This window comes from Amphiprion ocellaris, chromosome 20, assembly GCF_022539595.1.
Source record: "Amphiprion ocellaris isolate individual 3 ecotype Okinawa chromosome 20, ASM2253959v1, whole genome shotgun sequence".
Taxonomy (NCBI): Eukaryota; Metazoa; Chordata; class Actinopteri; family Pomacentridae; genus Amphiprion; species Amphiprion ocellaris.
The window spans coordinates 10,523,027-10,667,205 of NC_072785.1; the positions used below are offsets into that span (position 1 = coordinate 10,523,027).

The 144,179-nt window shown below is 39.0% G+C and overlaps 2 protein-coding genes across 6 annotated transcripts; both read left to right on the forward strand.

The window, feature by feature from the left end:
- Positions 1-1,081: 1,081 nt before the first annotated feature.
- fermt2 (FERM domain containing kindlin 2) lies at positions 1,082-42,560 on the forward strand. Of its 4 annotated transcripts, XM_023277349.3 has the most exons (17): positions 1,082-1,279; positions 3,904-4,061; positions 18,409-18,642; positions 25,174-25,302; positions 28,011-28,043; positions 29,738-29,963; positions 30,099-30,201; positions 30,530-30,637; positions 33,153-33,287; positions 33,884-33,933; positions 34,533-34,657; positions 34,831-34,937; positions 35,024-35,242; positions 37,643-37,663; positions 38,923-39,047; positions 39,211-39,352; positions 40,174-42,560. In XM_023277349.3, exons 2-17 carry the CDS (start codon positions 3,905-3,907, stop codon positions 40,345-40,347), a joined length of 2,088 nt encoding a protein of 695 aa, XP_023133117.1. In that variant the 5' UTR covers positions 1,082-1,279; position 3,904; the 3' UTR covers positions 40,348-42,560. The 4 variants fall into 4 exon arrangements, with proteins under 4 accessions (XP_023133117.1, XP_023133120.1, XP_023133118.1 ...); XM_023277352.3 differs by lacking the exon at positions 28,011-28,043; XM_023277350.3 differs by lacking the exon at positions 37,643-37,663 and having other exon boundaries at positions 1,083-1,279.
- A 15,042-nt stretch (positions 42,561-57,602) lies between these two features.
- Positions 57,603-118,767, forward strand: stxbp6 (syntaxin binding protein 6 (amisyn)). Of its 2 annotated transcripts, XM_055006133.1 has the most exons (7): positions 57,603-57,901; positions 67,290-67,504; positions 105,750-105,880; positions 106,073-106,238; positions 109,166-109,264; positions 114,997-115,154; positions 116,857-118,767. In XM_055006133.1, the coding sequence occupies exons 2-7, from the start codon at positions 67,351-67,353 to the stop codon at positions 116,878-116,880; spliced, it is 732 nt and encodes a 243-aa protein (XP_054862108.1). In that variant the 5' UTR covers positions 57,603-57,901; positions 67,290-67,350; the 3' UTR covers positions 116,881-118,767. The 2 variants fall into 2 exon arrangements, with proteins under 2 accessions (XP_054862108.1, XP_023133142.1); XM_023277374.3 differs by lacking the exon at positions 109,166-109,264 and having other exon boundaries at positions 57,618-57,901.
- Positions 118,768-144,179: the final 25,412 nt, after the last annotated feature.

Here is a 144,179-nt window from a genome sequence, read left to right on the forward strand (position 1 = left end):
TACTTTGATTAAGTGCAATTTTGACATTCTTGTATTGACAAATTCCATTTTTACTTTGACTTCACGACAGTTTAGAGGCAAATATTGTACTTTTTAATCTGCTATGTTTATTTTTAAGCTTTAATTACTTTGCAGATGCAGAATATATTATTTAAAAAAAAGTAGATTAAACTAGCCTGAAGTTGTTGAACTTAGTCCCAACTTCAGGAGTTGGAGGATTAAAGTGATGACTACATTAATACATCAAGAACTGTGCTGTCTAATGCCATTAAAATGCCATTCTGCACAATGAGTACTTCTACTTTTAAATACATTTTGATGCTTTGTTGTTTTTTAAACTTTTGAATATTAACTTCTGCTGTTGATGTTTAACTTTTAGACATTCCATCAATGACTGACAGCATTCACAGCATGTTAGATTTTACTAAACTGGAAACTTATGGGAGGCTGAATGAAGATTTTATTCCATTTTTTTTGTTTTATTTTATATATTTATTAAATTACAAGCAGTATTTTCCTTCAGTGTATAATGTTGACAAGCCCTTATTTTATTTTATTTTATATGTGTGTTTTATCAATTAAAGCTGTTTTATCTGATTTATGTGTTTGACCCGATATCTGAAATTTGTTAAATGTGTTTCTAGACCTTTAGATATATTTTCCCATCATAAATTTATTATTTTAACATTTCTTTTATTTCAGCTGATTTATTATAAGGTCCTTTTGGGGGGATTTTATGGCTTGTACAGTTATAAATCCACAAGTTTGACATCTGAACTTTTTACAAAGTATGTTGCATTGCTTCTTTTTCTTACATAAATGATCTGAGTGGTGATTTAGAGTTAAAAATCTCATCAAACTACTGTGGAAAAAGCCCAAAAGAATGAATTTTTGGTGTCAAAAACAGAGAAATAACCCACACATAGCTCATTTAGAGGTACTGTGAAAGCCTGCAGTGTGAACGTGAGTGCTGTGAGGTGACACTGGGACCAGTAGGCGACCAGTGAAGCTCCCAGTATGAAAGGAAAAGTGGGATTGGAGCAGTGACGTGATCGCTGCTGGAAAGAGGGAGGGAGGAAGAGGGACGGCTGGACTCCATTAAGCCGAAGCCTGCAGGAAAACTGTTTGGGATACTTCACTTCTTCTGCGAGTTCTTCCACGGATTTCTCACCGCCTTTAACGCCTTGAAAAGACTTCCTACATGATTTAAAGAAGGGGGACTTGCTCTGCACCGCGTAGTCGACTGTTTTAGTGTTTTTCCCCCCTCGTCTTTGTGAAGGTGAGTGATTTAAATGTTCGCCCTCAAAGCTTTTTCGCCGCTATGAAATATGAACGCGCTTTTTTCTCCTCCTTGTTGCTCCTGCTACACGTAACAAACGCGACCGTTAGCAACTTTTTAAGCTAACTTTAAAGTGTCGTTCGCTTCTTTTAAATACACTTTTTAGTCAAGTTGCTCCTTTTTAACGAACGACTGAGTGTGTGCATGCAGCCGGGGAGTTGTTACACGGACTCTGCTTACATAATTAACCCCTCAGCCCGTGTTCTCAGAGCCTTTACCGTTATTTTTAACAGGTGAACCGGCACATTTGCGCACAAAACGGCTAGCTAAGGGCTCCGGTGAACTTGTAGCCGCGGGCCTGGAGCCTTTGTTCGGCTTTTTTTTTTTTTTCTTTTTTTAAAATTGATCAGACTGTCGTTTTGATCAGCCAGGCCAATCCACCGCAGACAAGCTCACATCAAAGAATGACAGATTGCGCTATAATGTAACTTTTTTGGCGCAACAGGGCGCGTCGTCTTCCCAGCAACGAGGCAGGATGATCGGGCAGACAGATCATTTTGCCCACCTTCATTCCTTTCTTAGTCATTCTTGAGGGGTAAATGTGCATTAGTGTGCCCATTTACCACAACTGTCACACATGTCCATGCACCAGAGTTGGATCAAGCAGACTGCAGTTTAGCTACTACCTTTTTTACTTGATTTAAAATGTCAGTTCCATTCAAAACAGTCCTGTATCAGCACTCAAAACACTTAAATGTCCATAGCTGTGTATAAAATAATATAATCTGTATCAGCGCAAAGAAACAACCGTTTCTTGGATTTTTTTTTTTTTTTGGCCTTTTTTTAGTGTTAAATCTCATTAATGTGCCCATTTACCACATCTGTCATCCATCTCCATGCATGGATCAAGCAGGCTACATTCTAGCTACTACCCTTTTTTACTTGATTTAAAGTGCTAATTTCATTTTTTTCCATTCAAATTTATCCCGAATCAGCCTCAGAACACTTAAATATCCATGGCTATATATCAAGTGGCAACGAAATCTGTCTCAGCTCCAGAGAAGCAACGGTTTCTTGAATTTTTGGCATGTTTTTTAATGTTAAATCTAATTAATGTACCCATTTACCACATCTGACACCTATTTCCATGTCCCAGTGTTGGATCAAGCAGGCTACATTATAGCTACTACCCTTTTTTACTCGATTTAAAGTGCTAATTTAAGTTTTTTTGAATTCATATTAGCCCTGAATTAGCATCAAAACACTTAAATATCCATATCTATCTATCAGGTGTCAATATAATCTGTATCAGCACCAATGTAACAACAGTTTTTGATTTTTTTTTGTGGGTTTTTATGTTAAATCCCATTAATGTGCACATTTACCACAGCTGTCACCTATCCTGATGTGCCAGCATAGGATAAATCAGACTATGTTATAGCCACTATCTTTTGTACTTGATTTAAAGTCTCAGTTCCAAATTTTTCCTTTCAAATTAGTCCTGAATCAGCATCATAAGACTTGAATATTCATTGCTCTCTATCAGGTGTCAATAAAATCAGTGTCAGAGCATCAGTGAATCAAATTTTTGGCACATTTTTCATTTATGTTTGCAAATTTTTCTGTTAAATCTCATTAATGTACCCATTTACCCCGACTGTCACTGATCGTGATGTGCCAGTGTTGGATGAAGCAGATTATATTATGGCTACAACCTTTTTTTTAAATTTGATTTAAAGTGTCAGTTCCAGAAAAATAATCCACTGAAAAAGTCCCGAATCAGCATCAAAGCACTTAAGTGTTCATAGCTATGTATCAAGTGGCAGTATTGAATCCAATATTGGCACTTGTTTTCTTGGATTTTTACATTTTTTTCTTTTTGTTTGTTTGTTAAATCTCATTACTGTGCCCGCTTACCACAACTGTCACCCATCCTGATTTCCCAGTGTTGGATCAAGCAGACTACATTATAGCTACTACTTTTAGCTTGAGTACAAGTGTCAATTCCAAAATGGAAAAATACTACAAACATACATTTTCTATTCAAAAAGACTTGAATATTTATTGCAATGCATCAGGTGTCAATTAAAATCTGCATCAGAGCATCAATGAATCAAATATTTGTGCATTTTTAATTTTATTTTTGCCATTTTTTTTGTTAAATCCAGAGGTTACCATGATTTAAAAACCCCTCCTACTCTGTTGTTCAAACTCCACACCTTCAGTGTTTAAGATAGGCTTTGTATTAGAAGTGTGTGACATCAAGGTCACATGTTGGAAAGCACTTCCACATCAGCAGATGACATTATACGACTGTTTTCTCAGGCTGACAAGTACTAGTGATGGCGAGTAAACTTACTTTGATGCTTGAAATTGCCGCTGCATAGTAGCAAATCATTCTGAAATCCCAGATGATAGACAAATTTATATCATCTACCATGGTTTTTAATGTCACCAATCCAAAGTAGTGCATAATTTCATGAAGTAATCGGGTTTTTAGTAAAGTAAACTAAAGTGTCTGTGAATTCATTCTTTTCCAATGAGTCCAAAGGTTTCTTTTCACTCCAGTGTGACAGAAGTTCGCCTGGACCTTTTCCCCTCCTGACATTTTCTCTGTTTGGCAGGATGGCACTGGACGGGATCCGGATGCCCGATGGCTGCTACGCCGACGGGACGTGGGAGTTGAAGATGCATGTCACCGACCTCCACAGGGACGTGTCGCTGAGGGTCACCGGGGAAATTCACATCGGTGGAGTCATGCTCAAACTCGTGGAGAAACTAGGTATGTTCATGCTGCTGTCATGCAACGTTTGGGGCAGTTTTCAAAGCAGCTTGTATAAAGCATAATATACAGGCCACGCATAGTCTCAATTGAGTCATTCTGCCATATGATAGATAAAACAGCCATCCATCGTGACTCTGCAGATTTAAGATGCGTTCCATTTGTAACAGAGGGAAAACAGAAAAAGCCTTTACTTGTAGCGTATGAGAATTTCTCTCTGTCAATAGCTGGCTTGTGTTATCAGTTCATATTTGTTGGGCAATAAAACCCTCTTTTTTTCTAAGTAGGTACCTTTCTGAGAAGTGAGATTCCACTAAGTAAACACCACTCTTCTATGCAAAAGAACAAACCGTTTTTGAATACTGGCCAGATTTAAGAACAGGCTTTCTTCAACTTTGTCATGGCTGGAAGCTCAAAAGTATGCTTAGTACGAAATCAGACGAACTGGATCAGATTAGAGACAAGCTGAAATGAAGGGGAACCTGTTTGTTTGATACATTTTCTAACTGTGCAAATGATTTAATGAGTGTGAAAGTTGGTATTTGTTGCCTGCAGCCAGCTCCAACAGGGTAAAATGTTCCTCTTTGTTACCCTGCAGAATATGTGGGTCAGTAACTCAAGGTATAAAGAAACCATACACAGCCTCCCTCCCCCTGCTCTATCATGCACTGTTCTGTAACTGCAGTTATGCACTTGACAAGTTTGGGTGCAAGTAAGCATAAGAGTCCTCTGTTCCAGCCACTTGAACACTGGCCTGTTTCATGGAGCCTGGAGAAAGGTCAGTGGTGGTGGCAGTGTGATTTGGGAGTGACAGTTTGTTGTGTGTTGATGGTGCTTGAATGCTCAGAATTCCTGCAGCGCTCCAAAGTTTTATTCCCTGCCCATGGTCCCGTTTTTAGCTCTCCTGTTAGAGCTCCACATAATTGAGGTCTTTGTTCTCTGTGGTCGTCTGCTGAGTAGCATCTATACTAGGCGACTGCAGTGTTGTTGCCGCGTGTGGGACGACATGAATTCATTGGTCCTCCTGCCACAACTCCACTCAAGGTCGGGCTTTATCCATTGTTTGAGTTGTGTTAATGCATTTTGCTAAGGTCTGCTTGAAGGGTATTTTCTTGATAGGACACACGGTCAGTCTGATGCATGGTGGATGACATTGCAGCTAATTTTCTAAGTTTTTTTTTCTGTTTGTTGCATAAAAATATGCTTGAAATCATATGAATTGCATTACAGTTACATCAAGTTGTGTTGAACATCATTATGTAATAGGATCTGACTGTTGTTCCTTTGTTTTCAGCATTCAGAGTTTATTTTCTGCTCATCTAAATCATGTTATGTTATCGATGACCTTTTTTTTTTTTTTTACTCATATCCACATCTGACAATAGTTGTGATTTATTGGGATTTGTTGCTTGTCGACTGTAAAATAAATGGTTGTTTTTGTCACCGTCTCTTTTACAAAATACACTGTAGTTGCTGGCTTGGTTACTGTTCACAAACACATTTAAATCCTCTCCACATTATCATGCTACTATCACCATTACTGCAGGTAATTTAGCTTACCAAAGTATGTGTGAAGGTAATAGACCTTCTTACTGTAAAACAGAACTTGTGCAGTGACATTAAATTGCTCTGTGAGTGTTTGAGGTTGTATTTGGGTCTTTTAACAGGTTTCACAGTGAGTGTTCTCCTTCCCTGAGCCAACAGGTTGTTTTCCATTCATTGCAATCATTAACCCATCCGCAATATGGGTTTTCCACATGGCCACACGTTGCAGGGGGACTGTACATTGTTCGTGACACACGTAATCTTTTGTTTTTGGATCAGGCCGTGCTGCTTTGTTTTTGATTGTCCAGAACGTTTTCTTAATCACAATTTGGAGCAAATCAAAGAAGTACCCTTTTAGGCATGATTTTCAATGGAGACCTTGTAAAGACAGCCTAATGATATTTATTGTATTAATGTGGTAGTGTGTAATGTAAGTTGAGAGGACATAATCTGTGCAAGTTAATATGAGTTATATTCTGAGATTAAGGCCAATGATGACGAAAATGGTCTTATTTTTCCCTTTGTGAGAGAACTCCTTTAGTCTGTTTCTGTATCTCCTAGCTTTCACTAGTGCACTTTTATCATTTAACACCTCTGAAGTGTTGTCACATACTCACTGTTGGGTTTGCTGATTGCTTGGATGTGGTGCCTATACACAGATACTGTACGTGACTAATGTACTAGAACCTATAGAGATGGTGCTGTGAGAAAGGACACGTAGATACCACAGAGCCTTGGCAAGCAGTGATTCAGTCTCACATTGAAAGGACGTTAAGGTTCAATGACAAACCTCCATCCACCTCCCTTTATTTTATTCAACCTCTTACTCTCCAAAATGAGGGACTTCTTGTGATTTCTTTTTCTTACGTTTCTTTCCACAAGACTGACAGTGATTTTCTTTCTACCGTGAACATTTGTTGCTGTACGCAGTAGCTTCCTGCAGGTGTATATTTGCACACACAGCATGTGTAATGTTTGTGTGAAAATGTGTTGACCTCAGCTGGCTCCTGCACGATGGGCAGAGTTCTCATTTGTAGTATTTGTGCATGTGTTTCCACACGTGAGTGTTGGTTGGTGGGTGTGTCTCATCCACATGTATCCTGCTTTCATCACTCAGCTCTTGCTGTGAGCTGCAGGTCTGCAGTCCGTATCGCAGGCTCAGATGGCCTTCTATAATGGATTAAATAGACAAATGCCAGGAAGGCACTTAGCTATTGATCACAGCAGCAGACACTGCTTCCATTTCCCTGCAAACCTCCAGGAGAGCAGTATTTAAAGCCAGCTGATGAACCTCCCCCTGGTCCCTTGCTCGTGTAATCCTTTCATCCCTGCATTGCTTTCCATTATTGGTGCTTTCTCCGACTTTGTTGATGTTTTCCAAATGTGCCGCACTCTTCTCTAAAAGCTAATATTGGGCCATTTAGGAGGGAAAACAAATATTGTACAAGCAACATTAGCTGACAGGAGTTTTATTGGATTTAAAGGGATGGCTCCATTGTTACTTAGCATTTAGGTCTGGTAAACCTGTGGCTTACAGTAAGTGCTTTAGCTATTAATGTTTCACACAAATGCATTGCCACTTTGCACGCGATACGTGTGGAGGGGCCAGTGGATAAGAACAGTGAATTTCCGATAACTGTGCAAACCGCAGAGTCTCGGAATGTGTAGCATATGCTGCCGACGTACATGATGGGCGAGAATGCTGTTGCACATGCATTCCTGGTAGTCTTGGCTCTGGTTTGTCTCACAAAAACAGCTGAGGGTAGAGGGATTGGATGGGGAAGAAAGAGAGAGGGAGGGAGGTCCGTGGAGAGAAGAGGGCCTGTTCTCTCCTGCTGCTGTCTCTCTTTCTCATTGTGACGTTAGCCACGCTGCTAGAATTCCATAAAAGTCTTCGATGAAGCAGGAAATGACTTCCAGGGTTTGGCATGCTGCTCTCTGGTCGCTGCCGTCATTGCTGGAGTCTCTGCTGCCTGCTTCATCCACCTTCCTCCTTCACTTACTCCTCCTCTGTTTCTTTTTGCTTTCACCCTCTCCTACTCACCCCCACGTCATCTAAATATATTTAGTAGGAAATATTTTCACTGTTGTGTCTGACTTTAAAAGCACTAGCAGCCACGTCTTAATACTTGACAAAATCCCCTCCTCCAGCCACGTAGCAAGGCTTAATGATCAATCAGGAAACACAGAAACACACTTTGTTCACTCTTTCTCTCACTTTCTTACATAGGTTCATGCACACTGACAGTCCAGTGTTCCAAAAATAGATCTTGAGCAAACTAATTGGTCGAGTGTGACTCTGTTAGTTCATGTGGTTGTCTCCAGTTAGGGGCTTGCAGTTTTTGGCTGCTGCGCTACCAGCAGCCCGCCACAGAACTTTCCCTGCATGTCAGAGAAAATGTGTGTTTTGTATTTGTGATGACCTACATATTCACTTTGCAAGTAACTCGGTGAATTTTTTTTTTTTCCACATTCATTTCAAATTTGTTGGAGAAGATCATGCAGGAAAAGCATCTGTAGTTATCTTTCTGAAGTGCCTTTATGAGGAATTGTAAAACGAAACATCAGCCAGCAGCTTTGGTTTTAAAGTCGCTGCTCCGCTTTGTCAGCTGTTTGAATTCATGGTCCTTTTTGTAATGCCAAGATTCTGTCGGCTGGAGGTTGTGGTGACCAGAGGAAGATGGCTGCAGTTTGACAATGGAGTGCAGGTTTCATTAGGAAACAGATGCTATTTAACACAGGATGCTGAACTTCCTCTGGGCTTTTTTTGTGCACCTTCTCCTTTCTGTCTCTCTTACATTCCTGACTTCTTGGTGTTGGGGGCATTTTTGATGGCTTGAGTGGAAACTTGTGATCATCATATCTGTGACAGCTGCAAACAAATCTCATGTCTTTTACTGTTATTATTGTACACAAGGAGAGCCCTGATTGGTGTCTTTCCATGACACATTTTTCCGTTAGTCACTATGTGTAATGAGTCTCATTGATTTTGACTCTGCGGCCGTTCTACAGGTTTGGCATTATGAAGTGAGAAATGGCCGGGCAGCCTGTGTGATCATCTTGCTGTCTAATCTCTCTGACAGGAAGTAGTTAGCCTAAGTGGTGGTCCTGCCCAGGCCAGAGCTTTCCTGTTTCGCTAGCAAGATGCTGCTGTGATTGTGCTTTTCTACTCTCAGACTTTCAGATGTTGTCATATATAGACCACTGGCCTACACAAGTGTATATAGTCAGTGTTTTCCATATATAGACAATTTTGGCAGCTCGCTCAAATCTGTTTCTAGGTCTGTTTTTTTTTTTTTTTTTAATGTTCAGTTTGGCATATGGTTGAAACTAATGAATTAGCAATGCGTTAGAATGTCACATGTGCTTATTCAGAGCTGAAACTATAACGATAGTTCATTGATCAACACAAAATAAACCATTTTGATTATGAATTTTGCACGCACAAAATCTAAGATGTTTCTAAGTGCCAATTGCCAGTAGTGACAATTTACTGTCTTGTCTTACAGAAAATTAATCAGTTTGCTACTTTTTTTAGACCTTTAATTGGACTCGGGTTATGGGAAATGTTTAGCATATTTTTTTTTTCCCCCATTTTATGATTCCTTGTAGCCCAAATGATTAGTCAAGAAAAGTAATAATCAATCAGTGAGAACATTTGTTAGTTGCATCCATAGCTGGTGTAGTTAAAGAATTATATCATGAGACCTATTAAAGGACAGCATGTAAAGGAAAATGTTTGAAGTATGGAAACCAGTCAGAAACTGGGATTTTTCTTGTATAGAGGAATTTCGACTTATTGCTAATTTATTTGGGCATGATAGACATTTTTGTTTATCAGATGATCAGAAATAGCTTTAAAATACATGGATTCCTGCCAAATATGACACAGACTCATTACCTTTTCTGTATGTGGATTATTCATGCTTACTGTTGTGCGTAGTTACCCCCTAAAGGCCCATTTTCAGCCAGGAAAAACCCTGATCTGTATAATGCTGCTGAGTTATTTGTAGACACATTGCACCAGGAAGAGTTTCTGTTGAATGTGAACTAAACCTGACTTTGGCGCTTGTCTGTTTTGATGTACTTCTTTAATGAACTGAATAGTATCGTCTACTTAAATGCTTTAACTGTCATTGCATACGTATCATAAATATAAGTCTAAATAGAGAAGCTGGCTCACTAGAAATTTTTGAGACTTGAAAAGTTTTACAAATTTAGTTGCCCATTGCTTTCCCTCCTCAGTCACTTTTATGTAAGAACTGCTGTGCTTGCTAAGGAAGATTTATTTAGCTATGCTTGGCATCTTAAACATGCACGAAAATAAACATTTCATTGGCTCCTCTGGGAATCTGAAGTCAATTGCTTTTTGTCCCTCTCACCTTCCTGTACTACAAGCAGCACCGTGGATCCAGTGGAAGGAAATGTTAGAGCTCCGCATCATTGTTCTGATACCGCACACCTGTGTGTCAATGGAGTAAACTGATCGGGACTTTTTGTTCTGCTTCTCAGCACAGATTTCATTCATTTTAAACCTGCCCCCCTCCTTTTTTTAGTCAGTCTCTGTACTCTCCCTTTTACAAAGCAAAGCAACAAGAGTTTTTGTCTTCATAACCCAAGTTTTGGTTAATGTTAAAGAACAGTAATTGTAGAAATCATTTGAAAAAGCTCTCTTACTGTTAATTTTATTAAATTGTAGTTTTAACTTAAAAGCAGACCTTCTTCGCTGCTTAAGTATTCAGAAGTTTTGCTTTACCATGCTGGTTCTTCTCAGGGTTTTTAGAAATGTTGCAAGAGTTTCCTGTTATCCAGCTCACAGAGGCATTAGTGGGCCGGCTTATCACAGTCCTGATGGACGTCTGGCAGGATGCATACATGGATAGAAGGACAGATGAATATTGTGTGTCTACTCCATTGATCTTAGACCCAGAGTTTCTTTGTAATGTCATTATTCCACCACGGCCCTGAACGCTTAATTGTATAAAGCTCTGTCAGGGCAGAGAGGGAGTACCCCACTGTTTTGCTGTGTTTGGAGTATGACACAAATGGATACTAACTACTTGTCTCTAAGGAGGTTTTCTCTAATATCCCTCTGGCCTTTCCTAATGCATCAAAGCTGTTGCACCATTCATACTCTAACATGCTGGATTCTCCTAAATTTCCTGTTAAGATTTCAGATTCACTCCTCTCCAAGGAAAAATGCTTTTTGGCTTTCAGTCGCATAAAGCATGGCTCACCCTCCATCATCTCTCATGTGGGTCTCCTTTTTTTTTTTTTTTTTACCCAGCTTCAGTGCAGTATTTATACATGATTGAAATGGCCACTCAAAGGTTAGGTGTGCATCTGAAAGACTGTAAGAGTAAAAGTTCGGCCATTTTCAGATGGATTTTATGTTTAAAATATTCATCCTCTAAAAAGGGAGAAGTTCAAACCCATCTTGTCAGTTTGAACTATTGTGTGTTCGTTTGGGAAATGATAGTAGTATTCTAAGTACAATCAATAACACAGCAGAATGTTCCTTTTTGGGCACTGTGTGTATTGCATATTTAATGCCTGTGATAAATGCCGTGTTTGATTGACTACTGGCAGCATGCTGAGCATGTATAATAATAACGGACTGAAGTAATCTCAGCTAACCTCATTCAACTTCGCCTGTCAATGGAGGGCACTTGAGTTTTAATGGTATTGGTTAGTGAATACCCAAGGGACGTAGCTGGAATAAATCAACTCATTTGTCAATAATTTTGCCTTTGCTGGTGTCAGAGTTAGACGAAGCGAAGAGTTCATTTGCAAAAACGGATATATCCATTTATTGAAAATGTCAGAAATCACATTTTTTTACTGCATACTGCAAGGGATTGTCCATCAAACTGGTGTTGTGGTAAATATAGCTAATATACAAAATTAAAACATCTTTTGTATGGTGAATATGTGTATTTCAACATTTCAGGCTTGATTTTGATCAAAGCATTCAACTCCAATGTCAACAGTTTTTCTTTTCTTTTAACATAAACTTTTCAACTTATTTTTCTGAGTCAAAGGGTGATGTCTATGGAATTCTTCAGTTAACACTGTTCAATATTGTTCAGGAGACAATAACTAGGTAAAGAACTGGAAATTGCAATAAAAATGACCCATTAATTGGTAAATTAGACGTTTCTACTTTAGAAAATCCTAGCCTGACTGTAAAATCCTATTGAAAACCTTAAATGCCTAATTTGAAGAGCCACCATTCAAACTCACAAGAAGTGACTTATATTGTAACTAAAGTCCGCCATCATTTTTTAAAAAATTTTTATTTTTTTTTTGGTTGAGGAAATGCACAACACTGGAAACACAAGCAGTAGTTATTATGCAGTGATACATTTAATATTTAGTGTAACACAGTACCATGTGTTCCTTCACAGTATTTAATATTCAGTAATTCACAATATTTGTTCTTATCGCCGTAACAACTTTGAACGCCCTGAGATAACATCACAGAATCTAGTTTGCCCAAATTATCCATCTTTAAAGCTAGAAGGGCACCTTGAGAGCATAAGCTCCACTAAGGCCAATGCCTTGCCTCGGAATTTGAATCAAAGTAGTCTAAATCCACATCAGAATTTAATGGGTACTTCCTGTGCCCTTGCTATGCCTCTTGACCAAGCTTCATGAAATTAGGCATTGAATTTTTTTCCGTATTAACAAACAGACAAACAAACACCACTGGTCACATTTCCTTGCCTTGGCTCTCAACTTGACAGAGGAATTACACAAGACACAGACCGCACATCTCCAGCGGAACATAGTTAATACCATTAAACAGATTCAAAGAGTTGAGAACAATGCTGACATTTAACATTTTCTGCTGCTAAACATGAATCTGTGATGCATTTTTCAATATACAGTAGTGGATCTGTAACATGACTAATTTCAGATTCAGCATGTGCCATGTCTGAATTATTCACAACAGTCTTTTATATCTGTGTAGTTTCTCATTTATCCAGGTCATGGTTATCCAAAGTTGTTTAAATCAATCCAGCTGGACTTTAAGAAGGTTCCTTGAAGATGTTTCACCTCTCATCCAAGAGGCTTCTTCAGTTCTGGTGGTGGTTGATGTTCCCTCAGCTTCAGGCTTTTTTATAAGAATGCAGATCATGATTTTTTTTTTTTACAAGTTGACTCTTCATATGTTGCAAGTATAGTTGTGTATCTGCCGTAACGTGTGCATTAGAGGTCTGATGTGAGTTATTTGCACAAAGCTATCTTGGATTGATCTCCATAATCTGTTGTTCTTGAGTGACAAGTCCAGAAACAGGTTTGACTACTGCTCTACAGCCAGTTCTGTCACTGATGTACAGTGATTGTGACTATGCAGAACTCCACTTTGTCTTGAACATGTGCTCATTGTACCACTTTAACCCTTATCTCACATCTGCCATACAGATACTGTCATCACCTGTCTATATCGAACCTGTTGGTTACATGCTAGTTATCTGATGGTGATGCTATCCAACATGGCTGCACGAGACACATGCCTAAAAGCCATTTACAGTAGCTCTAATTTAAGGACAGTACAGAACAGTTGCTTGCTGTATCTTTGCTTGTCAGTACCGACCTTCACCCTGGAATATATTTAGAAAGAGAAAAGCTTTCGTGTTGTAGAGGGGGATAAACTGTATGTGTTTTAGTGATTGTGTGTGTGAGAGACAGACAGATAATACGTGTGACAAATCTGTCGCTCTGTGTCTGTTTTGTATGAAAACAAGTCATCGCCTCGCACCGCTGCCCCTGCGGCGTCAGCCAGGAGTCTCCAAGGAAACGGCATGACCAGCCTCACCCAGCTGCAGTGTTTTTATCAGCTGATGGCTAAACAGGACAAAACCTTGCGATGCATGGCCGTGGTTATTACTGAGAGATAACAGATGGGCTCTGATGACTAATGTAAAACATTTTTAAAGAAAAGGCTCATGAAACAAACACAGCAAAAAGTCCAGACCTTTAAGTCCATTTTCTTTTGAGTCATCTCTCTGTGGTTCTTTAAATGAGCCTGGATTTTGCTTTAGGCATCAGCTGACTGTCACTGCTGAGAAACCTAATAAATAAGTGCACATGCCAGATCAAAGATTTTTTTTCCCCTTTAAACCCAAAAGAGGTCACATCTGCTAAAGAGCTGCAAAAATTAGTCTATTAACTGGTTATTAACTGGAAAACCTAAAAGGCAACCATATTTAAACCATACAAGTTTTTTTAAGCAAACATTTTAGTTTGATTTAGTAATTTATGAGGATTTGCTGCTGTTCTTAATCCTATGAATCAGTGATTGGAATATATTTGAACTGTTAGTTGAAGAAAGCAGCCAATTTGATTTTATGTTGAGCGTAAGGAAAACTATGCATTTCCCTAAATGTTTTCTTGTTTAACTGAGAAAATATACAGTAGATAAATCAATAAAAAAAATATATAATTACTAGTTGCAGCTCGTCACATCATGGCAGGACTTCACAATTTTCAGTTTTGATAATACTGAATAATATGAAGGTAGTTTTCTTGCTCAGCATTTTTTTTGCATTTCTGCCAATTAGACAGTCACCAGTCAGAGTGTATTATACTTCATATTTGTTCTTGAAACTAGAATGACCAGTAATAGAAACCTGGTATGTCAATAGACCATACATAAAATAATGCAGCAACATTTTTTTTGATGGAAAGCCTATAATAATGTGTTACACCAATTATGCATAACATCATTTCTGCTTACATTATACGGTACTTCCTGTTCTCCTGTACACAGAGGTAGCTTTTCATGTTTATTGAGGAGGTATAAGTTGAAGATGTTGTGTATATATATATATATATTTATCATTTTTTCACATGTAGACTTTCATTTTGAGTTTACCTCGCCCTTGCTATGGCTTGCACTGCCTCATATTTTTGTGTCCCAATTTACTTCTCCTCCCCGTCCTCTGCTCGTCCTCCCCATCTCTCCTTGTCATGCCCCTTTCTCTCATTCCTTTTTTACTCATCCTCTCCTCTGTTGTCCAATCCCCTCCCCCTCACAGACAGTCCTCCATAAACATAGCTGCCTCCTAATGTAAACACCACAGATACTCTGACTACAAGGGAAGAGATGGAAGGAGTCAAGAGGAGTGATGTGGAGGAGAGGAAAAGGAGGGACAGTTCGATCTCATATATTATCCCAGTGAAAGCCCTTTAGACTGGGTAGAATTGTGCTGACAGTGAAACATTTAATTGCCCTTTCTCTTCTTTTTTTCTTCTTTTATTCTTAATAGCTTCCTAATATATGACAGTATTAATCTGTGTTTTTTTTAAAGCAGTATTTCTGGTTGTGGTATCTGGTGCACAAAGAAGGGCAAGTGGTCTTGGTTGAAAGCTGCGGCGGTGATGGTGGTGAATGAGAAGAACTCGGTTTGGCAGAATTTATGAATTAATTTCGCTTGTTAAAGCACAGACACACACAACGCAGAGATCTAATGTAGTTAATGGATGGATAAGAACACCCTCCCCTAACCAGACCCGCGGACACACGAAACACAATCTTCGTATCATCTCTCACGTGCCGCAGAGGTCATAAAACATGGTTTTCCCATTCTGTTTCCCCTCCCCTTGTCTTTCGAGCGTTGCACACATGCACACACACAAATCACTCCAACAAGAGGCTGTGGGTCCACATTTAATGCACCCAATTACTTAGGCCCCCCGCTCCTCTGGCTGCTGCATTACGTCTTGGCAGGCTGTATTTTTAGCTGGTAGTTGCCATTGGCCCTCTGTCCTTCTCTCTGTGGATTGAGTTACCACCTTATTGCCGAAAGAGCCCAATGGAAGGCTTCCCGAGCCATCCTCGTCCAATCACGGCACATCGAACCACTGCGTGATGACACAAGCAAGGAGAGGGGAAGGCTGTGTCCAGTAAGGAAACTCAAGGAAACAGAGAAGCTGGGGCCATAGGGAACGTGTTGAAGGTAACTGAAGCCAGTCAAGACATGCATTCATGCCTTGCCACAGATTGTATGGTGGTCATGCATGCTGAATACGAGGACGTCTCTATAGAACGTGGTCTGTGGTGAAGACCAGAGTGCCAAATCTTAATGCTAGCTGTTCTTCATTGCACCCAGACACCAGAAATTACAAGGTTGTAAGAGGAAAAACTGTGAGCAGAGTTATGAAAATACATTTGGGATTATTTTCAGTTTTTCTCCCCATATTCCCTCTCATTATTTCAACCTTTAATAACTGCAGAAACCTTGAGAGAGCAGTTTCTTCGATGGTAGCAATGAAGTTGTGTTTGACACAGCTGAAGCATCAAAATGGGGCGATGACAGCTAGACCCCATGCTGCAGGAGTAACTCACACAGGGCCTCGGAAAGCTTGGAATGTTTTCACTCAAGTACCAAGTGTTTGCCTGTTGGAGTAAACAGTATAAAACCCAACAGCTTGACAAACAACCCCTCCCCAAGACAATTCACAAAGCCCAAAGCTCTCACAATAACGTCAACACTGAGATGCTGGGGGGCCACTCTTTTTCTTGGGCACCCAATCTTAATCACTATTGTAATCTCTTCCTCAGCCCAGTTTGCTTTACATACATCAGAGTGGTCGTGCTTCCTTGGTCTAAGCAGACAATCTGCTATTTCACATACTCACCCACTAATCCTATTCATTCGGTTCTTAGACGGGGTCAGACGGAGAGTGTCAACAATGCATATAGATGCCCCTATGTAAAGCAAAGGTCAGGGAAAATAACAGCAGAGCATGAAAACAGAAGGCCACTCAAGGTTTGGGTTACCATGGCATCAAGCTGTTCGATGGACAGAGTGAGAAGGTGAGCAGTGAGCAAAATTCAAGATTTTGTCCTGTCATTAACATTGATGTCATATTCCATTTATAGAAGGAGTGAGCTTCAGCAGTGTTAGATTACCATGGAAAAATCCAAACTGCCAGGTTGATGTGAAGTCTGTTGCATACTCCTGACTGCTGTTTGCTTACCATGTAACTGAAAGTAATTGTAATTATCCCCATTCCATTATGGATCCACTTTGTCCATTAGTGGCTGTGTCCTTTCTCATGTACCCCATGTAATAAGTACAGTAGATAATGAGTTGATGCCACATAATCTAATGTAAAAACCAGCCTTGAATACAAAGTAGATGGGTGTCCTTAATGAAGAGCAGAGCTTAAAATGGGCATATTTTATCATTTTTGCCATTTTCCTCCATTATATATAGACGGCACTATTAGTAGATTAGTGATTAGTTGCAAACTTGCAATAAAGGACAAATACAGTTGACATTAAAAATGTTAAGATATTCATCCATCCATTATCTATACACCACTTAATCCTCATGAGGAGGGGGGTGAAGCCTATCTATCCCAGCTGGCTGAGGGCGAAGGCCGGGGACACCCTTAACAGGTCACCAGTCTATCACAGGACATGATAAGATATGTGGTAGATTAATAATTGCCAACTGAAATCTAAATATTATGATATGGGAAAATGCATTATGTAAATTTGTACTCTTTCCATTTAGTTGACAGCTTTTCGATATTAAACATCTGGCTGACAGTATGTTTGGCCAAGTCGGGGTAAATGCCCTTTTAAACGCACTCACTGATGCAGTGGTGTAAAAGATGGAACCATTTAGATTGAATGCTTGGATTAAAGGATGACTAAGCAAACTGACGTCTCTGTCTGGGCACAGTGAAGCAGTGAGAGCACACAGAGACCCAGAGTGAGACTGAGGATAAGCTGGAGAAGCATTGAACTGGTATGTGGGTGGAGGAAATGAGACACCACTCTGGGAAGTGCCTTCCTGGACTAATGCCGGAGTAATGACATCACTACTCGGGGGACATCTTAAAGTAGTAGAATGCTAAAAACTGTATTCCTTTTCGCTCCACCTACTATTATAGCCTGCTCACAAGATGGTCATAGGTAACATCTGAGTGTAAAGAAACATATACACAGTGTAGGTATGTGGATATTTTAAACACCCTAAAAAGTGTCGCTGACCTCGCTGCTTTAATTATGGAGCTATTTTGTGAATGTATCCCATTGTTTAAGAGAAATAAATGGATTTAAAGGAACTCTCACATTGAGAATGGTAGCTGTTTTATTTTTTCACTTTTACCTTTCACTTTGAAGTGATTTGCAATTCAAACACAACTTCAACATATCGCTCTGCTGCTCTTATATAAACCAGAACAAGGTGATCTGCAAAACAGATGCTTCGAGTTCCCTAAAATCTCTGCGGCTTTCACCTTTCCCTTGAAGTTGGACATATACACCATGAGACCACGGGCCTCTCGGTGCTGTCCCCATTGTGCTGAGGCCTTGTGGAGCAAAAGCCTGGAAGCTATGTGGGGTTTTGGGTGCCTTGTGTCTGCTTAAAGGGATCACAGTGTAACTTTGGAACAAAGAGGGTGGTATGAACCTGATATTCCCACAGTGTCACGCAAACAGCCACGTCTTTCACACACTCTGTCCTCTCCTCCCTCTCACTTTGACTTCACCGCCCCCATGCAAACCTTTTCTGGAGCTTCCTTTCACCCCATATATGACCTCTGCCCTGGAGGGGACATATTTGGTGAGCTTAAGTCAGTACAGTGTGATGGATACAGCTCTACTTACTCTGTCCCTTTGCTGTCAATATGTTGTCAAGTGTCTCAAAGGTTAAAGTATGTAAAACAATACATATACTCAGTCGTTTGCTGTGTTTTCTCTTGCAGCCTGTCATTTCTTACATCGGTAACTATACATTTACTAAAACTCACCCATTCTGATTTTTCTTCCATATTTTAGATGTGAAGAAGGACTGGTCGGACCACGCTCTGTGGTGGGAGAAGAAGAAGACATGGCTGTTGAAAACCCACTGGACGTTGGACAAGTATGGTATCCAAGCTGATGCCAGGCTGCTCTTCACCCCGCAACACAAACTGCTACGCCTCCAGCTGCCCAACATGAAACACATGAAGGTCAAGGTCAACTTCTCGGACCGGGTCTTCAAGGCCGTGTCGGACATCTGCAAAACTTTCAGTGAGTGGAACGACTCATTGACTCATTCATAGAACGCTAGGTGGTATTATTTTCATGGAAAATGTGGAAAACAGTCATAAAGCTTTTGTGAAATGAGGTGTGACAGATTAGGAAGAAGTTATGGGAATTAAATTCATGGTAATTTTGGAATTGTGGATCCAGTCTACTACTGGAGGTGCCCACCCTGTTTAACCGAAAACTTCCCCTTGTTGTGGTATTTTTGGAAAGGTTCTGGAAATGGTCTGCATCAAACGTAGCTAATCATGTCCTTCCTCTCACTTTGTTTTTATCCCTTGGCAATTTGTTGTGTTTATTAAACACACTGTAAGCTATGTTGAAGTCACGTCTCTAGACTCGTAGTCTGAAGTCGTGTCCTTGGAACCAGGGCTCCATCAGTCTCACAGCAATGTTTAATAAACAGAGATTATCAATCTGTCTCAGGCTTAAAACAGAGGCACACACTAGTAAATAACTCTTGCTCACTGTCTTGCTTACCAAAATTCTCAGCTCCTAATATAAGGTCCAAATTTAAGTGTCCCCCATGGTGTAAATGGTGCCCAAGGGTCACACACACACTGTGGAAATCTTCTATCACTGGCTCCACTCTGTCCTGTAACAGACGTGTCAGAGGTCACATGCTGGACCCCAACAACCCCTGACCTGCTTACACCCACTTTTACACAGCTTAGACCTCGCCCCTTGCCCCTGCCTTTCCGTCACTATCTCCTGCAGGGTTTTCTGCTTTGGAGAACCCCCACCCATATAAATCCCTCCATAAGATATGGTCACAACACACCTGTTGTGTCTTTGTCACTGGACTGTGTTCAGCAGGCGAGACTGGTGGCTCCAGTCACATTTTTCCAGTTTTTTTTAATGGGCCTCCACAGGTAGTGCTCGACCTTGTTGTAATTTAGGGCCCACACAGCAGTTTTATGAAATGAAAGAACAAATGGCACATTTTATTGAGTGTGAATATACAAAGAGGCTATTTTAGAAAGCAGGGGTGCCGAGAAGGGGGTTTGTCGCACGTTAGCCAGACCTGATTAAGAATGAGTCTGCTGCATCTGCAGTAAATCTGTTTCAGATCCACAGAAATTCAGGGCAAATTGCCTTTAGCTGACTTGGCATGTGTGCGGATGGTGCATGAAATTGTGTGATGACTGTAAATAGCCCCTCAGTGCGTTTACATCACTTTATGTTATTTCTTACTGGTAAGGGACAGTGAGAAAGTTTCTTACCGTAGCTGTATGACAGCTGACTTCCAGCTGGTCTGGTCTGGCCTGGAAACAGTGTTACTTATCTGGGCAACTTAGAGTTTGACAATTTCCTGCACATATTTTCTGCTGACTGCCTGCAAGCTGCTCAGCATTAAGAATCAGATGGGACAGGAAGAGACGAGACCTGTCCAACTGGCCTTTGCTCCAGACAGCAAAAGCAGAGGTGCAGATACTGGAAGGTAGAAACAGAGAGAGAAAGCTAGTGAGGGTTTTTGGCAGTGATGAGCGGTTCACTGCTGGCTCCAGTTGTTGTTCTCATACTAATTTCATTGCTCTGCCTGTGTCTGGTCATTTGGCCACACGGATGCCATTTCCTGTTCCAAAACAATTTTCCATACATATCCTCAAGTGTTGTATTTGTTGTATTTTTTTATGTTCTGCAGTGTGAGACTGATTTCATGACATCAACGTTCAGTTTAATTAACACTATGCTGATTCTTCTGAATTCTATTTTGTCTGGTTTTCAGCCTTTTAAGCACAATTGAATTCTGACCATGAACATCCCAAACAGGAGCAAAGCACTGGAAATCAGCATAAAACTCCAAGTTAAAAGAATCAAACCAATTATCACCGCTGTGTTTCTCCCATGTCCAAGGCAGCTGTGTCCTGCCACAGACACAGTCCATCTGGGCTGACTGGGAAAGAAGAGGACTCAGCAAAAGGCTTTTGTACTGTAATACATGACCATTGCTCAGTTCCACTCCTGTTTTGACCTCTGATTGCATTTGGCAGCTCTCACATCCTGTGCTGCGCTGCTTAGTTGATAGTGACTAAAAGCATTAGGGATTTTCCACTTTTAGTTTCAAGATAACATTTTTGAACCCTGTCAACAATTCTGAGAATTCTCTGAAACCATGTTTACGTGTTCTTTCAAAGTTGGCAAATGCTTCGACTATATTTAGCATGTTGCGCTGTTGGGATGCAGCTATTATCTTTTTTGTTCATTTAACTATTTTAGTTTTATAGATTTTAGAAAATAATGAAAAACCCTCATCCCAATTTACTGGAACCCAGACTGACTTCTTCAGATGACTGCTACTGTCTGGCTAACTGCAGAAAACCCATAAGATATAATAGTGGAATAGAACAAATCCATATTTGAGATTCTGCAACAAACAAACATCTAATTTTAGCTTGATAAATGACTTAAATGGTTATTGGATAGTTATATTACCAAATAATTTCCTGTCATCAACTAGGACAGTAATTTCAGCTCTAATATTCTGTAGGAAATGCAAAAAGTGAGGGCTGCTGTTGAGAATAAAATTAATGACACTGCATCGGTAGCTCAGGATTTTGCTTTTCTTTGCCCAGACTCCCAGTCACACATTAGTTTGTTCCATCTAGGCAACCTGAACTCACTTCCAATGCATCAAATGCACACATAGACCTCCTCCCTCTGACAGAAGGCAGTTTAACTCTTCCTGTGAGCCAACACACAAAATGTACTTTTCCCAACTGACTGCTGACCTGGGAGCTTGAGGTGGTGCAAAAAGAAAGCTGCCTCGCTCAGCAAAGCACCACTTCAGGGTAACAAGAGTCAGGCTGCTCCACTTAAGCGTATTGTGCAAGCACTCCTTCTTTACTACCATGTGTGGGGAAAGGGACACACAGTAGCCTTCTCTGGAACATATAAGAGGCAGAACCAACGTGGAAACATTACGAGTCAAATAAATGACTGAACTGGACAACTCGGCAGGAAAGGAAAGGGACTGTGCGTTCGACATAAGGAGCACAGGAGGATAAGTTTTAAAAAAGGATGTTGAGAATAGTACTTGTCGGAAAGTGGTCATAAGTTTGTCCACCAAAAACTTTTCTGGATTTGTGTGGATTTTTGCTCTGTCGTTTTGGTTCAACAGAGTTATGGCCCATCAACCTGTGGGCTGCTTAACTGGGCCCAAGTGCGCTGCTCTTTGTTGTCAAAACATGGAAGGATTGTGGTTTGGTCTCAGCTCCAACTCCTAAATTAATATAGAGCATTATCATTTTTGGGTGGCATTTTAGCACCTTTTTAGACTCATGTGTGGTAGATGAAGACAAGCGTCGCTCTTCCCAAACTGGTAAAGCCAAGTGAAGTTTTTTTGTTCTGAAAGTTTGAGTGAAAAGGTGATTTGTGTGACTTTCTATGATTAAATGAACTCATAGCAACATTTTACTGATTTTAAATGCCAAATATTTCACTTGGCTTTTCTTTCCATTAGCTTTTTTTTTTTTTTTTTTTTTTAAATATCCACACCCTGAGCATTCTCATCTAGTTTCCCCCAGACTGAGACCAAATATTAGTCATATTCTTTGGCTTTCCATGGAATATACAATTGATTTATTGTTCCTGACTATTGTTCAGTCATTCTTACAACCCAGTGCGTACCTCTTCATAACACTTAAAATTATGGAAGGGGAAAACAAGATGACATCACTTCTCTTTTAATTTTTTTGTCCATGTAGAGTCTCTGTCTGTTTGTACGGTAAGCTTTAGTGTTGTAAAATTAGACTGTGACTGTGTTTGTGATTCTTCTGTGGCTGGCCTTACTCACTGCAGTGAATCATCTGTTCCAAGGAGTAGATCTTGCGAGCCCAGCTGGCTCTCAGTCAACCCTTTCCTCTGGCTTCCAGCCTGGTTCCTGCCACAAGTCTACAGGGTGGAAGAGTGGGGTCTTATTGTGTAGGTGTCATTTCTGCTAATGGAAATCAACCAAAGCTGTTGTAAGCACTCTGACCGTCAGTCACCCTTCCTCCTCCTTCTCCCGACACTGGCCAAAAGTATGTGGTGAGCGTAGGCGCAATCATTCCCAACGATCCTGATTTTTGAATTATTACTATAACATGCAATTCAACACTCAACTGAGAATGTCAGCAGAAATAAACTATAACTCCTGTCTGCCTGTCTGAAAAATACTAGTGGAACATTTTTAGTGTTTTTCTCTCAGCTTGCTTTGGTCACCTTTTATTTTGGTATTTTTACGTCGTGCTTTCATTTTAAATGGTATGTAGGACATTATGCTGTCATGTTTGCATCTGTACCTCTCTGGACACTTCTATTCAAGAATGTTGCACAGTAGAGACTTCAGACTTTCTGGAGCACCTTTCTGGAGTAAATTTGCACATCAGTAGTGAACAATGACTTCCAGAAATTGCTGCATGTCCATAACATGTTAAGGCTACAAGTTCAAATTTGTATGTAGCAAAGAATATGTTAGTATAAAAAGCCTTAATATGCTAGTTAGCTTCATTCGCAGGAAAGTCGGCCTTAGAAACTTCATATTTACACCACAGCTACTCCATTTAAAGTAAATGATCTGATTAGGTTTTGATGTACCTTGCTGCACAAATTTGCTTATGAACAGGTTTTAACTTACTTAAAACTGATTTCTTTCTTTTAAACTGTCAGCAGTCTTGGTGACAAACTATAACTACTGTGAGTCTGAACATGTGTTTTATTTTGTTATGGGGATCATGGGGGAACATAAAGTGCCTACTCTTTGATTCATTGTATTGGCTACCCCTCTGTGGGAGTGATGGAAAAAGCATATCTCTCAATTTAAGTACGCCACCCACCTATTTCCCACTTTCAGGCACAGTATTACTTTCACCGAAACATTTGTATTTTCATTTTCCTTCTGATCATTTCTCCAAAAACAATAACAGAAAACAGATTTGTAATGGTTTTATAGATATTTGATGAATAGAGGGTTAAAATATTTATATTAGGAAACAAGAGTCCAATCGAAATAATTCCCATCTATTTGTTATATCAGATGTATTGGCTTTAATCTGGTTCATCTTGCACAGTAGACGGCTCATATTTGTCATATGGATAAGTTCCCACTGTTTACAAGGAGATCATAAGAATGAATCAGTTAAAGTGACAACGTAGTAAAAGGCCACATGCCTTTGCAAACAAGAGACAGTCCTGTCTACGTATTCGCTTCTCTGTGTGTATTGGCGTCCTCGCATAGCTCAGCGGGGCTAAAGCTCAGCAGCACGCCTGAAACTCGCATGGCTGTATAAGGGCACAGGGACTGTGCTCCACTGCTACAGCAGAGCGAGAATGAGGGAGGAGGGAGGCAGCGAGAGGGTGAACTTCCATCTGGTAGTTCTTAAAACTGCTGGAATGCTTTTGCTTTAGTTACACAAACCAAACAAGCTTTCTCACCAAGCCAAGACGTTCTCTCGACCTTTCTGCCTGTGCTTTCCTCAACACCCACAGCAACCTCTTCAATCAGTCTGCAACACCGTTCCAATCCTTCATCTTGGAAAAAAAAAAAAGAAAGGGTAATTTATTTCAACGGATATGAGAAAATGAACAATTACGTGCACAACAACGTAGAAATAATGAAATAATGCTCAGAAATATCAGCTCGCTCCTTAATTTATATGTGATACTGGAGTAAACCGAATCCAGCTGAGGGTCCAGATGTGCTTGCTTCTAGACTTGCTCCATCTCTTCTAGTCCTGACACATTCCATCCGTCTCACCCCCTACATCAGAATCATCCCAAACCCATCTTAAAATGTCATTGCTGCTGCTGAGTGATGGTTCCCTGGCCTCTAAGCCCAAGGGAAAGAGAGAAAAGTCGAGAAAGCAGCCAGGGGTAGAAACTGCTCTGTTTTAGTCATTATATTCAGTGAAGTGTCCTAATGTCTGATAGGGATCAAGCACATGTCTCTTTCATTTACACACAGATACCTACAGTGACGGTTACATTTATAGTAACTGTTTGTTGTCAAGGATAACTTTTTTTTTTTTTGCTTTTGGGTAGAGCTATGTCGCCCTACTATTCACCAGCCAAATCTGTGTGAGTAGAATAGTTGGAGCAAGAAAGGTTGTGTCTGCCCGTCTCAGTTGGGGATTACAGTTAAAGCATTTGTTGGGGCTCTGAGAAAAGGGATTTACAATTTTCCACCCCTCATGTGCACAGCTGTCTACAGTTCTTACCCGTCTATTCTGTCGCTTTGGTTTCTCTTACTCCTTTGCCCATTCTGCCTCTCACATGTTTTTCTTTTACAGTTTAGGTTGAGTTAACGTCCCTATATTCACCTACTATACAGTTTCTACTTATTGTTTGTGTGCTTTGCAAGATGACGTGGTTTATTTCAAGCCTGTAGTTGAAAAAGCACAAATTACTGTATGTTTTCCATGACTTTGTGACATCAGAACCGGCCTATCTTGCTGTCCAGATTGACTTGGCTTTGCTGCTAGTCACGATTATGTTTACGTAACATCAAATGAACTTTCTTGCCGTCTCTCCAACCAGATATCCGCCACCCAGAGGAGCTATCTCTACTGCGCAAACCGCGTGACCCCAAAAAGAAAAAGAAAAAGTTGGAGGAGGCAGAGGAGGATGATCTGGAGTTGGAGGGTCCGCTGTTAACCCCTGGATCAGGTGAGTTGCATTTAGAGCTTGTTACTGTGTTTGCTACAGGAAGTCCAGCTAAATTATCCAGCTTTAGTAGAATATAAGCATATAATTCACAGCTAATCTCTGAACTAATCTTCCTTTAAGTAGAAAATTAGTGTAAGTAGTGTAAGCTTTGCACTTTACATGTCAAAAAATTGACTTCAATATTTTGACATGTAAAGTCAATATTAAATGTGTTTGTACAAACCTAAATCCATGCTTTTAGGTTCCCATCTTGTTTATAGTAATTTTGGAGTATTAGGTTGTGTTTTCTTATTTTGTACACTCATGTCCCTCAAGCAGCAGGTTGAATAGCAGGTTCTGCTGGGCCACATGGAGCATCTTTCATCCTTTTTTAGTTTCTGTAGTGTCTGATTGCATTTGCGGTTCAAAAACCACTACGATAACCCCAGATTGCTGCACCTTGCCTCTAGTGACCAAATATGAATGTGTAAGTTTGAGGCCTGCATGGGATCTACAGCCGTGGCTCCCAATTCCTTGGCAGGGAGGACTAAGAATGGTTGAGATTCCACACATAGTTGGTCACGCTGCCATTTTAAACCCAAACCAGGCTACACAAGTGCAGTTATAATGACCCTCCTCCCTCCTCCAGAGAGTGATGTGAGAGTTACAGCCATATGAGCAGGGAGGAGCAGAACAAAACAGGCTGGAGAGCTGTCAGAGTTAGCATTAAGCAAAACTGCTAACACCATGAGACAGGTTGAATGGGACTCTTTGTGTGTCTAGAGTCTCCTCTGCTCTGCGAAGCTAGTTCGGTGTGTGCTACATGACTATATATACCGTACTCACATGTGACGCGAAAGAGGCCTGAACAATCATTGTGAACTTGAATCATCATGTTTGTTGCAGTCAAGAAAAACTAATTCTCCTCACGCACGTATTTAGATGACAGTAAAACCACCCACAGATGATAGATCTCTTTGCTCATGTATTAAAATATAATGAGAGATAGAAAAAACAAATAGCAGTCACTCACCAAAAGCGTACGACAATCCCACCCAGAGCTGCATCATTGCATTTTAATAGTGCGCTACATGTTTGCCTCTGGTATGGATATGTTTCATTCCCAGTGGGTGAATGTGGTCACACTATTAGGTGGTGCAGAGAAACAGAGTTTCAGCAGGAATGTGCAGAATCTGTTTACCGTTACCAGTTTGTTGTGTGTTTGCGCGCATTTGTGTAGATGCACACACACGCTCATGCCGTCCTCCCTATCACATCACATGCTACAGTCTGAGAGTGTATTTCATGACCAAGTTGGAAGATGTTATAAGAGCTTGCCTCTTAGCCCAGGTCTCCTGATAGAAATCACAAGACTTAACCGAGATGCAATCAAAACCACAGCCTTCTCCTTGCTTCTTCTCCTCTTTCTGAATGTAATTGTGTTTTGAGCTGCAGTGATTAGTCAATTAATCAATCGGAAATGTACAGAAAATTAATCTGCAATTAATCTGATAATCACTTCACTGTTTGTGTTTTTTCAAGCAAAAATGTGAATGTCTTACAGCATGTTAAATGTGAACATTATCTTGTTTGTATGTTAATAAAGCTGAATGTCTTTGGGTTTCAAACTGTCAAAACAACACATTTAGATATGTCACCTAATGACTCTGAATTTGGAATATGCTTCTTTTCTGACATTTTTATAGACCACGTCAAGAAAGTAACATACAGATTCACTGATTATTAAAACAACCATTAGTTGTTGCTGTAATCGTATTTTCTACAAAATTTCCTCCTACTTACTTGAGCTTAAAAGGCCCAATTGTCAAGTTCTCATCATCTTTTTAATAACTTGTTTCTAACTCGCATTGCTGATGAAACAAATTGATAATAACATTATGTTAAGCTTTTCATATACAAACAGTATAGAGTATGCATACTGTACAGGGAGGTTCACACTGACCTCAGAGGCTAATGACAGGGGTGGATGGTATAAACTGATGTCATAAGAGGTACATGACTATTTATTTCCACTTACAGACTGGCAGTTGTTTTCCAAAACCTCCATCTCTATCTTTAAATCTACTATTTAGGAAACTTCATGTCCGCTGTTTGTCTACACACTCATGTCAAGTGCCCCACAGAATAGACCATTTTGGTAGAAAAAGCAACGTTAGTAACCCTCAGCTGTTGTTGTGACTCAAACTGAGTGCCATGGTATTGCCCATGATGCGAGTCCATCTAGTCTTACCACATCTTGATGTGCCTTTTTTCACTAATTGTCTTTCCTGTCAGTGTGGAGAATGATATACCTCAGGCAGCCACCACTTTATATTTGTGCTGCAGTTTATACATGCAGGGCTGGGTTGTGTTGACCAACGCCTTCCCTGGGTTTTCAATCAGTCATGCCATGTTGGATGGTTATGAATGGGTGGATGGAAACGACAGAACCTCACTAGTCATGCCAGGGTGATCTCCCTTTGCAAAAAGAGGGTAAAATGAGTCATCCACTCTGAGGCTACAGCAGTTGGCAGTGTGTGTGGAAATGCCACGGGTCTCCTCATTCTTGTGTTCCTCAACTTTGGTCTTCTCTCGTCTGTTTCCTTCTGACCTTGTCGAGTTTTCTGTGCCTTAAACCTGTCCGCTTGATATTGTTTGTTCTATTTCCTGTTCTTTCCTCCACTTTTTTTCTGCCTTTCCTTTTCTTACTCTTTCTCATTTCATCCTAGCCTCTGAGATAATATACATCGGACCTGTCAAAGGTAAGCTCTCCTCCTCCTGTCCTTTTCTTTTCAGCACTGCTTCCTCACCCCTCGCCTCCCTATTCTTCCCTTATCCTCCACCCGTCCTGCAGCTGGAGTGTTGAGGTCACATGACATCTGTAACCTTTGGGACCAGCAGCCGAGTCACCTGACTGCTCCTGTGGAGGAAGTCAGCTGATTCGGCTAGTCTTGTGACAAAGGCTTTGCGTTCTATTAGAAATTAGCTCAAAGCTCACTTTTCTTAAAGCTACTCCAGGCCTGCTCACTGTGCCTGCTGACTGATGTACAGGACAGCAAACCACTTTTTAGCCCCTTGAAGGTTTTGCTTGAGGAAATAGAAGGTGGTCACCGAGATGGTCATAAGTAGGCGAGTTATGTGACGGACACATTTTGTTTTTGCTATACTGTTGTGCACATACGTGCTCCAGTTAAGAGCCCAAACAAAAACTGTAACTAAAAACCAAATCCACAAGAGACACTTTCATTTATTGACAAGTCTTCTCATCGTTTACTTTTAGTCTTAACAGCTGATGGTGGTCCAGCTCCTTCCATTTAAGCTCTGTGAGTCTCCAGTGTGGGAGCATTGGGGAGTAAAGTCATGTTAACATTCTTTATGCCTTCTCTACGGCATTGGAGAGTCAGTAAACAGGATGGAGGAAGCCTAGTTGTGTTGTCAACGGACTGCCAGCTTTCACCTTATGCATGGTTTCTTGGGATGCTTAGCATTCCTCAAGAGACCCTATGGGAGATGGGAGTACTCTCCCTGACCCGATGAACTCAGCATTTGGGGGAAAACCTTGAAAGAACCACTGAATAACACCCTCCCCCACAAGGGATGGGTGGCCATAGCCTGCACCCTGTTCTCATGACCTCAGCTCGCAAACACAAACATACACGTGCACACTCACAAACACAAACCAAGCCCACTTCCTGGTCTCAAAAGGGATTTAGTGGTTTAGCCGGTGTTGCTTCTTGACCTAGGCCCTATGGAGGGAGAGAGGGAACGGAGGGGAATGTGGCCAAAAATACTCCACAAGGCCAACCAACAGGAAATGCAAACGACTTCACTTTGGTTGCTTATATTTGCAGCCAAAACCCAAAACTGAAAAACTAAAGAGTAAATATTCCTAGAATCAAACATTGAAGTTAAGGTTAAAAAAAAAATTATGTCCAGTTATGTTTGGGATTTTTTTTTCCAACATTACGTGTTTCCGTTAGTATAATCAGTATATCCTCCTCCCATATCTTTGCACTTCCCCTTTCCTGTGGGCAAATTGTGCAATAGTTTGCGGTGTGCAGTGCATTCCTGTAGGTTTTTGACTGTGAATAAGTGGGTGACCCTGATCACGTTGTGCATCGTCTGCATGCTGATCTACATCAGTCCCGCCATCAGCAGGAAGCCATTGTAGAAGTCACTCATCTGCAAACTATGGGCTGGTAGTCACATGATGTTGTTGGCCTGCTAGCTGCTCTGGCTAGGCTGCAAGTGTGTGTGTGCTTTTTGAGAAGTGATTTCACCCCTGATGCTGTTTTAGTGATGTATTTGTGAATGTGCACTTAATTGGATTGTGAGTGTCAATATGCGACAAGAGATGTATAAAAGTTCATGTGAATAATGCTTATTTCATGAATTAATTGTAGATACCTCTCTCTTTGGTTTACAAGGGACTAACTGATGACTGTTACTTTTTCAGGGAGCATCTACTCTAGTCCTGGCTTATACAGTAAGACTATGACCCCCACCTACGACTCCAGGGACGGCAGCCCTCTGTCGCCAACCTCCGCCTGGTTCGGAGACAGCCCCCTGTCCGAGGGCAATCCCAGCATCCTCGCTGTCAGCCAGCCAATCTCCTCACCAGACATCCTGGTCAAACTCTACAAGCCCCAGTCCTTGCTGGACAAAGCCAAAATCAATCAGGGGTGAGATGAACTTTACATTGTGGTTTGATTAAAGTGTTCCAAGCCATGAATATTCTAGTGATGTGTGAAATATTTTTTGCGCATATGATCAGAGCAATATCTTTTTCTAACTAGTCATGCTCCTTGTCTGTACAGATGGTTGGACTCTTCCAGATCCCTCATGGAGCAGGATGTAAAGGAGAACGAGGTGCTGCTGCTGAGGTTTAAATACCACAGTTTCTTTGACCTCAACCCGAAGGTACATCCCACAGACAACTCAATACAGCAGCTTCACATCAGTGTCGGTTTGGACATTTATAGAGAACATGCTGTACTAGATGGCCCTGTATCATTTGAAGGAAAGTACCACAGTTGTGTTACAATGTTCGAACAGTAAGATGCTGAAACTGGCAGTTTAGTTGCAATGATTGGGGTTAGACACGGGGAAGTTATATACGTTTTCAGGGTAATTCTCTGAGTTTTAACCTGTATTGTTTATAATATACAGTAAATTACACTGATCTTTTTGCTTCACCACATGCAGCGTTGTCCTGAGTGTTCAGTCATGTGTTTGTATGTGTCCACAGTACGATGCCATCCGAGTGAACCAGCTCTATGAACAGGCCAAGTGGGCCATCCTGCTGGAGGAAATTGAGTGCACGGAGGAGGAAATGATGATGTTTGCTGCCCTGCAGGTAAGAACACTGTTTGTTTGTGCGCTTGTCTGATCTTAATTTTCCTGTTTCAGCATTGTTTTGTCAAGGCCTGAAATTTGAAGACCTGCAGTCCTATTTTCATTGGGCGCAGTGGGCACATTGCCTTCTAAACCGCAAGCTAATGAATTGGATGGGATCGCAGCCCAGAGCTCAGCCATATGGCAGCCAGTTCTGCTGCGGCATGTATACTAAAACTTGGCTATTGTGCATTGTTACAGAATGAGTTAATGGGGGCATTATCACAAATATTCCCACTGGGTTTCTCAGTACACTTTAATATCAATTGGTTCCCTTTATTTCTCCCTCAGTGCATAGAAATAAAGGAGTCACGAGGATTTTGAGCAAAAAAACATCCTTTATGAAGAATTAACAGGAATTAACAATAAGATCAGTGGACTTACTTAGGGAAACAGAATTCAGTGTCACTTTGATTCTCTGGAAACCAGGCCAAGAGAGCCATTATTAGAAAGAATAAAACACTAGGGATTAAATATTATATTGTAGTTTTTAAAAAGGCTCGTGTTGATGTATAGAAACATGTAAAATCTGCAGCAGCATATTATTTCAACACATAATTCCAGCGGATTTAATGTATGTTTTTGTATTAGACCAAAGCTATTACTGTAGCTTTATTTGACTGCGCAATTACTGTAAACCCTGAGGCCCTTTGTAGCTGTCATTCATAAAAAGCTTGTCAGGGCGGGAGTTTAAAGACTTTGGTAATATTGGGCACCTGTGTTTCTCTTTTGGGAGAAGTTTAAAGCAACATCAGAAAAAGAGACACTGCAAAAGTAGGTATAAAGGGTAGCAGTGGAGGTGATGTACAGATGTGAACCCCTTTTGCTCCCTCAGGTTGCCACATGTAGTCTGGGGGTGGTGCCCCTGCTATTTCTGACCCTCATAAACTCTGGGTGCCAAGACCTGTGGACGCCACCCTATCCTCACCCCCAGGGTAATTATAGTGCATCTTGGGCCACAGGACCCCATGCTCCAGCCCAGACCACCCGCCCCAGCAAGACACCGTCTCATAGACCTGCTCACATTCCCTTAGAAGCCCTCTTACACTCTGAGGCGTTGGGTGGTTTTTATCAGACTGGTTATAATTACACTTAACTGGTTTCTTGTTACTCTTCCCTGAGAGAGATGCTAATCCAAGTAGGGTGTTTAGACTGATGTCGCTACCTGTCTGTTAGCACTCTGGAAGCTACTACTGTGCTTCAGCAGGGTAGTATGAGCTCATAGTTTTTGGCTAAGGTTTCGCTGTGAAGGGATGCTAAATAAAGAGCAGTGATTGTCCAAATCCAGTACGCTGCTGGCTGATGTTAGCATGCTATCACCTGGATGTTTCACTTTGGCAGCTCACTGAAATGAGGTAAGCAAGAGTCAAGAACAGTAACTGATCTCATCGTCATGAACTTAGGGCACAGGTTGTACTTTTTACCTCAGCAGATAAATATAAGCAGTCTTGCTAGTTCCACATACAAGCAGGAAACAAGTCCTCACACCATGGTTGTAGTTTTTAAAAAAATGTCAGTGAAGAGGCGGAGGAGTGTCATGGTGAGCCCTTTGTCCCACATTCTGTAACCTTAGCCAGCTACAGCCTCAAACTCTGCTCTGAATCTCTCACTCTTTCGACAGCTGTTCATTCATATATTCAAGGGGGGTTAGTGATGGCTTGACAATGTAAATACCATTTGTCAACAAGCTGTATTTAGTGTCTGTGACTCATGGTTGGGTTTTTGGTAATGGCCCCATCCTGATGAATTGGTGTTTCCATTGTTACAGTCTCTTGCCCCAAACTCTTGCACCAGTTTCACATATGTATCCAGTGAAAACAATGTTATTGCGTCTAACACTTCAAAGATGTGCTAAGAACACAGTGTCAAGACCACACTGCTTATTACTGTCAGTAGATCATTATCACAAATCACTTCATTCTGTCCTCTTCCTGAAACTTGTCTCCTCATCTTCATCTCCTTCTAAAAAACAACATCGCTGCTAAATTCACTGGTGCATACTGGCGGTGCTTCTCAACATAAATGCCAACACATCTTAAAAGTATTTATATGGCTATTATCACAGACTAGTTCCTTTTTATAAGATGAAGCTGGAGCATTTATGCACCGGTAGCACTCATAGCTGGAAACTTTATAGAAATCAGCAAAACTGTTGGCACAACTAGCTTGTGAAGTCTGTCTCCATTTCACACCTTTCTTTCCACTCCCAAGTTTTAAGTGTTTGTTTTTCACCTGAAGGCCTCTGGTGGATTGAAACATCACCTTTAGTGGTAGATGTTGGATTTCGTACTTGTAACAGTGCTGTGAAGAACTGAACCACAGCTTCTATACAAGTCCTACGGTTTGTAGAGATATGGTGCAGGTATTAAAGTCTCAACTGTGAAACCTAAATGGGGAAAAATAGAAGAGCTGATGTGAGTCTTCAGTAACAATAAAAGTGTACCTAACTGGGGCATCTATTTTTTTTTCTTTTTTAGTACCACATCAACAAGCTGTCGATCATGTCCTCAGACAACCACATGAATAACAGTGAGAAGGAGGTGGATGAGGTGGATGCAGCTCTCTCAGACCTGGAGATCACTTTGGAGGGAGGGAAGACATCCAACACACTGGTATGACAACACAGACACTATTACCTATTCATTTTTGGTTGTGGAGTACATACACTGGGCTTTCCCAGATGCCTTTGTCTCAATTGGCATCATTATGTGAATTTGTTTTCCCAGTGGTAAAGGCTTGGCACTGGTTTTGTGCCTTTGTTTTCCTTTCTTGTGAAGTCTCCTTTCATCAGTGGTAGTTAACAGGCGAGGAAATCTACATAGACAATGCATACTTCAGTTCACTGGAAGTGTGAAATTTTACACAGTTATTTTTATGGCCTTAATTTTACAAACAGCTAGGTTTGTCAGATATTTGACTCTACCAGCACCATAAAGGCTGCGTTTCATATCGCTACACTGACAATATATCTTTCCTGTTTCAACAGCCCTACCTTGAAAAGTTGTTAAGTTTATATAGCTTATCAGAGGAAACTGAGCTTAGAGAGATTACATAAGAAGTGTTGTCTTTAGCATACTCTGCTAAGCAATGACATTGGAAATGCACAAAGTTGAGCATAAGGTCATTGTTATGTTTAACCCTGTTCTTATTCTCTTAAATTAAAATATTCCACATTTATGCTAACAACAAGTTTTTCCCCTCTTTCTAGGGTGACATCACATCTATTCCTGAACTCGCAGACTATGTCAAAGTCTTCAAGTAAGTCACTTCCTTAGCTACCTGATCCTACTTTGTCAGTTATCAAAAACACTAACTGTATGTGACTGCATGCGAAGGTTGTATTTTTATCTAAGAGATGGCGAGTCTATCAGAGAGCCATGAAGCAACATTTTCTGGCTAAGTAAGAGAATTGATGCCTGTTTTGCATCAGTGTAATAGGCTGGATTGTTTGCCAAAGAACATTTGCAGGCTGAGCTTTCAGTTTGCCTTTCAGAGTATTTATAGTTGGACCAAGCATATTTTGAATCATATTCATTGTTGGCTTGAAGCCTTTGCTGACAGGCAGGTGGCCCCTAGTGGGGTTGTCTCATAAAATGTTAAAAACTAGGGGGGTATGATATCAAGGGGCATTTTCTCTTTAATGCTTTTCCACAATGCTGGCTCCTTTCATATTCACTTAGCTGACTTTGCACTTGAGAAGCTCTCCTTCTTTTTCCCCTCCTCTCTGTCTCTCTCTCCTTTATACTCACATATAATCCTCTCCCCCGCTCTTCCTCTTAACCACCTATAAAGAAAATGGATGTTTTTTCCATCTGAACTCTGACATGTCGTCTTCTATCTGTATAATCTCATTCTAGACCCAAGAAACTGACACTGAAGGGCTATAAGCAATACTGGTGCACATTCAAGGATATCACAATTTCCTGTTACAAGAGTAAAGAGGAGGCACATGGGACACCTGCTCACCAAATGAATCTTAGAGGTGCGGATACACTCATTTATATACAAACACACAAAAATGTCTTTTTGTGACCATGCTGGAATGTGATGCTTAATTTTTCTGCTACAAGTTTGTTATCTTAGGTGGTGTGTCTAAAGAATGGGTGTGACCTTTGACCTCTTCTTCCTGTCTGCACTCTGACTCCTTATGTGCAGGTTGTGAGGTAACGCCAGATGTTAACATCTCGGGTCAGAAATTCAACATCAAGTTGCTAATCCCTGTGGCCGATGGCATGAACGAGATCTGGCTTCGGTGTGACACAGTAAGAATGAAGTCCGTGCACCCTTTGCTGTGATTTGCTGTCTCTTCAGAAGTATTTCACAATGTTTTACGTCTTTTAATCTCCAGGAGAAACAGTATGCTCACTGGATGGCAGCATGCCGTTTGGCCTCCAAAGGGAAGACCATGGCCGACAGCTCATACAATCTGGAGGTCCAGAATATTCTGTCCTTCCTCAAGATGCAGCACATGAACCCTGACCCACCATCCATTGAGCCAATCACCACTGACATCAATCCAGAATGCTTGGTGTCCCCACGCTATCTGAAGAAGTACAAGAACAAGCAGGTAAGCCATGAAAGCCAGTTATCTGTAATGAGCTTTAACATACATCTGGTTGCACTATAAGGTCTGTTTACAGCAAAGTGGAGTTTAAAAAAAAAAAAAAAGATATTTTATGAATCGTTGTTTACCTGCTTAATGAGTTGGATGTGGGGTTAGATAAAGAAGCATCTGATGCTTCCCAGATGGATGCCTCCTGGCATCAGTTGTCTTGCATTGGAATGTAGCCTTCTTCTACTCCCCTGTCTTTACTTTCCTCCTCCCTCTATTTCTTCTTCCCACCTTCCCCTGTGTGAAGGGAAACCAGGACAGCAGATGTCCAAACCGCTGCTTATTGTTGAGGTGATTATCTTAGACTGTGCCATTATTCCCACCTCGGCTTTCAGTCTTTGTGCTTGGAGACAAAAGAGTTGAAGAGTCACTGTCATATGGATACATATCTGATCCAACAAATGAGGATTTATTGGTCTGAACACAACAGGCAGACATCTTGATAACTCACTGTAATGTTTGATCAGTTAAGATGAATTAATTTTATCTTAAGCATTAGGAAGGTTCTACAGTGTGCCCAGCAGATTTGCATGTTATCAGCAGGCTGGTGTGTGTGTGTGTGTGTGTGTGTGTGTGTGTGTGTGTGTGTGTGTGTACACAGAAACAGCTGAGTACACGGCTGCCGTGGCTGTGTTAGCTGGGGATGGGTGAATGAGCTGACTGCCTCCCCTTAGCTTACTCACACAATCTGGATTTGTTTAAGTTGTAGTAGTAAAGTGGAATGTTGCTAGGGGGCTGGAAGGATGTTGGTAGGCTGTTGGTACAGTAAGTGGTGACTCAGAAATGGTCTGGACTATAGCCTGGAATATCATGGATGTCTAAAACTAGATGTAGACAGAGATGAGGGATTAGAGGAGTGTGAATGGATGTCAAACAGGATATGGTTGAAAAGGGATGCACAGCAAAGAACCAGGGATGTGGATTAAATACAGTTGCATACTTAAGGCACTTTTTTTTTGTTGTTACTCCTTTTATACAGGAAATGTGATGAGGTCTTATTGAACACACCACAGCATAGCTAAAAGTCACAGTTCACACAGAAGTAAAGAACAAATAATAAAATTTCAGTTCTCTTTTCCTGTTTCTCACTTTCTTTCTTTTTAGAATAGTGGGTTTGAGTGACCATTCATTAACGAACTATTGCAGTCTCCATGAATCCAGTCACAATTGCTCAATCTGAGAAAGAGAACAGAATTTTTAATCCACGTCTTGGTTACTTTTAATTAATAACTGGACTTTGATCTTCTTTATGTTGCCATAGAGTTCAGTTTATCAGTTTAGAGGTTTCCTAAACATGTTCTACAAAAAACTACAGCTTCCATGCGTGTCATCAAACTTAACTGGAGATGCAGCTGTTGAATATCAACAAAATAATTTTTTCTGTCTTCAGATTTAAAGAAAGTACTATTAACAGAAACACTCTGAAGCAAAATATATTGCCTGGAACAGAGGCTAACTTGTACAGGAAGTCTGAGGTGGTGAGGTGGATGCTTTTTTTTTGAAGTACTAGTAGTCTTAGCCCAGCAGGATGTGTGTCTGTCTGTGGTTCTTTCTGGCTCAGTTCCAGTCTCGCACTCAAACCCATTCGGATAGATGCTCTCCCCAGGCACAACATTGAAGAGTAATGGCATATGTACACTGTGTGCCTGTATCCTTGTGCTCACTACACTACCCATGTGATGGGCGTGGAGGCATCAGGAAATGAGCCGTGCCTGGGAATGCTGCGCGGGAAAACTGTCTGGGAAAAGCCCGTTAACTCTGTAGTCAGCTGCGACCCCTCCCCATCTCGCTTAAACTGGACTTCCTGTTGCAAGATTTGTCCGAGGAGACTTCCGTGCTTCATCTCCGAGCGGATGCACACACAGGGATTTTTAGATTACGTTAGCCAGAGTTGTTTCTGGCCATATGTGTACTTTTACACAGAAAACAAACATTAAAGACACGAAATAACTCCTGGGGCTTGGAGATGCAGCACTCTGCTTCCTCTGCTGTTGGTATATATCGCCATCTTGTGGATAAAAGAGGAGTCACAGAGAGACAGATTTTGGAAAGATAAATAGACATTATCTAGATCTAAAATGTATAGATCCATTGCCTACCTCCTTAATGTAAAACCACACCAATGTTATGTAACTGTTCCGCATTTCTTTTTCTTAGTTATGCACAGTCTGATACTTTACTCTCCTCCTTGTGGCTGAATACTGCATGATACCTCCGTAGCCGCATTGTTGTTCTGATCTTTCCTCCCTCAACAGTGATCTGACTTGCGTATTCTTTGTCCAAACCTTCTGTTCTCTCTTGTGTGCATCTCCTTCATTCCTCTGTATCCTCCCATTCCCACCTTCCCCTCTTCAGCCAGGCTATATCAGGGACTTGGTAAGTTGAGTCATGTGTCCACTGGGTGCCTCTAAGCCTTAGATATGTGCATGATTTTTTAAACTGTACAACTTCTGTGTCTGGAGTATCTCACCTAACTATAAGTAACTATAACCAGTCCTAGTGGCTGCCACAGTAGAGTAGATCCTTCTTGATAGCTTCTGTATGTTGCTTGTCATTAGCTCTAACTGGTTTTATGGGGGAACAAGACTACAAAGTAACACGATTGTATTGCAGCAACATTGGAGCATCTGTATTGTGCAGGAAAAGCAGCAAAAATGAAAAAACTTTGAGATATTTTGTAAAATAAATGGACTGTGTAGGTCTTTTGCATGTTTTAGCCCATTTAACACACTTTCTATATGCTTAACGTCAGTGCCACTGATGCAAAGCACACCACTGGTTTTCCTACTGATGAGTGCTTTTATGTGTTTTTGAATAACGCATTTGGCTTGTAGACTGAAACTGATTTCAGATCATATCTGTGTGATATAAAAAGCAGAGACGAGAAAGTGCTAAAGGTGAACGATTCATCACAGTCAATTAATTTTTTTTTTCTGATTTTACTGCAACGCAACAGGGAAGAAACTTCAGAAGTTTTGAAGTTTTTTCAAGACCAAGCGCAACTGCACTGCAACTTTTAATGCACAGAGTTATCAATCAATGCATCTGTGATGGATTACTTATTTTAGGGTAGTTTGAAGTGGATCGCTGATTTTTATAGCACACTCACATTGACTAAAACCACTGATAACTGACCCTGGAATGTAAGACAAATGCTTAAATGGTAGAATCTTCTTGGACAGAGCAGTTATTCTGAATCTCTGCTGCTCTACTCATCTAGTTGAATTAGTTAAAAATGAGGTTAAAGCTGCAGTCTTAAAAAGGGTTTAGGGAAACTAGGGGGCATGAGACACATGCATGCAAACTGACACAGGTTAAAAGCTCCCTATGGCTCATTAACCTCAGTCTGGCTTCTCAGGGGGCTCATAGATTTCTGTTTGTTTGTCTAGCTGTGTGAAGTAGACATTTACTGTGAAACGCCTCTGGTTATTGGCTGACACTGTGTGTTCTGATGGCTTTATGGCGTTAGCCACAGCTTGTTTACATGTTGGGTGTGTGTGGATTTGGCTACAGTGGGTGGTTTAAGTGTGGTGATGGGATATTTTTGTTTATGGTAGGGAATGAGTTTGTGTTTGTGATCACCTAAATGGCGGGAGAATATTAAAAAACCATGTGTGTGTTTGTGTATTTGTCAGATTTCAGCTCGGATCCTTGAAGCCCACCAGAACGTGGCCCAGATGAGTCTCATTGAGGCCAAGATGCGCTTCATCCAGGCGTGGCAGTCCCTGCCCGAGTTCGGAATCACTCATTTCCTCGCAAAGTACGTTTTGCGACAGAAAGTTCAATAATTTGCTGATGCAGCTTCATATTTGCATCTCTCTCATCCACTCTGTCAGCTCTGCATGTGTTAGAGTGACTCATTTGGTCATTTGATCTGCACACTTTCATTTCATTTCACTGTGGATTCTCTTGCTTCTCCGCAGGTTCCAGGGGGGAAAGCGGGAGGAGCTGATCGGTATCACTTACAATCGTTTGATCCGGATGGATGCCAGCACTGGCGACGCTATCAAGACCTGGCGCTTCAGCAACATGAAACAGTGGAACGTCAACTGGGAGATCAAGATGGTAGGAAACCCACAGGAAGAAAGTTACTTAGTTATTTTCTGTGCTGTTTTTAGATCTGATGATTAATCTGAAACTGCTGATTTTATAAGTCACAGTCTCTTTACAGGCCCTGCAGAGCACTACTGAATATGTGAAAGAGTTGTATAAAGCATTTTGTTGCTCCACATTGAGCCAACATCAGTTTGAGGGCTGAAGACCATAAATTTGATAGTGAAAAAAATAATCAGACTATCAGAAAAAAAAATAGTATGGGCGACATCATTTAGGAAACACTTGAAGTTAAAAAAAAACAAAAAAACAAAATAACTTCCAAGTTGTAGATTTGTGCTAGTTATGTTAGTTTTGGTTGAGAGTTGATTGAATATCTTTTGGTTTTGGACTGTTGGTGAGTGATATTTTCACACTTTTTTCACTTTTCTTTGACATTTCACACACCATAAGATCAATTTATTATCTAGAAGATAATTGGCTAATTACAGTGAAAATGATTAGTCATGGCCCAAGTTAATAGTGTCTCTAAAAAAGCCAGGAGCTAAAAGCAACTTAAAGCTGCTCAGAGTTGTCTTGCTGGGATTCACACAGCTAGTAAATTTTACACATCTATTGGACATTATTGGATTTAATTTAGATATTTAAAATGTTACTGAAGATTTGAGGAAAATTATTCTAGATAAGCAGTTAGTGAAACTGTTGTTTTTCTGTGTCTAAGTGTATGTATCTTATTCCAATAGAGGTAAAAATGACTGCCTGAATATCACTGCATTTGACCTCATTTTTTCAGTTCTAATCAAGGCGGGACTGACTGTTTTCTCTCCGTTAAGGTGACCGTGGAGTTTGCAGACGAGCCCAGTCTGTCTTTCATCTGCGCCGAGGTGGACTGTAAGGTCGTCCACGAGTTCATCGGCGGCTACATCTTCCTGTCCACACGTGCCAAGGACCAGAACGAGTCTCTAGATGAGGAAATGTTCTATAAGCTGACCAGCGGCTGGGTCTGAGCTGACCAGGGGTCAGTGATTGTAGGTCAGGGGCCAGGAGGGGAGTGGCTTTCGGGGGGTGGAACTGCATTATATGGGCTTATTTTATTCTACTATTTCTCAGTCTTTTTAATTGTTTGGAGCTGCGCTGCAGAGTCCAGAGCAGCACGACTATTGCCATGGCTGACAACATTTTTTTATTGTTATTATAGTTGGGTTTTTTTGCATTAATGCTGGCAAGGTCATTTGTTACTACACTAAAATTCTGGTGGATGCAGTCCAGATGAACTGTGGCTGAGCAGAAGCCTTACAAATACCATGAAGTTTGTCTGTTGTCATTTGACCACCTGCCTCCTCTCCTCCTGGACTGATGGCCACCAACTTACGTCCATGACAACCCTTTAAAAACCAATCAAACATCACATTTAATCCCAAAGAATCTTTTTATCCCCCCTCTTTACTATCCTCTCTCTCTCCGTCTTCTACAAATGGACTAAAAAGCTGACATCAAACTGTCATGAGAACATACTGCGATTACAGCGCCACAGATACCTACAGTTACATGTGATTATTTATCCTGAAAGACGGGCTTCATCAAAGAGTCCAATCAAAAGGGTATCTGTAACCGCAGTGGCCATTCATCGCCGCTCTCTGCGTCCATCCTATCCACCTTCTGAAAGGTTTAATCTCTTTGAAGTCACATGTAAGCACTTCTGCATTATACAGTCCTGTTTATGAATAAGCTGTTGTTACATTTCCTTTTGCTTCTGATGTCTGTCTTTGTTTCCGAACTTGTGTCCTCTTTGTTGAGTCTCCCTATTAAATTAGCTGACAGGTGTGACATTGTGAGACTTGCTTTGTATTTAATAGACTGCTGATAGTGAGCATGTCTGATGAGACACTACAGTTCAGTGCGCCGGGATGAGCGTCCTTTGGTTTCAAAAATCTGGTTTCCAACTGATGTAAATGTTGTCTCTGCAGAAATCTTAAAAAGTCATTTAGTCTAGTGGTCCTTTAAAGCAACACTTTGCCAGTTGAGATCTTAAAGCAGATCTCAACTTGTCTTTAACAGTATAATTGAGTTTTAAAGATCATAACATGACTTTTTAAGATGACATATCCACACGTTTTTACCAACTACACCAATGTTGTTTCACCATCTAACAAGGAAGTGCACAAATAATGTATCAAAGAGCATTTATTCATATTTTGCAGCTGTTTTCAGTAGCATCTAGACATTTGAAGCCACTGATGTCTCATTGCGTTGTGTACGTACACTACAAAACAAGAGGGACACTGTCACAATTCCCTTGTACCACCTCTTGTATTAATGCCATTCTGTTTCTCACACCGTATAGTATTATTATTATTATCATTTTTATCAATATACACCAGCAAAAGGTCACAGAGTTTAAGAATGAATATGCAAACTTTTTTTTTGTTCTGTCCTCAGTATGAAGGATCAGTAAATGAAGTATTATTTTTTGTAACTAATGTAAAAACACAAACGTTTTATAGAATTGTACAGTTTTTTTTTCTGCTTTTTGGGGGGGGTTGGAGTTTTTTTTTTCTTTTAGGAAAAAGGGGGTAAGCCATCTGTCAACGTGTAGTATTCAGAATTGTGCCGTCTTATGTTGTGGTCTTACTGAGTTTTCAGATGAAGATATATATGAATATATATGAAGATAACACTAGTCTCAAACTCCAGGTTTGGTTAAAATGTTTGTCGAGTACATATTTTTTTCTAAAATACAGATATATATACCTTTTCAATGTGCCCTGTTCTTCTTGCTTGGTTTTATTAATTTTCTGCTTTTTTTTCCTTTTTCTTCTAGCACGTGCTAATTATGTCCATTTGTGGCCCTGAGTTGCATTTTTAGCTCATTTTTAAACTGACAATGATACCTTATGTGTATTTTTGCTGCAAATTTGACTCGCTCAGCGCCTTTTTAAAACTACTTCACTTAATCGTCTGGTTTTTGTCACAACTGAAGTGTGCCATTTTAAAATGTCCATATGAAGGAGACCCTGGAGTTTGAGACAAATCAGCAAAAAATGAACAGAGGTAAGAGAAAACCAAGCCAAGTCTTTGTCACCTTTTTTTTTCCCTCTGATGTCGTTTCTGTTTGCCTCCAGTGTCAGGAGCAGCAGTGCATGTCCTGCTGTTCTGTTTTCTGACTGTAAAAATGCATTTATTTTAAAAAAGTAATAAAGTAATTTTTATTTAAACTGACTGTAATCTGCCCCTGATTGTACATCATTTGCTACGAAGCAGAATACAATGTCCAAGGTAAACTCTTTTTATAACAGTTTTTGAAATCGATTTGCTCTGCTGCACTCCTCATCAAGACTAATAATAATCACTTATTGGGTCTGGGGGATAATCAAAATACAGAATGAACAAATGGAGGAAGTGAATGGTTTCAGGTTCTTAGGAATAATGACAGATCTACAATCCAAAATTTGATGAACTTGATGTAGATTTCAAAAACGGTAGCAGTTTAATTAGGCACTTGATACTCACACAGGCAGGCCTGTTAAGAATGCATTCCATAATTTTCTCTTAATATTTTAGAATTTTACTTCCTCATGGGCTCAACCATCACCATCAATAATTAGATGTCTTACTTCCTTATACAACCAAGCTCTTTGATTGGAAAAACATACGATCTACAATGAGTGCTTTACTCGTTTTTGTTTTCACAAATTTGTCTTCAAATGTGTTACTAGTTTATCCCCTGACACTTTTCCCCACACATATCCAAAGACAAGATCTAGAGAAAATAGCAGTATGTTGAATGGAAACTGAACTGCTATACCATTGTTCTAAATGTAGACAGTATCGCTATAATGGGCTGTGAACTCCAGAAAACATCCATCCGTTATCTATACATCACTTAATCTTCATTAGGGTCGCAGGGGGCTGGAATCTATTTCAGCTGACTTGGGGCAAAGGCGAGGGACACCCAACCTCTATCACAGACAAACATATACAGACAAACAATCACATTCACACCTACAGACACTTTAGAATCACCACTTAACCTCAGCATGTTTTTGGACTGTGGGAACCCGGAGAAAACCCACACATGCACAGGGAGAACATGCAAACTCCATGCAGAAAGATCCCGGGAAAGCCGGGACGCGAACCATAGATCTTCTAGCTGCACGGCGAAAGTGCTAACCATCAAGCCACTATGCAGCTCCTCCAGAAAACAACTAAAATTAAATTATTTACAGATGCAGAAAACGTTTACAACAAAGTCCAAGGACTGGATCAAAGTAAAGCCAAGCTGCGGCCATTCTAGCAGGCGTTGAAGTCTTTTTTCCCTCCTTATGCTTCACAATTAAAATGTATTTTCTTATGAGTATTTAACTGTGGTATGATGAGAATGAAAGCTGTACATTTTAATTGTACTGTGTGTAAAATCCCAACTAGGTACCGGCACTGGAAAATTAGCAATAACTATAAATTCTCAGTTTGATGCTCTGCACTGGAACTGTGTTAAACTGGCCTCTCTTTTTTTCATTCATTTGTGCAATGATGTCATTCCCTCTATTTTCTTATTTTTTTGGTATACACACATGCGCTACAGTGATAATACGCTTGTGTGCACACTGACTGCCACATCAAGTTGGTAAAACTGACAGTTCTACTTTAACATCTCAACTTCAAAAGTTTATTGACTTTTTGGTGTCGACAGTGTCACAGCTCATGTCACTCATTTATTTGTCTTTTCTACTCTTTGAAAAACAGCTCTGATCACAAGATCTATTTACATTTTGTTTTTTTCTAAAGTTCTCCACCACATCTTCAGTGCTGATTGTCTCGCTCCCGGTTAATGACCAGTCGATGCTGCTACCGGTTTTGGTCTGGTGTTTATTCAGTTGCTTCTCCGGGGAGGTCTTGTCTTTAGCAGCAGGGATCTTTAGCTGCTGAGTGGTTTGTGGTGAGTGTTGACTACTTGTGAAAGTCTCATTGAGGTGCTGCTGATGGTCCCTGATGGCCTGGCATGGATTGATTTTGGCAAGAAGTTAGGCTTTGCACCAGTTGGGTCTTTGGATATTTTGCAACTTCTCTGCCCCGTTTTATGTCCTGTGCTGAAGTTTTCACATTATTTGCCTGTTTTAGTGGATTTTATGCACGCATTTTGCTCCTGCCAGCACTCACATGAAGACAGTTGTCTGAAGATGATGTGTGTGCTCACTTGTGAACCTGCTGTGTGGGTTGATGTTACTGATGTGACTGATGAAACTGTCAGGAAGCAGAGCGGTGCCGTGTGGTGACAGTGTCATCTGCGAATCAGTGCCAGATGTGGGGAAAGAGACGTCGCCTATTTGTCATTTACTGTTGAAAGCCGCAGTGTGGGTGAACGCTGCAGAAAAAAGCAAACAAGAAAATCTGGATTACTGGAAATAAAATGAATAAAGCTGAAAACCACAGTGACTGCTTCCTTGATTGAAAAAACTCGGTGATTGTGCCAGTGTTTATAGGTTCCTCTAGAATTTATGTTTAAAACGCCCAATCTTTTGCAAATACATGCCTTACATAGCATACCAGGCATTTATTGTAAGTATAACATCACATTCTTGCATTTTTCAGTTGCCAACATGTGCACTGGTTATGTTCCTCCACCAGAGAGCAGCGTACAACCATCCATCCTCTCCGTCTTCCTGCTGCAGTCTCATGCTTGGTGCATTCCAAACTTTGCTTAAATCTGACATGTTTACCTGGCATCCCAGCAGAAACCAAGTGCCAGATTGAGAAAGGAGATTAGATGAGAGAAACGCCTGCAGACAGTCTGTCTATTTGCATACTTTTGCCGATTCCCCTTCAGTGGACGCGCCATACGTCCGTCTGTCACCTGCTGAGCAGCTGGGATATGGAGGTGTTCAGCTGCAGTGGTAAGTGAGGAGCATCTTGCCTGATGTCCACATTAGCATCATGTGGAATGACAGCACAGGCAGGATGAGTTAAATCAGGAGGGTGTTAAAAAGATGTTCAAGATGATGAGGACTGCAGAAGCACATGTGACAGTTTAAAGGCTGGGCAATTAGCTCGATAGATGAGGTCCTAAAATTGTTTTAAATAGAGGACAATTTCCCTTTTTACCAAGTGCCTCTAGTTATTCTAGAGTCCATGTTCACTATGGTCAAATTTCTTCTTCTCCACTTGTTGAGATAAAAATCTGCAGACGCTTCAGCCTTGATAAAATGATTTTTTTTTTAAATGAAGGATTCCTCTTTTCAGTCCAATATAAATGCACATCTGCCCTGCACTTGTGCGCATTTCATCTAATGATTTAGTTTTTACGGTGGATTCCTGCAATCAGGCTCAAAGTCTTCTGTCATTAAAGTACATTTCAGCAGCCCGTGAGCTTGTATCCTCCCTGCAGTCAGATGTGGGAGCAGAAGAGGTGTAGCAGCATCACGGTGGGAACAATGAACTGAATTCTGCGAGAACATCCTGTTCTTGCAGAAAATGGGTCTCAATCCAACACTTAAGCTGGCAGGTTTGACAGCATTAACCAAAAAACCTTTGTCGAAGCACAAAGAAGTAAAGACTCTTTCTGTAGATGGGATCTAGAAGTGGAAACGCACTATTCTCCTGCCTTTCTCAGCAGCTTCTGATGTTCCCTGTATAGCCGGTGCTCCAGTGGGATCTGGCCCATTGTGTTCACTGTGTGTATGGGAAGTAAAGACATCTCAGCGATGGCTCCACCCATTGACGTGGAGTTCCACTGACCCCTTGGGAGGATGGGGTGGATGATGGCCTTGATGTGACAGAAAAAAACATGGGAGGAGACTTGAAGATAACATTTATAGACTGCGCTACTCACGAACGATCCCTGCATATTGCCGGAAGTGAAAACATAAAAGAGGTAACACAATATATGAAGCAAAGTAGCACCTGTTGCCATTCAGCTCAGCAGCATCCTGCTTGAATCAGGAGCATAGTTCAGTTACAAGAAAGAACTGCTCTGCTTTCCTGTAGTTCACAGCCAGTTAACGTCATTGTTAATGTCATGGAGCTCTCTCTCAAGGAAAGTGGCTCTGACACTCACCCCTTTTGCCTGCAGTGAAAAGAGCGCTATAGAAAATGTCAGCCATGACAGCAGATGTGCTTATAAGCTGGTCTCCACAAAGCCTTGAAATTTCCTAGAAGAAAACTTTGTCTTCTCTCCTCGGACCAGTGTTTTGACCTCGTCCAGATCAACTGGTTTTTGTTCTCTCGCTCAAACCGCTGTCACCAGCTGTTACGATGTAATTGTCAGAGTACAGTTCTGGAGGTTAAAAGACTCACTGCCAAGATGATATTAAGTGGTCCACCACTTTGGTTCAGACTGAAATATCTCAACAACTGCTCAATGGATCGCCTCCAAGTTTCAGAGAGATATTCATGGTCCTTTAGATGATATGATGGCTTTGATTAACCTCTGACTTTTCCTCTTCCTCAGTGGGCTTTTGTGTGAAATATCTTGACAACTATTGGATGGATTTCTATGGTATTTAGCACAGATATCCATGTTCCTTTCAGAATGAAGTCTAACAACTCTGGTGATCACAGCATCACATTGTCCAATGCTTAACCAAATATCTGCGAGACTAATGCCGCTGTGCTTTGTGTTTAGTCAACATTGTCATTGTTACATCCATCAGCATGACTTTGGACTCTTCTTGAAGGTTTTGTTCTGATATTTCTCTTTAATTCAGTTTAGATGCAAAAATAAAAAGCCTTTTCTCACAGGTTTACATAATCAATTGCACACCTTAACTTTTAAGGCTTCTCACAATAAGCAATAGCCTTGGATACTTTGGTTGGCAAACCAATAACAAATGGCATGAAATATAACTGCTGAAACAATTGTTGTAACCCAAACCATTTTGGAAGCCAAATCTCAATATATTATAATATGTGATACATGAGCAATGGTATAGTGCTAAAAATACACAAAATCCTAGTACCAATAAAGAGCAAAAATAGTTCAAATAATGTCACATTCATCATTCTTTCCAAGTCTATTTGATGTCTTTTATGAATTTCCAACACACACTGAACACTGAACGTCACTCCACTCTGTGTCTGTGGGCTTCAAGTCTTCCTTTCACATATAAAATCAGAAGAATTCCACCCTTGAAAGAACCCACATGTGCTATTCCCATTATCTTGGACAGTACAGTCGGGATATTTCCATGAAAAAGGTTCAGCCTGGGCTAAACACTAATGAGTGCCAAGACTCTTATCTTGATGTCATCAGCTACAGTCCGGAGCAGCTAAACTGAATTTAAAGGCTCTATGAAAACATGTGCTCTGGTTCAAAATTCTTTGTTGTTAAAAGGCCGAAACAGCAATTCAATAAGCCAACAAAAAGCATCTTTATTAGTTTCTTGGCCATTTAATTCATGTGAAGTCTGTCAGAGTGTTACTGGTTTCTTTACAGATGTTACAGGCCTTGAAAGGGGATCTCATTTTTAGGAGGAGTTTATGTACGGAAGTTTACATATTGTTTTGAAGTCTTAGTTGCTGACTCATACACCAAGATGTTGTCTCATTAATGGCTACAAAAGAGATGATCCCTTGTGTGTTCTTGTCTTAATGGAAACATGAAAACAGTCTCCTCCACAAACAGCATTTGGCGCCGCTGCATCTCGTCTATTGAATGAGTGACTGAAACCCTGAGGTGCAGCACCTTGTTAGCATCACACAGGCGGTTGCAGAAATACAAGTATGTCATTAAAGTCTCGGAGTTGATCTGGAGGGTGTCCTCTCAGCTGATGAGGTCATGTCACATGGTGTTTATTGAGATGAGATGGGCCTGTTCTGAGCCAAGACGCCTGCATCATCACTTTCTGCGGCACGCAAGAATCGCACGGTCATGTATGCGCGCACAAGCATGAGTAAAAAAAAACAAAAAAAGGTTCTTTGTGGCGGCGAGAAATTACAGCTAAAGCTACAGATGCTGCGCATGTCGGCTCATGTAACATTTCAAGTTGAATCTTCTCTCAGGGTATTTGCTGTGGGAGCCTTTTCTAAAGTAATCCACTTCTCCTCCAGGGACCTTTTGGCTTTAAGCACTGTTGCACAAAATTGGGTAATTTGCATCGCCTCGCTCAGTAAAAACCTGTTTTGTTTGGCTAAATCTTGTTTTTCAGTTGAGTTAATGCAATTTAAAGGGCTGTTGTTGTTAGAGAATACATTTGGAGCAAACAGACGAGTGTCAGGTCGCTTTATTTTTTAGTTTTTTCTTTTCACAGCAATGAAGGAACCTGTCTTAGCCAGGGGCAGGATGGTTGGTTTCTGACGTGTTTGACAAGGAGAACACAGAGGCATCCTGGGAGATATTTTGGCAAAATCCTAATACAGCAAGAATCCATAGCAATTGTGCTTTTTAGAAGCAATTTAGGGGAAATAAAGTGAATAGAAAGGACCAAATGGGACAATGGGAACAGCTTTTTTTTCATTTTCTTGAGTATGAACTATGCCTTAGTGTCATATATTGAGATAATTCCAGTGTTTGGAAATGGATCCCTTCTGATTCACACTATTAAAAAGACCCTAACAGCCATCACCGTTTAGGACCTCACTGGTGCCTCCATGCTCAGTTTTATTGCCTGTTTGTTAATAAGTGATAATCCTAAAGTCTCAGTGCCTCCATGTCCATCCCTGTGTCATCGCTTTATCTGCCTTGGCTGTTATGGATGTGATAGTGTCTCATAGCGGCACCAATCCAGGCTCTTTGTGTTACCCAGAAGGCTCTGCACATCCATCGGCTAAATTAGCTGCTTTTGACTTTTAGCTGGCAATGAAATGGAAAAGGAGTAGAGAGTGAGTGGGTTACTGGCAGGCAGGGACAGAGGACAAAGGAGACAGGACAGACTGAAACCTAAAGCTGGATCAATCGCAGCAAAAAGTGAAATCACTTGCTATCTATTGCTGCTGTAAAGGGATAACACTATCCGATGTGATAACTGAAGCACAGGTGTAACACCAGATCCCAGCATTAACAATACTGCATTTTTTTGTAAAGATATGAAAAGGCTAAAACGGTGAAATTGAAGCACTTCTTCAATATAATGCAGACTGAGAGACTCCAATGAGGCCTTCAGGTGGCTCAGTCCTTTCTGATGACAGAGGTGACACACATTCCACACACCTATCACCCAGCTGTCTCACTGCCACCATAGAGATGGATTTAGTTTGTGCTGTGTAATGGTGTGTGGCTCCATTACTGATCCTTTCGCCCAGCGAGTCATTCCGAAATCTGACTTCATCACGCCCCAGAGTATTAACGTTGATTCAAGATGGGTTCTTTTTTTTTCTTCTTTTTTTCCACTCCTGCATTAAGCAGCTCCCTGTGGGACAAATTACTTTCTAAAGTGTTACCATGATGCATGATGTCAGGCGAGGCAAAACAGAAAAAGGCTAAAACATGCTTTACAGCTATGAAGTGTTTTGCATTCGGCATTGTGTTTGCTTTGTACAGCAGGAGTCTTACAGTGAAAGGCTGCGTGGATTACTGCTGTTTCCACTTTGACTATGTTCTTTTTCATAACATCCAAAATGTGGAAAAAGAGCAATTGCAGCCCACAGTGCTGATTGCAAAGGCACAGATTTCATATTATGATGCAAATCTGAAATGCAAAATGGAGCCGTTTCCCTCCTTTACACGTTTTCTAACATCTTTTGCACATCTCGCACATTGAATTTTTTTTACTGATTTTCACAGGTTTTATGGTTGAAGTGATGCACTATGTGTCTGAAAGTGGGAAGCATTCTTTAGTTGGAGAAAAGACATCTCCCTGTCAGTAAACGGTGGAGCCTCATTCAACCAGATTTGTTAACGATAGGCAGAATAATATTGTAAAACTGTTAAGACCTCCCCACTTCTCCTCATAATCCAACGGTCTGACTTTAATTAAAGATGGATTTTTATATTAAAATATGTCATTGATTGAAAAGCCAGCTCTTTATTTGCAATACAGACTTCAAAACAGAGATTCCAAACAAATCTATCCGCCGTATTTAATACAGACACAAAGCTGCTTTGATTGATCTGAGTATGAAAGCCATTACTTGTGGTTGGCTGGGCATTCAGATGATGGATGTTTAATATCTGCTTCAAATCTAATTCAAGTGGCTGTCTTTGGCAGAGGAACATTCCTGCAACTGGTCCCCAAAATTCTGCAACAAATGATGTCAGTGTGAGCAGTTATATGAAAAGTGTCACATCTTTCTGTTCCAGCAGTGACTGAAAATTCAAAAGAATACAGATATAAGTGTGTACCAAAACGTGATGCTGCCCCACACAGAGCTCTGCGAAAGCTTACTTGTATTTCCATGCTACGCTGAGCACAATTGTGCGTGCAACAAGGGGACTTGATTACTTCAGGTGTCCTCAAATTCATGTTCATTACAACAGGATTTAAACTAAAACGCACTCAGGCGAAGAAAATTGTTTCAACACCAGGATAGGAAAGATTCCAGCAAAGAAGCGAAGCGTTAATGACAGAAAAGATCCTAAACAAAACAACATAGGTCAATTTTTTGACATGGGGTCAGACTGGGTTCATGTGGGTCTAATGGGAGTAGTTAGGCCACATGTAAGAGATCTTTTATCAGGCACGAGCAGCTGAAATCAATACCAGATCTGAGGTCGGAATATTTTCTTATTTCACACTGCTTAGAGATTATCAAAGCAGATTGTTACACTTGATCTGGTTTGGTAATGTGAAGGGTGCATGAAGAGTGCAGCAAAGAGTCAACGCACGCACACACACACACACACACACACACACACACACACACACACACACACACACACACACACACACACACACACAGAGTCATATTTCATTGCTTCATTAGTGAGATCCAGGCCAAGGGTTTCAGGACGACCCTTCTAATAAACATAGATGTGCCAGTTTTAACAAGGTTTAACAAGAACTACGAAAGAATTAAAGAAAACATGTTTGATAGTCCCCCTTCACAATAAAATCTCAAATCAAGGCACGCAGCAGCTCAGACAGTGTGCACACTTTCTGAAGTAATACATGCATGTCAGCACAACTGCAATGAGACGTGCTTTTGTCCCTGGTGGGCTCTCATGCAGCTCTGTAACCAATGTTTGGTGTTTCATGCCTCACACTGCGCAGAGTAAACAACAAACCACATGAATCCAGCGTTTGATTAGTGCAGCACAGACATTCGGGGAAGAAAAAGAAAAAAACCAGGAGACGGAGAGTGTTTTGTGTGAGTGTATGGCAACCATCTGGCCATGTGGAGAGATGAGAGGCAGCCGGCGGTTTGGAGCGAAGGATCCCTCGCACCGTTCCATTCCTCCATCGTCAGCTCTCCTTGTTTACCACGTGGACTGAGGCACCTCGTTCTCCTCTAATCCCTCCAGCCTGCACAGCTCCTGGGGTGACGTCACGGGCTGGAAGGATGTTTATGTTTTCCAGGATTTTGGCGGGAGGGATAGAAGGAACGCAGAGGAGAAAGTGAGAGAGAAACGGGGGGAAAGAAAGGATGGAGCCAAGGAAAAAGAAATGCCAGGTAGAGCTCTGTCAGTAGCTCTCGCCTCCTTTGGGAGCGCTTTATAATGGAAAAAGTACTGACTGTACTCAAAGACAGAGAATGTCAATGATTAACCTCTTAACCTCTTCTTTGGCAAGTCCATCGTTACAAGCTCGTGTCAGGAGGACAAGTTTTACTGTAGTCTTGACGAGCTCTTTTTAATGATTACATGCAGTAACTCTCCATTTAGGCCATAAAAAGAGACCTTTCTGTTTACATACTCCACTGACTAAAGATGTGGTATGGAATGTGTTGTGCTGGTTTCATAATGTGTATAAAATGATGCATAATGAGCCTGGAATTTTCTGTTTATGGTGCTGCTGAAAAGAGGCAACTGTGTTTTGAATATGACTTATTTTGAGAGTGGAGCAGCTTTGACAAAGCAGTGTAACAGAACTAGCTCCATTTTTATGCCTCTTGTGTATCACATTCACAGCACAGTCACAGTACTGTCTAATTTTCCTAAAAATATACCAGTTTAATGACACTTGCTGCAATTCTGAAGGTGTTTTCAGAATTTTAAAAGACTCTTTTTTAACCGTCTCGATGAAACTGCAATAATAATTCAAAGGTCCTCTACTAAACATTCACTGTAAAAAAAAAAAAAAAAAAAGAAAAAAAAGTTCAAATCTGGCAACCAGGGTGCCAGAAAAAATGTGTTTAAAAATAGTGGAACACTGTAATGTTCAAAAACAAAAACGGAAAGTATCTGTAAAGTAATCATATATTGTTTTAGCTATTTCAAATACATTAAAATTGTGTGATTTTCTGATCATACACTGTAAAAGAAAAAAATACAGTATATAAGATTTTTGATGTGGACAATATGTATAATTTTGGCGTGTTTTTATACAGTCAGCATGGAAATAAATGTTTTTTTTCAGTGATTTTACTATTTATTATTGATAATTTAATAAAACAAGGAAAATCTGTAAAATAACTATTAAAAAGTGTGATATTTTCCTTCAAATAATTGCAAATATCTATAAAATAACAATATTTTTGTTGATTTAAATGCAGTTTTAAAAAAACAGTGTGATTTTAGGGTCAGACGTAAAATAACAAATTACCATTGAACAGACAAATCTGTAAGATAACTTAAAATTTTTTAAAAAGTTTTACCATTTCTTAAAACCTTGATATAGATTTTTTTCTTTCAAATAATTTCAAATAACTATAAAGTAAAAATATTTTTTGTTGATTGAAATACAGTAAAAAACAAAACAAAACAATGGTGTTACTTTAGGGTCAAACATTTTAAAAGAACGAATTACCATTTGTAAAAAATATAAATTTTTGATGTGGAATTTATTTTGAGTTTTGACCTGTTTTTATAGGGTTAACAGTTAAATGAATACTTTTTCTGTGATTTTTACAATTCATTATTTATAATTTAGCAAAACAAGAAAAATCTGTAGAAACAAAAGAAAGTTAAAAACTGATAAAAACTTTCATTTTTTACAGTGTGGAACGATTCTGCAAACTTCCTATGGCTCTGAAAGTGAGTAGGACATTTGCCGTTGCTGTATTTTGTTGTAAATCACAACATATTCACCAGAATAGCCGTGACTGGTTTCGTTTCCACCACTGTTTCCTTCCCGAAGATTCCAGTCCAGTAAAACACATCTTGGAAACTGGCAATCAGTCTTCGGCCTGCTATTGAGACTGGTAGTGCCGTAGAAAACCTTGACTTTGTTCCGTGTTTTGCCTCTTTCATCAGAGCAAATCGCCAGCCAGGCTCTCCCTGGAGAGACTCAACTGCCTGAAATCCCAAACTCACCAGCAGGAAACAGCTAATGCCCTTTTAACCCTCTCGGCTTGTGTCCGTCTGTGTGTTTGCATGTGAGTATATGCACCAGTTTTCCCCCTTTGGCTACCGTCTCCCTTTTTTCCCTCCACCTGGAAACAGTGAGTCATTTCTGTGAAACTGTTTGCTCATGTTGGGGAGCACAGAGGTACATTTCAGCAGTACAGTGTCACAATACTTTCTTATTGCTGTCCCAGAGGCTTTGCAGCCATAGCAGCAAAACATTCCCCTTCAGATCCTAATTTATACTCCGTAGGAGAGCCTGTGTAAATCAAACAGGATTGTCTGAAGGTAAGTGCAGTCTCAGGTAGTCTCAGAGGGTAAAAAAAAAAAGAAATTCAAATCTAAATTCCTGAAAAGAACTATTTCCACATGCTGCACCAGATGGCTGAGCAGCTTGTTGTAGCATGGAATCAGAAAGCCGGACAAAGTGTAATATGATCCCATGGAAGTTCAAGGACCATTCATATCTGATTATTGGTGTCCCATCTCCCAAGTGAAATTTTGTTTTTTGTCTCCAAGAATCAGAAACCCATCTAGTTTTAGCTTTTGTCACTGTGAGGATAAATTAATTGCATTTGTCAGTGCAAAACCAGCAAAAAAAGGAGTAAATTGCTGCAGTACTTAATGTTACCACTGAAATTTAGTCCAGCAAAGTGTTTTTCATGAAATTTGGAAGGATGAAGAAAACAGAAACATCCATATTTGATAACAAGACTGTTGTTCATTAGCCACAAGTGGATCTGTTGTCGTGCATTTAATATTATGTCTTTTTCAATTGACCCGTGGACATCTGTTACAGCGCAACTGGTCCTCTGCTTATCATGACAAATGGTGATGGCCCTAACTGCTCATCAGCTCCCTCTGCAACATGTTAATGATCAGCCGCAAAGACCCAGAGGCAAAAAACCAGAAGCGCACAGAGCTGTGAACTATCTCAGATGAGGCGGCGGCATCCAAGTCTGTTCAAAATGAAGACAGAGCGCATAAAAGAAGCCAAATCTATCAGAAAGAGGAATTAGAGCTCTCTGGGGAACCTGGATGACTCACAACAAGCAAAGCAAAACATTAGCTAGACAAAATAGAAGCACAGATAGACGATATTCCACTATGTGTGTGTGAATTCCCATGGAGCAGATTTCTGTTGTCATGGTTGTAGAAACAAAAGATGGTGGTCACCAGCTTCTGGCAACTCGGGACGGTCCTGACGCCGCCCACATATCCAGCAGAGCTCTGTTAGAAAATGTTCAGGTAGTGTAGGCCTGTCTAAACAAGTAATGCAAAGACGTTAAGCTACTTTTTAGGGTGATCTTGGGGAATGCCCTAGTTACAGTCGAGTCTATCATACTGCGGGAATCCTACTATAACCTGAAATTTGTGAGGTGAGGTTTGTCTCACTAAGGTGGCACTATAGTGAGAATAGCAACCTATTTCATGTCCTGTTTCAGCAGTGATGGCATGTCTGAACAAATATTTAAAGGCAGTTAAACCATTTGTGCTTTATGACGACCTTAGGGAATCTCACACTGATCATTGTTAAGTTAGTCTTCTGTGGAATTCCTACAATAATTCGTCTGAATCATACTAGCCAGGCTGTGAAACATGTAAAACATTATTTTTTCCATAATTGTCATATTGTAGTGTATCATTAGAAGGATTTAAAGCCTGATGTATGACCATTGTTGGTGTTTTTTAGATGGTATTTGACACATCATGAGTGAAATAAGCAGTCACAGCCATGGCTTAGCATCTCCACCTTAAAACTGCACTGTACTGTCTCACAAGTGGTCTCAAAAACATTGATTCAGACAGGAACAAATCCTGTTAAATTGCAGAGTGGAGCTCTCAGTGTCATTATTCATCTTCTGAATCAACTTCTGTCTAAGCATTTACTTTTAAATTACTCTGGTATTACAATATGCAACTGTGCAGTGAAGAAGAGTTTTGAGCAGAGAAGAAGCTGAGCTGGTGTGCTTGAGGTGCAGCAAGTAGAAGTGGATGGAGAAAGATTTGGATATTTCATAAATCCAAACATTCTAGAAAAAGTAATAATGTAGAGCGACATCTAAGGCATTTTACGGCAAGAAGGGTTTGTTTTGATGGAAAAAAAAACCCAACACTTCTACATATCAGAGAGGGACTTTAAGCTTTTTAATTTCTTTTATGGTGTCCTTGGGTAAATGATCTCTAACTGTTGACTAAATTATAGTGCAGGACACCTACTGTTATCAGTTATCTGATTTCAGCAAAAGAAAGACACACAAAGAATTAATCATTAATCATAAAATATCCTGATAAGAATGGAAAGTGAAAGTGTCACTGCCACAAGTGCTGCAAACTAAGTTTTGAGGATGTGTCACATTTGAAATTTCAAAGTGATGTTTATATAGTGGCCTTAAGGAGTTTAATCATAGTTCTTGTTAAGGGAGCCTGCTGTAATCATGTGTATTTAAGGTCTGAGTCACAGAAAAGGTTAGTAAATACTAGTAATAATATCGTCTGCCATGCTACCATTGTGTGCCACTTACTTTGTGTCTTTTCTGTCCTGTAGTTTGTGTTTTGTCCTCTCTGTAGGTATCTCTGGCACCATAGCTGTCTGATGTTATTGGCCTAACCAGCCTCCATAGTGATTATCGTTCTCCTATGTGCTGCTTTTTTTTTTTCTAATTTCTATCTACTATTCTTTAACCTCACCCCAACTGGTGGAGGCAGATGACTGCCCTCCCTGAGCCTGGTTCTGCCGGAGGTTTCTTCCTGTTACGGGGGAGTTTTACTTTCCCACACTAAAGAGGTTGCTGAAAGGGTATCCTTGAATTTGTTGGGTTTCTTTCTATATATTTATGGTGAGGTGTTTACTTTAGTATGTAAAGTGCCTTGTGATAAAATGAACTAAAATGAATTGAATTGGACTGAGTATTTAGCTTAAACTCACTCCATAAATGTAGTTGGCAGGCAGAATTGCAATAATGCAACTCAGCTCTTTAATATTTTATTTTTTGGTCATCTTGGGGAACATCCAGGTGTGTATCCTGCACTGTCATATTTTGACACTTAAAATGTCACTATTAAGCAATCGGCAATATATATTACTGCATCTCCAATTCTTACAGTCTAATATTCTGACATTTCTGCGCTCATTTCTTATTCTTACACTCTACAAAATAATGTTGGGCTCAATAAAAAATGAATACAAAAGTTGGCATCATTCTTTTTGGGATATGTTAACTTTTAATACCATTAAGTTAAACCAACAAACCACATTTAGTTAGGGGGATCAGCTTTCCCTCTGCAATTGAAGGTATATTTACTTAGCAGTCTTAATCATCTGAAATTGTGAGGCATGTTCAGAGGAGAGGACATACTAAACTCAAGGTTATGAAAAAATGAAGTCAGAAAGCCGATTTTATTAAGTTGCCTCAACATTGCTTTAAATCAACCAATGCAGAAATTGAGTTCAAATTAGACACAATGTTAAGGTCATGCAACTACTCAGATTATTATGTCAACCCAACTCATGAAAGTGCAACATAAAATGTTCATTTAATCGCGTAAATTTGATTTGTTTTTCACCTTCTTATAATGCACTAGATTAAGCTGTGCCAAGAGATCCCTTGATCCCTTGAATGATCTTGTATAAGAGGTGTAATTTCGCCAAAGTGGAGCAACTTTAAATCATCTCACTAAGAGCCTCTTTACTGCTTCGAGTTTAGAAATTGCCAGTAAAATGCCACACTCGAGTATTTTACAATTTCACTAGTGGCAATAAACACGCGTCCACAATTCCCAGTCCGCCCTGGGAATGTTTCTTCTTCGTCGGTCGTCACTTTGCAGAGACTCCCAGCAACATGCAGGCTACGGTGGTGCTGTGACACCGTACGTGATTGGCGGGCTGCGTTGTGTGTCTGGGAACCTGCTACTGGTTTCCCATCCACGCTCACTCACTCACACACTCCTCACTCAGCCGCTCAGTCAGACAGAAAGGCTGGCTCTCCGGCAGCAAACACACACTCACAAACTACACAGCGAAGTGAAGCCGACGCGATGCCAAACGCGAAATGCTCCCGTGTGTTGTGAGAGGACAGCTGACAGTGAGGAAGAAGAAGAAGAAGGAGCCGTTGGAGAAAAGTGGGCGAACTGTGACAGCTGGAAGAAAATAAACCGAATTCGTGGACCCGCACGTGGAGAACGCGTCGGTGAGTCACGTTAACGGATAGTTTCACTTAAGTTAATCGTGCAAATATTATGTGTTGCGCAGAAGTGAAGTTTAATTCATGTATGAGGGTGTTTTTTTTGGGCGCTATTGGCACAAACTGCGTCAACAAGCTGTTGCGGTTAACATGAAGTGTGCGCGCGACACTAGCTAATTAACAGTTGATGGTGTTTCACAAAAATAAAAAAACAACTTATTTTAGTAGCCGAGCGTTATTTTGTAATTATTTTGACGAAAACATTCTGTTTAAGTCTTTGCTTTGACGACTTTCGAGTTATTTGCTTCTCAAACAATGAATGTTTTTATATTTTGTTTTGTTTGCGCAGGTAAACCGCACCTCCGTGTGTTGTTTGTTTGTTTGTTAACGCTATTTTAAAACATGTCTGCCACACTGTGTTGTTGTAAGCTTTAACATGTCCAGCAGAATAAGTTATTTGTCCACTTTAGGACTTGGAAGTGCAAATATTCCAGTGAAATTGCTGTCAGTGAATTTGGGTGTAGTCCAACTTGATGATTCTGTCATCAGTCTGTTTGCTCATAAAGCAACGGTATCGCAGATCACACTTTCAGATCATAAAATCCACACTCAATGTCGAAACGTTGTGGTTACATAGACTATACTTTTTAGGCTTCAGAGAATTTCACTGAGCTGGTGCTAATGAACCATGTACTGTTTGACAGGTGGTTGATTCCTCAGAAGAGATGGTAGCATTAAATAGTAAACACTCACATTTGGATAATCAGTGCTGCAGTCATATAAAGTCAAATCAGGACAAGTTATTTAGATAGCACGTGTAAAACGAAAGTGCAAACACAGGCTTTTGGAGTTTTAAAAGCAAATGTTTAGTGTGACCTCGAGGCATATGTAGTTAGATACCTTGTGACCAAAGCAAGCAAATGCTCAAAGGATATTTACTGTCAGAAAAACTTTGATTTGCCAAAAATGTCCACATTCTGCAAGCATGCTTGTTTTGGTTTGATGACAATCAATGATTTTAATCAACTGAAAAAAATCTTTGCCTGGCTCTTCACCAAGTCCATAGAAGGAAAAAAAAAAGCTAGCTGTATTTAAATACCAGTATCCCAGAAGGGCAATTTCTACATGTCTCTGCCGCTGTTTCTCTGACGGGTTGGGACCTGGGAGGCCGTTTGGTTCAGATTAGCTCTGAGGCTCCTAATCCTACCTCCGCGCTTCCCAGCGGCATTAACTAACCCACTTACATTAACATATTGCTACTACGTATTCTGGAGTTCAGGGTTTAATTTGCCCCAGCATGCTGTAAAAGATAAGCTTACACATTTGCTCATGTTTCAGTGTCCAGTTACAGTCAGCGTAATGTACTGTAAACTGTTGAGCTGGCTCCCTCCTGCTGTGTGTCACCTCAGCTTGGACTTTTGTGAGACAGGACGTGTCTTTGGAGGCAGACATATAAAGACATAAAGAATCTCCTTTCTTCAGTGGATCATACAGTGTGAAGGAGAACAAAACCAGCCGTTCAGTGTGTCTGACAAAATGACACTAAGATTTAGAGTCCCTGAGAAATCTAAATCACTGAAACTGTAGTCACATTCTCTGCATTACAGGCGTGCTGAGCCCTGTGCTGTGATATTAAGCAACACCTCTGTTTGCAATATATTTAATGGAATTGTGGTAAAATGATGCCACAAGGCTAAATAACACTGATTTAGACATTTTTTTGTGTTCAGCTCTAACTGCATCAACCTTATCTGCTGTTGTGGCTTCCACAGGACCATTGTTTCACCTTATTGTACACTCAGTTTTGTATTGTTAATGCCTTGTGCTGTTGCCTCAGTATATAAGCGAGTCATTGTGGTAATGATCACTGCAGTGTTCGAGACATCTGTTGGTAAGGGCTCTACGTTTGCTTTTCTGCTGTTTACCCAGTCCCTCTCAAATGTTTTATTGCTGTAAGGTGCTGCGCTATAAAGAATGAGCTCATTTTGGGGCATGGCATATCATTCATTGATTCATTGTTAGACCATGCCTCCCTGGCACTATATAACCTTCAGTAGCAGCTGAGTCACCCTGGAAAATAGATGGGTCTTTCCATATCTTTTCTTTTTGAGGGAAAAGACTAAGGTCCTGTACAGGTAGCTGCTTTGATGGGGAGCTATTCTTTTTTGTGATCTATGGTTTCTCTTATTTCACGACATAAAATAGACATCAGAGGGACATAAACTGTTTATGCTTACGTACATTGTCACTTGCTTCTTGTCCCACAGTGTACAGTGTTCACTGGTTGTCTTGCATATTGCGAAGGGGAAAAAAAACACATATAACTACTATTGGAGACATAAATTACAAAGACAGGGTGAAAAACGAACAATAATAAGAAGGATCCTGAGGCAAAAACAGGTTTGGATCCCATCAGATCATTTCAGGCAAACTGCTGTAATACTCCCGCCAGAACAGAGTGGCCTACAAATTTTCGGTAGGAGGAGCATCTCTCAGAATGGCCAATTATGGATGTTGACATGGATTTTTCTGGTCACTTTCTGAAAATCAGTTTGATCCCTCTGCTGAGCACAAACTTTTCAACAATGCGAAAGCTAGAATCTCTGTACTGTAATTTCTTGCCTTGCTGATGCTGTTATCCACACAGTAAACACAGTAGTTTGGGCTTGAAGTCACACATGAAACAACTCTTCATTTGGATTTGGTTGTGAGGAATCGAGATGCCCTGCTGTCTCAAATATGAAATGAACAAGAAAAAGTAAAGGTTTTTCTCCTGAGTTGTTTTGAAATGATGCGCAGGCAGCGAGAGCAGCTTAACACCCAATGTTTCTGAGAGTTTGCATAGGAAAGTGAGTGCTAGATGCTGAATTTGGAGAAAAACATTGTTGAGTTGCAGCACTGGCTGTCATTTCTGTTAGAGAAGTTTGAGACAACTTTTAAGCCTGGTGATATTGTTTAGTGTTCTGGTTAAAACTCCTGTAGTCCCATGCTTAGCTTGTTTTTAAGTTAACTACATTTGACTAAATCGAATACATTTGAGGACGTCTGGAAATTAAATATGGTGGACAGACTGTGTTAATGAGCTGACATGAGTTGGTTCCACATCATGATGCAAATTTCAAACAATTTTCTTAACTGCTAGTCGACCATGTTAATAACTGATAAATACTTGAAATGTGTAAAATATAGTGGACATTCTAACATATGTTGAATACAAACTATTTTTCACCATGGACATTTGCTGTTCAATGTAGAATTGGCTGGGTTACATTAGCCACAGGGCTACAAGAATGCTGCCCTAGTAAATATGGGCTCATTCCCTAGTCATTAGGCAATTAGCTGCAACAGAAGCGTCTGTCCTCCCAATGCACTCTACAACACAAACACTGAAAACCATTTCACTCATCCACAACAATAAAAATTCAAACCCACCATAACTGAAATAACAACCACAGAAGTATTCATTTAACAATGTGGATTTTAATGTTAACATTCCCCTCGGTCTTTTTCTTGTCAGTATGAAACAAGCGACCACCTCCTCAGGTTGCTCAAGTGTTAAACACAGCAAGCGAGCTGCAGTCATTCACAGAAATTGACCTGTAACATTATTAACCTCTACACAGCTGTTTGATATCAAAATAATCCTCATACCGCTGAACTGGACAGCCAACCGACACCTTATTCACAACTTGATGGTGCGAAATTCATCATCACAACTGCCACAATTTGCAGCTAGACAGCCAGGGAGAAGCACTCATTTTCCCTGAGCAAACACACCTGTAACTCCATGTCACTAAACAGTAAGAGGCTCCACCTGGTGGCAAAGCAAATCTGCTTAACTACTGACATGCATGGCCCTTATTTTCTGCCTCATCAGTTGACCTATTTTTGATTGATTGCATTTTTAACAGCAGTTGATTATTTACAATGTAATAATTGACATTCCTGTTTCCTAGGGCAGTCTTAGATCTCAAAACTTGGACAGCTAAATCAGGCTTGTCGTGTTAACCTGCTTGAATAAACTGCCCTAAAATTGTGCTGGTTTTTGACTTGGTATTCAGGAAAGGTTTGAAATATTTTGACGTGGTATTTCGCAGTCCAGTTTCAAAGTAAAGCTACCACCGATAAGGAGCTTCTTTGACTCCCCAAGCGCAGCTTTGAGGTGTTAAATTGAAGATATACTGGGCTTTGTTTATTGACCTTCAAGTCTTGTGGTGTGAAATACCGAAGAGCTTCTCCTCAGCATGAAGTGGAATGTGTAGCTGCATAACGTAGTAATACATTTTGGTATTATTGACCCATACCAAAAAACACAATACTTGTAAGTTTTTACTGTGTATGTGAACACTGTGTTTGTACTGTTAACATGGCGCTCCACTAATGTAAGATTGAATTTTGGAACATCACAGGCCTGGAGCTGACACCACAAAAACAGCAGGGTAGATAGTGTAATCTCTCAATTATTTTATGAGAGGTAACATTCACCATCTGTTCATGTGGCGATGTTGGATACTGCTCACTCACAGTGACACTGTTGAATGACATCACTCTCTAAAGATTTAATCTATGAAGATGGGTGCACTGTGGGAGTTTTTTTTCTGTAAAATCAAGGCCTTGTACAGAGCCATGAGTCAATATGAAAGACACGCATGAGAGGCAGTAGATGAGGCGAAGTGTTGTATTTCTTTCATACATCTTTGAGTGCGGTATGGAATGAAAGAAACTATTTTGTCTTTGAAAGTTTCCAAAGCCAGTCAAATGTGTGTGGGAGGAGTAGCTGAATAGCTTCTAGAGGAGGATTTATTATTTATTTAGTTGACTATCTTGCCAGATCATTATGTTCTATAATTTCTGATGTACTTCTTTTGTAAATCATACTGATTCAGCTAAGGTTTAGTCAACACCCCATGTTCGAGTGATATCTATTCCATTGCTTTCTCTCTTGCTCTGTGTTGTTGGTAGACTGAATGTTATTTTCTTGTTACTGGCTTACCAAGAAGAAAAAAAATGAAAAAAATGCTTGTTGACACACCAGTGCAGTGCAGCTGTATGTTTATTGAATGTGTTTATTTCAAGAATGCCATCATCGCTGTCGCTCAAATATAGCACATGGACCTCATAAGAAACACTGTACTTTTAGATGGGACAACTTGGATGTTATTACCTGTTGGATATTTATATGCCTGTCACACTGCAATTTTTAGAATTTTTTTATAGTATTAGTCATAGATTATTCTTACTGTTTCTATCTGGAATATAGTGAATTTCCAAAAACAAGTTAGCTTCACTGTTTTTGTAATAGACAGTCTTTTTAACAGTTTTCCAAGACTTATAGTCTTGTTTGTGCTCAGTTCTGCAGTGCTCTCTATGTACAGATATCCAACAGCCAAGTGTAAACAGACAAAGGTTAGACTGAAGCTGCCAGAGTATACAAGGGAAATCTTAAATACACTGAGTTAAGGATAACTTCTAATTCCCATTCTGCAGTGGTTCTGTAGGAATACAGATAAGGACACAAAAATGTGTTTTCCATGCTTATCATGCTGTTTTTTATGCACGCACACACACATTTGTATGCCTAGCCCCTGCCCTTACCTTAACCTAAACTTATATCTCACCCTAATCCTGCAACGAAGTCATAACAATCAAAGAAACCGTCCTCACTTTCCAGAAGTGTTCTCATTTTTATGGTCCAAAACTAATTGCAAGCACATATAAAATCTGTAGTTTCCCTTGTCCTTTAGTCTACTTTAGCTCACAATTTTAAATCCACAGTATGCTATAGCTCACTACTTTTTATCTATATAACTTATTTCTAATAGCTTGCTAAGTAATTGATGCAACAGCTACCAGACTTTTAATTAGATGAAAAGCATAGTAAATATATTTGGTAACAGATGGATTACAGATGGTCTTCTTTAACTCAGTGCCAACTGCTGGTTTAGCTTTGAGCTTGATGTCTCTCCAAAGGCGATTAAAGACACACCTTTAGTTCAGTAATGATAAGGCCCATATCATTTGCCTCTCTTTTTGACGTATTTCTTCTGCTCCTGCTGTTTCTGTGGCAGATTCTGACTTGCTTGTGTGCACAGGCTGGGAAGCAGGACTGTGTTGATGCTTAAAGAAGTGGCTGTGCAGGCTAACTCAAAGACCCCTAACCACTGACATCCCAGGATAGCAGTGAGCACTGACTGAATACATTTCACATTAACGCATGAGGCAAAAGGGAGCAAGGGAATGAGCAGGAACAGCGCTGTTCCTTTGACTGCCTGGCAATACACAGTCACAGTTAATGAAGTGTTTTTGAAAGGGGCTTTGCTTGAAAATGGGGTGATAAGCAGCCGTTAAATATATGTGCATTGTTTTCACTGCCACAGCAGCTCCTTGGCTACAGTTGCTCAGCCCTGCACTGTGAGCATTGCACACGACCGCTCAAAGTCAAACCATAAGCTGTATACTGGAACTGGCTACATTTCACTGCCTAGAGGCTCCTGTCTGCCTCTTCCTCCTATCCTACCTCTTGTCTTCATCCTCGCATCCCCCATCTCCTTATCCCTCCCTCCCGTCATGCTTCAGTGGGCCACCTGAGGGGGGATAGGCGCTAGTGAGAGCTTGAGGAGAGATGTGGGCAGCCTTCCTTCTTAGCTGGAGGATGGTGTAGAAGAGGGAGAGATGCTACGGATTAGGGCTTCCAGAGAGAGGAACTTCACTGTGTTGAATTGCCACCAGACAGCAACAAGACCATTGACTTCGCAGCAGTTAACCTTGATTTTCCGTTTTTGCTTTTTTGGTATACCATCTGTTTATGTGAGAATGGAATGGAATGTAAAACAGCAGCAAGGGCAAATGGTGTCCTCATTTGGTGCCGTTACTGTCTAAATGAAAAAGTATGAACATAGTTTTGTATAGTAAAACGTATAAGCAGGTTTTTGTTAAAGATTGTCTTTGTACATTTGTATTCCCCTCAGTCAGGAAAAGAAATACAACAAAAAAACAATCTTTGTTGTGTTCAAATTGAATACTGAGAGCTCTGTTGTACACAGACATTTAACTACCATTTAGGTTAACAGGTAAATGCAAGCTAAAAATTCAGAGTTTACCTCAGAATATTGAAGAAGCTTGTAATTTTCTGAGGACATGCTGCCCAAGTCTTGTCAGTACTGTGCTGTTTGTGCACTTTGAGGTTGGATTGGCACAGTACAGGTCTTTCAGCCCTTAAATGAGCTCAGTGCGACACGCACATACAGCTAAAACCCAGTTTTGCATGGTGCATGCCTTGCTTAAAAGGCCCCAGTTGAAAGAGCTGTTCTGATTTTGACAGAGTTGAAGGCAACACAGCACTGTGCTTATTTTTATAGACAACTTAACGCCTCTTTTTTAACCAAAGTCCTGGGATGTTGGACGTCTTTTAGATTCCAAAGAAAGGCATATTTATTAGCCTTCTAATTACTCTCCACAAACTCTTGGCTTGGAATTTTGTTTACTGTGAACGCTTGCATTGCTGAAGGAGCAGAGAGACAGACTGGAGATTGGAGATGGATAGATGGAGAAATATTCCACAAAGCTGTATCTTTCTCATACATAAACAAATGCAAAAAATATCAAGTTTGTAAATGTACAACTACTGAATTTAACTGTTACTACCTAATGTATTCCTTATAATTTTCTAAAATGATAATAGTATATTTACATGAAAAATACACAGGAATTTCATTGGGAGTGCATAGTGATTAATATATTGTAATTTTTATCATGTAAATTTGTTTGCGAAATCAAAATTCTACATCTAACCAAATGCAGTGATCATTTTATATGTCTAAGTGCATTTTGACAAACAATGTACAGTTTAATACAATATAACATGGTGGGCTTGCAACCTAAACCTGTTAGATTTTTTGAATTCTGTCTCAGAGGTGATTCTTCATGCCACTTTGTAGAGCATCTGTATTCCTGTAATGCAATTCAATATGAAATCATCCCTAAATGCTGTCTGAGTAAATTACCATAGAGCTCACACACTCAATAATGATAGCTTTATGGACATACTCTTTTCTGCAAGACTACTTATTAGATTGCATTATAATTCTAGCAATGCTGTTGTGTCCAAAGCTTTTATGCTGGTTTTATGCACTGCTGTTGAAGTGTTCCTTCTGGCCTGACGTAATCCTATTTTAACAATGACCACCAGTCAACAATGGCAGCCTTTCAGCCACTAAGTTTAGGGATGAGGAAGTTGGCTTGTGGACCTTTTACTGCCACGTAAACTTTGTGCCCCTGCAAGGTTTGGGAGGGTGATAATGTGTCAGTGAAACTTGATGCCGTTTACTTCTGTTCAGCTGCTGAGCACTCATTGTAAAGCTTGCTGCACTGTTAGAAAACAACTGAGTGTTTGTAGGCAGTTGTTTATTAGCGAGTCAGTTTGATGAAGACATTGTTTTGCAGTCTGCCTTGTTTGTCCTTGCAGTAGAGTAATTCATTCACTGGTTGAGGCTGACAGATTGGTTCATCAGCAGCACGGTGGCCTGCATGGTATGTTGTTGTGAGTGCCTCAAATGAATGTGTGTGGCTGAGAAAATGATTAGGTTCCATGGTCCTCATGAGGGCATTCAGACCTAATTAACCCCCTTCTTTATGACGGTATCCTGCACTTGAGGACAGATAGGCCAGGTAAGCACAATGTTCCCTGACAGCATCAGACATACTGCTGTGGGTCTCATGTTAAATTCCCAGTGTCCAAGAAATAAATTCCCTACTTACTGTTCTGTATCATTGAGACTTACCACTACTCTTTACAGCCTTGGTTTAAGTCATTTCATCTCTGTGAGTGGCAAAGCTTCCAAGGAGAACGTTGGCAAAACATTTAGAGATATGGAATGTGTAGACTGGCTGCAGAACAGAGATGCTACTCCTCTCTGTTTTGGAAGCCTTTGCTCGCTGTGTCATTACTTTAACATGTTATACACTGTGAGCAGTAGTGCCTGCATGAATTCAGATTGGTTGTGTGGGTGTGCGTCTACTGGAGACGGAGGGTAGTGATTTTCCCAAGGCAGAAGTTGCAAACAGGAAAAAGACATAGGTTTTACAATTTTCACTCTTCCATGACATAATGATTTCTCCTGCTCGTAACTGAAGTAAGGAAAAAACAAGTTTCTGATACTAAAGTTGTTTTTTTTCCTAACCATCCTTGAATATTCACATAGTTTTACCTTACTAGCTGTTTAACTGATCACTGTGAAGACATACAACCAGTAGATATAACTTTATAATTAGGGTCATTATGTTTTTATCTACTCAGTTGTCTCTGAGTTTTCACACTGTAAACAGTTTTCAGATTGCCAATTTCACTAAACTTAATTTCATTTGCTGTTTTTCTGTTCTCTCTTCTCCTCTTCAGTGAACATTGAACCTCTTCACTTTAACTGTTTGTGAGCTGTTTACACCTGCCTAATTCAACAATGAGTGCCAAGTCAGCCATCAACAAAGAGGTTTTCATACCTCACGATGAGAAGATGCTTGCTGCTGTGCAAGTGAAGCGGAGGACAAAGAAAAAGATCCCTTTCCTGGCTACTGGTGGTCAGGGAGATTACATGACCTTCATCTGCCTCTCAGGTTAGAATAGCTCTCTTTCTTTTTCTTTTGTTTAAATGGATTCATTGTGTTTGTCTATGTATTTGTGAGTGCGTGTTTGTGTCAGTTGTGACCAGAGTCACATTTCAGCACGTCTCCCTTAATTCTCTCACTAATGTTCACACTGATGAGCATGTTTACGTTTTCTCTGCCAGTAGAATGCCACGCTAAATCAATTTACTGCTGGCCTTCAGGGCAATCCTTTTTTAAATAGATTAGATTTAAGCTGGAATTGAATAATTGTTTCAATAGAAATTGTGGTTTCAGTTATTTTTACCCATTGATTTATTGCTGTTGGAACATTAACTGACATATTGCTTGTAAATTAAATTAAATCTATGCATATTGCCCATGAGTAGAATAGCTAGAGCCTATTAATTTTTGTGCCAGGAGAACTGCTTTTGAAGATCACTGACATTTGTTAATCCTGCAGTTTTAATGTGTATGAAACTTTGCTTTTTCATCAGCATATGGTATGATATTGCAAGAGTTTATAGTTATTTAATGGTAGTGAGGAGTATTTTAGAGTATATCAATACATCACAAAAGCTAGTAAAGATCTGTCTATGTTGGATTCAGATTCAAGGTTGCCTTGCAGTAGCTACTGAACAGTCAGTCTCTGTGTTTACACTGTCAGGTACTCGCACATAAAAGCCCATTGTGTCAATACAGGCCTCAAATTAACGACAAGTTTTAGAGAATGGACACTGTTTTTCCAAAGAGGTTATTATGAGTCTTTCTTTCCTTTCATGTGCAAATGAGTTTTGCTTGATATTCCCTTCTTGTAATGCCAGTCTCATCACATCTGCAGCACCAACCTTCACCTGTGTGTCCCATTTGAGCTTTGCTGCTCTGAAATGTAATAAACTCACTGGATGTCGTGGCTGCTCAGTCTGTACGGCATCACCAAAATGCATTCATTTACCGATCTTGTAGCTTCCTTGAATAAAAAAAAATCATGATTACAACATGATTTTGGAAAGGGATTCTGCTGAGCTGTCTTCAGGCAAGGCACCACATTCACCATGATAGATCTTCATCATTAGAAAAAAAAGCCTAGTATCTTCAGATATTTCCCATTCGTATCAACTGTTTGGCCTTGTTGCTTGATAAATGATTTCGAGTCTGGCTAGGGACTAGGGGCTAAACAAGTAGTCGATTTCAAATTAAAATAATTTTAAACAATGCATTTGGCAAATTGCAAAGTTTGCGGTTTAGCATATAGGAATTGTGGCTATGAAGTAATCAAACTAATGCTGTAATTTAATTTTATTTAAACTGAGTAAATTGAAACTATCAGTGGTTCTTTATGCTTGCCCCTTGATCATTGTATACTAGGTGGATCAGACCTGCATAGTCACAGTTTAGCAGCGTGTCTGATCCAGGGTGTAAACTGTCAATGAAAATTCCTGCTGTCCTCCTTGTGTGACAGTCACACTTTTGGTATCTTATGTGGTAATGCTCCATTACATGTTTTAAACCTATTACACAGTGAAATAATTGTGAACTGAAGCTTGACTTTGAAAAATGAAATCACAAATGAAATTGCAATATATGTCAGAAATATCATAAATAGATATTTTACCCAACTTGCTAAGCTCTACTTGGGATTTTCCCCCATCCCTCTCTCTCCCCTTATTCCCCAACTTTACTCTGTCTGACATTTTATCAAAGGCAAAAAATGCCACCTGAAATACTTTCTGACAGATAGTCTAAAGGCAGTAAAGTAATTCACTAACGGACTAACGGGTTCATCATGACTGACTCTTGCCTTTCTGCCATGTTGTTAATAAATGAGAGTTGACTTTAATTAAATGAAAAATAGGAGAAAATTATGTATTTATCGATGATTGTCGTAGTCAGTAATTGAACATTTATCCTCAGACTGCCTCTGTAGGACTTCTCACTCTGATGCATTGAAAGACTGTGTATTTCAGTGTAACTTGGACAGAAAGACAAATTGATGTAAGGCAGGTCAGTCTTAAATCCCTGCTGACGTGACAGGGGGGAGTGAATTTAAACAGCCTTAAAGTTTCTATCAGTGGATTTATAGAGATTTACTTTTATGGAGATGTGATACAGTCAGTGACTCCAACCTTGCTGTAAAGATGAAGAGGCTTAATGTTGGAGTGTGCGAGTAAAAGGACTGTGGGATGTTGCATTCTCACTTCATTTACTTTTTATATAACCCAGCTGAATAGGTGTGTTTTCTGTTATGGTCCATGGAGGATGGATGTGGGCGTCAAGGCTCTATTTTTTTTATTTAATTTTTTTTTTTTGCATAGGACTGAGGAAATTGCCATTCATTCAGCCATCTTTCCTTCTTTTGAACAGAGACATCAGGCTATTTTATACTTGTATTAAAAAGGCTTCTTGATTCAATGTTGATGATTTCTAAAGAAGAGACATTTTGCATCTTGTTATCATTTTGAAATGTTTTATGTGAAGGAAGGAATGTTTCAAAACGTTCTAAAACAAATGAAGGAAGTGCCTCAGTGTTGAAGGCAAGCCCTTTTGTATAGTTCAGTTAGTCATGTGTCATTTCTTTAAGCCAGCAAAGCATTCTTCTGAGTCTTATGTATGTGTTCCTGTGCATGTAGTGTATAGTCAAACAATGGGTGTGAAACCAGCCAGCGCATGCCTCCTAGAGCATTCAAGATACAAGGCGACTTGTGTGACTTTGAGTGTGTAACTATGTGAAAGCACAGTGTGTGCTTATAAGGTTGGGGGGTGGGGGTCACTGACAGTCTCATGGCTACAGTAGCAGATAGTTGAAGCCTCAGGGCCATGCAGTGGCAGAGTTATGTAATCTGTTGCATGTCACGGCTAAAGGAAGCCTACAGTATAAGAAGCTGCACTGTAGAGACAACCACAGGCACTTCACTCTCAAGATGAGCATGGTGCCAGGATGAAACACCAGCCTGTCAATGCTGCTCTAATTCCAGGATCAAATACTATAGTGCTGTCACAGAATGTGACCGAATGTAAGAAAAAAGACAAGATATTTTCTTTTAATACTAATGAGAACACCATTACTTGCAGTTGTTACAGTAGTCACTTTCTTATTTGTTTGAATAAATCACTGCTTTCACAGGCGTGTAATACGGATGTTATGCAGATGACCCTGCAACCACAGCATTCAGTTAGAGCTGTCTTTTCAGTGTGGGTGAGTCTGAGTATTTGAGTTGTCTCTTAACTGGAACACATGGCTGTTTGTCTTAGGTAGAGAGCTACATTTATCAGTGGAACAAAAAAGCCTGGACAGCTGCCACTTGGAGAGCAGTGCTTCTTGTTTCAGAATTACACGTGGCTCCAGGAAAACAAGAGTGGTTCTGCTCACTTAGCGAACTGTTGTTTGGCTTCGCAGTAAGAGCTTGGAAAACAGTCTGGTGTTAGCAAAGCAGACCAAGGAGATTCCTCAATTCCCTGCAGCAATAAACTGATTTCAATTGGAAGTGGCTTTTTGTCCTCAAGAGCAGAGGTGTCTAAGTTGACTTGAAAGACGAACTACTAGATTTTATTAAGGTACATCTCCTAATCACTTTAATGTAGTATATCGCCAAATGGGTGTGTTTTGTCCAGTTTCTGTGAGCAGGCTGGTAGGTTTCAGTCAGACTGAATTTAGTCTGTTTTCAAGTGAAAAATAGTGCTGACACGCATTAACTTGATTAAAATGTTTAAATTTAAAGCCAAGTTAAGCAGATTTGTAACTAATTTTCTGATTATAGAAACCATTATTCAACATCAGTTGGTCATATGAAGTCAAGCTGCATATTTTTTTTTATTGTCACATAATTTCATTTATAGTTCTGCATAACCAACAGTAGGGAAAAGCCTTCAAGTATAACTACTGACCTGTTTGAGATCTAAGCAAATGAGACTTTGAATGGAGCGATTGCCCATTTTAGTTTATTTTTGGTATGAACCGTAGGTGTCAGAAAATGTGACTTTATCATATTTAACTTGCTCTGTCAAATGTAGTTCAAAACTAAATACCCAACCCCATCCTATTTTGCAATGAGATTTCGAAGATGTCTTTGATCTTATACACATACACAATTCACGCAGAGTTGCTCTACTGCACACAGAAACATATGTTAACGCTTTTGCAACAACATCAGGGGTCTTGATGACATAGGAGTGTGCTGGAGCGATGCCAGAAGCTCAACATGGACCAAGTTGGTTAGTGAGCTTTCTCTTTGATCACTGGGCTTCACGTGGTGCCTCCATAGCTAAACCTTGGGGCTGAAACACTGGACCGCCCACAGAATGTTTGGCAGGATAGATGTGAGGCCAGTAGAGCTAGATAAGACTCTGTGAAGGTTCACTGAAGGTAGCCTATTAGCCTACATGATTTGCTTTTCAATTTTTCTGATCCTAGAGGAGAACATATTTTTGTTCCTTCCTCTCTCATGTTTCCTTTGACCAACACATTACTCATAATTTTCATTACCTCTTTTTGCCGTTGTCTCTGTCTGTGTGTGTTTGTGTATATAACTGCTACAGATTGGCAGCTTTGGGGGATTTAGTGAAAGAAATGAGAAGCCATTTGTTGGTTTTCAAATCATATTAGGGAATACTATTCATTTGATTTCAACCACCTAACTTTCCTGGGCCATTGAAAGAAATCAATCTACACCCAGTTATCTGTCTCTGAAACATGCTTTGTCCATTTTGCAACATTTATGCTTTATGTTAATACATGAATTTCCATGTGGGAAGCATGTACGCATCCATGGTTATGGGTGTATTCATGTGTTATGTGTTTATGCAGGCATGTCATATTGTGGGTTGGTTCACATGTTTAGTTCTATGTGCTGGCGGTCTTCTGCAAGTGATGTGACAAAAAGGTTGTGCTTGTGTCTTTATTAGAATGCATTTCTTTCTGGGTTGTTTATTTTTAAGATTCTTTTTCATTACACCTGATCAATTGAAGGTTGAATGTAATGCAGTAAGGATTGACCTAATTATATAATAAATCGGAATTATTTAGATTGAATACCTTTAATTGAAGCCTGTGATTTATGCCAACTGTGTATATATCTATATCTATATCTATCTATCTATCTATATATATATATATACACACACACACATACACACACACACACACACACACACACACACACACACACACACACACACACACACACACACACACACACACACACACACACACACACACACACACATAGATCTCATTCCCATTTTTCTTACACCAATGTGTGAATAGTGAGATCTATTTGTTGTGGGACAAAATGCTCATTTTCTGTCAGGAATAGAGCCCCGTATCAATCTTTTTTCCAAACAAATTCAGAATGAATATGTCAGACTTACTGCAACAGTTTGTGTATTGCATTTGCTTTCAATTTCAGTTCATTCATCATCAGTGTGCTTGTGGTTATTGATAAGTTGGTGAGATGGATTGGCGAGCAGTTTGTGTACCTCACTGGTATATTTAGCAGCTTTAACTAATCAGAAAGTCATATCAGTTATGACCTTAGATACTTCATCCAGAAACACATAAGTCTAACATTCTGTATTCATATACATAAATTTGTGGTTGTGGGTGTGTTTGCCAAGGTTTCTCCAACCTTCCAGGTCCAGACGGACAAACAAGTTAGGGACCATGGATACATATTTATAAGGTTCTTTGAGGTGTTAACACAGACTGCACCATAAAACAAGTTTCATGCTTTTGAGCGATATCATTAAAATGAAGGAAATTGCAAAAAGTCAAAAATGAATAATAAAGATTAGATCCAGAGACGTCATCTTAAGTTTTTATCATTAAGGTCAGTATTGATTCACCGTAACCATGTTTATTAGTTGTGAGTTATATGCTGTGTTTTCCTGTATGTGAAAAATGCTGTCTTTTGCTTTCGAACTTACAAACTAACAATACAAACACAGTGACAATTACTTTTAGACATAGCCACAGTTATATAAATCATCATAAATTAGTTAGTTTCACTGTAAATGTAAATGATTCTTCAAAAAAAATTACAGAAACTGCTGAATTGATAAACTTTACATAGCTGAGAACTCGGAATCCTTTTGATGGTCGTTGAGATAAAAAAAATTGCGTCACTGAAGAGGTTAGTAAAGTCAGCTCAGTGTTGAACCATGTACTGTACTTTACAGATTTTTGTAGTTTGCTATAGTGCATTTTACTGCTAAAACTTTTTCAAACATCTCAGGGAGTCTGGACAAATGTTTAACGAGGTTTAGCCAAGCATGGGTGTGTGGGTGGTCTGTGTTCTGTTGTGAAGATTGTTGCCTTCTGTGGGTTGCCAGTGTAGCTGTAGTGACTGATGCCGGCCTCCCAGTATTTACTGAGAGCAGAGACCTACAGCCCACTCACACAGGACCAGATACATCAGCACGACATTATTCCCACATTCCTTGTAAAGATATGTGTGTGTCTATGTGCGTGCATTTGCATGCCATCCATACCAGAACCTCTTTGTATCAGTCCTCGTCTAGACTCATTAGTTTGTTCCAGTTCAGATAATTTTTGCAGGAGGTTGACTGCTGTGGTAAACATGGACTGCCCTCGCCCTCCCCAGTTTATCTTCCTCAAATTGTCGACCTTCCTTTCATCTCTTTTCCTCAAATCTCCCCTTGGCCATGATGACAGTCCTTAAAAGTGTTTAAGAAAGATGGTTTGTTGACAAGAAAAAAAAAATCTTGAGTTTTGTCAGATTGACTATCTATTTGATATTGCTGGCCGTCAAATTTGATTGACTAGAAAAACATTGTTTACAAAAATTATTGGAATTGTTCCAACATACCTGACCTTGATGTCTGAATGCCAGCAGATGTTGAGTTGTTATCCAGTCATATCTCTCTCCAATGGCATTTCAGCCTCCAGTTATGGATCTGGTGCACTCACCCATTTCGGTTGTTTGGGAACTGTGTGTCCTCTCCTGTGGCCCCAATACAATATCTCTCAAAAATTGTAGTTCTAGTTTTGGTATAAAATTGGCTTTGTCAACTTGGTTTTCTCATTTTACTGCAGTCAGATGCAGGATTTTTTCTATTTTATTATTTTTTAACTGACCGTATCTAATTTTAAGATGGAGTAAAGAAAAGTTGGTTGCTGTCAGGCAACTGAATAATCCAGTGTGTTGGGTCTGTGCTGTCTCTTTCACTTGCTAACTCATACAGTGTACAGACGTACACATTCACACACACAGACGCACACACGCTCACACCGCAGGTGGAGCTGATGAAAGGCTCAGGTGCTCTGTGGGTAGACTGTGCTGTGTGTGGTGTTGTGCATACAAAGACTCCCTCTGTAGTGATGTCCAGCCTGTTTTATCCAGACTGCAGGGAATACGTACGAGGTATGTGTGTGTGTTACCATGTTACTGTGTTACCATATCTATGATATGGTAACACAGGCGGTACCCAAGCAAGAACCTTTAGCAACACTCAAGACAGAAGCTACAGTGACACCAAGTCCACAGCCTGCAGCTGGTGAAAATCCTGTGTCTACACTTGAGCAAGACAGAACTGTCCTGCTCAATAAAATAATGCATCTAAAATATTTATTAGGAGTTAATAAGGCAGAATCCATACGACTGATGGCTAATCGGTTCATGAGTCTCTATAAAGAACAGCTGAAAAACAGAGATGCTTCAGAAGCAATTCAACAACTGGAAGCAAGAAAAAGGAAAAAGGCCAACACCTGCCTGGTGAAACAGGTGGATTAAAGATCCAACCTAAAAACTCAACTTGCCAATATTCAGCTGCAATTTAATGAGCAAAAGTGTCAGTGGGAGAAAGAAAACAAAACAAAAGAGCGTCTGAACCAGAAAACCACTCAAAAAGAAGCAGCTTATATATGTCATGATATTATATTGGGATGAATAAAATCTTGTTTTTTTATTTTAGAATTTCTCCATCTCATAACCCAACAAAGCAATCATGAGCACCCTGAAAAGGTTTGTGACTTTGTGATTTTATTGTCTCACTTTGGCACTCATTTTGTTAAAAAATTTTTTTTAGCAATATTCTCCTCTTTATACAGCTGCTTCGTCTTTCTGCATGTCGCTGTTCGTGGAACATCTTCTGATACCACACATGCCAGCATATCACCACTTACTGTATAATATTATGTAAGCAGTGTTTGCTAGTGATATGTACAGTGTAAAGTAAATAGTAGAAGTGGTCCATTTCAGAAGACTTTTGAAACAACGGGAGAAGAGAGTGGACAGCCACAGTGACACAGAAACGCAGGACAAACTTTACATTTTAACCGTATACATATTAAAAGGGTGATATAAATTATGTGTGTGTAGCGTTCAATCCTACTGCGCTCAAGGAGATAGTGAAAGCAGTCCTTAAATCACAGTAGTTCTGCTACAGCATCTTGTGTACTGGGCTTGCTATCCAGTACTGGAAGCTGGTCTCCCTGGAATCGCTGAAATCTTGTCTCAAATCTCTGCAATCTTCTTTGACTCTGAGTTTTCAGCTCATCTGACGCACACTCCAATTTAGATAAAACAACTGATGCAACGTTAACTGCAGAAAACACCAGTGCAAACAGTGAAATTTACCAACAAAGCAGATCTTAACCAGCATCTCAGCTGCAGCAAATAACGCTAATATTTCTACAAGTGCATCAAAGTGAAATAAACAAAAACATTCTGGAACATGTCTGCTAATCAGCAGTGCCTCTTAAAGTCTTAAAATTCAACATTCAAATCACTAATACTTTTAGTGTATGCGTATGCGGTATTTATATTTTATAATATTATTTTTATTTTTATATATATATATATATATATATATATATATATATATATATATATATATATATATATATAAAAAATAAAAATAAAATCACAGAAGCTTTGTTTTTACATGTAAGACAATATTAACGTATATGTGTAGTATTAATAAGAGCCTCTTTTGCTATTTATACATTTTACTTTTGCTCATCTAACCTCTCTTTGCTACAGTGGTCTCATCTGTCTACATGACTATTGCATCTTCTCCATCTCCTACCATCTAATTTGTGGCTCACTTTGCTTTGTCAAGACATTTTTTAGCATCTATAGTGTCATGTTGCCGCTTCATGTCTATCATAGTACAGCCCTGCTTTGATCACACAGCTGGTAACAGCTTTTCTATTCATTTCATTATTTTGCAGTTTTTGTTTATGGTCATATGTTCTTACCTGCTGATTTCTGACAGCAAGGTGTACTCTTTGATAACATTTAAATCTTAGATTGATATATTTTATATAATTTAAAAATGGACACGTTTCAATAGGATTCAGTTTTTTTGTTTACAGAGTTGTACAGGGTGAAAAAACAAAACATAATGATGCATTATTTTGAAGTGTGTGTGTGCCTGTGTTCGTGTGTGTGTGTGTGTGTGTGTGTGTGTGTGTGTGTGTATTGGAAAACCACATGCACTGTGCACCAGTTGTTCTGACAGCTCTCTTCACATTACTTACCTATGCAAAACCCAAACTATCTATCAACATCCTCCCTCAGTTTCTCCTCATGTTCAGTAATGTCCAACTCATTCTGCTTCTCTTCCATCCAAACAGCACTTTAGTTCATATAGCAACTTTACAGCTTTACACCATAATCTTCTCACAATTGAGCCACAGTTCTGTGTGCTGTTCAGCTGCCACTGTTTTTGTCTTGTGTCTCTGTGTCTTACTTTCCTGCAGAGACAGGAATCTGATGATTGGTGTGGTGGAGACTGTGTGCTGTTGTTGGTTTGGAAGACTCTCTCAAGCTTCCTTTTAAGAGAGTTGTTTTATCTTTGGCTGCTGGTCTTGTATGTCCACTCTTTCTTTAGGACTCTTTGTTTAGGACATGGGATGTTTTTGTTAACACAAAAGAGAAGATGAGGTGTGATGGGAAATGGAAATAACAGATAAAACAAGGCTGCTTTTTTATGTCTTGGGTGCTTTGACAATATATTTCACTTTAGGTTCTGGATGATTCATTGGTAGCTGAATAATTGCTGTTAATTTAATGGAATAAATGTATATTTACTGATATGGCGGACATGCATGCGATTCTCGTTACATGCTTCAAACAACATTAACACTAAACTGATGAAGGGCATCTGCCACATTCTGCTCTGAGTATAGATACATTTCAGAGAAGAAGTCACAGCATCCAGAAGATCAGATATGAGGATTCTTTGATATCAAACTGCTGTTAAAAAATTAAATATGTTGTAGATTATTTACTCAGAAGACTGCAGCTTGCTTGCTATCTGTTAAGGAAATTTTTCAAAACTTGCATCCCTACTTTAGGAAATTATGTTTGGTAAGTGTTATTTGGAGTGCTTTGTGTACAATTGTGTAGAGCTATCTGTGGTATAATAATAGATTTATCTTAATATATTTCTAAAATTAGGTAATCTTGAGAGAAATTGTTCTAGCGTTCAGAATATGTAAGTACCACAATTATTAGGGAAGATTTTTTTTCTCAATAATACATAAGTTTTGACAAGAGGGATGGTTAGAATTGACAGTTTTATCAATGGGACTGGTAAGCAAAGACCTGTGAAAAATAGTAAATCTTAAGACTTTGAAGTGGAAACATAAAAGTGTATTTTCACTTGGATACCCTCTGACAATCCCAACTAATCATTACAGAACCAGTTATGGTTCTTCTTAACCTGAAGACTTCCATCACTAGTCCTTCCTGCTTTGACAGAAATGTGTGGAGTGAAAAAAGTTTTTTTTTTTTTTTCTGGCTTCTTCTTTGCTGTGGTGCATCATTGTTTTTCTGAATGTTGTGAAAGTGTTGATGGCACGAAGAGAGCAGAGAATTGCCCAGGGAGATGAGGTGATGTGGCCATTGAGGAGGTAATTACTGGAGAAGAGGACCACACCACACATATTTTTGGTACTGTGTGTACTCTGACCGTATGCATTGGCTCACTAACAGAGCAAAGACCGTGTCAACAGAATTCCCTGTGTACCTGGCAAAAGTAATCTTCATGGTGTTCTCAGCTTTTGTATTGTGCAAACAAAGCTTGTACCACACATCCTTTACCTCATCGGTGAAGTGAACGGAGAAGGAAAAGGGGGGACAGTAAAGAGAGCCGTAAAACAAGAGTAAAGAATCTGGCCTTCACAAGAGTGAAGAGTCAGCCATCCATATAATTAGGTGATGTTCTCGTTAAACTGAGATACTTCACAACTAAATACTTCATAACTAACTTCAGTTACTCAACCTAATTGACTTTGCAACACATTTACTTGGCCAAAGATATTGAAAGTAGAAATGGTTCTTGTGAAGAAAAATAGTTTTACAACTTGTGCTCTGGCTGAGCAGTAAAGCTTATTTCAGAAAAATTCACTTTTATTACACAGTGTATTGACATTTTTTGGTTACAAGTTCTGCCAGTACATTATGATTCCAGACATTTCACAAAGCCATGTTTCTCAATCTGTCACAGCAGGGGTACTAGATTAAATGGAAAAATTTGCCAGCTATTGTCAGTGGTAACAGGGATGGGACTCATTGAATGTTTTTTAAAATTTATTTCGAGATCATTTGAGTGACTTCTTATAATCAAATTAATTTGAGAAAGAATGCATAGTGTAATGCATTATGGGTCTGTGCCATATAATCACTCCTAGAATATGAAGAGGACATCCAAGAAATGAGGTGTTCAGTTTTTGTTTATCATAAAGTATTTCTCTCTTGAGAAGTCAGTATCAAAGAAATGGAGTAAAGGGCGCAGTTATTTAAATATTTGGTATTATTTCTGTCTAATTTGGCCATGTCCTGCACATACATTTTGTAAATGACCTATATTGTACAATGGTAATATTGCACCATTTGGTAGTACAAATCATTGTAGTATGGGATTTTCCTAACATATGTGGACCAACTGCTCAAATGAAGCAAAATATACATACTTAGTTAATTTACTGTTTAGCTTGTATCTGCATGAAAACACTTACGAAAGGGAGCAGTCAGTGCCATTTGTTCATCAAGTTTGTAATAAGGCACTACTGTGTATTCAAGTAACTGAAATACCCGTCTGTGTGTGACTACGGTGATACTGGTGAACTTGATGGGGTCATTTGTTTGTTTGCAAACCCAAGGAAGTTGCACATTGATACAGTGAACTTTGAGTGTTTTTCCCCTTCTCTCAAGATCACAGTCAACATATATCTGACTGCCCCTTGAGTAAAATCATCTTGGGCTCAGAGTTACTGCCACACTCAACCTATTTGCATCATTGCCACTGATAATGCATTGAAATGCAAAGGTCGCAGAAGTGCAGAATGTGTTGAAGTGTGTACAGTCAACGATCAAATATACATAAATTGGCATAAATGAATAAGTAGAAATAAACAAATGTAAATAAAGGTCTCAGCTATTGTACAGCTTTTTTCTAATAAATCAGCTCAATATAAAAAGCTAGAACTTCTAAAATAACTAATTAAAATGCAGTGCAAACACTGAAAAACAATTTTAAAAAAAAGGTAACGATTAAATCAAGAGCCACATGCTGCTGTACATGTTTTTGTATCACTAATACATTCTGACATTTCAGCATCTAGTTACTGCTGTTTAAAATCTTGACAGAGGCTGAAACAAAAATTACTTTGTTGACACTTGGGTATTCTAAATTCACAGCCGGAAGGCAAAAGCTGATATTCACAGCTGAGGATGTGAGTTGGTGCCTTCACTGTTTTGTGTGCCTCTCTTAGCACAGGTGTCATGAATAAAAACTGCAGTGAGCAATGTTCTGTCATTCAACCTTCATTGCAGTCTGTACCACGCAGCTTAGCTTAGATTTTGCCTGATACTGACAGGTTACCACACACGCGTGGATTCTGCACCTCTCTCTGTAGAATTGACTGGCAAAATAAAAAATGCTTTATCCATACTATATAATGTGAGTCTTGTTCAAGTATAGTCTGTGGTGTAACCTTGAGCAAGGACTTTCAACTTGTACGTCCCAGCTTGAATTATCAATATGCACATCAAGGTATTTGTAAGAATGGAGCTGATTGATAGAAGTGCTGGAATATAGTTTTCTCTTTATTTGGGATCAAATATCATCTCTTCAATTTTCTTGACGTTTACTATGAGGTGAATGTTGCATAATTGCACAACTTGATCAACTATAGAGTAGCAGGATGATGCATTACTGTCTGTGGCTTAAGCTAAGAATTACTGTATCATCAGATAATTTTATGTTGTCATTCTGAGTGTTCCCTATAAAAACATTCATTTGTATATATTATAAAGAGGACTAGAAAGCCCACACATACATGAAGGGCATCCATGCTGTTAAGTCAATGGTCAATTGTTTCCCAGTGCTTTACAACCTGTTCTTTGTTGGATGAAATAATGGATGTTGGACTTACCAAAGTGTCTGTTGGCTGAGCACTACGCTATTGTCCTGGCTTCATGCCTCCAGTACAATTTTTCATCTGTTTGGCTGAAAGGTTTAATACATCTGTTAAAGGTATCCAGCCTTTTGAAAACATATGTGTGAAATGCTGCCAGACAGCATGTTTTATATCTGTGGGTATGGCTATTTGCTTTTATTGCTGGATATTGTTTGAATTGTAAATATACAAAAGAACCAGTGTTAATCTTGTTTTATATTTCACTGTAATGTGCATATTAATAAAAAATGACTAGATTTTATCACAAAGAAAACTTCAATATATTTTTGTTGCTTTGAAGTGCTGATGGAAATTGCTATGAACACTCCCTACGGCCCCCTGAAATGCAGTATTTGAATTCCAGCAAGTTGCCATGAATAAGACTTACTTTATGGATATGAATGATAGATTTGAGTTTGGCTGGATCATCTCTGTCTCTGTGTGAACCTACAGGTGCACCAGTAAATCTGTCCAGCCAAGAGTCCCTTTGTGCTTCTGCTTGCCATGAAGGCCTTATCAGATTATTAGAGATACATGGCACTATTATTCAGAAGAAAAGGAGGGCTATTTAGTGCAGTATATTAAGGCTTAGACTGCGAGTGGAGTAGACAAGGAGGGAGCGGCGGATAGTGAGACAGACAGAGATGTGGGGGAGGAAAGGGAGGGAAAGATCTCAAGGGTCCTAACCTCTGTTAGTCTTTACTGGAAAGAAGGAGGGTTGGAAATGGAAAGTAAAAGTTGGAAAGCTATTACTGTTATTTTTCCAAAGGTACTTTTTTTCAAATGAAACATGAATCAGAAATAATTCTTTGTTGTAATGTGGGATGGGAGGACATAGAGATGTCTTTGTTATTTACTTACCACACAGTGTTTGTGTGGATCTCTGACACACAATGACTAGTATATTACTTTGATGAAGAGCTGTATTTTACAGTGCTTCCAATATTGACTGTGTTTGATTGTTTCACTTTATTCCTCATATTTAAGTAATCTGGTGTTGCCTGAGCATATTTAGGTAGATGTATAAGCCTCATCATTTTTCTGTGCCAAAATTGCAATGTATTAGTTGTAATGAATTTCTGCTCTTATCTTCAGAGTCATGTTTTCGTTGAGGTTAAGAGATTCATTCATTCTACACCCACCTGCTATTGATGTGTTTCTTGCCTTGATTTATAATTCCTTTGATGGTCAGGATAAATGCATAAATAAAAGATCTGCCTGTACCAAAGGAGCTGATCAATTCATGGATGTCCTTTATAATCTGTCAGCCTCTCCTTTGACCATGTCTGCACACATAATAAAATACATCCATGTTTCTCAGTGCACTCATTTTTTTCTTCCTCTGTGTCTTAAACTTTCTCCAGAGAGAGATTGTGAGGAAGATAAAGGATTGACTGCAGTTTACTGTGCTTTCTCATAACTATTTTTTTATGCTATTGTCGTCAGCTCCATGTAAACCCATAAGGGGGTTGGGATCGAGTGGGGTTAATAAGGCTGAAAGCATGCTATATTTGAGTTAGCGCCACAGACAAACGTGCATGCAAAAAGCTGCAAGAATAAAACTGCCATGCAGTAACCTTGGGGACTCATGCCTGGCTGAAAAACCTTAACAAGGAGCAAAAAAAAAAAAAAAAAAAAAAAAACAAGGAGCATGCTATTTCTTTCTGCTTCAGCGGGGCCCTTCTCTTGAGCTGTCCAATTATCTCCTGTTTGAATGTCTTAACTGTAGTTGATGCAAGAGGGTGTGCATGTGTTTTATCATGTGAATGTGGCAGTTTCACTATTCCTCTGGCCCCTAGGTTTTGGCTGAGTTCAGGATTTCAGAAAAGTACATGAAATGCATGGCTTATTCATGGCACGTTACCATTAAATTATATGCTCTTTCTAGATGTACCATACTTTTGCATCACTTTTGGAGTACCACTTTGCTTGAAACAAAGAGAACTACTCCTAACATTAGGGCTGGGAGATGAAGCTGAAAAAATGTATCATAATGAAATGTTTCATTGTTAATATAGATAATTACTGATGCTTTTAAATCACCTAAGTTTCATAAAAAACAGCAGAAAAATGGTTTATTTTGAATGCAGCTACCTTAATTTCAATGTAACCATGTTGTTCATCAAGGCACAAGGGAAATAAACAAGTAAAATTAACTTTGAGGTAAGTTCACTTCAATAAGAATGCTAATAGAATGCAATAAATAAACAAACTTAAAAGAAACCATTGAACTGTCTGTTGAGCTTAGATGAGCAACATCTCAAAGTTCACTTTATTTGTCTCCCATGGGAGAAATTTGTCTTAGACAAGGCAAGACATCGAGCTGCACTGCAACACAATAAAACAGAACACATATTAAAAAATACATCATAAATAAATGACATATAATAAATAAGGTAAGATAAGTTTAAAAGAAATAAAATAAATCTTATGTGCCTTTTAATTATCTTCTTAAAAATTCTGTTAGCCACTTTAATGTGTGATATGTGGCTGTCTTATCCCACTTCTGACAGCTGATATATTTTCATATGGCTTTATTCTCCTTTGTTTTATGGTCTGTTTTTATTTTCTTTCAACGGCTTTTCCTTACATTATCTTCCTGCTGCCAATAGAAGCAGCAAGAGTTAATATTACCCCCATTTTTCCTTTATCATTCCCCATGAATGTGTAAAGTAGAGAGACAAAACTGCGTTCTCATCTATTTTTAATTCCCCAGGTTAGAACATAAAAATGTATTTCCATTTTTCAGTGACAAAAACTGGCTTGCGAACCGCCTGTATGTGATTGAGGTAAAGACCGAAAATTATTGATTAGGCTTTTTTGCAGAAAAGCCCTTTCAACTTTCACAGTAAATATTTGGTTGGCTGTCTCCCACCAGCCCTGAGGTTAGAGAACAGTGCAGGCTGCATAGCTGAATTAGAGTTTGAAAAAGCAAATATTTAACATAGAGTCTCCGATCTCTGTTCATAAATAAAGAGACTAAGTGGAAGTGCTGATTCATCCATTCTATATAAGGGAATTATAATCATTGTTTGCCAAGGTTTACCTTTGAATTCACCTTTTAGTTTTCTTTTACTGATGCCATGGACGTCTCAAATCATCCTACAGCTGGCATGTCTCACTTCTTACAGATTTCAATATGCATCTAAATCATTCAAAATTTCTTTTAATTATTAAAAAATTTGCAAACTGGGCACTTAACCCTCGTGTTGTCCTGTGGGTCAAAATTGCCCCGTTTTAAAGTTTGAAAATGTGGAAAAAAATATATATTTTCACAGTGAAACTTCTGCTGACCACATTTTCAACATTTTTGGGAAATCTTTGAACATTTTTTGGTGGAAAAAAAGAAATGTTAAAAATGTTTCCTATTCACAAAAAAATCTACCAAAATCCAGCGAATTTTACTGGATTTTGGTTGATTTTTTTGTGAGTTTTCTTTAATGAAAACATTAGAAGTTTTTCTGATATGTATGTAATCACTTTAGATATTTTTAGGATTTTTTGGGGAAGATTTTTACTCATTTTTTGAAAATATTTACAAGAATTTTCTTGGCAAATTTGGGGAATTTTTTAAAATAATACTTTTAAGGGAAACTTTTAAGGAATTATTGGAATTTTCTTCCTGAAGGTTTTGCAAATTTTCAGAAATTTGGGGATTTTTTTGCTGATTTTTTGGGGATTTTTTTTCAGACAAGGAAACAATATTTTTTGGTTCCCGTAAATGAGGACAACAGGAGGGTTAATACTGGCATTCTACGCTTGTACATATATGCCCTGTACAACATATAATGCAGCTACATTTTGCACTTACAGATGGGAATCTCCTCAAATATACAACTACTCAGTGCTCTAACTGGATGCCAGATCTACTGTATCATCTCAGTGTATAGTAAGTTAACAATGTTAACAAAGTTAACAACTTCTTTTTGTCCTGTGAGTTTTGAGCAGAGCTTATGTTTAATGGGATAGTTAAACAAAAAAGCATGCTTATTCATCTGGTATTAGTTGTGAATGGATACTATAAAAATCCACATGGCTCCTGCCAGCAACACAAAAAAGCCGAGTTCGTTCATAAATTTTGCATTCTGTAGACACTGAAGACGGATGACGTGTTGTAGTTCTGTTCTGAAATATTTTTGTTGCTCTTTTCAATGCTGATCTCAGTCATGTCACCAAGAGAAATACACTTTAATATACACAACTTTACAAACCTGAAAACAGGTGAAGGTACTTATTATTCTTCTTTTAGTCTTGTACTGTGTCCCAATTTTCAGTTTTTTTACTTCTTACTCTGCAGAAATGCTCTCTGCCTCTCCTGGGTATGCGCTGAGCCTATAGCTGTCCAAGAAAGAACAAAGACGATTTAAAAGCAGTATAGTAGGAAAAGCTTCTCTCTGAAGGACTCAAATAAAGCATAGTAGGACTGATACCATCAGATGTAATGAATTTAAAAGCGTATCTGATTCCACGGTCATATGCTTGCTGAGCCTGATGATTCTTATATCATTTTAAAGCTGCTGGTATTGATTTTGAAGTGAGTCACGTCGGATTTGCTGAGCCAGTGCATTTGGAGTTAACTCTATCAGTCCCTTTAAAAGGAAAGCAGATTTATCTATGGCCCCAACATGGAGAAGAATTCTGCCTTCCAAGCAGATCTGAGTCCAGCTCCAATCTCCAAGAGGATGCAGAGAGTTAGATTTGATGCTGCACGGTAAATTGTCTTGTTTACCTTTTTGGCACATTGTTTGTCTGTAATTAAAAGGTGTTTGAGCTGCTGTGTTGGTTAGTAGGGATAGGAAATAACAGTTTCCTTTTTTATTAGCAGATCCATAACAGCATTAGATGTTAACACAGTGCAGTTCTTAACATTGCGCAGTGCTTTTGCTGGCGATTGGGACAGTATCCAGAACAGTGTCCTCAATCTCTGACTAAATCTTTTTTGTACTCTTCTGCCTCTCAAAGGCCACAGACAAGCAACAGACTGAGTGAAAAAGTGTGAGTGAGAACTGAAATTAAGTATTAGAGAGAATGAGTGACAGTGTTGAGCTGTTGGAGAAATCCCTCAATGCAGCACCAAGGGATATATTCACAGCTGTCAAAGATACTTGTCAGAGTGCTGCTGGTTTTTCATGTGGCAGTTGGGCCAGAATTTCTGTACGGTTTTACTAATGTTTATCAGCCTGTTTTATCGGTTTTGTGGGACTGCTTGTTTGCTTGTGTATTAATGTAGCTTTGTGAATTTAGTGAGATCAGGCCATGAGATGTGGATCAGCTTTGATGCAAACGGACAGCGCTGAATCTACTGAGCTTGAGTAATTGGACCTTGTGGGGAACATCAGACCCACTTCTGTAAAGTGGACATACTCATGACCGTGCATGCATGCAAACACACTGCTTCCCATAATATCACTCTCTGATTATCAGATAAAAGCCAGCTTGTTGAGATTCGAATACATTACTTTTTTTTTGACAAAGATTTACCTCTTTGCCAGAAGCACTTCTTGAGCATCGTCAGGGCCAGACAATGTGAGCTGAGGTTGCTTTGAGTAACAGCCTGTTAAAGAAGTGCTTTGCTGCCATGAAAGTGGAAGCAATGTCTCACCACAAGTTTCCACTGGCAGCTTTCACCCCAGTGAAACATTTTACACAAACATGCTAGATGGTCAAAAATCTTTGGACTGATTTCATGTTCAAAAATGGTAATCAGTAACTCTGGGAAAACCAAAAATAGACTTCTTATTTTGTACATATGACTGGCTAAAAATGATTTTGTATTTGTTACAATTGTTATAAAAAGTATCTCTTCATTGGACAAACCTAATTAAAACTGGGCGTCATCACCAGTAAAGGTTGGATAAATCCTAGTTTTAATGGAAATATTTAAGGCACTTTTTCAACTTGTAAAAAATGCGGTAATTGTAGTTACTTTTTCATATCTTTGTTTATTAACTACTCATTATATCTATGTGTGGACGTGTATTCATGGTACAGAGACAAAATCAAAACTAGAGAAACTATAATAACAGATTCAGAGGCTACGTTTTGAGTATCATCTCTGTAACTCTGTAATACAGTACAGTAGCTTCAGAGGGGTTGTGGTTCCTACAGCACGTTTTGGGAACACGTAGTTACCATTCATTTAGGTTTCAATATAGAAACTTAAGCTAATTCTGAATTCTATTAGCCCCTTATTGTGGTTGCTGTGAGGTGGCAAAGGCATGCATCATGTCCCTTTTATTGATGTATTCTAATAAAATCTTAAAGCTAAAAAAATAAGATTGCAGTATAATCATATATGAAATTTGAGTCTCAAACATAAAAAGTATTAAAAGAGAAACTCTTTTGTATCTGCTCTCCAAACTAAAAGGCGTTACCATGTCTAGCACCATCATTTCTGTTGTGCTGGTTTTGAACAAGTTGTGCTTTAATCAAGGCCTGTCATGATGTTCACGAAATGAGCAAACAGACTGCAGGTCTTGCCAAAAAACAAGCATGAAATGGAATTTGGCCTTTCCTGTTAAACTTACCAGAACTGTGAAATGAAATAATAATCAAAACAAGGCAGTTTGATTATAATCCCAGAACAAAAACTATCTGAAAGGGTGTTTTATATTAAATGCATATCTACTCTTGAAAATAGTATTGCACAAGTCTCTTAATTACCAACTTTATGACATTGTGCTGTTTTTTTGTTTTCATGTGTGCTCATTCACAGTTGATGTATTGTTTAGAGGAATTGTGATAATGGAGTTAATTCCAGCCTCACCCTGAACCCAGCTGTTGTGAGGCTTTATTGTCAATATTTTTTTCTACGCTGTGACCTTTGAATGAACTAATAAAAGTTGAGATGGAGAATTTACTTTGCATTACTCTCTCCTCCTCATGCAACCCGTAACTCTTACAAACAGCTGGGGGCTAAAGAGAGATAACTATCCCTCCCTATATCTTTGATCTGTTTGTCCCTCCTTGCCCTTTTTCTGTGATGACTGTTTGATCCAGTCCTGTACTCCCTTCACCCATATACTCACTTTCTTTACTTTTTTTCCCCTTTGGCCTTCTTGTCATATTCAGTATCTGATGGTCTTTATCTCTTACAAGTCCTTCATACAGTGCTTCCTCAGTTTGGTTCTTATCTATCATAATGACAAGCTGGAGTCTTTGGATGTGAAGCTTAGGAAGAAAAATACAGGATTCCCTTGGAGGCCCATTTAAAGCAATTGGAACTATGTCTCTGTACTTGGATGTGTGCATGTTTGCTACTTAAATTTATTTTTAACATTATTAATACCATTATTTTAATGACCAATCCTTAATTGATTTAATTATGTTAACAGAGTATGAATCAATTGAATGAATAATCAGGAATAATACATTTTTCCTGATGCATGTGCTGTCGGAGTACTTGTTGTGTTTATAGTGTGTGTGCGCAAAGTGTTGGCTGCACCTGGACATCTGAAGAGGGGTCTGTGTGGAGCCATGGGGTGTTGGGCAAATGACAAAATGTACTTCTTGCAGACCTGTGGATGTGGAAAGCATGAAGTGACCCAAACTGTCAGAAGATGTGTTGTAGAAGTACACTGATGTACATTGCGTCCATTTGCTAAGTGATTGTAAAGGCTGTACAAATTGTAAAATGTTCAAATTCCGTAAATTATCATCAGATGGCAACCCAGTGTAGGTAGATAGTTAAGGCTCATACTAACGTTAAGCTAACAGCCGCTGGATTATTGCAGGCTGGAAGTGCCAGCCATTTGTTTTTTTATTTTTTTGCAGCTGTTAACTATGCTACCATCCAGGATCAGCAGGATTCCAGATACACATGCTTTCCAGCAAAATTAAAGCAAAATTGATGAACTATTGATGCTCACTGCCTGCTTTGACTGCTAAATACATTTTAGCTGTGGCAATAAATCTTGAAATATTTCCAGGACAATTCAAGTTGGTGCAGCATTATTTATGGGTATCTGTTCCAACTGAGCAAGCACTGTATTTTGATTTATTTTTAATGCCTAATCCACTACTGATTGTTTACAAGGCTATGTGTGACAAGTGGTTAAGAGCAGTGTTAAAACTTTGCTTCCCTAATATAAATTTGATTATTTTAAAGAGCAAGTAAGAATTAAATTGATGTTTGTGGGAAGTGGTTTACTATATTCCTTTTTGTTTTGTGTGCACACTCTCTTTCTATTGTTATTCGGAAGGGCAGCATGGTTTATTCTTGATACTTTAATAATGGTTTGACCTGAGGTGCTGGGTTCAGCTGTCTCTGTCACTTGCAACTTAATGCTGAAAGTTGTTAAGATTTTTAAGTAACCTTGTTGACAGGAAGCCAAAACTCGCATCAGTGATCAACACCACAGCGGTTTCACTTTGGCTTGGCTGCCAGTTGCCTGTCGATGAAAGACTATAAGTTTAGTGCAGTGAACAGTAAAAAATTAACTGAGGAATGTTTAAAAAGTGCATCATCTGACTATGGATCACTGTTTAAATAGTAAACCCAAAAAAATAAACAATAAAAAAATGACAACAAAAAAAACATTTTAAATACACTATTTTCCAGAGTTTTAGTAGAGATTCCAGATTTGCTCTGCATATGAAATTATTAGTAGCTAAAAATGTGTATACATACATCATTAATATAAACATATTAGGTATGATTTAACTTGAATTGTTATAAACAATCATTATTTAGTGCCTTTGTCTAGTATTGTTTTTACAGTCAGATAAGAAAGATACAAATAAATGTGCTCATATCTAGAAAGGAATGGCAATGCTATTTTTTTTTTTTTAAGGTACACTTAATCGAGTTTCTAATAGCACCCCCAAATCTCCAACATTTTCTCAAATGATTGATGTTTTGATCACAGCAGCACTGTGAACAGTAGTAATTTAATATTTGGTGACCACATTTTCACAGATAATCATCTTAATTTGCATCCTCCATAATGTCTAGCGATCTGTCTAAACGGCAAATAAATCTGGTGCTGCTCTGTCATTACATGTCTGACTCTCTCTGACCAATTAAGTATTGTTTTTGTTGCCTTGCCTCTGCACCAAGGGACCTAATCATGCATGTAAATGAATGAGTCTGTGGTGAGAAGGCAGTGGAAAAAAGGAGGTAATGGCCTCTTTGTTCACCTTGCTTGGCCTCTGTTGTTTGATCGATTAGCTTTAGAATAACAAACAAAAGTTCCTGAATAAAGTGCCCATTAGCTGTTGTGCAATAAGCTGATCCCTTTTTTTCCATATTGATTTTTTACAGCCAGGATTTTGGACAGAAAGCAGAATGCTTGTATCCAAGACTGTTGGCCTCTTTGAAGATCTAACCCTGCTTTTGGCATTTAAGCCTGAGCTTCATCAGACTGTTGAATGGTGATGACAGATTTGTGAGGAGACATTTAGGCCTGAAGTCAATGAAGTCAGTGCATGTTTATAATGATTTAGCAGCTCTAGAAATGTAGCTTTCCTGCATTAATTTATGTCAGTGACTGGTACAGACTCTGAGTGATTGTAAGTGATGGACTGTATGGTGTGACACATGCCAACATGAATCATAAACTTTTGTCTTTGAAGGGTTCATCAGCTATGCAGCACATGATTTGGCGACCATATGCATATGTTTTATGCTCATCCATATCACCAGCACAATATCCAACAAAGTTTATAGATTTACAATACAACTTAATGTACAGTTCCCTGTCTCATTTATGTGCTGGAATTTAGATCCTTGATTGATTTAACCAATTTTGTAAGTTAAGTTCAAATAATAAGCAGTTTATCTTCATATTAATACTTGATTACACTATTCATATGTTATTCAGTTAATATCATGTTCCTGACGGATGACAAACCATTCTAGCAGTGTATGCTAAATTAAAGCTTACACTTTTGTGGATTGAAGTCACACCTTTTCTTTATTACCCGTCTTGTTTTTACACAGACGGGGCTTAAAGCTTAAAAAGCTGATGGAGGTTACACTTACGCCAAGTGCAGTGTGAAATGAGGACGACTTGAAACAGCTGCAATATGTTCTGCAATGTTCAGTCAGTGTATCATTCCCAACAAACTAAACAAGTAGCTTACATCTCTACCTCTGTGATTCATGTTTTCCTTATTCCTGAAATAGAAAATGTTCCTTGTTGGTCTATATTATTACATGTGTCAGTCTTATTTTTGTTAGTAGTTAAGTTTAGGACAGAGTGCTGGACTTTATTGCAGCTCTGACAGCCAGATGGGGAATCAGAGGCAGTCAGCTTTATGAATCTGTGCATTTATATGATATCCCCTTGCGATGTGTTTATTGTGTAAATTCATATTGTAGCAATGCTGAAAAAAAAACACAGTTCTGCCTTGTTGGGATGTCATGGCTTTTTATGTACACTAGCAAGAGACCTGCCCACTTGATAACCCCAATAACTCACTCACCCTGAAAGTATATAAGTAGAAAATATAGCTGCCAGTCTTGCAGATTAATGGCACAGGAGGCTGATATTTTCAACAGTTTCTATTTGCATTGTAGCTTATTATTGCTTCATACTCTGAGGGATACTTAGGGGGTTGCACTATAATATGTCTTATTTATGGATTTATGCTCAACAACAATCTCATTTGTCTGAGGTAAATACTTTACATTATACTGTTGGTTAATTTGGCAATGACAAATCAGCTGTAATTTCTATATTCCACATACTAAGTAAATACATAATATAGATCTGCACTGTACAAAATAAAAGTTATTTGAAAAGTTTTGAACTAGTTAAAAAACATTTAATGCTATTTTACATATTTTCCCTGCTTTGTTAAAAAAGCATATTTTTTTTAAACAATATTTACCATAAAATGATGCTTAAAAAAACAACACAAACTTACCTTTAATTTTAGAGCTATTTGCTGTTACTTGAAAAAAAGTGTGTATATTAAATATTGAAAAATTGTAAAACAAACAAAAAAAAAGGTTAAGTTTTTATCTTTCTTACAAATTTACCTGTTTTGTTAAATTACAAATAATATCTAGTAAAATGTCAATTCACACATTTACTCTAAAAATGTTACAGTTGTTTTCTGGCATACTTGCTGCCAGAAGTAACTTCTGTGGACCATTTGCCAATTTAAAAGCCAGACATTTCACTCATGAGTTTATAGAGAACATAAACAGAGTTAAAAGGAGAGTGAAGGTTGGACTTACATTGAACCATGGAGACATAAACCCAACTCTAAATGAATGATGTTACCCTATAGCTTTGTGTAAATGTACATGTTTCTAAGCAGTCTGCCAAATAAGGTTAAAAAGTGATGATATGTCAGTGTTGTAGCAGCTTGTTATTGCTGCTCTTAAAGTCGCCACAAAAAGTAGTTGTGTTTAAAAAATAAAACCGTTGGACTCTCTGTTTGCTAGCTCCATTTCTAAAACGTTCTTTAAGTTTTGTGTTTTTTTCTCACTTACCAGCTGCGTCATGCCCTTTGCCCATTTCTTCTCTGGTTATGCTTACAGTGCAGCATTCACTGCAGCATAGTGTGCCTGTGAGTGGCATCCATGTTAATTGTGGTAATGAAGGTCACCTAGAGGAGCAGCTGGAGTCTCTCTCTCTATCTACAACACATCCTGTAGGGAAGTTGCTGCCTGGTGCGAACCTCACCAGGACATCAAAACACCATATGCTCCCCACCCACCACCTCACACCTTTCTCAGGCTTGCCACTGAGAAATTCAACCACAGAGCCCAGAGCCAGGAAAGATATGTGAGATACTATTGAGTTTGCTATTCAAACTTGGCTCAAATGAGACAGAGCTATGTGAACTAAAATTAACTCAAGAAACTTCACTCTATTTCATTTGCAGTGATTCACTTTAAAGATTTCATTGTAATTAGCATATGACTTTAGATGTGGCAAAAAACATGTTTTCATTGTAACCTCCAAATTAAATCAGTTATTGCTTGAGTCCAAGTGGACATTTGTGGAAGATGTCATGAAATTCGCTCCAGGCATTCAAGAGATATTGTATTCCCTAGAATGAGACGGACAGACAGTCATCCCAAAAAACATAATGCGTCTGCGACGACAACATCCGAAGCTGGAGGCATTATGACGCACAACTCTGAGATACCCAAATTGTCATCAAGCAGATATGGCTGCAGTAATTTTAGCCATTAATTGCTATCCAGAGCAATGTAAAAATCCCTGTGGAGTTATATCTGACCATCCAAAAAATGTTGCAGTAACTTCATACTTCATAGTTTGCACCTCTTCTGCCTACCTTTATGGACATTGTTATTGTGCATTTCAGAGCTATGCCGTCATGGCTACAGCAGCAGTTTGTGATGATTGAGAGGACATGTCCAATTGTTGTTTTCCACCATTTGCTCAGTATTGTATTCAGTTCTGTACCTGGTGCTTTAAATTGTTTATTTACGTAATTCAGACTGGATACCTACAGGAAAGAAGTTAATATTGTTGTTGTTGGAGCACAGTACAGACTGTCGTACTGGTGTTCTTCATACTGTTTTCTCAGACCACAAAGCTGAAGAAATAACTGTAAGAGGTGCACATCATTATAGGTTGAGCTGTTGTCTCCTGTTGGTGTCTGGTTGAAAACCGTTTGGAAATGCATACTTTTAAGTAGTTCTGAGCACAATGACCATGTATTCTTGAGATAATCCAAGTAATTTCTGTTTCACAATGTATAAAAAGCATTATGATCTTCAGAGTTTGGGGAATTCTTTACTTTTGTACTTATAAAAATCATCAAACTCTGGAATGTACCAATTTTCTGGACAGCATTGAAACAATATCAATTACAAGATCTGTACTGCGAAGGAGAATCAACTCCTCATTGTCGCACATATTGTTTATGATTGTTTGTGAATATGCATATAGTTGCACGTTCTTCAGATTTCTGTACAAACCTGTACTCAGTGTGGCCCATTTGCACATAAAGCTTTAAACTAGGAAAAATAACTGCATGTTTTGTTCATAGCACATGTTCAAGCCAGCACCAGACAATCAGGCTGCTTGGAGTTTAGCGTTTGTCAGGAATCTCAGGATTTAAAGGTTAGACTGGATATGGACTGGCATCTTGGCATCTCGCTCTCTCCAGGCAGCTGTGTGGCTGAACAGGCCTGGTGACAGCAGACTGCAGGGACTCCAGTGCTCCACTGTTGAGACTTCCTCTGACATTCCCTAGGTGGGCTTTGCTCTGGTATTTCACATTAAGGGCATGGCTTAGCACCCCTGGAGCCTCCCTGACAATGCTGTATCAATACACACTGTGTAGTAGCAGGATACCAAGGACAAACTTGCACATACAGAGAAAAATGTGTATCTGTTGGACATTTTCCCTTTAGTTTTAGGAAGCAAGTGTTATACGATGAGCTTAAATGCAAAACAGCAGAGGCTTTCGTTTTTCCACTTGTGCCTGACACCGTGCTAAAGACGAAAGAAAGAATGATATCACAGTTTAATATCAATCTCACATCCTCCAGCTGTTTTCCTGCCACATGAAACATCATTCATGGAAAGACCAGATGGAAACCCACTGACTGAGGGAGCAAATGAAACTTTTCCTGCATGCTCATGATCCATCCTGATTCCTAGCAGAGTAGCAGCCTGTGCCCTTCAATCACACTGTCTAGATGTGCATGTATGTGTGTTTGTGACTGGCCCCCTAGCGAAGTATTCATTTTATAGTTGCTTTTTGCTCTGGAGCGTGCCGTCATGTGGTCGTTAGGCTGTTACTCCTTCTGTTCAAATGGATTTAGGCTTAAGCTCAAGGTATTTTACATTAGCAGAAGACTTTTCAGGAAATATGCTTGTTTGCCTAAAGCCTCTATCAGATGTTGATTGATACCACTTTAATGCTTTCTGTGAATGCACAGTTCTTCTTACTTGTAAAGATGTGACTTGAGTTTTGATTGGCAAGAACACATAATCCCTTTTTTTGGTGCTTTTTTGCAAAATTTCTTCAAGATGAATTAAAAGTCTAGTAATTCATTAACATGTGTTCCCTAATGAGGGGGTGACTTAAAACTGATATAAATATCCAGTGGGTGACCTAGCAGGCCTAACTGGATACATGAAGAGTGTTGATTTGGTTGTTATTGGTGAGGTTTCCCAATATTTTATTCCTTTACTGTCCTTCATTTTACCTTCTTATTCACTTGCAGCAATACAGTAATGGTGCTTAGCTCTAATTTTCATGATGTTATTGATAACTTAAACCAGACCTCACTACATTAAATAAAATTACATCATCAGTGTACAGAGTTGGACTCACTTACCCAAGTGTCTACTTTTAGATTCAGAGTACACATTGGTCATTGATACAGTCTGTAGACTCTGTTTATTCTTTGTATATGTCTGAGACAGACCTTAACTGTGCCACTTAGCCGAGTGTTATAGTCTCTTCCTCTGTTTAATGTCACTGCATAAATATGTTCACAATGTCCAGTTGTAAATGGTTATGTAGTGAGATCACCCTCTGTTTGTTTTTGTCCATGGCATGATTATTAAGTTATTCATCCTCCTTTCCACTTCTGCTTTAACAAATTGTTCCTCAGACAAAACAACAGTAAAGGTAAAAAGCGACAAATGTTGTCGCTTTTTACCTTTACCTCTTTACCTTTAAGTTTAGAGTGTTTATGACATTATAATTTAGTGAATTTGTGAACACTTTCTTTTGGATAACCTTTTACTATTCACTTGACTTTAACAACTGAGCAAATAACTTTGGAAACTTCCCCTTAGTTAATCATCAATTTCCAGTTTTATTTGGTACATATGTGTCTTACCGACCCTTTAATTGCCTACATCTGTCACGATTGCATCATCTTTGAGCTCAGGTTATGTCATCTGTATTCTTTTAGAGATGGCTATTGTGATTGTAGGCAGCAAATAAGGGGCTCATCTGAGGGAAAGCTCTATCTAGCGCAGACATAAAATATAAGCCTTTGGTCTTCTGTTATGGTCATATTTTTTCTCTGTAAAGCTACATATGGTGTGGAGGAACTAATCCAGGTTTCTTGAATTTAAAATGCTCTTTTAATAACTCCTGGGGTTTGTTGTTGTCCCTTTTAGGTAGCATACATTATGGAGCCTTCTGTTCTGTGCAAATTGATGATTTACTAAATGACATTTGTTGCTCAGCTAACTATCTGCTTGACCTTGATCATACTTTAGTCTTTCATACTAGACAGCATTCTTTATTACGAGTCTTAATGGAGACTCAAAGAGTCGTTCTGTCATCTATCTATCTTACAGTAATCGAGAGCTTAAACAGTTTCTGCTACTGTGAGAAATTAGCAGTGCGAAGAAAGTTTTTTTATGGCACATGTAGCAGTGAAGTTCACACAACTGCTTGAGGCTGAGCTCTGTCATCTTTTATCACAGAGGATGAGAAGGCAGTCAGTTTTCAAGTGTTTGGATTGCCACATTCATTCCTGCTGACCTAACCATGGCAAAATGTGTAAAACCAGTCAAAGATCCCATTTACATTTTGACTTTATACTGTGTGACTTTGTATTTACTCCACAGAAATATTGAGCTCACCCTATAATCCTGAGGATGCCTGTAAAGTGTCAATCTAATCCTGCCTGTGTACAGTACGTGGTGGGAATTGGGAAAGTAAACCTTACTTGGTCACTGACATACAAAACCACATAAATTCATGCACCCGGATTCACATACAACTGTAAGCTGCTGCTATGTGTTTCTGTATGTAATATGTTTTCCTCTTGGACAAAAGCTGCAGCCTGTCCTTTGAAACAAGGAACAGCAAACAAATGCCAATGCTTTTTATAGCTGTAATCCTATGAAAAGTAGACAGTGTATCAAAGCTGAAGGAACAAAGTTCCCTGCGGCATAGTACTACATGGTGTAATCATTTTCTTTGCTATTCAGAAAATCTCTTATGCTGTTGTAAAAATATCTTTCTTTGAATTTATGTATCACAGCCATGACAATGAAAGTTGTCTGTTTTATTAAAGTTTCCTGAAACTCTATGAGCAACAAGATATTGGAGAAAGTGCAATAATAAGCTCTCCTCTTTAGTGTTACATACTGTCAAGTGTTTCACTAAACCTTGTCTAAAAGAGAACAGATGGGCCAGGAAATGAAATCTGGCAACACGCCTGAAATGTAATGCTTTGGGTCATCATTTAATTTCACTATTTAGGATCTAAGGTAGAATTCACTGGAATGACTCACCAGTATTTAATCCAGTTTTACCAGACATTTTAGTAATAGCTGTGACTAACTTCAAATGAGATGACGGATAAATTAGTGTCATAGCTGAGCAGTACATTTAAATTCCTAGATTGCAAATATCCTATAACCCAAACCAGGCCACCCATATAAGCAGTAATTACTTCTGTATCTCAACAGAGATCATGTATGATCAAGAATTGTGTGTAGGGGATAATATTACAGCAAGTTGGATTTAGCTTAACAGGAAGAATGACACGATAAACTGTTGACATTGGGATATGTCTTGGGATTATGGCAAGACGGGGAGTGTATGATTCTAGGATGAACAGGATATTTTGACCTTATCTGAATGTACCATCCATCTGGGCTCAGACACCAGTTATTACTAAAATAAATGTAAAGTCAAATAGTATCTAACCCAGCTTTGACTGAAGTTGTTTTCTGTTCCCAGCACTTCAGTTTAGGTCATCCTAAGGAAGTAAGTGTTGAGGAATGTGCCTTGTTTTGACTGTTTGAAGTACCAGCGCATGTTATTGTGTGATGATATCCAGATTAGGTTTCTTTGAGGTCTTTGTGTATTAATGTGCACCAGAGTTTTATCTTTTTTGGATGCCTAGCTATGATTTCACTGCAAAATGTAATGACCTGACATCTTTGCATCCTTTTATTGTCTCTGTCCCTCACTATCTTTGTTCACTTCTTGCTTTTTGTACAATATACAATACACACACACACACACACACACACACACACACACACACACACACACACACACACACACACACACACACACACACACACACACACACACACACACATATATATACAAGGTTTTACAAGGCTTATAGGAAGCCTTGACAGGCAGATTTGCAGTAAATTCATTCCATAGCATCATAGCAGGGAAGCCTCGGGTCGGTGCCCCAGCGTAATTAAATATTTCCTTGTATCCGTGGTCTCTGGCTCTAGAGGAATGTCTACTATGTGGGCTGGGGCCCAGTCTGAATAGTTGAGTTGTAAAGTGGTCCATAGAGCACTAGGTGATGGACGATCTTAGGGGGTCATAATGTGGAATATAGACCTCAAAAGGGATCTTGTGTTTTCTCTCTGGATGTGCTCAGGAGCAGGTGGCAAGATGAAAAAGAGAAATTCTATGACCTGCCTCTGTGGAAAATGAGATTGGTTCCTTCTGTGTCTTTTGATAATGATGTTTTCTCTTGTTTGTGTTGGGTTAACTGTAATCTTTGCCTGACATGTTGTTGGTCCAAAACCATTCATCACTGCAGTTGTGTTCACTTGAATTTGTCTTGAGTAGTTAGAGAAGGCCATTTGCACTGTGAAGTGCTAAATGCTTTTACACATTTCACACAACATTCACTACATACCCATTACTTTAAAAATTAGAGAAGTATGAAAACAAAACACGAATATAGCTGAACATTTCAAGTCAGTCTTATTCTTTAATATTTTTGAGGCACTTTGATTATAACTGAACTTTAAGATGTTCTAGTGCCTTTAAAGAGAGTTTTGATTTTGAATGGCTGACGCACATTATTTGTCAGGCCTCCAGAATCCTTTTAATGTTCTGTCCTTGGGTGAGTGTTATAATTGGATGGATAGCTGATGTGACTGAAGGCAAAAGGCAGCTACAACAACTGTGCGTTTTAAAAAGCTAATTTGGCTTTGGAGTTCTTATGTCTAAAGGAGCTCAGATAAAGGGAATGACTTGACTTCCAAAGTATCAAATTAGGACACTACCTAGCTCTTTTGTGAATGCATTTAAGCATGATGAAAACATTAGGTTTATTTATATGTAAATGTCATTTCAATCATAGTTACATTAACTAAAATATGAACGTGCAAATTAAGTTTTATCTAATGCAAAAATGATATAATATTCTAGTCTTTTTTAACAATTAACTTTGCAGGGTTTCAATCATTGGAATGGCTTTTAGCACTGCTATCTGTAAAGGTCTATAGCTAATAGCAGTGTGTATCCAAATTCAAAACATGTTAAACCAGAATTCCAACATATTCCCTTATTTTCCCATGTAGCAAAATACTAAAACTTTGTAAGTTTGTGCTGTCTTTCCTTCTAAAGGGATTCCCAGCTTTGGCCACTTGTAAAAACTGATTTTATCAGATATGTAAGGATTGTTTTATTTGAAGAATAGTGAAAGTCAAATAGCTATTGCCTGATGTTCACTGAATAAAATTATTTCACAGAATTAATGTTATTTAGTTGTAGCACAAACTGTATTGATTTTAAACAAGCAATTAATGTAAATCATGCAATACTAAACATTTTCAGTAAAACAACTTGTAAAGTAGCTCAGATTTGAAACTGCATGCTACTGTATTTTTTAAGGAGGTTTTATTGTTATACAAACAAATATAGGAGTAAACAGCTTCATTGTGACTGTGTTATGTTAATCTAATGGTATCTGTATCTGTTGTGTGAGTAACTTGTCACTCCCAACATTTGTAAGAAGCTGATCTTTGTTCTAGAGCTGTTCTTCACCACGGTATATACACTCCCTGTCACTATTGGTGCCTTGTTACTGCATGGGCACCATCCTGCCTGAGGAGACCTTGTACACAGCAGTCACTTTCTTTTCAAACCCATGAATAGACTGTAGAGGCCTTTGTTTCAGGGTGTTGTTGCCAGTCTAGCCTGCGCTGTGGTTCATTGCTGTGACAGCTTCTTTCTGAACATAACAGTGTGTTCCAGCTCAAGCAGAGTGGGGGGAGCTTTAAAATAGACCCGTAATCATAGACCAAGATGGAGAAAAGTGTTAGACATGCCCTCAGACAACAGCTCTAGTAACAAACCAAATTCAACCTGTGAGGCAAACTGTTCAGATGTTTACCTTTCAAGATAGTGTCCTTCATACTGAGGAAACTGTTTTACATGCTGATCTAGTAGGCATAAATACAGCAAGCTATCATTTCAGGTTGTTATCTCCATAGGCAGCAAATATGTCCTTACTCATTTGATATTGACTTTTTAGTTCAACAAACTCACAAAGTGTTCTACGCCACTTACACTTGTAGTGTAGAAGTTTTGTCTCTCCCTTCTGACAACAAGCAATTACACAAAAGCTGTTAATGCATGCTTATGTCGTATACCTCGTTGTTGAACGCTTGCTTTTAAAATCCTTCCTGAATGGTGAGTTTCTTTTTTAGATGGAGTACCAGGAACTTTTCTTGGGTGCTTCTGAGTTTTCAATCTCCATCGCTATAGTCGATTCCCTCTTAAGCTCTGGAAAAACCAATCATTGATACCTGACATAACATGCATTATTGCTTATGCACCAGCTTGGGAATATCACTGCAGAAACCAGATTAAAAACTTTGGTACACTGCAAAATACAGAGTGATTTCCAGGGCCCTGATAGGCTCTGAACTCTAGCTTTTGCTGCATTTAGCTGATGGTGAATCATGTGCCTCATCTGTTTAGTTTGTCCAAACACATATGATCTATCCCTTGAGAGCATTCTTGTGTTACAAATGGAGAAAGGCCCTCAGCCAAGCCAAACAAACTACACTACACTGCATTTCTTTGTTATTTAGCACTTAGCATCCATTAACATTTCCTATTGTCCTAATGATATTGGATTGCTTTGCAGAATAAAACTCGCGTGTACCTTGCTGTACCTGAATATACCTGATCAGGTGTGTATTGTGCAATGCAAATCAGATCGCCATGACGACCATGTGTACTTAATGTCGGAGCATAGAAGCGATTGACCGTTGACAGAGGCTTGATCTGTCAAGAGATCCTTAGCCCACCTGGTCGAGGACAAGGCTGTGAAATGCCTCTTTGAAGTAGAGCAGCATAGACTCAAATAATTGAAAATACACTTTCATCTTTTCAGAATGACTAACAAGGCATCCTTAGACTTTGTCAGAAATAGTAACATAAAGGCTGATCTGTAGCTGCAACTTGATCACAGATGTCAACACAAAGTTTAAAGTCGACTGATTTTTTTTTTTTGTTTCCAACAGCAAAAGAATCTTGTTGAGTAGCAATTTATATGTGTCTCGGTGGCTGAATTTTGAAACAACTAAGGGCAGCGCTGTCTCTCTTAGACTTTGCAGTTTCACATTATCTGCCATGTCAGATGTTTGTTGATGTGATCTTTTGTTATTCTGTGGTTTTATATTTTCACAGCTTATCTCTGATGTGCCAAAATGTTGATGATTATCATATTTCTGGCTTTTGGATGAAGATTTTTGATAAGCATCAGTGCTGACATGAGGATTATGTTGTATTATATAAGGGAAAGGAAGTTTTTAATTTCATGCCCATGTGGGTGGTCGTTCTTCCTACCCTGTTTAATGGTGTCATCTGTCAGCTCAAATATTTCTGCATCCCATACATGCCATGACTTTGTTTTTGTGTAGATCATGTTTGCATGTTAAACATTTCCAAAAGTGCCTGTATACATTCACCATCAACAACACATATAATTCTTGCATGATCAGTTATGTCATTACAGCTTTTGCTAGAACTCCTCCCAGTGTTCACATTTCTATCCTAACAGCCACAACTATGATAATATTTCCTTGAGGGTAAGCTGATCCTGAGAATGTTGCCGCTGTGAAGTCTGCAGTCTGTGAAGGGTGCATTGCGAGTTTCCCTTCAGGGTGCAGTACTCACACATAGCCAAGCACAACAAGGGGTTGATCCACTGGAGGAAGTGAGAGCATGTCACCATCAGACCATGAGAAAGGAGCAGGATAGGAACCCCAGCATGGCCTTCCTCTGACAGCCAGCCCACACGGAAACAATGCATTTGGCAGCCTTTCAGTGGTTGTGGTCTTTCCATGATTCTAGGTATATTAGGTACCCAGGTGCTCTTTGCTCATTGTTAATAGGCTTTAATTTTGTACCTGGGGTGTGATTGCTGCAAAAATGTGAGGAAAATGTGTCAGGAAGAGATAATGTGTTCATCCATCTCCGACATTGCAAGAATTCTAGTTTTTTAAACTGATCAACTTAGGAAGTCCTCAGCACTGTGACCACACATCTGAAAACTCTACAAAAGTGGTGGTTTTGGGTGTTGTTTAGTTTAATAGTCTGGCTGAAGAATGTTACAGGATACAATCTGGAAGCTTACTGTGACATTGGACACAAAGTATTGATAAAATATGACTCAAAATGTTTTATGACGTTAAGCAAATTTCTTACTCCTCTGTGATTTTGTCATGAGCCGAAAAGGTAGGAGATAGGATGAGCCTTTATTGATCCCACAGCGCGGAAGGTTGTAGTACAGCAGCAAAGAGGATAGTGCAGATGTGTAGGGAACATGAGCAGAAAAGTAGAAAAACAACAGAAAATAGACACAAGTGTTAATATTGTACGGATTCTTTTATTTGTAAAAATTCAGATATTGAGCAGATTTCTCTGGACATGGAAAATAAAACTATTACACGTGTCTATACATTGAAAAGCAAATGGTATTGCACAGATTCTTCCATGAGTAGCAATACTAATACTGAAGAAATACTGATATTGCACAGATTTATCTATACTGCATAGATTCTTCTGCAAGTAGGTAATACTGATATATCACAGATTCTTGTATATGTTGAGAAATTGATTTCGTACAGAGGTTAAGAATGTACAAAATATTCATAATGCACAGGTTTGAAATTCACTGCATGCCTGTGGTCATTTTTTTTTTACATTTTCTTGTCTAAAATATTTTTCAGTATGAATCAGTGATAACATTTTTAATGAGAGCAACTTGAAGTTTCATGGTCAAAGAGCTTGAGCATACATTTTCTTTTACTTGATCGCTATTTCAATAAAGTCAGCTCGTGGAACTTTCAGTAATTGTTTTAATATGCAAGGGAGCTACTCCGACAATGTGGGAGTCAACAGCTGAATAAGGAATTGATTTGAGAGGCTCAAAGGTGTCTGGCAGTTTGATTAAGACCTCTCTTTTGAAGTGTTGACAATTTAGCTCCATGGCCTTGACACATGAGGTCTTTTTCACATATTCACTAATGCATTTCAGTAGTCGGGTGTCTTTGCAGTGTCATGGTTCTATTAAAAAAAGATTAATAGAAAAAGTGTGCTACCAGATTGAGTTTCCTGTAATATTCCCTTCTCATGTGCGCTGATAATTTAGTATGCTCTTCTCATTGTCATTTTTCCAATGTTATGCAACTGTTAATTTAATCCTGGAGTCAGTTAATTGTTTTGAAAGCAGACTTACTGCCTATGATTTGGCAGTGTATATGCTAATTCAAGAAAATGTCATTCAGAGCTGCCCAGGCTTAAGGGTCACACTCTGTGTTTATCTTGACTTATTTTATATCATCCCATGTGGTGTACAGTATTCTTTTGGTGCTACTGAGCCATAAGTGGTTGCTGCAGTAGATTGTAAACCTACTATTGCTGTATTTTCTATATGTTGCATTCACTGGCTAAGATTGACTGTTGAGTCACAGTACATTTTACAGTTGTAGCTGCTTGTACATATTTGTGTTAAGTATATTCATGTTTGATGTTTAAGTGAGATGAAGGTCATAAGTCCATCCATGCATTTCTTTGTTCTAGGATCAATGCAAATTGAATATCATATCCAAAAAGCAATTTGAATACATAACCTTCGCTTCTGGAAATGTGTATAATGTAAATTAAACTAAACTAAATCACAGTTTCTTGACATTTTATATACCAAATGGTTTCACCTGATTGAAAAAATTGCCATGATATCCACTGATAATAAAAATAATTAGTTCCAGTACCTATCTATGTAGTACATTTTTAATGTGATAAGATGGAGGCAAGGCTTCTAAGAAACGTGGGTTCTAGGTGAATTTATATTGTACTTGTAGCAATTTTCTTTATATCTCTCAGCTACCACTTATTAAGTGATAGCGATAAAACCCCACTTTTGCTTGAGTTTGAGGAAGGGAGTGGTTCTTTGCCCATGTACCACAAATGTAGCTCAGAGACAAATTATTCTCGCTGAGAATTGGATGACCTCGGTTTCTAGACTTTCACCCTTCAACACATTGGTTCATTACATCCAGCTGTCATCCTCTTTATGAAATTTTCTGCTTTCTAGAGCTCTTATTAGCCTTCACTGTGACCCAAGACAGATGTGATCACTCATGTGTGTCATACCGTGCTTGTCTGTTCGGATGAAAATAAATTCTCAAAGCAAAGAAAAGATGTGAGCGAAAATGTCGGCCTGCTTTTATCTGTCTTCCTCTGCCTCTGTCCCACCCTGAAAGTATCAACTGCAGCTGTCTAAATGGATACACAAAACATATCCAGACACCCCTCATCTCATGGGAGTTTGCTTACTGAATGTATCACCTGATGTAACATTCAGCCCTACCTATATTTTCAAACTCGTTTCCAGAGAAGGGTGTGGTAGATGTTTGACAAAGTAAACCTGAACAACAGAGAAAATGGAACATGACAGTTAGTAGGATAGTGGTGGTTTTTGGAGAGATGAGGAGTCAAAAGGAACTGCAGAGAACACTTTCCTCTCTCTGAGATGACACAATGGTAAATGTGGGAGAGCGGATGCATAAGTTTGCTGTCAAGGTTAAAAAAGCAACACTGGAGCATGCTGTCCCTGAGAAAGACAGAGAGGACAAAGGGTCCAGCCACACACACACACATCCAGCAGTCCAGGCATATGTTGGAACTGGTGTAATCTCTGTTAGGGAAAAGTCATACACAGAAATGTCTGGCAAGATAAACATTTGTACTGTAATGCTGAGAGGAGTAGGGTGAAGCTGAGGACAAAATGATGCCACTACTGGACAATAGATGAATAGTCAAAGTGAAGTTTTTAAAACAGAATATGTACACAACAGATTGTGGGCAGTCTGTTCTGTATTACAAAAGTTCTAATACTTGCTGTATAACTAAGCATGATGATTAAAGCACCGGCATTTAAAACTCCACAATACCTGATTATTTTAATGGAACTGCATTATATCACACATGCATAACTGTTTGATTACATTTTTGTTATTATGTCCATTTTTCTTTGGTGAGTAGTTTAAAGAAAATGCCATTAAGTTTCAATGTAGTGCAATTTATTGCCTGTTTAGATTCAGTCAGCAGTGAAGTGAAAGAAATACATCACTGTTATGCATAGACATGACTTGCAATCCCATGCAGTGTTGTAGCCGTGACAGGACCAATATTACTGTTCATATTTCTCAAATTATTAGTGTCGAAAAAATAGCAAGAAAAATTCATCATATTGTACACTCTAAAAAGGTGAAAGCACACAATTTGATTGATTAAAAAACAAACAAAAAAAACCCCCCATGCCCCCATGCTTACAAATCTTGTCCGGTCACGGTTAGTCTGTCTTCTCATAGCAAGTCTTTATCACAGTCTCTGTGGGTGTTGGCTCCAAAATGTTAATGGATTTGATCCATGGTTAATGGATTCCTTTGTTTCTGCCACCCACAGAAGGAAACTTGTGACTTTTGTTTGACTAATATTTCTCATGTGGTGACCTGAACTATCCAGTTATCTTATTCCACTGCCTCAGATACATAAGCTGTACATGTTTTAGAATTTGTTGCTGGTGTTAATTATTGCTGCAGCTGGCTTATCTGGTGTGTTTTATTATTTTTGTTTCCACAGTGACAAATAAGAAACCGTCCCAACTATCCATCACTAAGGTCAAGCAGTTCCAAGGATCCTCTGCCTTTGTAAAACGGTCTGGGTGGACAATCGACCAGCTACGGCAGGTCAATGGCATTGACCCCAATAAAGTATGTAATTTAAAATTCCCTTCATCCCCTGTATTAATAGAATAAATAAAGCCAAGGACAACTGTAGAGTAAACATGAGTATTGCTGATAAATAACATTTTGCAGTGTCCCTATTTGACCATTGATGTTTCCTTTCCCTTACTGCACACTCACCTCTGACTCCTGTTTCCCTTTTGTCATTTACTTTCCCAGGACTGTCCTGAGTTTGACCTGATGTTCGATAATGCGTTCGACCAGTGGGTTGCTAGTTCAGCAGGAGAGAAGTGCACCTTTATTCAGATTCTTCACCACACCTGCCAGCGATACAGCTCAGCACGGAAACCAGAGTTCGTCAACTGTCAGTCCAAACTGCTAGGGGGTAAGACATAAAAATTAATACAAAAGCAAACACAAAAAACCACACTTCTAACTGCCCTTTGTTAATATGTCTGTTCAGAACCCAGTGGCTCCACAGTGCCAGACTCACTGATGTCAAACTGTGCTGTAAGCCAGTCTGAATCTAATTATGTGTGATGACAACCAGCACCTGGTGTGTATGAAAATGTATGCATATTCCTTGTACACAGCATCTGTTGTATGCTCTGCTGAAGTGAGGTCAAAGAGGGTGTCCAACAAAATACATCAGCTGTGATTCAAAGCGTTTGACACGGATCAACTGGTTTTACAGCACATTGAAATACCCAGTGCAGCACTAAATAATAATTTTCACTAATTTGTGATGTTGACACATTTGACTATGTGCCTGATGTGTGAGACTCATTATTTTCATCAAAATAACATTGAACATCACAGTAAGAGATGTAACAGCCATTGATATTAAACCAGTGATGCAAAACAGTCAACAGAAAGCTAATGTCTCCCTTTACAAATATTACTGATTTCATGCACAACTAATACATATGCATCAAACAAGCCATCCCGTAGGAAACTGTCAAACATTCCAGCCATGTACAATGTAAATGTAAAGCAACAAAACTGGTCATTTCCTGGCTGAAAATGTTTTGTTTACTGTAGGAGGGTTGTGGTGAAAGTGAGAATGCAGCTTCCCAGGTGGCTTAATCAGATATTGATCTATTTACCCCCAAGCCTCATCTCTGAGCAACATTCAACCTGTTATTTTATTCATGGCGTTATAAATGGAAACCCCTCCCCAACCTGCCCCCTGCATGGTGTCCATCTGCCCCACATGCACAGGAATCAATTATCAGAAATAGACATTTCGGAACACAAGAAAGTGTGGATTTTAACTTTCAGCTGTTGAGCTGCCAATTATACCTTAATATAGGGAAAATCGAGAATTAATAGCAACCCAGACCCTCTTTGTAATTAATAATGTACTGTGTGAAAGCATTCACTCATTATGCTAAAAAAAGACATTTTGTGGGAATATCTGGGTATTACTGAAAATAAAATATAATGCAGAGGTACAATTATCAGAAATATATGTGTAGAAACATTGTAGTTACTTTCAAATTTCTTTTTTTCTGTCTTTCTTACTTTGTGTGTGGGAACCAGCTATCTATTCATTCATTCTGTCTATTCAAAGCTGGCAGTTCTTTCCAACTTTCTGTTACATTCCCTCAACCTCCCTCCTACTCTAAAAAACTATGTCCACATTTAATTCTCTTCAGCTGACCTTGGTGGATACTATAGCCTCTGTATGTGTATGTGGGAGGGTACTGGTGTCCCGAAGACTGCTGAACCCGAGGCTCTTTAGACTAGGATGGATTATAGAATGCAAGTGTTGCGTATCAACCACACGCCTCCAGTAGATCTGAAAATTACTAGTACAGACCCTCTAGCATTGTTTTAACAACACAAAGCGGAAGAAACGTGTGGATTGCAGCACTGCTCATTATATAAATGCTTGCGATAATCAAGTTACTCACAAAAGCTTGCAATTTGAAATACACTGTGGAAACAGCTGTTGATATCCTGCAGTAAGTCAGATCGTTGACCAGTGTCTGATAATAGACTCCCGGATCTTGGTGAGAAGAGGAAGCTACACATGATACATGAAAAAATTCGCTATCCACATTCTGACAAGAGGAACAGAGAGGATGCCAACCTGCTGCCACTTCTGTCCACTCCAGTTTAAGTCTCACACCAGTGCAAAACAAAAATCATGACGCTGCTCAGGTGTGGGACCATAACTGTGGGAGACTTTATCTGCAGAAACGCCTGAGACGGCAGACCCCTGAAATGTAAAACAAATAATTTATGCACATATGTTTGATTTTCCATAGCACGGAATCAAGATGTTAGTACTGCAGAAAGACAAGTATGTGTTTGCCAATCAAGATAGTATAAACAGAACTTATATTACAGTAAAGTTAAGTGTTTGCTGTTGCTTTTCAAAATCATGTTTTGGTGTTGTCTGAGAATACCAGCAGACTTCCTCCAGTGCTGATGGTGTTTACATGTTGCTACAAGATGTTCCAGTAACAGACTTTACAGTTTAAATGTGTGTTTATTAAGTAATATTGTCAGCATTAAATCACCAGGTGAAGTCTTGTGGAGCAAGAAGTTGGAAAGAGTGGAGGATTTCACATTATGACTCAGAAAATGGAATTGTGTTGTTTATATTTAATATCTCGGACTGCTTTATACCCCACCCTGTATATATGTGTTCATAAACATGTAAATTCTGTTAATGTATTCTGTTTAAAAAGACTTCTGCCAGAGCTGTACAGGGTGGATACACAGGCGTGTGTTTTTGATCCTCGATGAGGCATGTAATTGGTCTAGAAATAAAAGCAGCTAATTTACTAATTGCCTTGTTATCAGTGCCAACTTGGGCTGCTGCTTACACCGTTATACCCTGTTATAACCCAATTCCCACCTGAGCTTCTCCATCTTACTGGCATGTGTTCGTGATTTGAATGTAAATTAAATTTTTCTCCTCCTAGTTTACACGGCCTTGTGCGAATTTTCTGTCTTGCGCCTTGTTGGGTATAAGACTTTCTTGAGAAGAAGCAAACAAGGACCTGGTATTAATATGGGCTAGTTCTCAAAAAGTTTTTAGCAACATTTCAAACCAGTTGTAGTTCCTTAACACAAAATAACATTTTTTACATTATTCATTGTGTGACCTATTTTACTCAACAGATAAATAATAAAACAGTAACTTCTGTCATAGTTGCATGGCATTCATGAAGAACTGAACACTCGAGTGCTTAATTCATAATTTAATCAAAAACTGTAACCCCTCTCGACTAATTTCAAAACTGTATCAAATTTTGAACCTCTAAGCTGACTATGACCTTTGATATTTTCTCATCACAGAAGACCAAGCTGTAGATTCAGTCATTTTCCGTTGCAAGGTCTTTTTGAACAGAATGAAGAAAGAATTTGTTTCACATCATGGTCATCTACTGAGACAAGGTAAGCATTAAAATAAAATGGAAAAAATCATATCCCCTACTAAAAACACTTTGAGTTCCAAGTGGTATGCAGAATTTTATTATTCAAATATATCTCTACTAACCAGTAACTTCAATACTCCAGTAGCAGTCAAGTCTGAGGAGATAGGTTTATTTTACAGAAACAGAATTCTTACCTAAATTAAGCTATTGGCATGTAATGATGAGCAAATGAAGTATATAGTAGGTTTTTGTCCTTGTACTCTATATAAAGTAGCTATTTTAGAATTACAAAAACAAATGAACTGTGTGAAACCTTTAATTTAGGTCTTGACCAGTGATGTATTGTAGATACACTTAAAAATCTGACTATAGTAAATAACCCATCATAGTTGGATTAAAATAAAAACAACCCTGTTCACTGACTTTTGAACTGAGGGCTTTATTCTTGACTCTCCGAGCTTTAATTGACCTGTTCTGCCATTTCAGTGGCTGCTGTATTTAACATGTACACACAGAGATTTTTTATATGCTCCCAGTGAGCCAAAGGACAAATTTTCCCCAGCATGTGTCACTGTGGAGGTTGAGTACATGCTGAAGGGTATTTTAAGTTTACATCCAAAGGTTATGTGAGTTACGTTCACTGTCCCGGCCCCTCGCTGTCAGAATGTGTGCATAGTCACTGACAAATGCTGTGCGGAGGTAAATCACATTTTGGCGTACAAGGGCAGTACAACCATAGACTGTTTCTTCTCTAATGGTCTCCTCAGTATTCTGTACTTCTTTACCAACTCACATTTAAGCTTGGTCAAAGCTATAATGATGAAAATTATGGCTTTTAATGCATTGTGTGATGATGATATTTATGTGCTGATTAAAGCCACTGAGAGTAGACTGCATGAATACCTGATAACTATTTTTCTAACAGCGTTGGCACACCTCTATGGTACATTTAGGACATCATGTTCTGTGTTTGTCCCCTGTAGTATTTTAGTGCTTTGCTGAAGCCTTTTTCAACATCATGACAGTGACTAAACTAAAGGGCCAACCGAGCAAGCAAGGTCGAGTCTTTCCCTTCATGAAAAAAACAATGTCAGGGCCAGAGTGACGTCCTTCAATGCATTTGTTAGCCACTCAGAGAAAAGCAAGGATTAATTTAGACTACACATCCACCTCACTCTAAACTACATGTGTCTGTTGCATAAGTACATGTAGTAAAGATAAATTTAAGTGAAGCCGGAATGATTGAGGAAACAATAAAAATTAATTACTGCTTATAAGATCATTCATTGTAAACTACAGCACTGGCACACACAATTTAAATTAACCTTTTCATGCAAGGAAAACTACAATACATTAGATATATAGGGTCTATATATACAGTATATATTTCATGGTAAGGGAGTGGTCTTGGGAAAAGAGAAATACAGATAGCTCAAGGAAAAAGCTGTGGAAAATTGCTTTTGTGAGTGACTTCTGGAGAGGAACGTGAATTGACTGTACTAAGAAGACCTCAGGAAAATTGTGGAGAAAATGATCGGATGTCAAGAAGTAGCTGTATAACAGGCAATAGAGAAATAATAGGTGTGCGCCATGAGCCAAGGGGAGATGCCCTTCCTGTTTGAACCTCTGCTATAGCTTTATTATGCTGCTGTGGGTAATGTCAAGATTTGCATTAATTAAACTGCAGCGGGGGTTTATCTTGCAGCAGGAGCAGCATAGTTGTGCCTTTAGGCTTCTGTGATGTCTATTAGCATTTCTTGATGATTTTTTTCTCATCTTTTACACCATTCTTTTATGTGTAATCCCTTTGGAAGTGTGAAGTCGCTGTATTGTTGCCTAAAGAATGTTTTTCCTGCCATTCTAGTTTTCATACAGGGAAAAAATACACCATGCATCCAAACAACATTGTGTGAACTGTATACGTACTTTATAGAAGTACGGTATGTAGGAGGATAAAAGCGTGTAATATTTTGTTTTATATTTGTCTTTATTAAACCCTGCTAAACCAGAATGCTTTTTTTTCATGAACATTAATGCCATTTATTAACTTACATCATCGATTTATTATAGAACCTTTTGAATGCACTTTTCATAATCTGTTGAATCAAAAAATACATTAAAAGATGCTCTTTTATTGAAATAACATTGAAATTCAAATACCACTGTTTTTTAAAACAGTTATTACAAAGTTGTAGTGGTACAGAAATATTTTAATAATGTTTTAGTATTCCTCTCACACATCCTTGTTTACTTTCCTGGCTGCTTGTCCTCTTCTTTATGGTAATATCTAGAATCAGGAAAATTGGATTTGGATTTGTTCAAGTTGAAAATATTCTTAATGCTGGACAAATTGGTACACCCCCATTTACGTGTGCATTTATGAATTCAGAATCAACCATAAACTTGCATAAAAGAGTTTTTTTTTTTTTTTTTTTTAGAAAAAGTACTGTTTATTCTGGTGAATAGATCAGATAGATTACCATATCACACTTTGTGTTTTCCTCTGCTGCCAACTGCTTGTGTTGACATGATTTTTACATTGGCAGAAAAATGTAATCGTCTGACTTCTCTGTGAACTGGCAGTTCATACATCTACAGTAAAATAAGTGTTAACGTACTGCTGGGATAAGAAGCTTCAGGTTAATAATGACAGCAATTCCTATGTACTTCAGAGTCAAAGGCTCTGGATTTGTAGGTAAAACTATGAATAGGACTGGGATCACTTACTGAAGGCCTTGACAGAATATTTCATGTATCTTTGGATGTATAACAGCAGCATAATTCATAATTTATTATCTTGGTAATAAGGGGAGTTTTTGATGGAACTTGTTAGTGTGCAGATAAGACTGTGCACATTAATACACATATAAAAAAAAAATCCAAGACAGTCTCTCCCTTTAAACACCCACACATATTATACCCCACAGCATTATTCTAGCACAGTGATGATATGATCATGTACACTGCCAGAATGAAAATATTAAAAGCACTACTCCATGTGTTGTTTTCATGGAGCTTTTGTGTAGGTGTGTTTATTTTTTAAGCTTAACCGTCCAATATAATCAATCCACTGTACTGTGATGGTAAATGGAACTCGCTGTCAGCATCTTGTGAAGTGTATCTGACATGTTCCCTGTTGATAACCAGTAGATTATTTTCTTGGTCTCACAGCAGTACTCCCTGTAATCTACTGCTTACAGCAGAATTGGAAAAGGAGGGAGGCTTTGTATGATTTCCCCTCCCCACTTCCTTGTTATGTTTGTCTTTGCCCATAGTTTCTACTTTCTGGAATATTTTGTCGCCAGAAACAACTTGCCTTTTATTCAGGCTCCATTGTTTGAGTGTTCTGGCTGATTATGCTGATATAATAAAATTCCTTCCACATTGTTACGAGAAGCATGTCATGAATTTAGCATAATATCACATAAAGATCCCATTCAGGATTTACAAATGTAACATCAGTGTTTAAGTGATAAAACTTTAAACTCGTGCCTGATTAAAGTTCAGTCTAATACCATGGAAACTACTAAGGAACATAACTGTTGCTCTCCTTGATAACAGTGACTGCTGATCAGCTTTCATGTTTATGTTGAGATATGAAGCTCAGAGTTTGAACCACAGCAAGGGCACCACATAACATAATCTACTCCTACACATGTGTCATTCAGCTTGTGATGCTGCACCCCTCTCATAAACCCTCCAGAACGTCTCCACCCTGCTTTTTCTCTAATTACATTCTACATGGGGGGAGCCCACGTCACCAGCTGCCACTGATCTCTGAGAACAGAAAAGAAAGACAACAGAAGGAAAAGTGGTGGGCAGACAAACAAATGGAGATGTTCTCTGAGTGTATGTTATGGAGGCATTGTGAGTGAGCATGGGGGTTATATGGAGGATGATGGGAGTATTACTCCCTGGGCTTCCCTGGGAGAAGGAGAGGATTAAGAAAAATCTGAAGGTGAAAAGGTCTTATCCTTTTGAGTGACGACCTAATGCCTTTAAGAGATGCTATATTTTCAGGAAAGTGTCTTAACCCGTGCAAACCAAACCACACAAGCAGCACAGGACCATACCACATGAAATTTGCTTTGACGTATAATGGCTAATGAAAGTAAATACATTTTAATTGAACTGTGGATTGTGGGACACTGTCTTGAGCTTTTTAAATCATTGATCCCAATGTGTTTGTCATGTGTAATGCCTTTCATTTACTGTAATCTCTGGAAAATTGACTAAAGGAAGGATTTGCATGTGTTTCCATTTCCTTTTGTGTGCGTAGGTGTGCGTATGAACATCTATGCGAACAAACATCTGTGTGTCTGAGCGCGGGTGTGTCTGTACATAAATTGCTTTGACTTTATCAAGTTAACTTCTTTTGATGGAACACCAGCTGGCCTCGCCGTCTGCTTTTGGGCTGTCGTATAATCCATTGCAGTCGAGCTGTCCCAATTATCTGTCACTCAGCTTACCTACCTTGATGCCAGGGGACATACACTTACTATATTGCAGCTTCTAGTATGAAAAGATAGAATCCAGCTTGTCAGGTTTTAATACTGTCACAGTACCTTCAAGCTTTAACTATGTCTATTCCTTCTTCTCAAACACAATAAATGTATATCTGAGGTTATAGAATTTGGAAAAGGTAATATAGTTTATCTCATTGGGTGTTTATGGTGATTTTTAAAATATCTGTCACATGTCCAAAGCTGAATATAGGAATTGGTGGTCATTAACAAATCAAAACCCAAAGAGATCTCATGATCTTAAAGGGCATTATGTTTTGTGCTGCTGTACAGTTGTCCCTCTAGTCATTTTTTACAGCATGTCATTCACCCTCAGGTGCTCCTGTAATGTTCTAATTTAAACTGACTGGTCAGGACCTTGTCACCACAGACTGAAGGTCCCCTTTGCCTGTTTTTGGGCAACCAAAGGTTTGAGTTTACGTCAGTACTGAGTGACAACATTATAAGCAATGTAGATACTTTCTCAAACTGGCAACTTTCCCTGGGGTACATCACCTTAAATGGACAGCTTATACCCCACTAGAACAATTCAGCTGTATCGCAGACCAAGAGAAAGCGACAGAGACACTCCTGTTCCTAGTCTAGTTGTTGGAAAAGTGGATAATGGCAGCACTCCCAACGTGTGGTAGATTAATGGCTTGTCAAACGAAACATCCGCAGGGCTGCCACGGCTATCTGAAGATGTGTTCTCTGCCTTATTTCTGCTACTGGGTCTCCAGGGCTGCCAATGCAACCAACCACATGTCCTTTTTCTTATTAAGCTAAAGTTTAGAAGGAGGAAAGTAATCACAGAGCTGACTCCAAAAGTTATAAATTAGAGAAAAGCAGTGCTGGATGTATTGTGACATGTTTTCCTATAGGAGGTGTACAATTTATGTGTTGCAAACCTTCAAGCTGGAAAAGGTTAATTTCGGTTGATCCTTCCTTGAAGTAAATCAGCTTTGATGAAAACTCATTATCTACTTTCCCACACTGGCCCTGTTAAAAGCCATTTTGTCTTTTTATGGTGTTGTCTTCCACCATTAGTACTAATGCGCAGGGTCACTGATTGCACTACATCCAGCTAATGTCACTTCTTGTTTATTGGCAACACATCTCTTACAGTATGCTGTTTGCCAAAGGATTCACTATTTCTTTTCCCTTTGTCTTTTCGCTTTTATGTTTACTTTTCTTCTTGCTTCCCTTTGCTCTGTCTGGCTCGCTCCTTCACTCCCATCCTTATCTGCAGGTAACAGTATACTACATTCAGCTGCAGACAGCGTGACGAGTGCTGTACAGAAGGCCAGCCAGGCTCTGAATGAGCGTGGCGAGCGATTAGGCCGGGCTGAGGACAGGACTGCAGACATGATGAACAGTGCTGAACAGTTTGCTGTCACTGCACACAAGGTGAGGCAATATGTTAGCAAGATACATTACAATGCATAATCTCAAGGTGGGCTTGCTGTATGCATTATGCCTTAGTACATTGAAATTCTGACTTCGACTACCACCTCGTGTTCCAGTCGAATATCCAGTTGTGATTTTAAAGTCATTATTAGTTCAGCCAAAAGATGAAACATTTTTCTTAAAACCTGAGGATATGTGAAGACTTGCTTTATTGTGACTCCAGGCTCTTAGCAATGGGGCTCTCTGCTTTGGGAAGATAATAGTTTTTCTTCTTCTTCCCTTCATTTATTCTTTCTTTTGTAGTTCTCCATAGGATGTTCTCTCATCCTCCATCAATCCCATGTCTCTTGTTTGTCAGGAAAACTAACTGCCTGCTGTTTAATGAGGCTATTAGCATAATATGATTTTTTTTACTGCAAAACCAAAGAAAAAAAACTCTATTGCTTTGTAATGAGCACACCTGATTGTGATCATCGTAGCCGTCTTTCTAAAAACACTCGGCTTTGCAGCTTGATTTCTTGTGTGAAATCAGGCAGCCCTGCTGGACTGTCACGCTGTTAAGGGACAGCCTTCACTGACAGTGCTAGCAAAAATGAGATGTCATTGCCTTTAATAGTAAAGCCATCCACTACCTATTGAAATGACCACTTTGAATGATGTATAATGCCATACTCGTGATGGTAAGATAATTGAAAGACATTTGAAGAGTCTTGCACAGCCCTGTTCACAGATGAGGAACCCCACTGTGATGAATTACAAAAACTGTGATAAGCAGAGAAGAAACCCATAGCTTTGGTGGATACAAGAGAAAATGACTGCGTAACCCCCACGAAGAATCACTCATTTGCTAGTGTTTTTCATTTCACTTGATGCCATTCGTGTTTATATTATCTGCTTCATAACTTGTCATTTGTCTTGCACATTATTATTAAAACTCATGCTGTTGTCTGTCAGAAGCCTTCTGATAAAAGCAGTAGGTAGTACCAGAGATGGATCTAAAAAGAGAATCCATGTGGAGAATGACTTTGACAAGGACTTTACTTGATATGTTTAAGTTTTCCTACTCTAAAATTCATCTGCATATGTTACAAGTGGACCTCTACAAACAGTATAGTTTTAATTTATAACCAAGTGCAGAACCAAGCATCTGCAATACTGTGAGCAGGTCACCTTGACACTCGTTCTGTTCATCCACTTCTGCAATCCCATTTCTGCACCGTGCGAGACAGCAGACAGTTTTGCTGCAAAGCTCAGTTTTAATCAAAACCACTCATTCCTGCGTGCTGCTCTACTGCCCCCACTTGATCAGTCTGTAGAATTCATTTCTCATTTTACAGCAATATACTCCATGCTTAATCTCTAGTAGTCTATGTATGTGTGCATGTGTGTGCGTCTCCCATTTATGTCCCTTGTTAATGGGATAAATGAAGCTGCAGAGAGCCTTGCTATTATCTGAATGAAAAATAACAGACCCATTGGCTTGTCTAATAGCTTTTCTTGTTTGTGAGAGAGCTCTGAAATGCTCAAATTTGTACCCTGTGTTTCCTCATTTTATGACTTACTGTGTTAATCAAGAGTCTGGTACATATTTTTAGTTGCTGAACAATTTTCTGGTAGGGTATTTTTTTTGATCAACTGACACCGCTTTCTTGAGTTTTCTCACTGTGTTATCCTGAAACCCCCTACCCCAATTTTTCTACAGCTTGCCATGAAGCACAAGTGTTAGACCACTGCCAAAACCAACTGGGCTGGGGGGGGGTTCCACAATCGCCAGACGCTGTACAGGAGAAGGATTCCAGATTTTATTCTTTTTAAAAAATTTTAATATCATTAATATTTGTTAACAATGTTAACATTTTAATGTTTTGGGTTTTTGTACTCTGGTGCATCTCGTTTTTAATGATGGCGATGCATCGAACAGATGGGAGGAAGAGAGATAAACAACGCTACTTCAGACTGTCAACAGAATGTTTCATGCTTCTGTTTGCCAAACAAGTTACAAGCCACATCCATGACTGTACTTGACAATGGCAGTCACTCAATATACTTTCCCCTTTCATATGCTCAGACACTAATATGAGTGCACACAAACTGACATGTCATTATCAGCAAACCTTCCGAGATGAGGACTGGTTTATCTCACTTGATATTAATTGTTAAGCTTGTGAACGCTGCAGTGATTCTGAAGTCTAATGCATGAGGGAAGGACCATCTCCTGGGTTTTCACAAGTGAGACTCTGGATTGGGTTTAGGTTACCACATTAATATATAGTACATATATACCTAAAGATAGACTAGCTTTAATGTTTTGTTGGTACCTAGATACATATTTTGACATCAAATTTGGTAGAATGGATTGCTGGATTACCAGATAAAAGAGATGATCTCATCTGTTGAAGAATCACAAAGTATCCCAATTTTTTTTTTCTATGCTTTGACTCTTGGGCATTGAACTCTTTTAGTCTGTTTTCTCTGCCCATGATTTCAAACTGCATTACGTCAGTATTGCTCAAAATATTTTCAACATATCATTTCATAAACTGCCGATGAAACTGGAGAGAGTGGTTTGAGTGATGGTATAATATAAAAATGGTGAAATATTAAATCCTCTGTTAGACTTGTCTATCATTCAAAAACAACCAAAACTACATGGAATACAGTTGCCAACATTTTTTGACGTGTACTTGAAGAACTTCGTTTTAAGAATAAGCTTTTTAAGTGTATTATTGTTATTCCGTATAATTTATGCTACAGGGGAACAATTCAGTAAACCAGCTTCTGCGCTGTAAAAAGCAACCTGTAATTCTTCTAGTACTACTATCTCAATGTCTGTAGAACTAATTTGTCCCTGGAACATGGGATGTTTTAATATTAATCCTGGCTGTATTTCAACTTTAAACATTCAGTAGTCATATCTTGTGCTTTTTGTATAATTTGGGTTGGTGATTATAATGATGTGTATGCTGATAAAGGACAAAATGTTTCAAATAGAAGCAGTGTGTGGTAGTTTTTTTTTTGTTTTTTTTTTGGTGGCTCTGCTCACACTGACTCTTAACTTTGGCTTCCTTGCTAGCAAGACACCACCCTCACACTTGAGAGATCTTTGATTCTTTTTATATTTTGGATTTTATAATTCGTGATGTTACAATGCACTGATGACCTTATCTTGCAGAGCACTGTTGAGTTCATAATGAAACGTTCCAGTTGCCTAACTCTTAGCGTGCTTTTATTCCTCTCTAACACTTGGGATGTTTATTGTTTCAATTTAAAAAAGACAGAAAAATGAATTTATATTATTATCAGTGTCCTTTTTTTATAGCCAGCTCTAACAATTCCATCAAACAATGGAATCAGAAGTTGTACATTTATTTTGTGGACTATTTTTTTTTTTTTATCATTACTACATTCCTGTATTTACATCAATGTTCCCTTTTCATAGACAATAAGCTGCCAAAAACTCAGTGTCTCAAGGGCCATTAAGTCATTTTCTGTGTCTGATGTGCTCAGTTTAACTTCATGCTTTAGCAATGCTCTCATCACACTGATCTCAACTCTCTACTGTAAGATGTAAAATAAAGTCCAGTTCACAATCACAATAAAATGGTCTTTATTAGTGCCTTTTTATTTTAATGTCTGACCTCAGGCTGCAAATCGGTGTTAATATTGTCTTGCTTTATCTTGCAACCCAGGGTAAAAACTGCCTGTGTGGATTGAGGAAGAAGTGTTTTTAGGTTTTCGGTTACAACTGAATGAAATACTTGGAACTGTGCTTATGCTACAGAAGAAAATTCCTTCATGCAGAAGTCGTGGTATGTTGAATTAAAATGGTGAGGGTCATTATAGGTCAAATTTTGCACATTTGTGACTACTTGTACATTTGAATTTTAGCTCTTACTGATGATTTTGTAACTTACAATAGGTCAGTATTGTCTGCATGCTAACAGTTACTCGCTTGTTTTAGCAGGTTTAATTTCACTTTCTATTTCTACAATGTGTGTGTATTAACATTATTTATTGTAGATGAAGAAAATGTTTGAGGAAGCAGGGATATAAAAAATTTGGTATTTGAGTTCATCGTATAGAAAGTAATAAACATATTTCTTCATGTTGTGCAAATTGTTTCCCAGGTACTGCTGATGTTGCTTCTGTAAAGGAATAATGGTGATGCTTCTTCCATAAAAGACTACATTATGGAATTCATTGTTTCCAATATGTTTTTGTTCTGTTACACAAAACATTTTAGAATGCAATGAACTATTCTGTTTCACTGCAATCAAATGTAGGGCGTGTGCAAGTGCTCCACATGAAATTGTTTTCCTTCACCTGCAGAGGGCAGTGTGAGCACCATCCTGACAGCTCACTATGGGCAAGTATCATATTTTGGTATGTGTGTGCGTGCGTGCAGTAGGTCAGCGTGCACCACACATGCAGTAAAGACTGTATTTTGAAGACACAATCTGCTCCAGATATCAAACCAGGCCACACCCCAAAAACTAGAGGAAAATATATGTGGCAGGATGCAAGTATGCGTATATGGCCAATCTGCGTTGTTTCACTCAGATTTCTTTTATCAAAAATTGTCATATTATTTACTGAATATAGCTTTACAGGAAAAAAAAAGTTTGGAATCCTACAATTCCTATAATGCGTCAAGATACTATATCAACGCTTGGTTAGATGATTCTGATGGTAAGGCTTGCTTGTTTCAAATAGCATGTCCTAACTTTGTAATTCAGGTTGTTATAACCCTACTGATACACTGGATATTAAATGTTTAATACCCTTTGGAAGTTTTACCTTTTATTGCCTTTCAACAATGGATCATAGTTAATTTTATTTGGCTTCTGTGACAAGAAATTTCAAAAACGCTTTCATGTCAACATGAAAACAGATTTCTACACAGTAGTGTCAATTACTTAAAAATAAAGAAAACTGAGGGATTTTCAAAGTATTCACTCCCTTTAAAGTGACATCTATTTCAACAGGAACAGCCAGCTGGAGATCATTTCCAGTGAATATGCCTTAAGTAACTGCAGTATAAAGACACCTTTATCTGGAGATCCACGAGTGATCAGAACTACCACCTATAACTCACCATGAAGACAAAGAAACAATCTAAACAACTCCATGAAACAGCCACTGAAAAGTGTAAGTCAGGAGATGGATACAAGAATAACTCCAAGTCGCTGAATATCTCTTGGAGTACAATTAAATCTATCATGAAGAAATGATGGGAAGGTGGCATGTGCGTAAATCTGTCTTGAGCAGGTCATCTTCAAAAACTGTGCGACAAAGAAACTAGTGAGGAAGGCCACCAAGACACTTACGACTCCTCTGAAGGAGTTAGAAGCTTCAGCAGCAGTAATGGGACAGACTGAACACACACCTGATGCTATTCCAGCCAAGCTTTATAGGAGTGTACTAAAGAAACTGTGTTACATCTGAAGACATGAGAGACTGAAGTCAATTGGAAGAAGATTCTTTGGTCTGATGAGAGAGAAATTTAAGCTTTTTGACCATCAGCCGAGACGCGATGGTTAGTGGACACCAAATACTGCACATCATCACAAGCCCAAGTATGGCGGTGGCAGCATCATAATGTGAGAGTACATCTCAGCAGCAAGCACTGGAAGGCTTTTAAAGAGACACCTGAAACTTGGGAGAACATTTGTTTTCCAGAAAGACGTGGTGAATGTTCTGGAGTGGCCAAGTCAGAGCTCTGACCTCAGTCCAATTGAGAATTTGTGGCTGTACCTGAAAAAATTTGTTTGCTCACAATCTCTGTGTAGCCTGTTAGAGTTTCAACAGTTTTACAAAGAAGAATGGCATAAAATTGCAGTATGCAAGACTGATGGAGGCGTATTCGCACAGGCTCAATGCTGTAATTGCAGCCAAAGGTGCATCTACGAAATACTGATTTAAGAGGATGAATATTTAAGCAGTCACTGCTTTCATTTTGATTTGAAAGCCTTTTAAAAAAAAAATTTAAAAAAATTCTTGCTCAAAAAGCAAAATTGTATCGACTACGGTTCAGTGGTGAAAAGGAGAAATCTTCCAAGATTTGTGAATACTTTTGTAGGCACTGTATCACAATGGTTCTACGCCTTTGCAAACACATCTGTTTTTACAGGCTGAAAAATACTGACTGCTAAAACTCATTTATAGTTGTAAAATGTGTTAAGTTCAAGGACTTTTTCTGATGAGTTTGAAACCACAACATAGCCTTTGAACAACTTAGTTGAATTTAGGTCGAATCTAGAATCACAACTCTTACAATGGTGCTATTGGGGGAATGGCTGACATCAGTAAGTGGTAGAAAAGGTTAATTGCTAACATTTTAAGCTTGAAGCAAGTTCATGCAGTTGGCAAAGTTACAATAGTTAAAATTTAGTCTAATTACAATTTTGTTGATGGTGAGAAAATAGGCTACTGTTACATTTCTTGTCAGCAGCATCTTAAGTAGTTTAAAATCGTGTACAGTGTAGAAATTAAACTGTATTATATAATTATGTTTGTAAAAGATTTGGCGCTTTGAACCTGTTCGCTCATTTTCACAGAATGAGGGAAGAAAAGGCTGAGCCAGATCACTAAGAAAGATGTCCACGTACAGCAAGGTCAAGTGAGCAGAGAAGAGTCTTATCAAAACATCTATGTTACCTTCCTCCTCCTTGCCTCTGCCTAATAGTGTTTTAATCTTCCAATTAATGATGCAGAATCAATCTGACAAGCAGAAGGGCAGTTAGTGCAGTAGCAGAGCTGAAATACATGATCTATAGCTTTTAGTGCCAGAGAGGGGGAAGTAAGCACCTCATTAAAGCCTCTGTGCAGGTTTCTGCTACCATTACTCACTCTGCCAACCGCTGTGAATCATCCCTGGCTGCGTCTTAAAACCCATCTCTAATTGTTCAGCTCTCCCCTCTCTTTTCCCCTCAGCTCTGGAAACGTTGAGGCGTTGTCTACTTTTGACCTCAAATTCAGGACACATTTCCTCTCTTATGTCACAGAAGCTGGAAAAGGTGATTTTTTTTTTCCATCCAAGCCATCTGCCACTGGAATAAATTCCAACTCTTGTACAAAGATTTCATAAAATATTCAGACCCTTTTATGTTTTGCACACTTTGTGATTTAGTTAAATTGGATAAAATTATCATTTGCGGATATAATAACAAACAAAAACAGGCAGGGTCTAAATATTTTCTGAATCCACTGTGCTTTTATATGTACACTGTACACCACTGGGGGGTGTGGTAGTCTTGTGTAAATAAAAAAAGACCCATCAACTCTGTCAGTTATTGCCCAGTAGTGTATTGATTACAAATTTTTAGTGTGTAATTTCAGTTTAATGTGTACATTGAGCCCCTGTGGGATTGAAGGCGTAAACTGAAGGCTGATTGAGAACTGTTCAATATCAGTAACCGCTACAGTTAATGACGCAGTGGGGGAAGTGGGCAGTTAAGCCATCAGACATTTTCTCACCCTGCAGTCAGATCCCAGCTCGTACCAGCAAGAAGCCCTAGACTAACTGCAGTCAGTTTCATAAGGAATAAATCAGATGTTTCCCCCCTGAAGTATATTAAACTTACAATTTTGTCACAAAAATACATCAGTGTTGTCTGATTTTTATGAGTCTAATGTTGCATTTTATAATTCTATTAATTAGTTCAAAATGGCAGAGAAAAATGTTCTATTATCAGCATGGAGGACAATAAGCACAGTGCTTATTGTCGTTGGTGAAAGTCTATCTTCCCATCTGTCAAAGTGGTTTCCAGTGGAAGCATTCTGAACTCTACAGCACCTATCTTAAAAAGGTTTTCTTTTTTTGAAAATTTGTTATTTCTTCTACACCGAGTCTGAAATCTTCTCTTCAGTAGCACATTCAAGCACCAAACTTTAAATTTTTTAAAACACAATATTCTAGCTTTTTAACGTACAATAACTTTATTATATTTAATCAAGCGATGCAAAATTTTCACTTCATACTGTGAATATTTTCATTTACACTACATGGGGGTGGGTTTTTAATTAGCAGTTTTAAAACCCTCATAACTCCATGTGTACTGGAGATAGCAACTTTAACTTTTCAGACCTAAAACCACATTTGCGCTCTGTTAAAAACTGCAGCCAAATCGATTGTATTCACAGCAACATTTTCTACATTAGAGATAGAGATATAAATAGTTGTTATATTGTGGGTGACATTTTTTGCTATACACATATATCAGGTTTAGAAATTTAAAAAAAAAAATAGAGTAATGTATAAATAATTTGGTTATATATTGGGTAGTTTGATCCACGACAAAGCATTGTGTTTGATAATCCTCCTTTTTTATTGAACTTTTTAGGCTTACTCTGCAAGAAAACCAATAAATGTGGAATAAATGCAGTGAAGCAGAAGTAATAAAGGGGGGATTTACTCAAGTGAAGAAACTTTTAATGTAGGCTCATCTCACTGCATTTTCACTTTCACATGCAGAGATACCACCAGTATGCATGACTTACTGCCCAAACCTATTTCTTGAGTGATCCTAACAGAGCACTTGCCTGGTCAGGTGTCACCTTGAGAGGGGCATTGACATTCCTGTCAGCCGGGGAGTTGGTGTCATTTCAGCAGAGGCTCGGTAGCAGCCGGACTATTTAACTGGCTGGCCAACTGGCCTCGGGGCAACTCCTTTTTTTAATCTGCCAACCTCCCCAAAGCTCCACAGGAGTAATTACAAGTTACACCCAGGGGTTAGAAGGATGAATGAATTGGGACTGCACCTCTCTTTCTCATTATCACATACAAATCTCTGCAATGATTCCTGAGTACTCCTATTAGTCAGGACAGGATTTTACCTCAAAGTGAAAGAGAAATAACTGCAGCAGTGTCCCTGAGGAATTCTGGAAAGTGGGATCCTGAGAAATGTGGAAAGGAGTTTCTACAAACTGCATCAAAAGAAAGTGCTACAAAACTTTTACATTGTGTTCTTGAGTTAATCAGTGCATTTAAAAGTAGTAAGAACACGTAGAACTATAGCTTAACTTAATCTAAAGCTGCATGAGATTACCCTTAGCTGAATTTACTCAGTAGCATTTGGCAATATATTTCTTGTTGTTAGTATATACAGAAATAAAGGGTTGAGCTATTTATTCAACTTAACAGTAAAGCAGACCAAAACTGATGATAATCTTTTTAAAGTGATATATTGAGCTCAGAACTGTAAATGTTAAATTAATAAACTTGTTTTCTTATACCATAAAGAAAAATCCATATTAATTTTTTTGTTTTTCCTGTAGTCTAACTTTGGATGGGAGATAAGATTTTATATTTACATCTTTTTAATTTTAATGTTCAGATAACATGAAAATCCCCCAGTCCCTTGTGCATGTTCAGTGTCATAGAGCAGTTAATGGACAGGGTGCCAACTCGACAAGGGTTACTTGGAAATTTAGTGTCAACAATTTCCAGGAAACACATTACAATTTGTCTGTTATCTACTCAAATTAACCAACACTGTATAAAGTAAAGCTTGTCAGCTTAGACATTCAACATTTGACTTTGTTGGGGTACATTTAATGGCCATTTTTTTTTATCAGCAAATAGCTTTAAATGCACATTTTTGTCAGTGCTGCTCTTCTGTGTGAACACAGCACCTAACAGATGGGATTAGATATTTTCAGTTTATGCAGATACACATACTGTTTTATGAGTTGGTGGGTCTGTTTAGTTTTTGTTTTGTGCTTAATGGTGCAGGAACAGTGAGGCGACACTGTTGGTGCTGCTGTTTTATTGCTCTCCTCTTAGTGTGTCTGTCATGCCTTGTTATCTGTAGTATCAGAATTTCTTATAGTGGCTATCTTTTTTCTTTTTACCTGTAGTTGTTTGGCATGTACATTATGATGCTTTTATGTTATTGATTTTTGAGTCTACTCATTGAAAGCTACAGTCCAGAGTTACAGACTAAGTATGTGGACAGTGAAGCATTTTCTTTGTTCTTTAAGCTCCATGCCTCATTACCTCAGTTGGAAAAAAAACAACTTCATGCATACCACCAAGTATACTTGTAGACTGTCGCCAATCCCAAATAAAATCAAAATTAATTGTCAAATATCCAATTGTACACTTAACCTCAGTAGGTTAACCTTAAATACATCTAATATAACTTAGGAAACACAGTAACATATACAACAGAAATTAATTTTAGACTGTAAAGTTGACTGTAGACAGGCAGGTAAGGAAGTGACCACTGACTGCATTTACAGCAAATAAGTGTAAGGGCTTAAGTGACAACAGTTTTTAAAGCCATTTATTGACTGAAACATACAAATGTCTTCTGTTTCCTGTGTTTTGTGGTGTTACGTTTCTAATATGAAAATTAAATATCTTTTAATGCTGGACTCATGGTTGACGTAAGCTTTTTGAAGAGGCGATGGTATTAGATATACAGATTAGACAATTCCAGTTAGTTCCACTTAACAGGCTCAAGCATTAAAAAATCAAAACAAATACAAGCACCAAAACAGCTAAACACAGACAAAACGTTAAACAGCAGACTGATTAATTGGGCTGCCTAATTGCATGCAATGTCGCAGTCACCTAGACAGACTAAAGTAAAGACCCACTGTTTACACTGACTGAGCTGAGCTACATGTAGTCACATGGCACCAACAGGAAGGAGCTGCAGCAGACACACAGTCAGCACATCTGATGCAGCTTCTTGAATGAGCTGAAAGAGGAAGGAGGAGTTCACACCTATACCATGCATTCCAGACCTGTTAAAACAGTCATCTTCACCGATTATGCTATTACCTACAGTACTATTTATATCCAATTTAATTAAGGAATACTGCAGGAGAGAAAAAATGGTGTGTTATTCGTTAGAGTTTGGGTTTTATATAAGGCAGAGACAGAGGCTGATGCAGCTTGGGTGACCTCAGTGCTTGCCCACAGTGACTTGGCAGATGTGTAGCGAGGCAAAGTGCACAACAGCTGCTTGCTCTAAATCGAGCAGCCTATCCTCCCAATTCTCCTCTCTGCCTTTGAGTTCCTGTGGAGTGCAATGTCAGCTGTGCTGAAATCATCATTCGTTATGCTGATATGCATCTACCTTGTGCACTTCCCTCTTAAGTTTCGTTTTTACAAATAATGCTCCTTTTGTTGTTGGTCAAAGTTTTCCCTCCCTTTTGTACTTTTGTTAACTGGGTTGTTTTATGCTTTGGTTTGTGTAGATTAAAGTGCAATTCTTCATTGAAGTAGGAAACAACACTTAATATAGTTTGCTGTGTTTATTAATAAACCCAAAGGGATATTTTTGAGCTGAAGGGAAAAACATAGAGAACATCTCCTCTGAGTATAAATATCACTTTAAGCTCCTGCTGGAAATGAGCTTCAGAAGACAAATGGGGATAGAAGAAAAAGATCTGCAGTGACCCACTTCTTTGTGGACCTTTTATCCAATTTATGTTCACTATACAGTGTATGCAGTATTATTGTTGTTTCACAAGATAGAAAACAGCAATGCTACTTAGTGTTTCAGAAACTGATTTGTTCTGTGAAATTAAAAGGGAAAATAAATGACACTTGATGTCTTGATGTCCATCCTGCTTTTAAGTTGCACAATGTAGACATTTTTTTTATATGTTCAGTAGTTACTTGTGGGTGTCTGTGTGTGCATATAAGAAACCTGCATGAATCTCATGGTATGATGTGGCATCATTATTGATCTAACAAGCCACTTTTCTAGTGTATCCAGCTGATATGGATTGGCTTCAAACAAGCAGTGACATGCAATCTTTTCCTCTGGTGGGAGCACTCAGTGCTGCTGCTGCTCTGTCATAGGGATGAAGTGATCATGTGAGTCAGCCTCCGTTGAAGACATATGTTGATTTAGATACATGTCTTTCATGGCAGAAACACCTTACACAGCTGTTTTAGACAGAAGTTGTAGACAAAACACAGCTGAATTTCAGTTAATTTGATGTCACTCTGTTTTAGTCTCAAGTGTCTTTATAAGCTTTTTTGTGTGTCCGAAGCTTGCATATGACAATATTACACATATGAGGCCTTTCATTTTCACGTTTTTAAACGTTAACATGCACCTGAATGATAGTGTGTAAAAAGATTCACATGCACACAAGCATGCGTCTCAGAATCGTGTCACTGACTGATTGCAGGTCATTAATCATCCCTACATCAGCTCCAGTCTGTCTCTGTTTGCATTGATCTATGACCAGATCAGGGTCGAGGCTGAGAAGTTTTGACACATATGCTGAGTGTTTTTTGAAAACATGGTCAAACTCAATTTTATTTTTGCCTGAATCTTTGTCCTCCTTAATCTGTTATTGGCCTTCATTTCTTGTCGAAATTCTGTCTTCAGAAGAGCACAATGCTTCTAGAGGTGTCTTTGATATCTCTGTTGGAACTGGACAATCTTTTGCACAGTAAACAATCAGAGAAGACCTCCGATCCTGCGATTCCCTCCCCAGAGTGAACAGGACATCAGTATGCAGACAACGCCCTACAGTTTTGCAGCGCAGGCTGCGTGAAGCCTCTAAATTACAGTGGAATATGTAGGAGGGAGAATTCATAACAAAATGTGTCACTTTCTGTTTGTCTATGATATATCACCACAGCCTTGTTAATATTCTCCACCAGAGGATTGAAGGGGGTGGCAAGGCAAGGCTAGAGTAAGTCTTGGTTTCTTTTATTTTTGTTGCTGTGTCTTGGCCGGAGGAAACAGCAGTGTGAAGTTGTGAAGCAGCAGGAGTTTGTATCTGTCTCTCTATTGACTAAGGAGATTTATCTTCTGGAAAAAGAGGCGGCGCCAAAAACCGTGTGTATCAGCAAATTAATGACAACCATGGCACTGACGCCAGGGGGCAGCAATTAACATGAATTAATCACATTGATTTAGGCTTTATCTCCTCTGGTTAGAGCTCTGTCTTTCTTTGCTGCCCATTCGCACATTAGGATACACTTGCAAGCACATGCACCTAACCTGTAATTCATAAACTACATTAGTTCTGCCTGGAATAACAGACTGATAAAGGCTTCTTATCACGTGGGTGTCCAAGCAAATAACAAGAGAACTATTTGTTGCACTGCAGAAGGACATGGGGGAAAAAGTCACATTTAATATCCTAGGATTCTCCCTTTGAGAAGCATCATCTTGTTTTGAAGAGGATAGAATGATTTAGAGAGGAAAGTTAAAGACATTGAAATTATGTGAAGTATATGAATGTCTTATCTTTTCAGAGGGAAATAATCATATAGCTTTTGAGCCAAAGCTTCATTATACCATGTTTTGTTTTTCAAGGTTTTGGCCTTTGTGTGGCATTTTCATCTTCTTTTCATGCCCTTGTGTCTCTTAGCCATCTGTGCTCAGAGGTTCAGCATATTATCCAACCACTGAGGGGCACTGCAGCTCAAGCAGAGTCCTGCGAAGCCAAAGAACCCGACTGAACCTTTAGGAGTGGCACCAGCCGAGACAGCATCAGCTGCTCACTTTAGTGCCAGCCCCTAAAAGTTACCACGGATACCTAAATCTGCTGAGCTGTCTCCTCCTACTGCTCCTCTCTCTACCGCAATATGACTTTTCCACTAAACTCCTAAAGAAACTTCTTTATATCTTACTCTTCTCCTCCTTGCCTCGTTCCCTCTCGTGTGCTCTTACTCTATCGTCCTCTTTTCTTAGAGGCATCTGATCCATTCTAGCTGTAGTCAATCTAATCCCTCTAATTCAGTTAATCTAATTTTCTGGATATGGTCACACTGCTGATCTTCACTACTAGTTCTCTCAAATCTCTCTCTTTGCACTCTGATTTTGAGGCCAAATCCCCTGGAGCCTGCACTTTCTCATTTTATGTATGAAATGTAAATGATTGACAGTAATTTGATCTGTTGGGAGTTTACAAAGTCTTGCAAAAGTCAGTACTTTTTTTAAAAGGCAAGTTTACTATAAGATGTGTAATTCAGTCTTATCTTATGTGGTGTATTTACCTTCATGTAATTGCTAATCACTGTTTAACGCTGTATGTGCACATACAAATGGCATACATGACTGTGCTGTCAGTGATTAGCACCAAAACCTTGGGATTCATCTTTATATTGCTGTTTGTTTGCTTATTATTAATGATTAAATCACTCTTTTACATGTCAGCTGTCTTCAGGGGACATCTGTGCCACAGAGGTCATTTATTTAATTCATTTAAATCTTAACCAAGCTTACAGTAGTATGTAGAGTATTTTCTATGTTTTTGTTTGAAAATTCAGCATTTAAGTTCACAGCTGGGTTTTAATTTAAATTTTTTTTAAATGTATGATTGCCTCTGATTGTCTCCCATTGTTTCTGGCTTTGCCAAGGTTATTCAATGACAAGAAGGCATTAATGAACCAATAATGTGGCTACATTGCGCAGCAACAGATATGAACTAACCTGGAACTTGTCCTCAAGCGATAGACAATCTATACATAGTTGCTCATGGAATGAACCATCTACTGGTTTCTAGCAGACTAGTCTCTCATTCAGTATTCATTAGAAGCTGCCAGTGTGCAGTACATGCGTGTTTGAAGGATTACTAAGGTCTATTAGCAGATAAGAGGGACTTTCTCAGTGGAAATCACTGGAGATATGGTATGTAGGTTAAACATTATGTGTCCCAGCACTCGCTTTTTAATCACATTCACTGATAAGCTCACTGTTATTTGCATCTTGTGATCCATTTGAGCACTTGCTCACAGCATCAGAATGCCACTTGTTTCATTATGCTTTTTTTGCTGCCTATTTATTCTCCCTCCTCACTTTTTTCCTCATCTATCTGTGGCTCCTGGCTGCGGCAAATCTCTGCGGTGATTGTCAAAAGAATGAAAGCGTTATATCCGCATGGAAAATCATCTTCTTTGCATGTCCTCCTTTAACCTGTTATCATGTAAAAGTACAGAAGAGAGGAGAAAAAAAATCCAGTGTGCGTAGGGGGCAGGAATGGTGTCAGTCTCAGAGAGAGGATTAGGGCCAGGACAACCAGACATTCACAGGAACTGAAAGTGGGCCGAATGGGACACACCCTTGTGTCATATCTCGCCGTCTGGGTGTGTTTGTCCTGCCTGACAGCTGAAGGGGAAAAGCACATAATATTCCTTTACGTGTCGATCTTTTTTTCTTTTTTCCCCCCCCCCTCTGTCACTTTCTATTTTTTCCTCTCATCTCTTTGTACTTCTCGTTTGATCCTACCTCTCTGCCTCGCTCTTCCTTCAGCTGCTTCCTCTGCCCTGTCCTCTTGCCACCCATGGCCCACTTGTTAATTTATAGGTCAACTGTCTGGTGATTTCAGGTCTATCTTATTTAATTCCCTCCCAATGGGCGTCAGGAAAAAATGAGATACCTGCTGCATCTCAGTTCACAGAAATACAGTAAGTTACTGCCTGCTGTCTGCTCAAATGATAGACTGTAGGACTGTAATCTGTGCTGCCCTGCATTCTGAATGTCATGAATAGTAATATGAAGTTGCCTAGGACGAGTGTAATCAAATTGGAGAGTGAATTAGTGACTTGAACGGAAGTTTTTATTCGCAGATTGTTTAATTTGTTGGTTAGTTTGAGCTGATTGGAACAACATGTGGATGTGTTTTTTCAGTGGCAAAAAATCTCTCAATATACATGCCTCATAAACTGAGTTTGTTGACCAGTCTTTTGTTATTACAGCTCTATAATACTTTCTTGCCTGTCACTTTTTTTGTGTGTGAGCCCTGTGACTGTCCTGAGCTGCCTTTTTTGTCTTCGATCCATCTTCCTTTCCCCAGTGAAATATGGATGTGTTCGGGATGACTGCAATGCAGCTAAAACAACAGCATGGTCTTACTCTCAGATCAGACAAAAGGGAGGGTGGCCTGTCATCCAGAACTACGTAGAGGTTTAAAGAGCCCCCGTGCTTTCAGGATCTGGATTGGAGTCAGCCAGCTGAGCTGCCCAGCCCACAGATCCTCAAAGAATGAAGAAAAAAAACATGCTGCTCCTGTCTCAGCATGGAAACTCTACAACAGAGAAACAGAGATAAAACAAGAGGCAGAAAGAAACGGACAGAGACTCAGAAAACAAAGAACAACCAAAAAAATGGGGTAAAAAGAAAGAAAATAAACAATACGCCTTTAACCCACTCTAAAGTTGGACTTTTGGACTTTTGCAAAGAGAAATATTGATGATGCTTACTGTACATCCAATCTACTATCATTAAGCATGTTTGTGGTACTTTCAGAGACTGTCCTGAGTGCCTCTTGGTGCCTCAGCCTCCTGCAGTTTGTGCAAGCAAGCCAGACAGGTGTTTTCCATTCTGTATTATCCCTTTGTTCAGTATTGTTCTCACAGCTCAGCCAGGCCCCTCGCCAACACAGCAGGCAAATCAGTGTCATGCAGTGCCCACCGTGCGTCAGCAAGTGTAAATATAACACGGACTTTGAAGCTTTAGAGTCAATTTAAATGCCATATGGATCATTCTTTTCCCCTGTAACTGAAATTATATAATGTATGGTGCGTGGAAAGAGAAGGCAGGAATTACTGGACACAGCACAGCACAGCACAGCACAGCACATGAGAACATTCAGTCAATGATAGTTTAACTTGTCTTCATATATTTAAAGATTAGAATATAATGTTTGTAGACAGACTAGTGCAAAAGAGCTACAGGTAGCAGCATTTTGTTGATTCCACATGACAAACATTTATATGCCCAGAATCAAGAGATCTCATTTGGGCTTTATTCTAATCATGAAACAACTAATTGCATAAATAAATAAAAGAGTTTCTTTCTTGATTAACTGATTAATTGCTTGTTCTATCAGGGTGCAGCACCATTTCTAGGAACCTGAAGAAATTACTTCAAATTTCTTGTTTTTTTCCCTGCAATTCAAAAGCAGTAAATCTTCACCTTTGACAGTCAGAAAATCTTTGGTATATTTATTTATTTATTTTTTTAAGTAACAATCGATAATCAGTGACTCGTATTTGATTGTTTTGTTTGCTTTTTCCAAGTGCTAACTAGAATATGTAATTGTGCTTTGTGCTGTTCTCTCAAATTAGTTCACTCTTTGATCCTGTGTTCATGCATAAACAAAAAGTTAAATTGTACAGTGTTTATATTAGTGGATGGAATATGTTATGATTCAGGCTAATTAACTAGTGGTGAAAAATACAGTACATTGATCCATTACCATACTTATCAATACTTTTTCTTCCACTACATAAAGCCACTGTAACTGCTTTTCAGAATGACTGTACTATTTAAAAACATAAAGAATTCCCTTTCTTTTGTTTACCCATTTGAGGCTCAAAGTGGTTAAATTATCCCATTTTTATTCATAGCAAAGTGAATTTTTGCAAAATGTTCATAAATACGTACAGATTTGTGTAGCACAACCTTATTCTTCTTCTTTTGATCATCTTATAACCTCTTTGCCCAAAAGGACTAAACTAACTAGCTTTGAATAAGGTAGTTAAAATCAGCTCTACCTGGAACAGCTGCAGCATTAAAATTGCTACTTCTGTATTAACGGTATTATATAATCTAGAGAGATCATTTTTCTATATAATGACTCCTCTTTAGAGTACATTATGTGATGATAAGACTAAGATTCCCTTGTACTGTGTATTCAATAAATGATCCTAACTGCTCCACACCTGTCAATACCCTGTTTCAGGTGTAGTCTTAGATCAAAATCTAGTGTAATGTATGTCTCACTTTTCACACTGTGGAGGCTTTAAGATGGGCTCCTTTTTACAGAATCCAGTTGTGCTCCATCTCAGTGATCAGTGCTGTTTGTCAGTGTCCTGCTGCCTATCAGCCTGGGATGACAGACAATTAGTGGCAGTAGAAATGGCTTTTGAAGCAGACTTGTTCCCCCTGAATTCCCTTGTCACAGCTCATTGCGATAAGTCGGTGACTGCAGAGGTACTGCAAGCGGGATAGCAGGGCAGTTACACCGCACATTCATATTTCAACAGCCACTTCGGCTGAGATTCATTTGGAGTTGAGCACACATGCTCAAGCACACGCACACAATTACTAACCATAGCACAAACAGGTTCTGCTGCATCAAACACAAACACACAATTTCCCTCTTGAATCTGTGTAGGCGTTTGTGTGCAAGCTGATCCCCAACTTCAATCTACGCACTTGTTTTTTTATGCACTTGATGAAGAAAAAATGCTGACTATAATATTCAGGATTGGGATGCACTCTGCCACAGCATGCTTAAAAACTACTGACTTATTCAATGCACAGAAGCAATTAGGAGGAAATTAAATCACTGCATTTGTGAGCAGGAGTGATGTTTATTGCTCTGGCTGTGGAGTTAATTATTTTTTGACTGGTGGCACCCGAACTGCCAGACAAAAAAAAAAGACAGTCTCAAGCGTCAGATATCTTCAGCGAAAATAATCATGTTTTCTCACACTAGTGTCCATGAACTGAGATATTAAAGTGCTGTTTGGTGTTTTTGGTGAAACTGGAAATGTTTAGTAACAATAGACAACACTGTGGTTGTAATTGTATTTTCAGGTCTTTTTTAACAGTATTACTAGAAATAAGGGTGAGTAAAGTTTCCACGAATTACTGTGACTCATGCTACTTTCTGCATATGTATGCGCCTGTGTTACTCATCAGTTAGATAATTTTGCAGCGACACATGCAATAGATGACAGAATAGTTATTAGACATAACTGCTCTGATTTCCTCTGTGGATTATATTAAGAATGGTCTAACTTACCGGATGCAGCCTTCACCTTTGAGATGGCCATTCTACCTTGTATTTCACACGACATTCTCCTCCTCCTTCACTGCTGTGTGTTGGCATTTTCAGAATTCCCTGTGCTGAGAGACACAGCAACAGCAACAGTGTCAGAGCTAGCAGCCTGCACGCTGCCAGTTTGTTTGAAGATTTGGATCGTGCAATTTGTTCGAGTTTGCCTCCCTGCGTGCAAATGTTTCTCCGAAACTATTTCCCCCGACAGTATTTTTTAAGCTGCATCCTGGACTTGATGTTGCCCAATACAACTGTGATTGGTTTCAATAAATACCAACAAGCCAGTGTTTTTCCCCCACAGCAGAATGATAATAGATGAAGCCAAATCATTCTCCAGCACTAAGAAGGGTAAAACAAGTTAAACAAAAACCTAAACTAGCAGCTGCACCTGGGCTTTTCTGAACACTGTGTAGAATTTGATGTACAGAGAAATTGCTCTCATGTTTGCATTAGAAGTTGTATTAAACTGAACAATTAATACTAACAATTATTCATGCCCTGAAAGTAGCCTCACATTAATTCCATTAATATCCAGTAAACGAAACAAGAAAATAAGTATTTTGATTACTAATTGGTGATACTTTCAAAGCAACTATCAAATGAAACAAACAACTGAAATAGTTGGTGATGCTTGTGATGTAAGTCCTGAATTCTTCAAGTGTCTTGTAACTAAATATTTAATGATTCAGTTGCTGTGTTTTAAAAGTTTAGGTTGTTCCAATAATTACAAAGCAGTACTGGTAAAGTTTTTTGTACATAATCATAAGTAAATAATTTAGTTTTTATGCATATTTGTGATGAAAAAGTAACACTTTTAATCAGTGACTTATGAAAGAGAGATTTGTAAGCCCCATCTTAGGTTATATAAAATATTACACAACAGATCGACTACTATTTTAGACTACCTGTACTTACATTTATCTTATCAATTTACATCTGTACTGTAACTATATAGACATGACTGTACATTTGTCATTGAATAAATCAGACATGCTTAGACTACTACTTTTCATTTAACCTTGACACATTAATCTTGAGCATTATTTGTGCTCAGTGATGCCTGATGGGCATTTTATTAAAGAAATGGAAAAAAAAACACACGAAGGGAGTTTAAGCTACATCATAAAGTGAGTGATTTGACGTGCTAATGACATGCAGTGTGTGTACTCTAAAGACCTGATTTGCACGTTTCTGGTCATGATCCAAAACTGGTGAAACATAGTCATACACTAATGCGTGAAGAATCCTGTTTCAGCAGTCTCTTACTGTGTCTTTGCATGCATGACTGTGTGTGTAATTGTATCATATATGCTGTAAATGTGTAGGTGTATGAGCCTGATGAGGACAGCTCTCCCAGGTGCAGCCGCTAGTTTAGGTTTTTGTTTAACGTGTCATACCCTTGGGTGCACATTATAGCACACATAGAGGTTAGAGTACATGTATCATGCTGAGAAGAACACATAAGGGGAGCTGTTTGAATTAATACTTAATGAAAAACCAGTGGACCCAGTAGGAAACAAGCTCTGCAGAGGAAACTGGTGTCTTGTGTAAATCGCAGGGGTCATAGATTTAAACCCAACCTTTGTACCTTGACCCTTTGCATCTCTGAGTCGGCAATGCTGGATAATGTGCACTCAGCATCCCATACAGAGGGAGCTGAAGGGGAAAAAGATGTAGGAGGGTGGGAGGAGCCAGCACTCTTTAAGTGGAGCTCCAGAGGTTGGAGGGTCAAAGGGAGGCATTGAGCCCCTGAGACCTGTCTTGATCCCCTGGTCAATTCTTTCACACCACTTCACTTTGTGATGTAATACATGTGTGGCTCTCTGATCAGCAGTTTGACTTGTGTTAGCATTTTTACAATGCTGTGGGATATGGCTTTAGCAAAAGAAATTGACTGGGAAGACAATATAGATTGTTGTAAAAGCATTAGAACAATCATTGATGTCCCTCCCCACAATAATATCTTGTCAGATTTATAACACATCCCATGTGATTCAGATGTATTCTGCACTGTTACCCTACTGCACATAGATATGCATAGAACCCTACTCTACATAGCACCCACTCATTATGTTCTACAGTAGTACAATAACCAATACATGTAAATCCTGTTATCTACACTAACTAAATCTTACACATGTATGAATCTTTTCTGATAAGCGTCCATATTTCTTGTATTCACTGTAGTATATTTCAGATCAACAAATTTTCCTTTAGATTTTGTCAAAATGCCATAAACATTCCTGAATGTATTTGTGTAGTAAGCCAGTGGATTTAAAGAAACTGTCATGCAGATGTTAAAATCTCACAAGGTAGATTACTACCTGAATGGCAGTATTCTCAAATGCATAATGCTCTGGTGTATTTCAGCTGAAGAACAATATTATATTATCCAGCGTTCAACTTTATTTGCATTGCGTTATATAAATGTCATTTACAATGACAGCTGCTGCACATTTTAAATTTTATTAATGTCTTAGTAATCTCTGACCACGCTACATCATGGAACATTAGGTAATTTATGAACCTTATCAGCAACCAGGAGGAAATGATGCAACATCACACAACGCACTTCAATTTACACCTTCCTCTTCTGCAAGCGCAGCACTGATGCCCCTCTGCTCCCTTGAGCTACAGGGGTCTGAAACTGTCTTAACAAAGATGAGCTGAGAATGAACAGCTATATAGTTCAATTAATTTATCCATCCATTAGCAATACTGACTTTACCCATTATAGAGTTGTGGGGAGCTGGAGCCTATCCCAGCTGACATCGGTAGGGTTCACCCTGAACTGGTCGCCAGTTCATTAAAGGGCTAATGTAAAGAGACAAACGCACACTCACATTCACACCTACAACCAGTTTAAAATCACCAATTAACCTCCCATACATGTCTTTGGACTGTGGCAGGAAGCCGGAGCCCTCAGAGAAAACTCATGCCGGCACAGGAAGAGCATGCAAACTACACAAAACCCCAGCCAGCCAAGAGTTCAAACCCAGAACCTTCAGTTAAACCGCTTAAATGAAATCTCATAATCTGCTATTTAGCTTGAGGGGGAAAAAAAGCTCTTGGTTTTTGCAGGGTGGCCGAAATGTTACCGCAACAGCTAAAAATATGAAAATGTAGTGTGAAAATCAGTATATGGATGGAGCCATTGGAGCTTCAGCACCAGGTCCAAGTTACTTAACCACTAAATTGCTACAATTCATAGTTTTTAGTGCAAACATTTTGCATATATTGATACAAACACTGAAATGTATACAAATATTAATGTAATAATGTCTCTCTAAAAAGTAGTGCTTTACGTAATGTGACATAAAATCAATAATAACTAATTGCTGCATTACTTATATAGACAGACCTTTGAGAAACTTCTTGCTGCAGTCTATCATTCTTATCATGCTCTTTAAATGTGTGCTTTAAAGCACTACAAATATTGATTGTTTAGCGTTTCAGTGTTGTGTGGGTAGTTTTTTCACAACAGCTCCACATAACAGCTTGAATATGCAGCTCCGTTGTCTCGCAGTTTGTTCAACACGCAACACTGCGACTGCCTTAATTTGTGACTCTATTGTAGCACACTGAACATAATGCACCGTGGCCCCGGAGTCACAAGTGTCTCTGTTGGTCTGTTTATCTTTATGTTTGCTCCTCAATGAACCTGTCAATCCTCAGTAATGGTGGGTTCAACCTTGACCCTGACCTGGACCAAACATGTCAGAGCTGACAGCCATTTTAAAAGCCGAGACACGTTGCTTGTAGTCCAATCTTTCTCCCTCCTTCTTTGGACTCGGCTGGTTTGGAGAAAGGGAAATTCTTCCGCTCCCTCACATTTCCCACATATGTTCTGTTACATATGTTAGCAAGTGGTATTTCTGGGTTTTAAACTTCCAGGATTTGGGATGTTTTATCCTTTTAAGGGAATCTTTATGATCAGGACTGAGGTAAACATGAACACCAGTCTGAAAAAGAAGTTGTCTTGTATCCTCAGTTCCTGAAGTGTTGCCCTCCAGTCACCATTCACCACATCTTCCTTCCTCCATTGCTTTCCTGACAAAGTGTCAGTCTCTCCTGTATCTCTATTAGACTCAGCCCTCCATCACTGCCCCTCCCCTTCTCAATTCCTCCATCCCTCCCCTTTTACCTCAACCCCCCAGAGAGGACTGATACTGCTGATGCATCACCACCCAAGATAATTTGTTTAAATGACAGATTAGGAGGGTAACTCGATTTGTGTCCAATACAGTATGTAGTGTCTGTTACCAATCTAATAAAGCCAACCTCCCCACCCCCTTTGCTTCTTCCTCTCAACCCCTTCCCTCTTCCACACACCCTGCCACCTTAGTCCTGTATCTGCTGCAATAAGCTCCCAGTTCAATGAGAAAGAAAGAGAGGCGGGGGGTGGGGGTGGCAGGAGAGCCTTGTCTCCAGTGTCTGTAACATGATTGCAGGCAGGGGCCACCAAGGCCTTCGCATAATTGAATTGCGAGGCTGGGAAGCTGCGAGATTTGGCGAGGTGCTCATTGACTCATTGATCGGCGCAGAGGGGCTTCAGAAATATGCCTTGCAGTCGTGGCCAATCAATCAAACAATTAAGCCTAGTCTCTGTTGCTGGCCGTGCTCCATTTAAGTCTAACCTCCCAGCTCCCGGTACTGCACATTCCAAATTAATTGCTTCTTGCCACAGCATAAGCCCACCTCCTCCCCTTGTCTGCACGGGCCCATCTATGCACCTGGGGAAAAGGTAACTGTGAGTCGGCATTTCGCACCGTTGCCATCTGTGTAAAGCTTCTGGGTTAAGTGTGACTGTACACAGTCCCAGCACTGCAGTGTGCATTATGTGCAAGTGATGCTTGGTGCCGCCTGCCTTCCTTTGTTGCAAGATCCAGGTATTTTTTAGCAGATTTTAGCTGCACAAGGAATAGTTATGCCAGCGCTTGTGTAACTATCTAGGAAGCTGACAGAGTTAGGAGATAGGAGGAGAGATAGGATAGCAGAAGGATTCACTCGAAGGGAGTTGTGGGGTAGCGTGGCCTGTTCTTGCAGCATGCCCCTCCCTCTTTAGTCACTTCCACCTTCATCCGCTTCCCTTTTCCTCTTCATTCCTTCCCTCCTTCCAGTCTTACAGGGCAGTAAAACCATGTCCTACAACAGCAGCAGCAGGATTATTCCTCGTTCATGGCTTCGTGACTGGAATCCACAGCTGCCCTCCTCTAGCCATATGGCATTATCAGTTTTGTTCACTATGGCTGAGCCTGTCACCTTAAGACTGCGCCTCCCTGGCTTGCCGCCCTAGCTAGCATCTGTCATGGGGGACTAGTGGGGTTTTAATATCTCTGTCTTGCTTACACTCTGCCTTTTTCCTTCCTTTTCCCTCCGCCTTCTCTTTCCCTCTCCCGCTCTTCCTCCTCGTTTCCCCTCCTACCATTTCACTACTGTCATTTTGGGGGTGTAACATTTAGAAGGGTTTAGGAGGGATTGTGAGTCTAGCCTGAAACCTCTTGGGTGTCTGCTGAAAGCTCAGCTCTGCAGCCTCTTACTGCTGCCCTTCTACCGCAGAGACAGAATATGATAAATCAAATGTGTCTCTTTTTTAGGAATGTGTCCTTAATCTTTCCGAATGGCCACCTGGCCTGATTTGTGACCTTGAGGATATGTGTCTGATGCTGGGAGGAGCAGTAGGATGTCACAAATGTGCACACAAGCACACACCACATATGGCTGAACACTCAACGCTTGCACACATACACACTCACATACATTCAGACATATGACAAGAAGTGTGTTTGTTGCATGGATGTCCTTGGGCTGTAAACATACAAACACTCAGTCTGAAAAGTGAAGGACCTGGGATATCACCAAATAAAGATTGAAGGTGTGAGGTGTAATTCTGCCAACAAAGATGCATCTGATGTAAACCACCAATGACAGAGAGATACAAAATATTTCATAGATTTTTACTGGTACTCTAATCCACAGTAATGTGTGATGAATACACAATGTTCTTAAATTCCTAGCTCAGCTCAGAATGTGGAGTAGTTTAATGTTGATGGCTGTTGTATTTTTTGGATGATGGATATTTAAACTACAGAGGCCTGGATTGTTTCCCAAGGGCACTGCTTTCTCTCTGTTGTTGTGTGTCTGAAGGACCATCTGCATATTTGTGTTTCCCAACAAGTTTTTGTTTTATTTTTGATGAAACTTTATGCATCTATACACCTGAACAAAACATGGTTCAGAGAAGTAATACAGGTGCTTTTCAAGCTTCTTGAGACATAGAAACACCTTACCTGTATAGCCCAAGTAACTGCCTATTCGGGTCGCTACAGTATTAAACACAGCAAACAAGCTGCAGACTTCCACAGTAAATATCCTGTAACATCATTAATCTTGTCACAGGTGTTTGACATTAAAGTAATCCTCATACCTGATCTGCATGATGGAGTGACTTGTTCACTGTAGTAAACGTTACTCCAGCTGCTACAGTAATTATCACTGTTACCACAATTATAAATACTTCATTTTGACAGTTTGCCAATGCTTATTTATAATATACACTGATGGAAGCATTATTTAACATTTTTGTTTGGAAATCTTTTGTAATTATGCAAGTTATTTCTGATTTACATAACCAAGACTATTTTCACTACTTTCCTCACCTTTCGGTTGCTAATTGCATTTCATTTTAGAATTCTATTTACAATATTAAAATAGGATTTAACAATTTCCTGATAAATTGTGACTTCATTTTGAGTCTCTTTATGTTTTAAAAATGGAAAATACAAGTTTTTGATGTTATTTAACATTAGAAATATAAATGCAGATTACTTTTTGCTCATTTTATTATTTTATTAATATTTTCACAGTCAGATCATACACAAATACAATATATTGTATTTGTGTATGATCTGCTGTTTTTCTGTTTTTTTAAAGCACTTCTTATCTATGTTTCAAACAGTGTGATGTACATGAATTTACCTATTATTGTATACATTCTTATTGTTTGTTAGTCAAAGATCTCCAACCAGACTTGTATGAAGGGATCATAAAGAGAGATACAAAGAACGACAGCAACAGGAGGCATGGTTTAACTTTTATTTCCAAGCAACTCCAGCCTTCCTTAAGTAGAACATTTGCACCATATTGAAATCATCCTAGGCATTGCGGCAGCTTATTTTAGCTGGGCAGCACTGATCTCATGCCAAGTCATATTTAGTAGGATGATGTGTCCTTTATCTGTACCTTTTGGAGCTGTTGATTCTCTAAGCTGTAAGTCTTAGGATTTAATATTCACCATGCATAGGGCAAGAACAGCTTCTAATCAGGTTCAGGAACCCTCCTTGCTCTTAAAAAGTCATCATAAATATTAAGGCTTTTGATTCACAAACATTACAGTGTGTCTGTAGGAAAACACATGTTAGTGCAATAAACCAAGAACCACCTCGTAAATTGTTTCTGATTTGTTAGACCTAATGATATGTACCACTTAGCTGCTCTTTGGTCACACAAATGTGTTAACCTGAATCTTTCCCTTATCTTCCATTACTGAAAACCTTGAACTTTTAACCTGGATTTCTTGACTAAATCAGACGCACAATGGAAGGTTAGTGATGAAGATGAAAGCCAGCTATCACAGGCAGCAATCTCTGAAGGCTCAGTAATAAAAGCAACATTCATATTATGCCCTGAAAATATATTTTTTATATTCATGTCTTATGTTAGCTTTCAATTTTCCAACTGGATTTCACCATGCTTTCACCAAGTGTTCACCCTTCATCTTTTTCTTGTGCTGTGCAGCCATGACAAGAAAATGTTAACCGCTAATGACTATCACACATCCAATCACCAATTAGCTAAAGAGAGGAGCTGGTTAATTACTTCTTATAATGTTCTCCAGCCATTCCTTCAGGCTCTGAGATATTTTATATTACACTCGGAGGGTGATTCTGTCAGCTAATGTGTCTAGTTTCCCGTTATGGCCCACAGAAAAAAAGCTTTGCATGAATCTATTTTAGTTCCAGTCACTTTATATTCAACATTTTTTAATATGCCAAAGACAAAGTGGGTGAAGTATCGGTTACAATGGATGTATTGTTCTGTTTTTCATAAATATAAGTTCAATAATGCATACTGGCATTAGGATAACAATAATAAATAATAAGCTGGCTAGGTGCTTTCTATTTTCCTCATGGCTGACTTTATTTGGTGCCACAAAAGCCAATTAGTGCCTTTGAAAATGCCACTGCTTGTAGTGGTGTCTTACCTGTCAAAGACACACACACTCACACAACTCTAAATTACAGCTCTTGTTAAATAGCTGTCTGTTTCCATGTTTGTGTCAGAGGGGAAAAAAGACAACAACTCAAGCACAGATTTGGGGAAACAAGTAGGAAGACACATCCAATTGCTCTGGAAGGTAGACAAAAATGTAAACATCCTGGCAAGTTACAATAATTACGACTGCCTGATTCATCTCTACCCTCCAATACATTCCACTGGAAGCTGACAGAGGCATTTTCTTAAATGATTCTTGTATGTTTGTGTACTGTGTACAGAAGGTAAGCTTTTCTGTATGCCCGCAGGGGTAGAAAGAGAGAGAGAGTAATATGTCCCATCTTTAGTTTTAGTCTCTGGTTCTGTCAGTTCTGACTGCTGACAGTGTGCAGGTTTGCTGTGAAAAGCTGCTAGGAATCCCTCAGGGACCCTATTAAGGACATTTCATCTGGGTGCTGAGGCAGCAGTGTAGATGTATAGTAAACACACGCACTAACACATTTCAGAAAATTTCTGTTGAAATTAAAGTATGCTGTAATTTATGTACACTAAGGCCAGCAGGGTGATTCATCAGTTTGCTGTCTCAGGTGTGTATGTTGTCCAATATACACCTACCAAAGTTTTTTTTTCCAGGACATGATACAGAAATACATGCTTGGATTAATTACAACCTGTATCATTGCATAGTTTGTCCAGTAGAACAGCTCAAACTGTGTTTTTTTTTTTGACAGTACTTTCAGCACTGTCTGCAGCACATGTAGCAGAGTATGCATCACAGCTGAGCAAACAGTGGTGCAGTCGAGCTATATCTTTTTTTATAGGATTACATCTATCTAACTTTGCTAACTAATTTATGAAATATATTGCTGAGAAGTTAACAAGCAATAGGCCTGTCATTTTTGTCTTTAAATGTAACTTCAGCTTAGCATAGCATAACACAACATAACATAGCAATATGCATACGCTACCAGTCAAAAATTGTGACATACCTTCTCTTTCACTGCTTTTTATTTATTTGTTTTATTTTCTACATTGTAGATTAATACTGATTCTCGACACTTTTTCGATCACAACATAATTCAAAAACCAGTATCAACCAGTATAATATGATCAGAATTTCTCAATTCCTGAAACTGATATTGGGCCACAAAATCCAGTATCACTAAAACTAAAATTTATTCTTTAGTATTTACTGTGGTTTTGAAACCTCTGACAACTCCTTTTCCATCTGGTCTTGTCTTGTTATTGAGCCTGACTATATTTTTTGAGTACCGACCAAAGTGTGTCTGTCGGCTCAAGTAGGTAAAAGTGTCAAAACTTACCATTAATTCAGTCAGAGTCTTAATCCCTTTTATTTATTTATTCTTTGATCACATTTTTCCGTTCATGTTTTTCTAGTCAGTTTTTTATTTAGTCAAGATTCTGCACTCACACAGCATAACAAACAATGATCCACTTTGACATCTTCTGCTTAGCTAAAAAGAAAAACCAACTGCACATTTTCATATTTCCTGAACTATAGGACCTACAGAAATTAATACATTTCGAGTAATGGCCGCTTTTCAAAATCTATGCCTTTAATCCTATTTTTTTTCCAGCACTTAGACCAATACCAACCTGTTCAAACCTCCCATGCCCATTTTGTTTTTGGTACAGTAACTAAGATGAAGAGGTGCAAGAGGTTGATGCAGAGGCAACGTACTATTGAACCGTTTAAAGGACGCAGATTGATCTCGGTTGAAAGTCATCGATAAATGACCCTCAGGATAATCAAAGGCGGATCAATACATGACCCTGTTGCCAAAATGCACATCAATACACCGCCTTGTTATTATCATTTAATGATTTAATCGACCACAAAATGCGCATTTGTAGAGTCTTCAAGCACTAGTGAGGGGTAAAGTGGGTATGAAGAGTGGTATTTAGGTTATATTAGTCAGGAACATCCATTTTTAATCAGGTTTTAGATACAAGAAAGCA

Coding starts and splice junctions, on each gene's coding strand:
- fermt2 (XM_023277349.3), top strand. CDS start 3,905: ATGGCACTGGACGGGATCCGGATGCCCGATGGCTGCTACGCCGACGGG. Junction 4,062..18,408: donor CAAACTCGTGGAGAAACTAG/GTATGTTCATGC, acceptor TCCATATTTTAG/ATGTGAAGAAGGACTGGTCG. Junction 28,044..29,737: donor ATACATCGGACCTGTCAAAG/GTAAGCTCTCCT, acceptor TTACTTTTTCAG/GGAGCATCTACTCTAGTCCT.
- stxbp6 (XM_055006133.1), top strand. CDS start 67,351: ATGAGTGCCAAGTCAGCCATCAACAAAGAGGTTTTCATACCTCACGAT. Junction 105,881..106,072: donor ATGGCATTGACCCCAATAAA/GTATGTAATTTA, acceptor TTACTTTCCCAG/GACTGTCCTGAGTTTGACCT. Junction 106,239..109,165: donor TCAGTCCAAACTGCTAGGGG/GTAAGACATAAA, acceptor TTCTCATCACAG/AAGACCAAGCTGTAGATTCA.